Source organism: Somniosus microcephalus, chromosome 10 (assembly GCF_052327205.1).
Source record: "Somniosus microcephalus isolate GS21.2 chromosome 10, FLI_Smic_1.0, whole genome shotgun sequence".
Taxonomy (NCBI): domain Eukaryota; kingdom Metazoa; phylum Chordata; class Chondrichthyes; order Squaliformes; family Somniosidae; genus Somniosus; species Somniosus microcephalus.
Window position 1 is genome coordinate 107677854 of NC_140996.1, and position 144179 is coordinate 107822032.

Genomic DNA, 144179 nt, shown 5'->3' on the forward strand with positions numbered 1-144179 from the left:
CATAACCTCACACTTTCCAGTATTGTATTCCATCTGCCAAATCTCTGCCCACTTACTTAGCCTGTCTATGTCCCCTTGCAGGTTCTTTATGTCCTCCTCACTCACTACTTTCCCTCCCATCTTAGTATCATCTGCAAACTTTAATATCTTACACTCGGTCCCCTCCTCAAAATCGTTAATATGGATTGTAAAGAGTTGGGGACCCAGCACTGACCCCTGCGGAACACCACTAGTTACTGATTGCCAGTCTGAGAATGAACCATTTATCCCAACTCTCTGCCTTCTGTTAGATAGCCAATCATCTATCCATGCCAGAATATTACCCCCAATCCTGTGATTTTTTATCTTAAGCAATAATGTTTTATGTGGCACCTTGTCAAATGCCTTTTGGAAGTCTAAGTACACTACGTCCACTGGTTCCCCTTTATCCACCCTATATGTTACTTCCTCAAAGAACTCCAGCAAATTTGTCAAACATGATTTCCCCTTCATAAAACCATGCTGACTTTGTCCTATTATATTATGATTATCCAAATGTCCTGTTACTGTCTCCTTAATAATGGACTCCAAAATTTTACCTACCACAGATGTTAGGCTAACCGGTCTATAGTTTCCAGCCTTCTGTCTACTGCCTTTTTTAAATAAGGGTGTTACATTAGCAGTTTTCCAGTCTGCCGGGACCTTTGCTGAGTCCAGGGAGTTTTGGAAAATTATTACCAATGCATCCACAATCCCTACCCCCACTTCCCTCAAGACCCTAGGATGTAAGCCATCAGGTCCAGGTGATTTATCCGCCTTGAGTCCCATTATTTTACCGAGTACCACTTCCTTAGTGATTTTGATCGTGTTTAGCTCCTCCCCCCCTATAGCCCCCTGTTTGTTCAGTGTTGGGATATTCTTAGTGTCCTCTACTGTAAAGACTGATACAAAATATTCATTCAGTGTTTTTGCCATCTGCATATTTCCCACCATTAATTTCCCGGTCTCATCCTCTAAGGGACCAACATTTACTTTAGCCACCCTTTTTCTTTTTATATAACTGTAAAAACTCTTACTATCTGTTTTTATATTTTTTGCTAATTTACTTTCATAATCTATCTTCCCTTTCTTAATCAATCTTTTTGTTATTTTTTGCTGTCTTTTAAAGTTTTCCCAATCCTCTATCCTCCCACTAGATTTGGCTACCTTATATGCCCTTGTTTTTAGTCGAATACTATCCTTAATTTCTTTACTTAGCCACGGATGGCTGTCTTTTCTTTTACAACCTTTTCTTCTCAGTGGAATATATTTTTTTCGGAAGTTGTAAAATAACTCCTTAAATGTACACCACTGATCATGTATCGTCTTACCCTTTAATCTATTTTCCCAATCCACTCTACTCAATTCCACTCTCATACCTTCATAGTCTCCTTTATTCAAGCTTAGCATGCTTGTTTGAGACCCAACCTTCTCACCCTCTAATTGAATATGGAATTCAACCATGTTATGGTCACTCATTCCAAGGGGATCCTTTACTTGGACATTTTTAATTAATCCTGTCTCATTACACAGGAGCAGATCTAAGGTTGCTTGCCCCCTGGTCGGCTCAGTTACATACTGCTCAAGAAACCCATCCCTAATACATTCAATGAACTCATCCTCAAGGCAGCCCTGCCCAATTTGATTTGTCCAATTAGTATGATAGTTAAAATCCCCCATAATTATAGATGTTCCCTTATTACAAGCCTCAACTATTTCCTGATTGATACTCCGTCCAACAGATTTGCCACTGTTCGGAGGCCTATAGACTACGCCCACTAGTGTTTTTTTCCCCTTATTATTCCTTACCTCCACCCAAACTGTTTCATTATCCTGATCTTTTGACCCAATATCATTTCTCTGCATTACAGTGATTCCTTCCTTTATTAACATAGCCACCCCACCTCCCCTTCCTTCCTGCCTGTCCTTCCTGATCGTTAAATAACCTGGTATGTTTAATTCCCAGGCAGTCACCCTGCAGCCATGTTTCTGTAATGGCCACAAGATCATACCCATATGTAGTTATTTGTGCCATTAACTCGTCTATTTTGTTATGAATGCTACGTGCATTCAGATATTCTGTAATCTTATAGATACAAAATGTTCTGTCATCATATTGAGCAGTAGTAACTATGAAGAGACATTCACTTAAGTGCCCTAAATAAGGTACCATAGAGGCAGGAGGTTCAAACTAGTGCCAGATCTCTATTCTTAGTGTCATTTTTCCTTTATGTCTTTTTATGCCTTTGCCTAGGGCTTGAAGGGCTTAAAGTTGATATTTTTGCCCAGAGCTGTGAATCTGCAAGCTCAATTTGGATTGTGCAGACTGAGCATTTGCCAGGATGCATTAGAATCATTTGGTCAGCTGTACTGATGGAATATTTTACTTTAGCTCACTAAATTTTTTTCAAATTATTTTGAAAAACTTCAAAAGCGTTATTCCGTTAATGTTTATTTTAAGTGTTTTAAAAAAAATAGAGACTGTGTGTATATATGTATGAGAAATTTGCACACAGCAAGGTCCCACAAACAGCAATTTGATAATGACCAGATAATCTGTTTTAGTGGTTAAGGGATAAATATTGGTCAGGACACTGGGGAGAACTCTCCTGCTCTACTTCAAAATAGCACCATAGGACCATTTACATCCGCCTCAGAGAGCAGACGGGGCCTTGGTTTAACATATCATCTGAAAGACGGCACCTGCGACAATGCAATGTTACCTCAATACTGCTCTAGTCTCTGGAGTGAGATTCAAACCCACAACCTTCTGACTCGTAGGCAAGAAGTGCTACCAACTGAGCCATGGCTGACACAAGTGAAGTAAAGGGGAGGGAAAGATACAGGGGTTGAGTGGGCAGTTCAAAGGAGAAGTGGTAGGAGTGGTAATGGGAGTGAGTACTTGGATGAAGGAGGTCGTGGGATGTTGAAAAATTGGGGCTACAATGGGATTGAGGGGGTGGTAGACAGCATGAGTGATTGGCGGAGGGGATGGGAAGGAAGCCATTGAGGCACATATTTTCCCAGCAACCACCACCACAAGTGTCGTCTGCAGCTATTACTGGCTCCTTCCCCCACCACACCATACAATACCATGGTGGCACCATGCCACACATTACCTCCCATCAGAAAAGAAAGAAGAAAGAAACAGGAGAAGCAGAAGCCAAAGGTGAAGTAGAGAGAAAAACAAGCACCAAGAGAAACTATATTGTCCAACTTAACATGTGCAATAGGCGATCGACTAGTTACTTTTGAAATGCAATCACTGTTGTCATGTAAGTGAACATGGTAGCAAATTTGTATACAGGAAGTTCCCACAAATAATGAATCAGGACAATGACCAATTAATCTATTTTTGATTATGTTGTTTGAGGGAAAAATGTTGGCCAAAACACCTGGAGAATTCCCTACTTTTCTTCAATTAGTACTTTGGTGTCTTTTGCATTGTCCTAAACAGTGAGACAAGGCATCGGTTTAATATTTCATTCAATGCAGCACTCCCTCAGTACTGCACTGATATATTAGCCTAGATATATGCTCATGTCCTGGAATGGAATATGAACTTGCAACCTTCTGAAGCAGCGGCAAAGTGTACTACCAGCTGAGCCAAGCTGCTACTTAAAGGAAAACAAAATGACAAAATAACCATAGTGGACACATATTTACTTCATGAGAAAAAACACAATAAATCTTTTAAATCACTCTCCTTGCTTGTGCCCCCTCTGTTACATAGATGTTTGATCAGGCCTAAGGCAGCAGCAAGTTTACATAATGGCAATGGTTGATGGTAGTACCAAAGCAACATGACTAGCTTAACCTATAGCTGAGGATTTATTGCATCGTATAATTTCAATGTATCTTATGGGAACTAAGCTATTATGATGGTGACTAGGTGTGATCTGGTATTAGCTTGGACCAGAATACAATATTTTTTTTTTTGGTATGGGTGACTTCCTTAACTTAAATGGCAATAATCAGATTTTCTCAACCCTGCTATTTGTTCTGCTTGTTAGCTTAATTTATATTTTTCTGATAGTTTCATCTGCCCATTCCTGACATCGGAAGCAAGTGTTAGGAATTTGTAGCCTCAATCTTCAATGGATGAACATATTAAGTCATGCAGCAATGTCAGAAAAAATTCCCCTTCTTGTAAGTGTTTCCTAAAACCAGATACATTTTTAAAAACCAAATCATTTGAATTATTTACTTTATTGTACCTTCTAGCTTGTGTCAATAGCCACGTTGACCAGAATTATGTTACATGGCCTAGATGGGATAAGACATGTTTTGTTTGCATGGAGTTACAAATAATAACCAGTTAAAGCCATAAGGCAGAATTGAAGTTGAGTGAGCCTAAGTACAGACTAGAGATAATTTAAATAATAACTATGATTCAATCTTAATTAAAATTACACCATCAAGTAGAACCATCCTTCAACAATCAACCTTGCCTATTATACTATTAAAACATAAGGGGGAAAAATTTGTGTTCGCCAGCAAAGCTGCCGGTGTTACCTGCAACTGCAGTTAACGGCCGCTGGAAATGGCCACAACGCTAAGCGAGTGAAATTGGCCTGGGGGGGCATGGAGATAGGTGGCGCAGCACTCATCTTCTGTGCAACACCGTCCTGGTGGCATTGCTGGAGGGATCCGGGATGAAGTTTCTGACCAGGTCCGGTGTTGCAGCTTCCCACAGCCTCTGTGAGCGAAGCTGTGGAGCTCGCAGGGAATTGTGGGCAATGAAGAGGTCTGAGATTTAAAGGGGTCAGGCACACTGAAGTACAAAATAAAATGCAGTGAATCAATACATTTTTCAGCCCTTTCTGCCTTTTAAGAAATATTCAATATTTAAAAGAAGTTCCAAATGTGAATATTCAGCTGTTAAAGCTGAATTACCTTCCTAACCTCAACAAATGGGAAAACTGCCTCAGAACTAACACCAATGGCTCAGCAAGCCAGGGAAGGGGCACCGAGGGTCTGACACGCAGCACTCCAGCTTTTTGCAGGGGGTCAACACTGCAAGACAGGCCCTCTACCCACAGGGGCCAGGAGGCCCTCCAGAAAGAATGATGTTGGACTACATCATCAAGGCCGTCACTGCCAGCAGTGTCGCCCCCACCACCTGGCTCCAGTACCCAAAGAAGCTTCATGACCTCAGACCACTGGTCAAGGTCAGTGAATGCATCTTCAAAAGCCGTCTCCTACCAACTGCATCACTAGCCTCACACACTGCTCAATGCATGACCCCCACCCCAATCACTCACTATGAACAATCTGCACCAATCACAAGGCATATCTCCCATTCCTAGCCTCACCTAACCCCCTTGACGGAATGGTGCAGGCCATTCTTGGCAGGGGCATGGCTGAAACCTTGGCCAGCGGCAGAGCTGAAAGGATAAAAAATGCTGGTATCCTCATACGTTATCCTCCTTCTGGCATGCACCTCTTGTTTTCCTGCTCTCCCATCACCACAACTCCACCCTTGTGCCTTCCTCATTTCACACACCCAAGAAATGCAGCCTGCTCGGCCAGTGGTTGACCAAGAAGAAGAAGAAGAATGATTTCACACTCCTAGCCACCAGCTTCTCAAGGTCGACCAGCATGGCCATTTGCAGTGTCCCCCACTGAAAGTCAGCAGCCTTCCACCAGTTATGCTACAGCCACTGGAGTAGCACTGCGTGACATCACTGGGATAGGCAAAGGCACACACAAGACAGTCACTAAGGGAATGTAAGAAGTCACACAACACCAGGTTATAGTCCAACAGTTTTATTTGAAATCACAAGCTTTCGGAGCGCTGCTTTTTCATCAGGTGAAGTCACTTCATCACTTCACCTGATGAAGGAGCAGCGCTCCGAAAGCTTGTGATTTCAAATAAAACTGTTGGACTATAACATGGTGTTGTGTGACTTCTTACATTTGTCCACCCCAGTCCAACACCGACATTTCCACACCATGACTAAGGGAATGCACAAGGGTGACGAGTTGATTTCTTGACATCATATTGGATGGATAGATGTATAAAGTTGGATTGGAAAGTTTGCTTTGTGGTGGCTTTTATATCAGCATCATGGCCAAGAGGATGCTGTGATAGTCAGGAACAGAGGGAAGGTAAGGTGTGGGACAAATGTTGAAAGGGAAATTGGGGATGTGGTCACTCGTACTGCAGGTGGCTGATTCCATCCTGGATATCCCAGCCAGAAAGGGGCTGTCTGGGTTACAACCTTCCTTCTGCTTCCTCCTCTTTGGCTTCCTCCTCTTCTGTGTCTTTCTCTTCCATCTGTGAGCAGATGCTTTAAAGGTGAAATGGCAGCATAAAATGCTGGAAATACTCAGAAGGTCAGGCATCATCTTTACCTGAGACCTGAACTCTGTTTCTCTTTCCACAGAGGTTGCCTGACCAGCTGATTATTTGCAGCATTTTCTGTATTTCAGAGACCTTCATTTAACATCCAATGCCTTGCAAGTGTTCAGCAGCTCTCCCTACACACTTAAAAAACTTCTAACATCTATTGCAGCAAGCCACTACCTCAATAAAATAAAAAAAAGTCCAGAAGCTTAATTGCAAACATACCTGAAGGATGTGTGTGTCCCTTTAAGAGGTGCTGACTTTGCCACTGTCAGCCTGCTTGCCCCCCTGGTGTGCTTAGGCCCCAGTGCTGAATTCAGCTCTATGGTTGAAGTTTGACGTGGTGACGGTAAGTTGGCGTTGCATGCCGATTGGCGTCACTATGTTGCCATTTTTTCTTTCAGGGTGCTGCCACTTACCGGCAACACAAAGAGGGTCAGGAATATGGTGGCCGCCATGGGACACGCCACCAGCTAGTGAAAGAATGGTGGTTGCCAAATAATTGCCATTTCATGGTGCTACGGAGTGACGCACAGCAGATGAATTTCTAGCCCTAAATTTCAACCCAACAGTGAGGGGGGGGGTCAGATTTGGCGTGCGTTGTTGGATTCGCCATGCCAGTCGCTAACTAGAGGCGCCAAGGTACCAAATCTCTCCCCCCCCCTAGATTTCCCTACCTAACACCACCATCAGAACACCATCACCACAGCAGTTCAAGAACAATGCCCACCACCACCATGTCAGGGAAACTAGTGATAGGTAATAATTGCAGCTTTGCCAGCATTGCCCAAATCCAAAGAATACAGTAAAAAAAATCTGGGAGTTGGACTAAAAAGAGCAGAAAAGTTGCAATTAAAAAAAGAAGCATCAGAAGTGGTACAGAAAAATAATTCATCCTGAGCTAGTTGTGTTTTACCCAGTTATAGTGCTACCACTGCCTGGAGGCATACTTACAGAATGACAAGGTTATATTGACAAAACCTAGCATAAATATGGACATGGTCATTTATAATGGAAAGTATGTGACAAAAATGCGACAAAGCACAGCAAAAGGAAGTCAAGAGAGGCAGACGGTGTGTATATGATAGAGAGACAGACAGACAGATAGACAGACAGACAGACAGTTAGTTGTTGGTAACATGAGTGCCATTGTTGTTATTTTACATCAATGGAACAATACTGTCAATTAAAACAAAGAAATGAAACATAGAAACATAGAAGATAGGAGCAGGAGTAGGCTATTCGGCCCCTCGAGCCTGCTCAAACATTTAATGAGATCATGCCTGATCATCCAAATTCAGTACCCTGTCCCTGCTTTCTCCCCATATCCCTTGATCCCATTAGCCTTAAGAAATATATCTAACTCCTTCTTGAATATATTTAATGAATTGCCCTCAACTGCCTTTTTTGGTAGATAATTCCACAGGTTCACCATTCTCTGGGTGAAGAAATTCCTCCTCATCTCTGTCTTAAATGGCTTATCCCTTATCTTTAGACTGTGACCCATGGTTCTGGACACCCCCGCCATCGGGAACATCCTTCCTGCATCTAGCCTGTCTAGTCCTGTTAGAATTTTATAAGTTTCTATGAGATCCCCTCTCATTCTTCTAAACTCCAGCGAATAGAAGCCCAATCGACCCAATCTCTCCTCATACATCATTCCTGCCATCCCAGGTATCAGTCTGGTGAATCTTCGCTGCACTCCCTCCATGGCAAGAACATCCTTCCTCAGATAAGGTGACCAAAACTGCACACAATACTCAAGGTGTGGTCTCACCAAGGCCCTGTACAACTGCAGCAAGACATCCTTGCTCCTGTACTCGAATCCTCTCGCTATGAAGGCCAACATACCATTTGCCTTCTTAACTGCCTGCTGCACCTGCATGCTTACCTTCAGCGACTGGTGCACAAGGACACCCAGGTCTCGTTGCACTTCCCCTTCTCCCAATCTATTGACGTTCAGATAATAATCCGCCTTCCTGTTTTTGCCACCAAAGTGGATAACCGCGCATTTATTCACATTATACTACATCTGCCATGCATCTGCCCAATCACCCAACCTGTCCAAATCATACTGGAGTTTCTCGGCATCCTCCTCACAGCACACACGCCCACCCAACTTTGTGTCGCCTGCATACTTGGAGATGTTACATCTAGTTCCCTCATCTTGATCATTAATATATATTGTGAATAGCTGGGGTCCTAGCACTGATCCCTGCGGTACCCCACTTGTCACTGCCTGCCACTCGGAAAAAGACCCATTTCTTCCAACTCTTTCCTTCCTGTCTGCCAACCAGTTCTCTATCCAAATCAGTACCTTACCCCCAATCCCATGCGCTTTAACTTTACACGCTAATCTCTTATGCGGGTCCAAATACACCACATCCACTGGTTCTCTCTTATCTATTCCACCAGTTACATCCTCAAAAAATTCCAGTAGATTTGTCAAGCACGATTTACCTTTTGTAAATCCATGTTGACTTTGTCCGATCCTGTCACTGTTTTCCAACTGCTCTGCTATTACATCTTTTATAATGGACTCTAGCTTTTTCCTCACTACCGATGTCAGGCTTACCGGTCTATAATTCCCCGTTTTCTCTCTACCACCTTTTTTGAACAGTGGGTTTACATTAGCTACCCTCCAATTCATGGGAATTGTTCCAGAGTCTATAGAATTTTGGAAGATGACCAGCAATGCATCTACTATTTGTAGGGCCACTTCCTTAAGTACCCTAGGATGTAGATTATCAGGCCCTGGGGATTTATCGGCCTTCAATCCCGTCAATTTCTCTAACACCATTTCCCTACAAATACTGATTTCTTCCAGTTTCTCCCTCTCATTAGACTCTAAGGCCTAGAAATTGGGTTGGTAGCGCCGGCACTGAGCGCCTAAAGAGACCTAGAATTGGGGCAAAGCCCTATGTTGGGGCGGACGCTATGAAGATAACGCCGACTCAGAAATTGACTATACATTTAGCGCCTGTGCTAAGTGTTTGCGCACGCCCGCGAGCGCAAGCAGCTCATGACGTCATTTCAGTGTGCAACGCCTTTTAGGAGCGCCTGAGCGCATATTGGGTGGCGCCCGGAGCCTTAGCGCCCAGCGCTATTAGTGACAGTTCGAGGGAGGGCTAACAGGCCCTTCTCGGAGTAGGGCGGCGCTATTTAAAGGGGACAGCTCTAGTGCAGAATCTTCTGCCACTTGGCCTGCTCATTGCGATCGCTGCTAGAGAGAGTTGGCGAGCTAATGTGCAGCGGAGTTCTGGGATTTGAGCTACACAGTACTTGGGACCCTCAACCCTGTCCGAAGCACTTGCAGCACTACACCTAAAAGCCTTTTGACCAACTGGCATCGGAATGGGAGCTTGTTCGGGGGGCGACGGCCTCATCGCCCAACACTGTGAAGGGGCAGAGAGACGGCGGGAGAGAGGGCAGGGATTGGCCAGAAGGAGGAGGGGCAATCGAGGTCGTCCAATCCGACAGGATGCTGCGAGGGTCTTTAGGCAGCAGGTGACATGCCTTGATATTTCGGTGGAGCAGTGTTAGCGATGGCTCCGAATCTGGAGGGACATTGTTACTGATCTGTGCCACCTGCGTGAATGCTGCAGAGCCTCTCTGTACGTGATGGCTACACTGACTGATGGCCTCCATTTTTATGCTAACGGATCCTTTCAGTCAGCCATTGGGGACAATGCGACTGACGCTCAGGCTGCAGTCCGCTGTTGCATCCGGCAAGTGACAGAGACCCTTATAGGCGAACGCGTCCATTCATTACCTTCCCTCGGACCCTGCACAAGCAGGCGGAGGAGGAGGAGGAGGAGTATGAGCAGGAGGAGGAGGAGGAGGAGGAAGAGCAGGCGGAGGAGGAGGAGGAGGAAGAGCAGGCGGAGGAGGAGGAGGAGGAGGAGGAGGAAGATGGAAGGGCTGCTGAAAGTGGAAGGTCCATACGTCAGAGGCTCCTCTGGACTCGTCTCGAGACCCCTGTGGCGGAATGATGAGAGTCTTACCTCATGCGCACTTTGGATGTTTGAGGGCCTCTGTATGCCAGCATCACTGAAAGTAGCCACATGCACCAAGCAACATTGAAACTTCTGTTTATTGACACAAAAGTCTTGCATTACAGCTAAACAACGTAAAGTGAGCAGAAACCATAACTTACAAAATAAATGTGACCTGTTCGGCCAAGCCGCAAAACTCAACAAAAATCTGCAACTATAACAGCAGCTGAGGGTGTCCTTCAATTTGGACAAACAAACGCCTCAGCACCTCCCTCTACAACTGGCCCCTTGAGGGAGAATGACTTCTCTTGCGCGCCCGGCCCCTTCCCTCCCTGCTGCTCCTACATAATTGCACCCCAGTGGCGGCCTCAAGGCTGGGGACGCTTGCTGACTGTCTGGACGCGCAGAAGCCCCTGAGGTACGGCCTGGCCGACCTCTGGGCTTGGAGGGTGTGGATGCAGGATGCTTGCTTTGAGCATGGCTGGAAGCAGTGTGGGCTGCAGGTGGTGGCAGCTGCAATGCAGGCGTCCCAGCGCTGGCATGTGCAATGGTCTCCTGACGAGAGAGGACACCTGCACCATGGTCGGACGACACACTGGCTATCTGAGGGGAGCGGTTCGGCTCATCCGGCACAATTGCAGGCTCCACGGATTCCTGGCATTGTACGGGAGTGGAAGGGCCCGGGGTGATCCTATCTGATGCAGAGAGGGTGGCTGCAGTCAGACATCGCGTTGTGTCAATCTGGCTGTGGAGGAGCCCAGCAAGTGGCTGCGTGGCAACAGTGAGGACCTGTGTGCCAGGTGCCAGTGCTTCGGAGAACGCCTGGACAGTTCTTCCCATGGCTTCGGACAAGGCAGGAGCCGACCGCTCCACTGCCTCGGACAAGCCCTGCACAGACCTTTCCAGGGATTGTCCAAAGCCCTGAACAGTCCTTTCCATTGCCGACTCAAAGCCGTGGACAGTCCTCTCCATTGTTGGGCCGAAGCCCTGGATAGACCTGTCCATTGTTTCCCCGAACACCTGGAGAGACCTCTCCATTGTTGCGCCAAAGCCCTGCAGAGTCCTCTCCATTGTTGCCCCGAAGTCCAGCATACTCCTAGCCAATGCATCTATTGACTCAGGCATCTTCTCCACTGCAGCCATCAGCTCCGTGTGTCTGACCCGGGCCTGTTTGCTCATCTCTGCCAGGCGACGGACCTCATCTGCACTCTGTGCAGCAGTCATGACGACCTGCCTTGCCCTGCGGGGAGACGGTGGCCGAACTTGCCTATCTCCCCTGCGTTGCTCCATGCCGCTTGGTCCGGCAACTGGTTCATCCTCAGAGCCACCCCCCTCCCCTCCAGGGGACTACTATCCCCAGTCTGCAGATGTCTCAGCTCCCCGGATTCTGCAGCGGCTGGTCCGGATTCCTCCTGGTCCTCGCCTCCGGTGGCACTGGCACTGGCAGCTTCAGCGCGTTGAGCCCGAGTTGGTGCTGCTTCATCTGAAAGTGGGAGGTGGAAGAGTGGCTTTAGCAAAAGGACAGGTTTGCTGAAAGGCATGCCAGATTGCGGCAAGGCTCTGACATGCTGCACACTGAGGATGCATGCTGGCGGGGGGACCAAGTGGAAGGCAACAGGTGGAAAAGGTGAGAGTCTTACCCTCGCTGTCGGTAATGGGGTCGGCAGATGCTGTGGTGACAGGACCAGACAGACGTCCTCCAAGTATCTGGTGCACTCTCTCCTCCAGATCCGTTAGAGTGACCACTTGTGCAGGTCCGCCACCGGTTCGACGCTGCTCCTTCCGGATCTGCGCCATCTTGGACTGCAGGGGAAAGAAGGGGAGGTTCTGTTACATGAGGCCTTGAGACCTCCTCGCATCCCCCCATTGTGCAAGAGCCCTTACATGAGGCCTTGAGACCTCCTCGCATGCCCCCCATGGTGCAAGAGCCCTTACATGAGGCCTTGAGACCTCCTCGCATGCCCCCCATTGTGCAATAGCCCTTACATGAGGCCTTGAGACATCTGTCCATGTGTGTGCCCAGAAAGGGCCATGGGTGCATACTGACAGATGGCCATTGGCGCATCATTGCAGCAGGGTGCCCGAAGTCAGATGCAGATGGAGGGAAGCACAAGTTTGGTAAACCATCACTCACCCTGACGGTCCGTGTGAGGTCATTGAATTTCTTCCTGCACTGAACAGGGGTCCTGGTCGCCATGCTGATGGAGTTCACCCTCACAGCAACCTCCCTCCAAGATCGTCGGTAAGCCTTCTGATTTGGCCTCTTGCCATTATCCGGGTACAGGACCTCCCGACGGTGTTCAACTGCAGCCACCAAGTGGTCCAGAGCCTCAGCGCTGAAGCGCTCTGCTCTCTGCCTAACCTTCTCCATAATGATCACCTTGTACCGCCAGACAAGGGCGAGCGCCGAATCTGAGGCCTGCAGAGCGTTGGGTGTTGAAGCTCAGTCTGACTGACCGACCCCTTTAAGGGCCGGCCGGCGCCTGTAGGACTCGTGCTTTGCCGTAATTGAGTTCACCTGCGCTGCGCCCGTCTGCATCGATATTGAGTAGCGCCTGACCTTTTGCGCCTTAAGAGCACCATGCAATGGCTGATTTAGCGCCTCAATCCCCTTTGGGGGCGAAGCAACCCAATATCGTGCCAGGCGCAGATAAGTCTCGTCTGGCTATAAACTTTGCGCATCACCAGTTCTAATGCCTCAAGCGGGGCTATACCCAATTTCTAGGCCTATGTTCCCTAACCCTAACCCTAAATGTTCCCCGACATCTTTGGGAGGTTATTTGTGTCCTCCTTTGTGAAGGCAGAACCAAAGTATGTATTTAATTTGTCTACCATTTCTTTGTTCCCCATTATAAGTTCCCCTGATTCCGACTGCAAGGGACCTATGCTTGACTTCACCAATCTTTTTCTCTTCACATATCTATAGAAGCTTTTACAGTCAGTTTTTATGTTCCATGCTAGCTTACTCTCATACTCTATTTTCCCCCTCTTAATTAATCCCTTTGTCCTCCTTTGCTGAATCCTAAACTGCTCCTAATCCTCAGGTTTGCTGCTTTTTCTGGCCAATTTATATGTCCTCTCCTTGGATCTTATGCTATCCCTAATTTCCCTTGTTAGCCATGGTTGAGTCACCTTTATTGTTTTATTTTTATGCCAAACAGGGATGAACAAATTCTGTAGTTCATCCATGCAATCTTTGAATGTTTGCCATTGCCTATCCACCATCAACCCTTTAAGTAACATTCCCTAATCCATCCTAGCCAACTCCCGCCTCATACCATCGTAGTTTCCTTTATTTAAATTCAGGACCCTAGTCTCTGAGTCAAATACTTCACTCTCCTTCTTAATGAAGAATTCTATCATATTATGATCGCTCCGCCCCAAGGGGCCTCGCACAACAAGATTGTTAATTAATCCTTTCTCATTACATAATACCCAGTCTAAGATGGCCTGATGTCTAGTTGGTTCCTCGACATGGGGTCCAGGAAACCATCCCGTATACACTCCAGGAATTCCTCCTCCACAGTATTGTTACTAATTTGGTTAGCCCAATCTATATGTAGATTAAAGTCACCCATGGTAACTGCTGTGCCCTTATTGCACACGTCTCTAATTTCCCGCTTAATGCCATCCCCAACCTCAGCATTACTGTTTGGGGGTCTGTATATAACTCCCACTAACGTTTTCTGCCCCTTGATATTTCTCAGCTCTATCCATGAATCACGGAGATTGTTGAAGTAAATAAAACAAGCAATTTATGCTTTGTGCAGGTATGTTTCAATCTTCAGATTATACACTCATAAAAATTTCGTGGAAAACTGGAAGATCCATTCACTCAAGATTGGTTTGAAGAACAGCATGGCAAAATTTAGAAGGAGTAGATATGTAATTAAAATTGAGTGTACATGATTGGCACATATAAAGGCATTAGTGCTGATTATATATTTTGTGCAATGTTAGATTAATTGATAGTTCATAACAGAAGGTTGCCCTTAAAAGGAGATGTTTATTGGTGAATTCATATCCTTCATTCTGTCATAATCTCTGCAATTGCTAACCACAATGCTACTGTAACCCATAGATTGACGACCTGCTCCACTGACAAAATGCTGTAGAGGCCCAACCATGAAAATGGTTCAGGCCTTCGACCACTCTTATTGGGTGGACAGCGGGCTTGCTCTGCCCACCTCTTACCTGATGGAGGCTGTCACCAGGACAATCTAATCCATTGGCCCTACCTTACTCCTACAGCCAGCAACATCAAACTAAACACAATAACAACCTCTCTCCACTTATTATAATGTTATAACATACCATTTGGGAAATTTAATAACTTGATAACACAGTAATGCAGTAGTATAACCATGCAATAGCCCAGTAATGTGATAATATTGCAACATGGTAACATAACATTATAAATCATAGTGACAAAATAAGTAACAAGTTTCCCACTCTACTACTGGCGTAATTTTAGGAATTCATGCTCCCAACATGGAGCTTCACCCACTAGGAGAGCTTATTGGGAATTTGGGTACATGATAGCCACAAGTTTCCATCAAATGGATTGGAAAATCATGGGGAGCACATGTCCATATTCCCAGTATATACTTCTAGTGGGTGAACTTCTGTACTGGGAGGGCAAATTCATAAAATTATTACATTTGTACCTGGATTAAATATAACTAGACTACCAAGAGCTAATCCATCCAGTAGATTGATATAGGAACCAGCAAAGGCACAAGACAACCAGAAAAGCTTTTCTTGATTAGAAAGAAAGAATAATTTTTCATGTGGAATGTGTGCCACGTTGGTTTTGGACGCATTAGCCGCACATTGTGCGATGTTTTTACACACAAATGGCAGAATTTTGGCAGGTTATCAGAACTGACGCCAGAACCCTGTTTCTTTTGCCCTGGACTGTAAATAATCCCCAGGGGCCGAGCATCCCGCCTGTTCCTTTAATTCCCAACAACAGTTTTGGGGTGCGTTTTGGGACCATTCTCGTGTTACCCTGGGATTATTCCCAGATATGCTTCTGATTGGCCCAGTGGTTCCGGGGTAGGCTGAGAGCAGAGATAGGTGCTGTTCTAAGCTTCAGTTGGACCTCACCAGGACAACCTTTGATATCTGATTACGGAGTCCAACCTGGTCCAATTAAAGGCAAGGGGCTAGAAACTCGGCTCCGTAGCGCCCGATTTTTTGGCGCTACAGTTGCCGTTTTGGTTCAAAAATGGCATCCGCGCTGCACGTGCACACGTTTGGTGCAGACTGCACTGAACACCATCTTGGTCAGGGCGATAGGGTGGGTATTAGGAGCGTGTGCCAGAAATATGTTGCGTGAGCAGATTGTGATGATTTGACACCAGTGCTGCCATTATTATCCTCAACGCTGGAGCTAACACCCTGTCTTAACCTCGCACAGCTGGACATGCATTCAGCAGCAGCAAGGATTCCCCATCAGCGATATTTAAAGTGATCAGCAACCACTCTCAGGTTAGTTGCTGGTTAATTTCTACTGGCTCAATGTGAGTTTGTGGAAGTGTTTGGAGATTTCCAGTGTTGTTTAAAGTGAGTGGCGCTGCAAGTGGAGAAGGTCTTGCTTCTGACTTCAAGTGTTCTGGTCAGACAACTTGCTCCCCGTCATGGGTGCTTTAGTTTTCATCCCCCTTGGCCTGCAGCATGACAGGGAGATGGAGCAGAGGCAACAAACAGGAGGACAAGTTGCTCACAGAGGGAGGAGGAGGAGGGGGGTGAAGGGCTCTCAGCAGGAGGCCTTACGCACTTAGAGCCTGTCCTAGGGCAATTTTCTTACCTCAGCCGAGCCTGGAGCAGTGTCTGAGGCATTTGTGTTTTACAAAGGAGGTGCTCACAGAAATCTACCACCTCTTGCAACCAGATCTGCAGCCTCACACCAGGGCAAGGACAAAGCTGTCAGTGGCTGCGAAGGTGACCATGGCCTTGAATTTCCTTGTTCCAGGATCCTTCTGGGCTGGAGCAGGCGACATCTGTAATATTTCCCAGTTTGCTGTCCACTGCTGCATAAAAGAGGTGACAGATGCTCTTTATGCCAGGAGAGGAGATTTAATTGCCTTCTCTCTGACCGGAGCGAAGCAGGCAGAGCGCGTACTTGGCTTTGCCAGGATAGCGGGCTTGCCCATGGTGCAGGGTGCCGTCGATTGCATGCACATGGCTTTGCGGGCACTGCAACTAATGGCTGAGATGTACCGCAGCCGCAAAGGTTACCACTCACTGAATGTACAGTTGTTGTGCAACCATGCTCAGCACATCCTGATGGTGAAAGCCTGGTATCCTGGCAGCAGTCATGATGCTTTTATTCTACGCCAGTCTGCTGTTTCCTCAGACTTTGAGTGGCCACGATAAACCAGAGGGTGGCTACTGGATGATAAGAGTTATCTGCTGACCACATGGCTTGTGACTCCGCTGCATAACCCACGCACACGTGGGCAACATGCATATACAAAAGCCATGCTACCACACAGAATCTGAGAGAGCAAACCATTGGCATCCTTAAACAACGCTTCCGCTGCTTGGACCACTCTGGAGGAGCCCTGCACTACTCACCAGAGCACCTCTCAGGATTGAGGATTGGTTAATGGACAGAAAACAGAGAGTAGGAATAAACGGGTCATTTTCGGGTTGGTAGGCTGTAACTAGTGGGGTACCATAAGGATCAATGCTTGGGCCTCAGCTATTCATAATCTATATCAATGATTTGGGTGAGGGGACCAAATGTAATATATCCAAGTTTGCTAATGATACAAAGCTAGGTGGGAATGTAAGTTGTGAGGAGGTTGTAAAGAGGCTTCAAGGGGATATAGACAGGCTAAGTGAATGGGCAAGAACATGGCAAATGGAATATAATGTGGAGAAATGTGAAGTTATCCACTTTGGTAGGAGAAATAGAAAAGCAGAGTATTTTTTAAATGGTGAGAGATTGGGAAATGTTGGTGTTCAGAGGGACCTGGGTGTTCTTGTACACGAATCGCTGAAAGTTAATATGCAGGTACAGCAAACAATTAGGAAAGCAAATGGTATGTTGGCCATTATTATATGAGGACTTGAGTATAAGAGTAAAGGCATCTTACTGTAATTATATAGGGCCTTGGAGAGACCACACCTGGAGTATTGTGTACAGTTCTGGTCTCCTTACCTAAGGAAGCATATACTTGCCATAGAGGGAGTGCAACAAAGGTTCACCAGACTGATTCCTGGGGTGGGGGGGTTTGTCCTATGAGGAGAGATTGAGTAGACTAGGCCTATATTCTCTAGAGTTTAGAAGAATGAGAGGTGATCTCATTGAAACATACAAAATTCTTCCAGGGCTTGACAGGGTAGATGCAGGGAGGATGTTTCCCCTGGCTGGGGAGTCTAGAAGTAGGGGTCACTGTCTTAGAATAAGGTGTCAGCCATTTAGGACTGAGATGAGGAGGAATCTCTTCACTCAGAGGGTGGTGAATCTTTGGAATTTTCTACCCCAGAGGGCTGTGGAGCCTCAGTTGTTGAGTATATTCAAGACAGAGATCGATAGATTTTTGGATAGTTAGAGAATCAAGGGATGTGGGGATAGTACAGGAAAGTGGAGTTGAGGTTGAAGATCAGCCATGATCTTATTGAATGGCGAAGCAGTCTTAAGGTGCCGAATGGCTGACGCCTGCTCCTATTTCTTATGTTCTTATGTTCTTAATCATCGTGGTCTGCTGCATGCTCCACAACCTTGCCATCATGAGGGCACAGCCCTTGCCACCAGGCATACAGTGACCAGCTGATGATGAGGAGGAGGAGGAGGAAGAGGAGGAGGAGAAAGAGAAGGAGGTGAAGGAAGAGAAGGAGGAGGAAATGGAAGAGGAAGGGAGGAGGCAACCCAGACAGCCCCTTTCTACCTGGGTTGTCCGTAATTGACTCATCTAACTGTGGTACCAATGAACGCAACCCCAATTCCCCATTCAACAATGGCTTCAGGACAGAAAGCAGAGAGTAGGGGTAAAGGGTAGCTATTCACAGTGGCAGAAGGTGAGTAGTGGTGTTCCACAAGGATCAGTGCTGGGACCACTGCTGTTCACAATTTACATTAACGATTGAGACTTAGGAATCAAAAACGCAATTCTAAATTTGCGGATGACACCAAATTGGGGGGGATAGTCAATACTGAGGAGGACTGTAACAAGTTACAGGAGGACATTAATAAACTTGCAGAATGGGCATGTAGTTGGCAAATGAAGTTCAACACAGATAAATGTGAGGTATTGGGGGAAAAATTCAGTATCACCCCTTCTGGGGCGTCATTATCGGCCGTGTGCAAAGTTTAGCGCCTGGCGCAAACAACTGAATTTTTCCCCCATTACATTTTGGTAGGAAGAATAGGGCGGTCACTTATCACTTGGAGCGTGCGAGTCTAGGTGGGGTAGAGGACCAAGGTTCGATACAGGTTTAGCATAACTTCCCTACTTTTCAATTCTATCCCTCTATCTGCTTGGTTTGCTTTTTTATGGCCTTGCTAACCTGTGTTGCAACCTTTAGTAATTTGTGTATTTTACTCCTAGATCCCTTTGTTCCTCTACCCCTACCTCTAGAGGTACAGTTCTTGTCGCCATATTATAAAAAGGATATAGAGGCACTGGAGAGGGTGCAGAGAAGATTTACAAGGATGATACCAGAAATGCAAGGGTATATCTATCAGGAAAGGATGAACAGGCTGGATCTCTTTTGTCTTGAATAAAGAAGGCTGAGGGGTAACCTAATAAAGGTCTTTAAAATTATCAAAAATTTTGATAGAGTGGATACAGAGAGAATGTTTCCACTTGTGGAGAAGAGCATAACTAGAGGCCATCAATATAAGATAGTCACCAAGAAATCCAATAGGGAATTCAGAAGAAACTTCTTTACCCAAAGAGTGGTGAGAATGTGGAACTCGCTACCACAGGGAGTGGTTGAAGCGAATAGTATAGGTTCATTTAAGGGGAGTGTAGTGTATGTACCCGTTTACCTTTAAGGGAACTATTGAATGTAACCGTTCGCCTTTAAGAGCACTATTTTAGGTGTGGCACTATTTGTTGGCTCATGTATACTGTAATACCGATAGTGACCACACCAGTATATAAGGGCTGGGATATGTTAACGAGGGCAGGAATCACCTGAACCTCTGAATAGTAAAGACCTGTTTTGTTGTTAATCTTGGAGTCTGTGTATTATTTACAATACAACCCACAGACTTAACAATGGCGACGAGGACGATCGTACCCTGCGGCAACAGTACTTCCTAAGCTACTAAGGAGCGTCAAAGTGAGGCAACCGCCTTCGTCGTGCTGCTGGAAGAACACACGAGGCTGCAGCAACAGACAGGAAGCAGACTAGCAACGAAAGTTCATCAGCAACAGGCACAACTACCCTTTTACCACGGTGCGGAGTGCGTCGATCAACCAACAAAAGAAAGCAACCGGCGACCGCAACGACTGTGAGTAGGGGAAAGTGTGGAAAATATCCGGAGGATAAGGGCAGTGACCACCATGGTTGAGGGGGTGAAAAAGGCCGGACAGCGGCCAGGATCACAAGGCGCGGTGGCGATAAATAAATAAATAACTAAATAACCCGCGAAGAATCAGCCGCAGCCGGGGAGGAAAGGGCCGGACTGCGGGAGGTCGGGGAGAGGCGTTTGAATCCGCTGAGCGAGAGCCCGAGAGGGAGCGAGCAAGAGCCGCGCGAGCGGGTGAGCCAGAGCCCGAGAGGGAGCGAGCAAGAGCCGCTTCGAGCGGGAGGCGCTTCGCGAGCCAGCGATCGCACCAGCGATAAGGGCCGAGAGCCGCTTCGGGCGAGAGGCGCAGCGCGGGCCATCGATCGCATCCACTGATAAGGGCCGGGCCGCTTTGAAGTGAGGGGCGCAGCCGGGCCATCGATCGCAATCCCTGATAAGGGCCGCACTCGGGCTGGTAGGGCAGAGTTGGCAGACACTGAAGGCGCGAGAGCCGCGGTGAACAGCGCGGGCCATCGATCGCGGCGGAGATAAGGGCCACACTCGGGCTGAAAGACAGCGTCGGGGGTCGGGTGAAGACCGCCAAGCGCGGGAAAACCGCCATTGAAGTGGGCGGGGAGAGCGAGAAGCGCGGGAAAGCCGCCATTTTTCACGGGGAAACCGCTGGGGAAGAAGACAGAAGCGGGAAACCGCCATCTTAGAAAATTAATAAGAATTTTCAGAAATGCTGGTGTGTTCTCAAGAAGAGAGGAAAAATAAGAATAAGTAAAGCAATACTTGTGTTGTTCTCAAGAAGAGAAGAAGATGCCTAAGCGAGGAAATATTAATGATTTTAATGCTGAAATAGAAGACTGGGCCACGTATGTGGAACGCATAGAAATATATTGCGTAGCCAACGAAATTGAGGATGACGACAAGGCAATAACTTTGTTAAATTCGATGGGAGCAAAAACATACGGGCTCTTGAAACATCTAATAGCACCAGTTAAACCAATGGACCAGACCTTCGAAGAGATCGTAGCAGTGCTGAAGGATCACTTGAACCCCACACCGTTGATGCTGGCTGAACGATTTAAATTTTACGCAAGAACCCAGAGGAAAGATGAAAGCAATGCGGAATACTTAGTCGAACTGCGTAAGCTAGCGAAATACTGCCAGTTTGGAGGGAATTTGACAGAGGCGTTGCGGGACAAGTTCGTATGCGGCTTGGCCAAAGAAGGAACGCAGAAGCGACTTCTGGAAGAAAACGACCTCACACTGGACAGGGCTGTCCTCATAGCTTCATCGCACGAAGCCGCAGCGAAAGGAACGGCGGAAATGCAGCTAAAGGCGGCGGCACTCGGGGTGGACCAAATTACTGCAAGCACTTCCAAATGCTACCGTTGTGGAAAGACAACGCACGACCAGAATCAGTGCTGGTTTAAGAACCAAGAGTGCAGGAAATGTGGCAAACTGGGTCACATCGCGAGGGTATGCAGGTCTGGAAAGAAGACCAACAAGCAAAGGAAGCCACCACCACAAGAAAAGTACAACAAGGTACATCAGGTGGCTGAAAAGAGTTCAGACGAACAAAATTCGGACTCAGCCCCAAACAGCCAGGAGCTGGATAGTCTGAGAATCCACAATGTGGGTAAAGTAACTGATCTACAGACGATCTGGGTCACACTAAAAATAGCTGGAGTCCAAGTACGAATGGAGCTGGACACGGGATCAGCTGTATCAGTCATCAACCAAAAGGACTACCACCGGCTATTCTCTCACATACCCTTAAGAAATACCAAGTTCGTATTACAGACATACACGGGGCATAACGTATACCCCATGGGGAAAATAAGAGTCAAGGTGAGAGATAGGGGTAAAGTACACCCAAGAATGAATTTGTACGTACTACCTGAGGGAGGACCACCACTTCTAGGATGGGAGTGGATCAGGAAAATAGACATGGAATGGCACTACCTACAAGCAGTGACGAGTGAGGACTCGGTGCAGACAAGCAGCTCAGACTCCGAGCCGGAAGACGATAAGTCCAGCTTACGTATGAAAAACAAGGTTAACATGAACTCACGGACTAAGGTTGGAAAATCGATGGCATGCATAAAGACAGAGAATTCTGAGTCTGTTCAAGTTACAGACATATGCATTACGGAGGAACACCGGGCTCGAACTCAACGTTATTTCAAAGTACGACAACAATTAGAACAATTAAGTTACCGCCTCGTACAAGAGATGAAAACAATGAAAAAGTTCTATGACACCGAATGGGAGAGTCTGGAAAGACAACAGAACCTACTGGCTCAAGCAGAGAGCGACCATAGAGCCATCGTGACCAATTACCGATCACATCTCCCTTATGATGTTCAGGAGTTAGAATATTTGCATGATCTAGAGATACAGCAGAAGGGCAAACCACGCTACACTGAGGATTTTGTTCTGCAATTGGAGACGGAGCTAGTGCAGGCAAGGTTAAGAGAAGTTGAATCGCAGTGTGCTCTTAAGGAGATGCAGAAACAAATCTTGGACATGGAAAAGAGAAACGCTTCTTTACCTGATGTGAATAATGTGGACATGTTGCGAGAGGGGATTATTGAGGCGAAACTGAAAGAAGCTAAGCAAAGGATGTTGGAACTTGAAACACAGAACCAAATCAGCAGAAATCAGCTATGTCGAGCAGAGAAGGAGTGCTATGGTCTACATGAGAAGGTGCAATATCTCTCAGCCCAGAATAAGGGGCTACTCACTCAGTTAAATGAGAGTAAACGGGAAATGGCTGAGATAGACTGCAAGAATAAAGAAGAATTGATGGCAGTGAGACTTCGAGAGGCAGATAGCATAGCAGCCTTGGCTGAACTCCAACAGGAAATTGCAAAAAAACCAATTGCAGAGGAATCTTCAGGAAGCCAGGATTTTATTCCAGTCCTTCTCTACGACTCCTTACAAGCAGAGTGTGAGAAGTTGAAAGAACAGTATGGACAGGCCCAGGCTACAATTCTGGAGGGGATTAACTCGGCAACCCCCGAAAAGCTAGTTTCAGTAGAAGCATATGAACAACTAAAGGTTGAACATGAGCAAGAAGTCCAAAGGCTGCAGGAAATGTTTGATGAGCTCCAGGCCAAGGCTGCCTCATCGGTAAAGATTCCATCCATAGATGAAACATTAGTGGTGGAAGAGGAGAGGGGTTTGGAGCTCTCAAAAGTTATTGAAATAGCTGAGGTTGCAACACAGACTGAGAAGATGGCAGCAGAGCAACCCTTGGATACCAAAAGTACGCTGACTCACGTCAATGTAGAACAACAGACCGCTAAAACAGCTGCTCCGGTAGAGGGATTGAATAGTCCGATCAATCAATCTCCAAAGGAAGTTGAAGTATTAAAATCACAAATGAGGTAATTAGTAAACGACTTGCTGAAAGCCCAGAAAAAGCTGGATGAAGAGGTACACATGAAGAAGTCTCTTCAGGAAAGATGTCTGGATTTGGAACAAGAGCTGGCTAATGTCCAGCTGGGTATGGAGGAAATAGACGACCCTCTCGCTGGCCTAGCTCAGGACGACACCGAATATTACCATGACCTGGTGGACTACACCGAATATTACGATGTCCTGTCCTGCCCAGCTTGTAACTTCGACTCCCAAAGTGCAGAAATCATGGAGGAGCACCAAAAGTCTACGGAACATCGGGAGAAGGTGGCTCTACTACGGAAAAAGGAGGAAGAGAAGGAGGAACTGCGCATGCAGCTGGCAGCTGACAGTGGAGCCCAGAGAGTCTCCAAGAAGCAGAAAAGGAAAAGTCGAAACAGAAGATGACCCATCTGAACCATTATCACCTCTACCAGATCACACACGTGGTCCCTCCGAACGGAGCCAAATCAGTTCGGAAGTTCAAACTGTTAAATCCATGGAAGGACTATTGGATGAGTCACTCCAGCAAGGTGAACCGACTACACCGCAGAGACTGAATCTGTGGTCTGTTTTGACATGAAGTTATATATGTTATTATGTTAAGTTAAACATGAAGTTATATGACGTTGACTCCATCGAGAGTATATCTGTAAATTGTTATATGACGTTGACTCCATCGAGAGTATATCTGCAAACTGTTTATATAAAGTTGAAGATTGTATGTTTAACGGGATTCTGTAAGTAAAAAGCTAAAAAGGGAGGATTGTAGTGTATGTACCCGTTTACCTTTAAGGGAACTGTTGAATGTAACCGTTCGCCTTTAAGAGCACTATTTTAGGTGTGGCACTATTTGTTGGCTCATGTATACTGTAATACCGATAGTGACCACACCAGTATATAAGGGCTGGGATATGTTAACTAGGGCAGGAATCGCCTGAACCTCTGAATAGTAAAGACCTGTTTTGTTGTTAATCTTGGAGTCTGTGTATTATTTACAATACAACCCACAGACTTAACAGGGAGACTGGACATGCATATGAGGGAAAAGGGAATAGAGGGTTATGCTGATAGATTTAGATGAGGAAAGACGGGAGGAGGCTCGTGTGGAGCATAAATGCTGGCATGGACTGGTTGGGCCGAATGGCCTGTTTCTGTGCTGTATATCCTATGTAATCCTATGTAATAGAGCCACCCCTTACCTTCCCTCTGTTAATGACCATCACGGCGTCCTCTTGGCCACAATGCTGAAGTAAAAGCCACCACAAAAGAAACATTCCAATCAAACTTTCTACATCAATCCATCCAATATTACATAACAAAATCACAGAATCACAGAATCACACAGAATCACAGAAACCCCACAGTGCAGATAGAGGCCATTTCAGCCCATCGAGCCTGCACCGACACATATCCCACCCGATCCCCGTAACCCCTACACCAACACATATCCCACCCTATCCCCGTAACCCCACGTATTTAATCCCCCTAACACTAAGGGTCAATTTATCAGAGCCAATCAACCTAACCCGCACACCTTTGGACTGATCGCCCTTGTGCACTCCCTTAGAGTCTGTCTTCAGTGTGCCTTTGCCTGTCCTAGTGCTCCTACAAAGTGATACCACAGTGGCTGCAGTATGGCTGGTGGAAGGTTGCTGACTTTCGGTGGGGGACACTGCAGATGGCCTTGCAGGACAACCTCGAGCAACTCTGGGCCTAGAATGCCTGGCTTTAAACTGCACCATCTCGGCTTGGGCAGCAGCAGCCTGGGTTGGCTGACAGGCAACAACAAGGGCACTGGCGGAGTGGCAGTGGTGAGAGGACGAATGCTGTCATCCTGAGAGAGGACAGCAGGTTCGTGCTCCACAGAACCACTGACACTCCTCCTGTGGAAAGAGAACCTCTCTCCTCGAGTTGATCTCCTGCACCAAGGCCTCCAGTGCTGCATCAGAGAACCTTAGAGCACACTTTCTCCCCTGTTGTGACATCATTGTTTTTTTTTAGCTTTTCTGCCTCTCTTCCCCAGCCAGTTGAATGAGTTGCTGCAGGCAGAATGCAGGTACAGACTGCCTTTAAGAAGTGCAGGCTAGCTTTAATTGGTGCAAGCCTGGCAAAAACTTGGGCCCCCTGCTGAACCTCTTCAACCACTTAGCAGCGCGTTCAGCACTGGGCTGAATGGCACAATCATATTTTCAGCAGACAGCATGAAGTTAGCGTGTTGCCTGCATTACTTTGAACGGGCACCCAATGATCGTGCATTGCGGTCCGCGCCCATTTTCGGGGTCAAATGAATTTTTAGCTCAAGATCGTAGAAGTGCTCCTATCAGTTTGGGAGTTTTGTTACTGTTTCTGACTTGCCTGTTGTCTTTGCCCTGACCAGCCTAGGGGTCATCTTCTCAGAGTGACAGGGTACTGCTCTGAAATACGTGCTGAGAGGGGCTCCTGTTGCACCACTGCAAGAACATGCATCCACCCTTATTATTTAATGACCACATTCCTGGGATTTGGAATGCTGTCATGGCGGCAACAGAGCAGTAGGTGGAAGATCTGCCGTGTCGCACTTCTGCCAGAATTTCTAGGCTCTTATGTTCAAATGGACATCAACGCATTGGAGAAGATTCAGATTTTTGTGTTTCTGGGACTTAAAAAAGCAGTTATGAGCAAAGACTCACAGAACTGTTATTGTATACACTTGATGAAAGGTTGAAAAGTATAATGATCCATGTCTGTAAAATACTGAAAAATAAAAATAATACAGATGCAATTGGGTTGCATAACCTAAACTATGATTGCAGAACTAGAAGACACAAGCAAAAATTAGAAAGCCTCAAACCTCAAGTGAGACTTGAGGGTAATTTATGATGGCAATTTTCAACTTCGTCACCTGGGCAGTAACCTGGCGGAGCGGATAGCCTGCCTTTTATAGAATCTGTCCAATTTTCATACCAGTGGTCACCACCCAGGCGGTGAAGTTAATAATTAGCTCCTAGATTTTCCACGGAGTTGTATAGTTGTGAAATACACCCCCATCAAAAGCAGTTCATGCTATGTCAATTAGCTCCTTTAAAAGGGAGCTGAGTGTTCTCTAGTTATGTATGGGACTGAAAGTTTTCAGGGTCAGTATAGATAACTACACTGTAGAACACAGGGTCCAGTCCTGCTGGGACCATGGAAACATTGGGGGTGAATTTCCTTGATGTTTCCAGCAGGCTTATTGTGCTGGAATGGCGTAAATTTAATTTCAAATGAGGAAACTTGGGTGGAAGCAATTTCCTCCACTTGTGCACCTTTAAATCTCTTCCCCCCCCAAGTTTCGATCTTTTTGGCTTCACCTAGGTCATGTTTGACTAATCTAGTTGAATCTTTTGAGGAGGTCTCAAGCATGGTGGATGGGGGAGTGTCTATGGATGTTGTCTATATGGACTTTCAGAAGGCATTTGATAAGGTTACGCATAAGAGATTATTAGGAAAAATAAAAGAGCACGGAATTGGAGGTAACCTTGTGACATGGGTTGGTAATTGATTGGGAGCTAGAGGTCAGAGAGTAGGAATATAGGGATCATTCTCTGATTGGTGGGATGTGACCAGTGGTGTTTTCAAATGATCTGTACTGGGGCCTCAGCTTTTCATCATATATGTTAATAAGTTGGATGAAGGAATAGAGAGTTGTCTATGCAAGTTTGCAGATGACACTATGGGGCCGATTTTCCTGGAGCCGTCAGGCGGGCTTTCAGGCGTGTGGGGGGGGGGGGAACAATCGCAAAAATAGGGGGTCGTGACCACCCCCGCCTGATTCCCCGCCCCGTCCGATTTTCACCCAGACGTTTCTGTCCGACCCGAATCAGTCCCGCCCGCAGCAGGCGGGAGTGGTCTTCAGTCACCATAATCACCAATAATTGGCATCTATGATGCCATTTTAAGGGGCCCTTGCTATTTTCAGCCTTTTCCCACATTAAACACGCCTGGTGGGAACCCCGCTGATGAAGCCTGGCGTGAACAATATCGGATTGCTGACTATCAGCTGCAGGTCAATCAGGAAAGAAGAGATTTAATCAGACATCATTTGTAGGTTGCAGGACCTTGTTGTTTCAGGCTTGGGGCAACTTGCTCCAGGCTTAGGCACAGCTGTGGAAGGTTGGAGCCTCACACACTTCTCCAGTGTGAGCTCCTGGGAAGTCCCTCTCGCCACCCTCACTCAGCGCTTCCTCAACTGAGGCACCTACCAGAAGCATGGGAGGCCTTTTTTTCCTTCCCCTCTTGGCATTAGAGGACCTCCAGCCCCATTTGCGAAATGACACACGCCACAACTGCAGAAGTTGCCATCAGAAATTTTATTTACAATAACCAGCTGATGGCATTTTTCAAATAAACACAACGGGACAGATTTTCGGGGAGCCATCAGGTGGGGTTTCAGGCGTGTGGGGGGGGTAAAATCCCAAATTCGGGGGTCCCGACACCATCCCGCCCAAAACCCCACCCCACGTAGGTTTCAGGGGCGGCGGGTACCCGCCCCGCACTGGGACCCGCTGAAACCAGGTGGGAAGGGATTAGTGCCAATTAACTGCCTGTTAACAGGTAGTTAACAGGCAGGTCTAGAAATTCGGTGGCGCCCCAAGTGGGGCGCCAAGCTCGCCTGGGCGCCGGAATTACCGCTGCGATCGGAGCCATTGCGCCTGCCGGAAATTTAGTTTGAGCGCCCCAAGAGGGATGCGGGACGTTGCTCGAGGCGCCCTGCGTCCCTCTTGGGGCGCTGAAACTGAATATCACAGCGCAACGTGCCGCTGCGCCACACGCTGCGGCATGGCGTGCTGCAGTACTGCAGGCCTTCCTCCCCTTCTTAAGGGGGAGGGGCCTGCACCAGCGCGATGACCGATCGCGAGTGCCGGCAAAAGAGCCCGGCACCGAGGAGAAGTGCCGGGCTCTCAGGACACAGCCGGCACTGCCTGGGGGGCGGGGGGGGGACCAGGAGGCCGGGGACGGAGGTGCTGGCAGGCGGCCACTGAAAAAAATGGCCGACCCGCACCTCCACCTTAATTTGTGCCACTACCGCCACAGGTAGGCCCCGTGAACCGGGCGCGATTTGCGACCGGCGTTACAGAGGCGGGCGTGACCAAATATCGCGATCGGGGCGGTAGCGGGGTGCTGCGCACACCGATGCCATCTTCGGTGGCGGCGCAGCGCTACAGGCTAACGCCGCCAATAGCGCCCCGCTAAATATCGCGGGAGGTGTGGCCAGTGGCGCTAAAGCCACTGAGTGCCCTCTTTAGGTGGCGAAGTCCACCGAATTTCTAGGCCGCTGTTTTTAGCCTAATCCCTATTTTGAGGGGTTTCGTGTGGGTTTCCCGACGGCTCCAAACCATGCCAGGTTGGAGCGGCGGGCCGTCGGGTTGAAGGAGTTGGAGGGGTCGCGATGTCGGCGCTCAGGTGAGTGATGGGTGCATGAGTGTAAAGGTAAGTGTGTTTGGTGTGTCTAAAGTGTGTAAAGAACTGGCGGGCTCAACAAGGTCAATCAAGGGAAGATCGAGTGGATTGGACGGACGTCAAAGTAGGCGGGTCAAAAACCCGAAAGGGGAAGTCCCGCCTTCTTCCCGACAGGTTCGGTAAAATCTACGCCAACATTTCACCCAAGTGACTACCCTTGTGACTATTAGTGCATTATTTTCCTCTTATGTGTGCTCCTACATAGTGGTTCCCCTGTGGCTTCAGCAGATGTGGAAGCCCCTTGCTCACTTTCCTGCTGCTCCTGTCTCGACACCTTTGGCGGGCGTCCTCTGGGATGGCGAGCCTGTGAGGGCTCGCCAGCAGTCTGCTGCTCCTGTGGCTGTGCAGGGGTTGAGACCTCTATCTCCGTTGGGTGTGGACTCCAGCGGGGCTCTGACCGAGGGCTCTGCAGCGGCATGGAAGTGTGAGCGCTTGGAGAGGAGCCCCTACTTCCTTGAGGTCTGCCACCAACCTCCCTCTCATGGGTCAGGTCCCCCTCAGTGCCTGCAAGTGGCTTGAGAGCAGCTTGCTGCATATCAGGGGGGCCATGGGGACCCGTTTCTACAATGGCAGTCCTACTCAGAGGGCCTGCCATGAAGGCCTGGTTTCTCTGCTCAATAGCTGACCATCGCTCCTCCAGAGATGTCAGTCTATTCCGAACACTCACCATGTTTTCAATACTCTGGCGACTTAGCTCCTCCATGGTCCTGTTGGATTTGGGTGGGAGGCAGACTGCACCTTCTCCGTTTTTCCCGGATTCATCATCTGACAGGTAGTACACTTTTCACTAATTTGTTTTGCAATTGCCGAAATACCCGGTGCGTACCATGTCTGTGCGATATAGTCTGCCATCCCCCCTTTGCCCGCATGTGTGAAAGTATGAACACAGCGCGCAATCCATGGGAGCAAAGATCTGGGTGCCACCACGCGGCCGTCATGGTGAACCCACACTCCCTTAGGTGTTTTATCACATTGATCTTGTGCCCAGGCTAACACCTCCTCAGTACTGGCCTGTGACTGAAAGGCCAATACATCATCCAATGTGGGCGGCAAATCAACGGGTTTTGTGTTTTTAAGAACATAGGCTGACACCTGGGAACCTGTATTTGACAAAGCAGCACCTTTTGCAGCCCTGTCAGCCCTGTCATTGTCCAATGCAATTTGATCCTGATTGCCTGTGTGTGCTTGACATTTAATAATAGCAATTTTACGTGGACACTGGACAGCATGTAAAAGAATGTCAACTTGTTCTGCATTTTTGATCGTTGAGCCTGTGGAGGTCAAGTAACCCCTAAATTTCCAGATCTGTCCATAATCATGGGCAACTCCAAAGGCATACCTTGAATCTGTATAAATATTAACAGTTTTGTCTGTGGCCAAGATACATGCTCTTGTGAGCGCGAATAGTTCTGCTTCTTGTGCTGAAAAGGAGTTTGGTAATGACATTGCCTCTACAGTTGAATTGTCCGTCGTGATGGCGTAGCCAGTGCGGGAAGTACCTTTGTCATCTCGGAGGGCTGAGCCGTCAACAAAATATATTAAATCTGGATTTTCTAGCTGTGTTTCACTTAAGTCCACTCGGGGTTTGGTGACCAGCTGGGTTACCATCTCACAGCAGTGGGGTGTGCCATCCTCAATGGTCGGGAGGAGCGCAGCTGGATTTAGGGTTGCGCATCGCTTTATGGTCAAGTTTGAATTGGACAGTAATTCTACCTCGTACTTAATGGTACGTGCTGATGTTAGGTGTTGAGTGGCGTATTTGGTTAACAGCACCTCGACAGAGTGTGGGACATGTAGTACTGTATGATGATTTAGAGTCACAGTTTGTGCTTATTGTACAGCATAGTAAGCGGTGGCGAGTGCGGGCAGGCATCCCGGCAGACCGGCTTCTTGTTGGTATTATAATGCCCTGGTCAAGTAAGGACTTGATTGCTGGTTCAATGCCTTGTTCTGCTGCTTGGGAGAGAGGATATTGTGCCTTTCTTGGGAGTGGGACTGCAGGATTGAGGGTAACCTTGTAGGGTTGTGCAGTTAACATCTTTCCGACCTCATTGGGGTGGCTAGACCATACTTGTTTGGGGATTTGACTCAAAAGTTTCTCTACTTCTGGTAGGAGCAGGAAGTTATGGATGTCCAACACCCTTGCCTCAAATTTGCCTTTGAACAGCAGGCTTGTCTGCAATTCCACCCCGTATCCCTGCTTTTCTTCATACTAGACCAAGGTACCCTGAGGCACTTGCCACTCTTTTTCTATTCCTAGTCCTCCCATTCTTTTAACCATTGGTCCCAAGTCCCTTGGTGCATGTTCTTGTGCCACCGATAGGGTGCAATGTGGTTTACTGTCTTTTTCTTTAAACAGGTCCCATGCTTCCATGGGTAAAAGAACAGCGGCGGCTATGCCTTCGGGACCAATTAAAATTTTCCAAATTTTCAGCAAATATCTGTGTTGTAGAACGGGCTTATAATATCTTTTGTGGTATTTGTCCATTCCAGCCTCATCATAAAAGGCTGTGCAGTGGAGCCAATGGCCCAAATGTAATTCTTTCTAGTATTCGGACACCGATCTAAGGACAAATTGGAGGGAGCCTATAATAGTTGGCAATGTTTTTTTAAGACCATCTTCACAAATCTGCCATGCGTATAGGACCGGGGACAATTTGATCTGTAGTGGGTACATACCACATCTGTCTGCGGGAACATGGACTTCAAGTCCTTTTTCAGAGCAAACAATCATTGCCTTCATTTTGCATAATAAGTCTCTTCCTAATAAATTCACTGGTACTTCTTGAGACAGTAAAAAAGTATGTTGATTCTTGTAATTATCTACTTGCACATTGAGGGGTTCTGACCAAGTCATGGTCTGAGTAACTCCTGACAATCCTACGCAACTGGCACTATTGGCTGGACACGGAATTCCTTCTGCGTATTGTTTTGTCAACATTGAATTGGTGGCTCCCGTATCTACCAGAAAAGGAATTTCTTTTCCCTCCATATTTATTATTAAGGTGGGCTCTTTTGTCATATTGGTTGAAACTGTAGGCAATCGTACTAGGGGTAATTGCTTTTGGGCAATCTGCGGGTCAGGTCCCAGGCATCATGTTGAATAGGGTAAATTTAAACTTTGTCCTCTTTGATTCTGGGTAGCATTTTGTGCTCCCCACTGGTTGTGGACTAAAAAATTCGCTTGAGGGCGGGTGTGAGCCTGCGCTTGGGTAGAACCGTTTCCCTGGGTAAATTCATTACCTTGTCCCCCATTTTGTTGTAATTGCCAGTTTTGACTTTCTTTCTAACACTTCTCCCTGGGTCCCTTTCTAAGAGACACCCCTCGAGACATGTTATTCGATCTAGATTAAATGTACCATCCGGTGGGAATGGCCTTTTCTCCTTTTTGGTCCATTTTACCCATTTGGGTAAGTCATCTATTGATGTCTGACCAGAATTCTAGAGCATGTAACAGGCAGGTGTGCCTTTTTCAGGTATTTTACTTGCTCTGGCTCCCATTTTTATTGGTTGCGATCCCCTGATCACTTTTTACTCTTTACCAACTTAAGTGTTTCTAAGACCCAACCTCCCCTGTTGAATCCCCTGTTATGCTTTACCAAGAGCTCACAGACAATAGTAGCACAATAATACAAAGCTAAAAAATATTACAGAGATGGCAAAAATTGCAAAAACCCAGAGGAGTATACAGATCAAAATTCTTATACTCTAACTAAACAAATAGTACAGGGCAGCACGGTGGCATAGTGGTTAGCACTGTTGCCTCACAGCGCCAGGGACCCGGGTTCGAATCCGGCCTTGGGTGACTGTCTGTGTGGAGTTTGCACATTCTCCCCGTGTTTGCGTGGGTTTCCTCCGGGTGCTCCGGTTTCCTCCCACAGTCCAAAGATGTGCGGGTTAGGTTGATTGGCTATGATAAAAATTGACCCTTAGTGTTAGGGGGATTAAATACGTGGGGTTACGGGGATAGGGTGGGATATGTGTTGGTGCAGGCTCGATGGGCCGAAATGGCCTCTATCTGCACTGTGGGGTTTCTGTGATTCTGTGATTCTGTGAAATAGCCAATTCTCAGTCTGCATTGTACGCCACTACAGACCAAGTCCTTAACAGTAAAACTTATTACTTTAAAATCCTGTCTTGCAAGGATAAGTCCTATCTTTCAAGGATGAGCGTCCCTTTTTTATACTTTTCCTCTATTTCAAGGATATCTCTCCCTTTCTTTCAAAGGTAATTGTTTCTTTCCTTCAAGAAACAGGGACCTCTACAGACGTCTCTTCTTACCTTCCTTTCAACAATCTGCCCGGCCTGTTTTCAGGGTTCCGATTTTCAAAATCTGTCTCCTTTTTCTGTCAAGCTGAAAGAGGAAGTGATAACAAAAATTTTCAACTCAACCCTGAAATGAGTCTTAACTGATCGCAGTACTCCCGCCGAGACAAACAGACTACACTACTGTACTTGTCCAAGGAGGAACCCCTTTGGTGACTAAGCACCACTGATAACTGGCCAGTTAGGGTCCGTTCTTAGAGAGTCATCGTGTTTTTGTCCATTTACTCACCAGTAGGTAGTAAGCGATCTCGGTGGAACCTCCAAGTTTTACTGTCGAAATCTCGACTCCAAGTAAGACTCTTAAACACAAGCAGTACCGTCAGATTGTTAGTTTAATTTTTACTTGCACAAAGAGAGAGCTGCCTGGACAAAGGCTAGGCCAACATCTCTAAAGGACATCAGCGAATGCAGCATATTTATACATTCAAACAAGCAAGCGTTCCATAAATCACGTGTAATACTATTGTATCATTTTAGTTTGCACAAGGACAATCAAAAGGTCAGCAGGACAGAAGTATCTCCAGACAAGGTTAGTTAATCATATATTCTGTCAGGAGGTTCTGTCTGAATCTTGTTACCAAGATGATTAGCTTACTCAATAGTTTTGCTTCTTTGTCTAGCGACAATCATTAATAGTTTATCTATTCTGTAGCCTTATGCCTCCCTTGTGCTAGTGAGTCAATTATAGCTGTTATCACATCCTCAATGTGGGTGGGTATTATGAAAGATCTCTTGGTCCTGGACACGTTGTGACATATTTACTTTTTCTTGCTTTAGCTACAACCTAAGCCAGTTTGTCCTTTTACTTGGCCATTCTATTCTACCCAGCATGCTAAGTATAATGTCAATTTCCACACTGTGGACCTTAAATGCACCACGAATGATGACATCATACTGTGTGACTTTCTGACTGGAAATAGTCAATTAGCAAGGGTTCCCACATGCTGGAAATGATTTGGCCAATTGAGGGAAAATTGCATCAATCTGGCAGACCCATTTACATTCGGGGAACCCGACAATTCCCCACACCTGCAGGAAAATCGGCCCCTAAGTTAGGAGTCGCAGTAAGTTGTGTCGAAAGCAGCAGGAAGTTACAAAGGGATATAGACAGACTAAGTGAGTGGGCAAAGTGGCGATGGAGTTCAGTGTGGGGAAGTGTAAGGTCATCCATTTTGGAACTGAGAGACTAAAAGGAAAGGAAAGGACTTGCATTTATATTGCGCATTTCTCAAACTCAGGATGTCCCAAAGGGCTTTACAGCCAATGAAGTGCTTTTCAAATTTAGTCACTGTAGTAATATAAAGTAACAGAGCAGCCAATTTTGCATGCAGCAAGGTCCCAGAAACAGCAATAATATAAATGACCAAATAAACTGAGTTTAAGGGGAGAAATTCGGTATTGCCCTGTTTGGGGCACTAAAACTTTGAAATTGAAAAATAGCGGCAGGCGCTAATCATTCTCGCCTCCTGCAAAATTTAGTTTTAGCGCTCCAAGAGGGAAGTCGTGCGCTAAATCAAGCTAACCACTTCTCTTAGGGTGCTAAAGTCCGAGAGTGGGGCATAGCAGCAGAGCGCTGAACAATTTCGAGCGCATTGTAAACGGCACTCCTGTTCCTATCTTCCTATGTCCCTATGTTCCACCTGGAGTTACATTTCCTTTCCTTCCGGTGGTTTAAGAGTTTTTGGCACAATCACTTGTTCCACTGAATGGCTGAAACTTGACACGTTCCATGTCCCATGCCATCACTGTCTCTCACTGTTTCTTGTTCCTCCACCAAGGCAGTGCATCTACTCAGATATTCTTTGGACACACGCAATGGAGTACCTTAAAATCAAATACCCCAACTTTCCAACAAATGCTGTTCATAGGTTGCAGTATCCTACACATACTAGTTTGAAACCAGAACATGTTTGAATGTACACTAAGTTACACTCTTCCTCAGCTCTACCGAAACATATGAGAAAATAAAATATTTATTAAACAGATATTTTATTAAAGTTAATTTCCAAGTTTTGTCATTCAGTGATGGTTCAATAGCATCTCAGGAGGCCACAGACAACATCTCTGTGAGTTGTGATAGGTGATGATGCAATTCCACTACTTCATTTGACCCATACAAGATAGAGCCTTGAATATAGGATGTTGAGTGATAGTGGGGGCTAAACTAGGCCATGTAGCAAGCACCTGGTTTCCTAAGGGCACAAAATAGCAGGCAGAAAGTGTGTGTACATGCCCAACCGGAAGTGTGCCACATGCCATGTTGGATAAGGACAAACAGGTGGCATCCTTTACCAATGCGATCACCCTGCCTATCCCCCCACCAGCCCGGTGCTGACCCCATCCCTCTGATCACTCCCCCCCGATGCTCACTCTGAGGTCAGGATCCTCACCCTCAGTCCTCCGATCGCTCCTCTGAGGCTCCCGATCCAAAGTTGAAGTCCCCGATCCTGACTTGCCTCCACCCCCCCACCCGATACCGAGAACCTTAACTTGGAGCATTTGCTTCCCCCTGCAAGGCTGTTTTTATTCTGATGAGGTCCGAGGCCTACTATCTGGGGCGCCTCGGACCTTACCATTTGCGTGCGGGGAAATACTGCTGAGTGGGGGGGTGCCCAAAAGTGGTTGGCCCCAAATTTCACCCCAGTCTGTTGCTTCTTTGGTATAAGTTAAATAATTAATAAGCAAAAAGTTTACTTCCCAGTTATCTATTAGTGAATAAAGCTTACAATTCATTTTACAAATTTTTCACCACCAACTATCTTTCCTTCCGAGAAAATGTTGATCCATTGATGGGGTACAGTACCTTGCCCAACCATTATTATTCATGTGCAAACCTTTGCAGTGCACATTGGTAAACTATTCTTCACTGGGGGAGCATCACAGTTAAACCTGATTCTGTCTTTATCCAATGTCCAAAAATGCACATTTCCAATATGGAGCAGGATGAATGCTGACTGACCTTTCCCTCTCTAACCCTGAGCTGTTGAGGCCTTTGTAGTCTCTGCACCATTACTAACTAACTGAGCAAAGAGTGGGGATCAAACCTGGGACCTACCTAGGCTGTATTGTTCAGATGCATAATGAGCCATGAGGAAAGACCCTTAGCACGTCTTTTATTCATTAAAAAAAATCATATGCGGCTTCTTCTATTGCCATTTTGTTTTTACTGGCTGACAAACAAGAACAATAATTGCATAAAATTCTGGTAATTGTACTCCATCTATTTATTTTAGAGTGCATGTACTGAGCTGTAATTTGTTCCTCCACATTAGAATGAGTGGCAGTATAACAGCCGCACCTGGGCGCACTGCTGCTTAAATGGTCCCAGTACTGTCGCTGCATCACCAGTATATTGGCAATAATAGTGAACTTGGCTTTATAATAGCTGTCTAATTGCACGCAAACAAGGCAGAGTATTTGTAATTATCATACATGTAGGATTATCTGCCAGAGGGAACATGCCTGCATTCAAGAGTAAATGCATGGCAGCCTGGGCAAGTACTTTTTAATGAGTTATATGTCCATTTATTCTTACATCATTTCCCTCCCAATTAAAATGTAACCCATTGGTGTAAACTTTCTTTAGCAAGAAATGAATCATCAAGGTACTTAAACAATTAACTGCAGGAAGATTTCCAGACCCAGCAAGAAATAATTTAGTTCATAGGGATCAGCTGTGAAGATGAATTGCCTTTGTTTTTCATTTTCTTTTCTTATTGTGAATATTGCTTTTTCTTTGCCTGTCTCTCATTGTGAAGCTAAGGAATTAATTCAAAGTAACTTGTACTATGCACAGGTTTGAAATATTTAACAATCATTTTCAACAGTGTTGAGAGATTGATAAGTTTGATATTGTGATGATTTTGCCTTTTATAACACTTACAGAATGGGTTTATGAAATAGATTTGATCTGATCTTTTATTCTTTCAAACAGAAATATATTAAACAGTTCTATACCTTAGGAGATGGCTCTGAAGGTCTTATGGACAGTAAGGACTCCCTATCAGGAAAGATTGAGGAGGTGCAACAATTCTTTGGACTGCAGGTAACAGGGAAACTGGACCCTGAAACTATGGAAATAATGAAAATGCCTCGATGTGGATTTCCTGATCTTGCTCAATATAGACTCTATCCAGGAAAACCTCGATGGAAGAAAACAATTGTCACATACAGGTGAAGAATTCAAGCAATGTATTTGTTACTATTTTAGTTTAAAAACTTATGTACAATGACATAAACCATATTTTTCCTTCCTAAAGAGTAATGAACTATATACCTCAACTAAGCTATTTTGAGACAGAAGATGCCATATGGAGAGCTGTGAATTTTTGGCAAAAAGCCATCCCGCTGAATTTGGTCAGAGTCCATAATATTGAAGCTGATATCATGATTTCATTTAAAGGACGTGGTATGTTTTTTTGAATTGTGTTGCTCATTAACAAGGCAATAACTTATCTAATATGTTTCTATTTTATTCATTTTCTTTAACTTCACTTCACAGTAACAGACTGTTTAGTAGACTATATATGCTTTATGGTCTAAATCTATCTGAAATTCAGATTGTGATCATTTAATAGTAATTGTTAATAATATAGCAATTGACAGTGTATACCCATATTCAGTGTTTGTCACACTCACTTGAGTTGAATTTGAGTTAATTTGTGTCTTTAGAGAGAACTGGCAGCATTTACGTAAACAATGCTATTGGAGAGGGCAACTATGGACTCATTGGTGACTCACATTACATGATTGGAGCAATTGCCTCAAGCATAGTGCAGTATTTTCAAGGATCATTGTGATGATCTTGCTGAAAGAAATGGTAATCTGGGGGGGGGGGAAATTGTTGGCTACCGCAGAGAGATTGGCAGTAATTAACTGACAATGGCAGTTTCTTAAAGAGGCATCACCATTCCTGAATAGTTCTGCTGCCTTTGGGCTACTGTTTGATGCTTTCACAGCACTTTTTCCAATTGCAATGACAACATTCACTTTGAATGTTGCTGTGTTGCTTGTGATATAACTGACAAAAATAATTTGCAGCTTTTTTAACCTATTTCCCTTCCTCAAATGGTCATCTCTAAGGACGTTTAAGCACCCTCATGAGTAATGATGACACCCTTTGAGGGGATGAGTGCAACCTTTGGCTTCTAGCATGTTAATAGTTGATCGACTTGAATGGCCCTAGTACTGTCAGAGGCTAGAAATGATCTTTTGAAAATCACAGGCACAAAGTCACATCATGCAAATCGAGTTTCTGCAATCTTTTACACTGGTTTAAAAAACATTGCACTGGAAGCCAGCTCTGCCAAAAAATGGGCCAAGCCCCCAGCCCCATAACGAGTTTCCACCCCTTGTGCCTGTTTGCGGCCCTTCGAGGAGTTTCTTTAAATTAAGCTGTTCTTTTTAGGTGCAAAGGCACTAATAGGTAGCTTTAAAAAAAAATTAAATTTTTTAAGAAATTGACTAGTGTACACCAATGAAACTAGTAAATGGTTCTGTATAGTTTTAAAGTTATTTTCAGTTATTTAAAATCAGGGTACACACAGGTGGTAGACTAAACACTTAATTCTTATTTTTTGTGATAAACCCAATTTCAGCTGTATTAATAAAAATGAACTAGGCTACCACTCTTTAAACACATCAAGGGATTTTTTTTAATTTATTCGTTCCTAGGATGTGGGCGTTGCCGGCAAGGACCGCATTTATTGCCCATCCTTAATTGTCTTGAGAAGTTGGTGGTGAGCTGCCTTCTTGAACTGCTACAATCCGTGTGGTGAAAGTACTCCCACAGTGCTGTTAGTGAGGGACTTCCAGGATTTTGACCCAGCGACGATGAAGGAGCAGTGATATATTTCCAATTCAGGATAGTGTGTGACTTAGAGGGGAAATTGCAGGTGATGGTGTTCCCATGCGCCTGCTGCCCTTGTCCTTCCAGGTGGTAGAGATTGCGAGTTTGGGAGGTGCTGCCGAAGAAGCCTTGGCAAGTTGCTGCAGTGCATCGTGTAGATGATGCACACTACAGCCACGGTGCGCTGATAATGGAGAGAGTGAATGTTTAAGGTGATGGATGGGGTGCCAATCAAGTGGGCTGCTTTGTCCTGGATGGTGTCGAACTTCTTGAGTGTTGCTGGAGCTGCACTCATCCAGGCAAGTGGAGAGTATTCCATTACACTCCTGACTTGTGCCTTGTAGATGATGGAGTCAGGAGGTGAGACACTTGCTGTATGAATACACAACATTTGACCTGCTCTTGTAGCCACAGTATTTATGTGGCTGGTCCAGTTAAGTTTCTGGTCAATGGTGACCCCAAAGGATATTGATGGTCAGGGATTCGGCAATGGTAATGCTGTTGAATATCAAAGGGCAGTGGTTAGACTTTTGCTTGTTTGAGATATTCATTGCCTGGCACTTGTGTGGCGCGAATGTTACTTGTCACTTATCAGCCCAAGCCTGAATGTCGTCCAAGTCTTGCTGCATTCAGGCATGGACTGCTTCATTATCTGAGGAGTTGCAAATGGCACTGAACACTGTGCAGTCATCAGTGAACATCCCCACTTCTGACCTTATGATGGAGGGAAGATCATTGATGAAGCAGCTGAAGATAGTTTGGCCTAGGACACTGCCCTGAGGAACTCCTGCAGTGATGTCCTGGGGCTGAGATGATAAACCTCCAACAACCACAACCATCTTCCTCTGTGCTAGATAAGTCTCCAGCCAGTGGAGTTTTCCCCCTGATTCCCATTCAATTTTACTGGAGCTCCTTGATGCAACACTTGATCAAATGCTGTCTTGATGTCAAGGGCAGTCACACTCATGTCATCTCTGGAATTCAGCTCTTTTGTCCATGTTTGGACCAAGGCTGTAATGAGGTCTGGAGCCAAGTGGTCCTTCTAGAACCCAAACTGGGCATCAGTGAGCAGGTTACTGGTGAGGAAGTGCCGCTTGATAGCACTGTCGACGACACCTTCCATCATTGGTGATGATTAAGAGTAGACTGATAGGGTGGTAATTTGCCAGATTGGATTTGTCCTGCTTTTTGTGGACAGGACATACCTGGGCAGTTTTCCACATTGTCTGGTAGATGCCAGTGTTGTAGCTATACTGGAACAGCCTGGCTAGAGGCACGGCTAGTTCTGGACATAAGTCTTCAGCATGTCAGCCGGGATGTTGTCAGGGCCCACAGCCTGTGCTGTATCCAGTGCGCTCAGTCATTTCTTGATATCACGTGGAGTGAATCGAATTGTCTGAAGACTGGCTTCTGTGATGGTGGAGACCTCCGGTGGAGGCCGATATGAATCACCCACTTGGCACTTCTGGCTGAAGATGGTTGCAAACAATTCAACCTTGTCTTTTGCACTCGCGTGCTGGGCTTGTCATCATTGAGGATGGGGATATTCATGGACCCTCCTTCTTCCGTTCGTTGTTTAATGGTCCACCACCATTCACGACTGGATATGGCAGGACTGCAGAGCTTTGATCTGATCCGTTGATTGTGGGATCGCTTAGCCCTGTCTATAGCATGCTGCTTCCGCTTTTTAGCATGCATGTAGTCCTGTGTTGCAGCCTCCCCAGGTTGGCACCTCATTTTTAGGTACACCTGGTGCTGCTCCTGACATGCTCTTCTACACTCCTCATTGAACCAGGGTTGGTCCTTTAGCTTAATGGTAATGGTAGAGTGATGGATATGCTGGGCCCTGAGGTTACAGATTGTGGTGGAATACAATTTTGCTGCTGCTGCTGATGGCCCACAGTGCCTCATGGATGCCCAGTTTTGAGCTGCTAGATCTGTTCTGAATCTATCCCATTTAGCATGGTGGTATTGCCACACAACATGATGGAGGGTGTCCTCGGTGTGAAGATGAGATTGCATCTCCACAAGGACTGTGCGGTGGTCACTGCTACCAATGCTGTCCCCCACCTGCGCACTCCTGCTCCCTCCTGTTGTGAGCCACCTTGACTTGCAAGAGAAAGGAAAGTGTCCAAGTGAGTATGGAGCAATGTGTTTGGGTGATGTGCCTGCCATAGTTGAATAGCTGTCATTGTGTGCAAGGTGTGAGATGTGGGTGTGAGTGCTGGTAGGTGGAGATTGTTGTTGGGTGAGTGCTGGGGACGTGGTGCTTTGGGCAGTGTGTGCAGACTGTGGTTCATATGGTGGTATGTAGCATTTGTTGAAGTGTTGACTTACCCTGACCACCTGAGTGAGGTTGTTAAATTTCTTCCTGCACTGAATGTGGGTTCTGGGGACCACAGTGCTGCCCGAGACATGCTGGGCTACCTTGCTCCACATGGTGTGGAAGACTTGTGACAAGGACCTTCTGCCACTTGCCGAGTAGAGCACCGCCCTCCGTCTTTCCACCGTGACCTCCAATGCATGGTCGCAGAATCTGCAGGCGCTCTCCTTGGGGCATGTATCTGCTATCATTATGGCTGCTGGAGTCGTCCAGCTCTTTTTCCTTGACCAGCTGCTGCTGGCTGAGACAGCTGCTCAGCCAACAATGATGAGAATGAGGTTCTGCAGCATCAAAGAACCACCCCTTTAAGAACTGGAAAGATCCTGTGGCAATGAAGACTTGTGATTAGACTGCACCTACTATTGGTCAGCGCTTCAAGTTTAACGCCACTGAGCTAGGCCATTAATGCATAATTTAGTGCTCCAATCCTTTCTTTGTGCAATGAGACTGAATTTTGCATGTACTCTGAAGCATTAGAGTTAATTCTCAAACTTTTGAAAAGTTACCGCCTATTCCTGGACCATAATGAATTTCTCCCCTCTTAAGTTTGTTATTATGCAAATAAGTTGAATGATATCTTCACTTTGGAAATCTAGTGCAATTTTGCACGCAATTTGTGCCCAGATTGCCGATTGCGCCCAAAACTGAAACTCTCATCTTTATTATTGTAACAGCTAATCATTCATTAGAAACCATACAGAAATTTGAATTGGGATAAGGAAAATGATGGACATTAGCCTAGATTTTTACTGGCACCTGCCCAAATTTTGGGGTTGTAATCAGGCAGAAGTCTGTGGGAAATAGGGTGGAGATCCGTGACCCTGGATCTCCATCCACTTTCGTCCCCATCCCGTTTTCTGCTAACATTTCTAGTGGTTGGGGAAGTGCCGGTCTCAAAAAGGCTGAAACTAAATTTAAATATGGTTGGCTGAGATGTCCTGCATACCATTTCTCACCATTCTGTCATGCAGTGGTACTGCTACTACAATCCTATCTATCAGCTCAGCAGCAACTCCGGTTCCAGAGGTATAGAATTTGCCAAGTGTTCAAGCAATTTGCTGAGTTTCAAACTTAGAATAAGGATTTCATGACATAGCTTACTGACAGGTGATGCAGGTTAGGGTAAAATTAGAAGCTGAATCTCATCATCAATCTACAGCTGCCACCTGCCTTTAGAACATAAGAAAGAGGAGCAGGAGTAGGCAATTCAGCCCTTCGAGTCAGCTCCACCATTCAATAAGATCATGGCTGATCTTCTACCTCAACTCCACCTCCCTGCACTATTCCCATATCCCTTGATTCCCTTAATATCCAAAGATCTATCGATCTCTGTCTTGGATATACTCGATGACTGAGCCTCGACAGCCCTCTGGGGTAGAGAATTCCAAACATTCACCACCCTCTGAGTAAAGACATTTCTCTGCATCTCAGTCCTAAAAGGCTGACCCCTTATTCTGAGACTAATCCATAGTTCAAGACTCCCCAGCCAGAGCAAACATCCTGTCAAGCACCCTGTCAAGAATTTTATATGTTTCAATGAGATCACCTCAATTCTAGGGAATGTAGGCCCAGTCTCCTCAATCTCACCCCATAGGACAATCCCCCATCCCAGGAATCAGGCTGGAGAACCTTTGTTGCACTCCCTCTATGGCAAGTATATCCTTCCTTAGGTAAGGAGACCAAAACTGTGCACAGTACTCCAGGTGTGGTCTCACCAAAGCCCTATTTAATTGCAGAAAGACTTCCTTACTCTTGTACTCCAACCGCCTTGCAATAAAGACCAACATACTATTTGCCTTCCTAATTGCTTGCTGTACCTGCATTTTAACTTTCAGTGATTTGTGTACAAGGACAACAAGATCCCTCTGAATACCAACATTTCCCAGTCTCTCACCTTTTAAAAAATATTCTACTTTTCTATTTCTCCACATTATATTCCATCTGCCATGTTCTTGCTCTCACTTAACCTGTCCATATCCCTTTGCAGCCTCTTTGCCTCCTCCTCACAACTTACTTTCCCACCTAGCTTTGTATCATCAGCAAACTTGGATACATTACACTCACTCCCCTCACCTAAGTCATTGATATAGACTGTAAAAAGCTGAGGCCCAAGTGCTGATCCTTGTGGCACCCCACTAGTTACAGCCAGCCAACTCGAGAATGACCTGTTTATTCCTACTCTCTGTTTTCTGTCCATTGACCAATCCTCAATCCATGTTAATATATTACCCCCAATCCCATGAGGCCTAATTTTGTGTAATAACCTCTTGTGTGACACATTTATCGACTGCTTTCTGAAAATCCAAATAAACTACATCAACTGATTCCCCCTTATCTACCCTGCTAGTTAAAAATCTCATAAACTCAGATTTGTCAAACACGACTTCTCTTTCATAAATCTGTGTTGACTCTGTCCAATCATATTATAATTTTCTAAGTGCCCTGTTACCAAGTCCCTAATAATAGATTCTAGCATTTTCCCTACTACTGATGTCAGGCTAATTGGTCTATAGATCACTATGTTCTCTCTCCCTCCTTTCTTGAATAGCAGGGTTACATTTGCTACCTTCCAATCTGTGGGGATCGTGCTAGAATTTAGAGAATTCTGGAAGATCAAACCCAATGCATCCACTATCTCTGCAGCCACCTCTTTTAAATCCCAAGGATGTCGGCCATCATGTCCAGGGAATTTATTGGCTTTTAGTCCCATTAATTTTGCCAGTACTATTTCTTTACTAATACTAATTTCTTTAAGTTCCTCATTCTCACTAGACACTTGGGGGGGAGAAATTCAGTTGGCTGCGCCATCCGTTAGCGCCTTAAGAGGGCGCTAAGTGGGTCGCAAGCCACTGTCCATGCCTCCCGCTAAATTCTGCGGGCCGCTAGTGGTGGCGCTAGCCGTTAGCACTGCGCCGCTACCGATGAGGTCATCGGTGTGCGCAGTGCCCCGCTGACGCCCCAGCCACGATATTTGGAAGCGCCCCATGATTTACCACCAGACGCTATGTGCGACCGGTTCAGGGGGTCCTACCTGCGGCGGGGGAGGCGCAAATTAAAGGAGAGGTGTGGGGCGGCCATTTTTGTTGTTGGCCGCCTGCCAGCACCTGCCTGCGCTCCCATCCCTGGCCTCCTGAACCGCACCCCCCCCCCGCGGAGTTCCAGGTGCGTTCCAAGAGCCCGGCACTTCTCCTCGGTGCCGGGCTCTTTTGCCGGCACTTGCGATCCTCGGGGGCCCAGCTGGGCCCCAGATCACGCTGCACAAGGCCCCTCCCCTTTAAGAAGGGGAGGAAGGCCTGCAATACCGCAGCACGACGTGCCACAGCGTGTGGTGCTGCGGCACGTTGCGCCACGATATTCAGTCGCAGCGCCCCAAGAGGAATGCGGGGCGCCTCCAGTAGCACCGCGCTTCCCTTTGGGGCGCTACCACTGAATTTCCGGTGGGCGGCCGTGAATGCTTCCGGGGCGCAACTTTTAGCACCCTGGCGAGGCTGGCGCCCCAAACGGGGCTATAGTCAATTTCTCCCCCTTGGTTTCCAACTATTTCCGGAATGTTTTTTGTGTATCTGCCTTCACAGAAGAAGACAATGTACTTGTTTAATTTCTCTGCCATTTCCTTATTCCCCATTATAATTTCTCCTATCTCTGCCTGTAAGGGACCCACATTTACTTGCACTAATTTCTTCCTTTTTACATACCTATAGAAGCTTTTACAATCCATGTCATGTCTCTTGCTAGTTTATTCTCATATTCTATTTTCTCTCTTGTTATCAATTTCTTAGTCCTCCTTTGCTGAATTCTAAAATCCTCCCAATCCTCAGGCTTTTTGGTAACATTATAAGCCTCTTCCTTTAATTTAATACTATCTTTAACTTCTCTTCTTAGCCACGTTTGGACCATTTTCCCATTGGGTTTTTATTCCTCAAGGGAATGTATATTTGTTGTGAATTATGAATTAATTCTTTAAATGTTTGCCATTGCTTATCTACCATCATATCTTTTAATCTAGTTTCTTAACCTACCTCAGCCAACTTGCCTCTCATACCTACGTATTTTGCTTTCTTCTGATCTAGAAAACTATCTTGAACGCATTCCATGAAATCGTCCTCTGCACTATTACTGCAAATTTGGTTTGCTTAGTCTTTATGAAGATTAAAGTTCCCTATGGTTACTGTATTACCCTTGTTACATGCACCTCTAAATTGCTGATTTATACTGTGCCTGACACTACATCTACTGTTAGGGGCCCTATAACCTACTCCTACTAGTGTTTTCTGCCCCTTGTTGTTTCATAGCTCCACCCAGTGATTCTACATCTTGTTTTTCTGAGCTAAGATCCTTTCTCTCTACTGTCTTTTTCCCATCCTTTATTACCACAGCTAGCCCCCCTTCCTTTTCCATTCTTCCTATCTCTTCTAAAATTCAAGTATCCTGGAATATTCATTTCCCAAACTTGGCCACTCTGCAACCATGTCTCCAGAATAGCTATTAGATCAAACCCATTTATTTCTATCTGTGCTATTAATTCATCTACAGTATTTTGTTGTGAATGCTTCAGGCATTCAGTCACAGTGCCTTTAGCGTTAACCTTTTTCTATTTTTCCCTGATGTCACCGATGTCCTAATACCTTTGTTAAGCTGCCTGTCTCATCCTGACCCACTCTGCTTATTTTTACCTAAATCACTACTTTGCTCCACAGCCTTGACATTTCTCTTACAGCTTTTGATTTTACCCTTTCCTGCATCCTCCCTCCCCCTTCATTAGATTAAAGCCCTATCCACCCCTTAGTTATTCAATTTTCCAGGACACTGATCCCAGCCCGGTTTAAGCGGAGCCCGTCCCAATGGAATAGCTCCCTCTTTCTGGTGCCAGTGCCGCATGAATTGAAACTCTTGCCTCCCACACCACTTTCAGCCACGCATTTAGCCTTCTAATCTGCTTGTCTCTATGCCAATTTGCACGAGGTTCAGGTAACAATCCAGAGATGATATGAAGTTCTGCACTTTAATTTAGACCCTAGCTCCTCAATCTCTCTCAGTCAAACTCATTCCTAGTTCTATCTATGTTATAGGTTCCAATGTAGACCACAACAACTAGATCCTCCCCTCCCCACTTCAAGTTCTTCTCCAGCCACGAGGAGATATCCTTAGCTCTGGCACCGGGCAGGCAACACGGTCTTCAGAATTCCCAGTCGCGGCTGCAGAGAACATGACCTATCCTCCGATGAATTAAATGTATCCCACCACTACAACATTCCTTTTCACTACCCCCACTTGAATGGACTCCTGTACCACAGTGTCGTGGTCAGTTTGCTCATCCACGCTGCAGACTTTGCCCTCAACCACACAGGCAGCAAGAACTTCATACCTGTTGGATAAGGGCAAAGGCAAGGCTCCTACTGCACTGATGGGGTCCCCTTACCCGCCTCAGTGGCTGTCACAACCTCCTGTCCCTGACCACTAACCAGACCTGTACCACTACCTAACCTAAGGGCTGTGGCTGCCTCCTGGATCAGAGTGTCCAGGTTATTCTTGCCCTCCCTGATGCCCTGCAATGTCTGCACCTCGGATTCCAGCTCAACAACTCTGAGCGGAAATTCCTCGAGATGCAAACACTTACTGCAGATGTGGTCGTCTGGGATCACAATGCTCTCCACAAACTCCCACTTGCTGCAGTTGCAGCACACCACCTACACTGCCATCCCTATATAACCTTGTTTTATTTATTTAAATAATTAATGTTTATGGGGTCGATTTTCCCGAAGCTGTCGGGAAGAAGGCGGGAAGAGTTCCTGACAGATGAAATTTCAGTGTTTCACAGCTGTTTGAAGCTGCCAAACACTGACAGTCTGAGTTCTAACATGAGTCCTTCTATGCAGACTCAGTTAGAACTCTCAGCGGCACTCAAAGCTGAAGGCTGTCACTTTTCACAGATCGCAGCCATTCAGCTTTAAGTGCCGGCTGAGTGATGCGCTCCTGACGCCTACAGGAAGAAAGGCTGTTAAGGTAAGTACAGGTGAGTAAAAGTTCTTTACACACTTTAGACACACCAAACACACTTACCTTTGCACTCATGCACCCATCACTCACCTGAACACTGAAATCGCGACCCCTCCAACTCGACGGCCCGCCTGCTCTAACCTGGCGTGGTTTGGAGCCATCGGGAATCCCACATGACACCCCTCAAAATGGGGATTAGGCTAAAAACTGCCTGTTAACTACCTGTTAACAGGCAGTTAATTGGCACTAATCCCTTCCCGCCTGGGGTCGGCGGGTCCCAATGCGGGGCGGGTACCCACCGCCTCTGAAACTTGCGTGGAGCGGGGTTTTGGGTGGGATGCTGTCGGGACCCCCGAATTCAGGATTTCCCCCCCCACACGCCTGAAACCCCGCCTGATGGCTCCAGGAAAATTGACCCCTATGTATTTAATTAACTTGGCTTATAGTTTAGCTTTTTACCTAATTACTTGATCTAGTTTAAGTTATAGGTATATGAAATTAAATATTTACCTGTAACATAAACCACTACAGGTATTGAAGGCAAAAGCAGCACCTCCTTCCCCCTGTGCACCAAATTCTCTCTCTCTCCATATTCATAAGAAGATAAGAACATAAGAAATAGGAGCAGGAATAGGCCACTTGGCCCCTCGAGCCTGCTCCGCCATTCAATAAGATCATGGCTGATCTTGGGCTCAAAACCACTTCCCTGCCCGCTCCCCATAACCCTTCACTCCCTTATCTTGCAAAAATTTGTCTATCTCCACCTTAAATGTATTTAATGACCCAGCCTCCACAGATCTCTGGGGCAAGAATTCCACAGATTTACGACCCTCTGAGAGAAGAAATTCCTCCTCATCTCAGTTCTAAAAGGGCGACCCTTTATTCTGAAACTGTGCCCCCGAGTTCCAGATTCCCCCATGAGGGGAAACCTCCTCTCTGCATCTACCTTGTTGAGCCCCCTCAGTACCTTGTGTGTTTCAATAAGATCACCTCTCTTTCTTCTAAATTCCAATGAGTATAGGCCCAGCCTGCTCAACCTTTCCTCTTAATTCCAGAGATGAGGGGGTTGACTTAACCTAGTGAATCGTCTCTGAACTGCCTCCAATGCAAGTATATCCTTCCTTAAATCAGGAGACCAAAACTGTACACAGTACTCAAGTTGTGGTCTCGCCAATATTCTGTACAGTTGTAGCAGGACTTCCCTGCTTTTATACTCCAACCCCTTTGAAATAAAGGCCAACATTCTATTTGCCTTTTTGATTACTTGCAGTACATAATTGCTAACTTTTTGTGTTTCATGCACAAGGACCCCCAGGTCCCTCTGAACTGTAGCATTTTGTAATATCTCTCCATTTAAATAGTAGTTTGCTTTTTTATTTTTCCTGCCAAAGTGGAAGCACTTTGCTTCTTTGCTACCTTGCACTTTCCCACATTATACTCCATCTGCCAAATGTTTGCCCACTCATTTAGCCTGACTATATTCCTTTACAGGTTCTTTGAGTCCTCTGCACAACTTGCTTTCCCACCCATCTTTGTATCATCCGCAAACTTGGCTACATTACACTCAGTCCCTTCATCCAAGTCATTAATGTAGATTGTAAATAGTTGAGGCCCCAGCACCAATCCCTGTGGCACCCCACTAGTTACCGTTTGCCAACCGGAAAATGACCCATTTATCCCGACTCTCTGCTTTCTGTTAGTTAGCCAATTCTCTAACCATGTTAATATATTACCCCCAATTCCATGAGCACTTATCTTATGCAGTAACCTTTTATGTGGCACCTTATCGAATGCCTTCTGGAAATCCAAATATCCACATCCGCTGGCTCATCTTTGTCTACCCTGCTCGTTACATCCTCAAAGAACTCCAGCAAATTTCCCTTTCATAATACCGTGCTGACTCTGCTTGACTGCATTATGATTTTCCAAGTGCCCTGCTACTGCTTCCTGCATTTTCCCAACAACAGATGTTAGGCTAACTGGTCTATAGTTTCCTGTTTTCTGTCTCCCTCCTTTCTTAAATAGGGGTGTTACATTTGCAGTTTTCCAATCTGCTGGGACCTCTCCAGGGTCCAGGGAATTTTGGTATATTGCAACCAATATACTATCTCTGCAGCCACTTCTTTTAAGACCCTGAGATGCAGGCCATCTGGTCCAGGGGACCTGTCATTTTTTAGTCCCATTAATTTAACAAGTACTATTTCCTTAGTGATAGTGATTGTCTTTAGTTCCCCCCTCCCTGTGGCCCCTTGATTATCCATTATTGGGATGTTGTTGGTGTCTTCTACCATGAAGACAGATACAAAATATTTGTTCAGAGTCTCTGCCATTTTTCTGTTCCCCATTATTAATTCCCCAGTCTCATCCTCTAAGGGACCAACATTTACTTTAGCTACTCTCTTCCTTTTTATATACCTGTAGAAGCTCTTACTATCTGTTTTAACATTTCTTGCCAGTTTACTCTCATAATTAATCTTCTCTCTCTTTATTATTTTCTTCGTCATCCTTTGCTGGTTTTCAAAAATTTTCCAATCCTCTGGTCTCCCACCAATCTTGGCAACATTGTATGCCTTCATTTTTGATTTGATACCATCCTTTACTTCCTTAGTTAGCCACGGATGGTGCTCCCTTCTCTTAAAATCTTTCTTTCTCAACTTTTACAATAATAAAATCCCAACGGGACTTCCTTTTGTTTCTTTTACCTTGTTCATCTTCATTGCTTTCTGTCTCCCTTCTCATGTTTGATCAGGTATCTACCAAAACTCGCTTTCACAGAAAATCCTGTTCCATCTCCAGCTTTTTCCAGTTCTGACGAAGGGTCATCGACCTGAAACGTGAACTTTGTTTCTCTCTCCACAGATGCTGCCTGACCTGCTGAGTATTTCCAGCATTTTCTGTTTTTATTTCAGATTTCCAGCATCCGCAGTATTTTGCTTTAGTATTTTGTCTCAGCTTTACACTCTGTTTAGCTGCACTTCATTTAACACCACGCTGGCCATGCTACTTCCTTTACTCTGACATCTTCCTTTCCCAAGATTTTAAGAGCGTCCTCCTCATGGGGGTCAGAAGGTAGACATTTGGGTAGCATCACTCTCTTTCTCAGCTAGTATGACCTGTCTTGTCCTTGAAAACATTGCAAAAAGTGAGAATTGTCTTTGTTTAACATAAGATGCAGCAAAACATTCGGGCCCCTTGATGTGTGCAGCCAGCAATTACATTTCATGTGAGGCTTTTACTGGGTGAATGTATGTCAGGTTGTGTGTGAAGAAACACTTCCAGACAAGATTTTGGGTGTAAAGGCCTCCTGCGCATTGATGTTAAGCAATTCAAGGACTGCAACACAGTGAGGGGGTGGTCATAGAAATGATAGACATGCTTATAACATTGTATTATTGCGTGATATGGCTGGAAAGGTCATTCAACTTTTTCTGCCACTGACTGACTGTATGTGAAATGTTCAATTTGGCACTGCCTTGGACAACTCCTTCCATTGCCACTATCCTTAGGGGCCTGCATCACTGTGTGGCAAACAAGACCTCCCTCCTCTGCCTTACTTTACTCAGCAGCAATTTGACCGCTCATCTGAGCACTAGGTGCTTCCTGCCCTGCCAGACATGCCCGCAACCTTGCTGCTGTGTGTACACGCTATTTATTTAGATCCATTACCTTTAAGATGCTGCAGGCATCCCACAACAGCATTTTAGTTCCTACCCATCATAAAGGGAAAGCTCTGAATCAGTAACATTCCTGATGCCTGGATTTCATGCCAAATCTGTAATTAATTTGACCCCAAAACAATTGTGGAGACAACCCATTTAACATTGGGCGGGTGCAAATAGTGGTGTACCTTTGCTCGAGACAATACCCGAATGGAAAATCTAGGATATTTTGTCCCTTTGCAGTTGGCTATTGCCCCATTTCTAAAAGGGCAGGCCAACTGAAATCCTGAAGGGGATGAATTTCCGAGGGGGCTCTCCTGCTCGTCCAACATAATTTCGACAGAAGATGTGCAGAAGCCTCGGAGAAACAGCACAAACTCTATTTGGGTTGTTTCTCCAGAGTTCCCATGGATCGTCTACTGAAATTATATTGGATTAGCAGGAGCGAATGCCCATGGAAATTTGCCCCCAAAGTGCATACATTGGGGCAGATTTAACTATTTGATTAAATATCTAATTTGACTCACTAAGTTTTGCATTTGGCTTGAACTGGCTTTTGGTTCAGGAATTAAGGATTTTTGTTTCTATTTCTGTACAAGTAAAAATACAGTAGTTCAAGAATTCTGTTGTTTTTATGGAGTTTTTAAACAACATCCTGTCATCTAAAATTGCAGTTTCCAGATGCTGGCACAGTTGCTGAAATTTAAAATGCTGTCAGCAATTTCAGAAACATATGCTATACAGTGCACAGATCAGTTTTCTTTTAAATTGCTGAATGGTAGCAGCCTAAAGGACTCACAATTGGATACAATGCAGATGATGGTGAAACAATAAATCAAAAGTGGCAATTGAAACATTGATAATAGAAAAATGACAGGAATAGGAGAGAAATTGAGAAGGGATGTAAGGGGTGGTGTGTGTGTCAGCTTCACCTCTGACTTATGAGCGGTTCGAATCGCTCCCACTCCCTTGGTTCTAGACCTGGACTTATTTGGGGGTTGTAACGAAATTGCCGCAGACAACTGAGTTGGTGAAAAGAACTTGGATTTTATTTGAGACAAGAAATTATACACAACACAATAAATCTTATCACTCTAAAAGGCGGTGGGGGGGGAACACTTCAGAATATGCGAGGGAGAATGACAATAGACAAAAATACCTTACCCCTCCCAATCCCACTACACTAACTAGGTTGAATTCCAGAGGACCAGGAAATGCTCACCAAACGCAGGAATAGTTTGTAGAGTGGGAAAAACTTGCAGATCTTCGGTTTCTTCTGAGTTGGTTTCTTGTTGGTCGTGGTGGCCCAGTATTACCTGGTTGTTGGTAATATTGTTGGTTGTTTGTTTCTTGGGCCCTTGGTTGCCGCGATTCCTTTCCGTTCTCCTCCTGTTGTCCTTTCGTCGATTGATTGTCCCGAGGCTGATGTCTTTTGAATGAGCTGTGCCTCTTTCTGTGTCTGTCTGAACTGTACTGCTGACTTCAATTCTCTGACTGAACTGTACTGATCGAATGAACTGACTTCTTGTGGAGACAGGTCTTTAGTTTATACTAAATGAAGCCTGCTAATCTTGATAGATTTTTGGCTGGCTCGTTAAGGGCCACTTGATTGGTCCCATTTAGTTAACTGGTTTCAGGATAGCTTCCTGAGAGAAGGTGTGAAGTGGTTTTGGATGTCTCAAACTGGTTGTTCGATTGTCTTTTAATCTTAGATTTCCTGTAAGGCCTTCAAATTCTGTGCAGGTTCTTTTATGCATGGGTTTTAATGGGCTTTGGGTTTAGGTGAGGCAGGTGGTTTGTCATTGATTTATTGATGAATGCAAATTCCAGATTGCGAGTCGAGGGTATGAGTTTTGTTTATTGTTCTCCCAGACAGTCTGGCTACCTTCGAATACCCAAACTGTTCCTCTGCAGAGGTCAATCCACATTCGTGTTGCAGCCTTTTCCTACAAGTCTGTACATGTCCCTTTTGAAATGCCTCGTTTGTTTCAAATCTTTGAATCTTCTGTTAGCCCAACCATGCATTTTATCTTTTACAGATTTCTTCTGTAATGGTCCAAAATTGTTTTAAATAGGGTTATCCTTCTGTTTTGGGGTTCTGCAGAATTTTGTGATCTTACAGGGAAGGAAAAGAGGACAGCAAAGAGAAATAACAACAAATTATATATAATTTTAGTGTAATGGTTTAGAGAGCATTTATATCACATTGACTCTGAAAATCCATGGCTCATTCCAGCATACTTCACGGAAACAAGTCCAGGACCTGAAAATGCATGGTCCCAGCCTTGCACTGAATTGCTTGGGATGTTTTGCATGGCTTGCCGCCAGTGTGGTCATTGTTTTAACAGTGAGGCAGCACCGGGGGCAGGGACTCCCTGTGTCAGGGTTCCTGAGACCTGGCCTGATGCCCAGGTGTATGATTGCCTGCCAAAAGGTGGAAGTGGTTTGTAGCCTGGACTTCTGAAGGCAGTCAGGGGCGGCAGGTGGGCACCACCACCCACTCCCCCCCCACCCCCCCCCAACCAGCCACCTCTGTGTGGAGATTCACAATGTAGCAGGCTCAAGATGTGTCCTAGTGGACACGAGCAAACATTATTGGCAGATAAATGAGGGAAACTGTTGCTAACCCTGAAAAGTCTGCTGGGCTTAGGCAGAGATTCCCAGTGGATATAACTTGACACTTGCACTGAAATGTGGCAATCGTAGATTTTCGGGGCCATTATCTTTTATGCTGCTCTTTAATGTTCACTTAATGAAGCAAACTCTACCTGCAATCTATTTCCATTTAATACTCTTGTGTAGCCAGTTCAGGGCCTAGACCAAGTCTGAAAGCTTTGCTGCAAATCATGAGTTATTTCCAATGTTTTTGCATTGTGTTCACACTTCTGTAGACATGGAAAAATAGACAGAGAATACAGATAAAATTGACAGGTTGTGATACAGGATTTATCATTGATCAATCATTTGCATTGCTTCTCATTTCAGTCATATATCAGGCACCTGATTATAACTATCAATCTCACAACTGTACTCAAAATGCGGGTTAGTCCACATTATTAACTCTATAATGAAAGGGAAAATAAATGTGGAGCCATTTTGAAAGCTACTTAGACCAAAAATGTGTATCTATATATATAAATAGTGGTGTCTGTCCGTCTGTCTGTCATGTATGTCTGTCTGTCCGCTATACACTCAAAAGTTATAGAGCGTACCTACACATATATATATCAAAAGAAAGCTGTGATCAGGGGAGTGTCATAGGTGTATTTACTTTTTGGTCAGTCAAAAATTGTTCGGACAGTATACAAAAATTTTTCAAAAATTGACAAAATCCGGTCATTAGCAGTTGACCAATCCTACCGCTCATTAGCTTTGAGTGATGTGATGGTTGACCAAATGGGGGGCGTTTCATGGTGTTTGTGGGCCGGGCCCATCCTTCAAACTGCTGAGCGGGAGCTGAGCTGAGGTGAGTGGCAGCCATTAAAGACCAGCCGGGTCTGAAGCGCTGGTGGCCGCCCTTCTTCACCCACAAAATCTCCCTCCGGCTCTCACCTTTTAGCGGGGGAGAGGCTGCTTTAAATTAGATCATTCACTCAGTTGCGTCTCTCTTCATCTCTTTTGTTTTTCTTCTCTCTGGCCGGCTTGCACAGGAAAACTGAGAACCACGTGGCCGAGAGACAGCGAGCAGGGGAGCAGCGGCGAGGGCTCCGGCTCAGAGGGGAGGGGGAGGGGGTGAGGGAGAGGGAGAGGGGAGCGAGAGGGGGAGGGGAGAGGGGGGGAGGGGGGAGAGAGGGGGAGGGAGAGGGGGGAGGGGGGAGAGAGGGAGGGGGAGGGGGGAGGGGGATGGGGGAGGGGGGAGGGGGGGAGGGAGAAGGGAGGGGGAGGAGAGGGGAGGGGAGGAGAGGGGAGGGAGAGGGGAGGGAGAGAGGGGGAGGGGGGAGAGGGAGGGGGAGAGGGGAGGGAGGGGGGAGGGGAGAGGGAGGGAGGGGGGGAGGGAGAGAGGGGGGAGGGAGAGAGGGGGGAGGGGGGAGGGAGAGGAGGGGGGAGGGAAAGGGGGGAGAGAGGGGGAGGGAGAGAGGGGGGAGGGAGAGAGGGGGGAGGGAGAGAGGGGGAGGGAAAGGGGGGAGAGAGGGGGGAGGGAGAGAGGGGGGAGGAGAGGGGGAGGGAGGGGGAGGGAGAGGGGGGGAGAGGGGGGGAGGGGAGAGGGAGAGGAGATGGGGAGGGAGAGGGGGGAGATAGAGAGAGCAGAGAGGGGCAGGGGGAGGGAGAGGGAGGGTGGACGGAGAGGGGAGGGGGGAGAGAGAGAGAGAGCGGGGAAGAGAGAGAGGGGCAGGGGAGGGGGAGGGAGAGGAGAGGGGAGGGGGGGAGAGAGAGAGAGCGGGGAGGGAGGGAGAGAGAGAGGGGCAGGGAGAGAGAGGGGGAGAGAGCGGCAGGGAGAGAGGGTGAGGGGGAGAGAGAGAGAGAGGCAGGGAGAGAGGGGGCAGGGAGAGAGAGAGCAGCAGGGAGAGAGAGGGTGAGGGAGGGAAAGTGTGAAGGGGAGGGGGAGCTTGCCTTCTTCCTTACTTCGGCCGCCGCAATTCAAACTTCCCGCCAACCTCACAAAATGGTGGCTGCCCTTCTTCACCCGCCGGGCTCTGAATCCAACCCCTTCCCCGGGGTGTCTTCCTCTCTTCTCCATCTCCTTCCCTCACTCTCTCATTCTCTCTCTCTCTCTCTCTCTCTCTCTCTCTCTCCTTCCCTCTCTCTCTCTCTCTCTCTCCTCTCCTTCCCTCTCTCTCTCTCTCTCTCTCTCTCCTTCCCTCTCTCTCTCTCTCTCTCTCTCCTTCCCTCTCTCCCTCTCTCTCTCTCTCTCTCTCCTTCTCTCTCTCTCTCTCTCTCTCTCTCCTTCCCTCTCTCTCTCTCTCCTTCCCTCTCTCTCTCTCTCTCTCTCTCCTTCCCTCTCTCTCTCTCTCTCTCTCCTTCCCTCTCTCCCTCTCTCTCTCTCTCTCTCTCCTTCTCTCTCTCTCTCTCTCTCCTTCCCTCTCTCTCTCTCCTTCCCTCCTCTCACCTTCCCTCTCTCACCTTCCCTCTCTCTCTCTCTCTCCTTCCCTCTCTCTCTCTCTCCTTCCTCTCTCTCTCTCCTTCCCCCTCTCTCTCTCCCTCCATCCCTCTCTCTCTCTCCTTCTCTCTCTCCTCTCTCTCTCTCCTTCCCTCTCTCTCTCTCGCTCTCTCTCTGTAATGTATATACCTTTAAGGGGGGGAACTACATTTTAAAGCTCATGCATACTGTAGTACCGGCAGTGACCACACCTGTATACAGCACTGAGTAGTAATCTGAACAGTCAGTTAAACCTGTGAGCCACGTTGAGTAAACACCTGTTGTACCGTTTCTGCTGCAGTCTGGTATCTTATTATACATGGACGTAACATTGGCGACGAGGCAGGTTTGAACTACCTGCAACGCTGCATCACCTCCCAGGGGAATCGTTCCTGGAGATCAGTGGATTGGAGGTCAAGGCAGAGACTCGGGTGTCGACCACGGGCAACCGCCCAGTCATCCAGCAGAGACTCGAGAATTGCGGGGGAGGCTGTCGAGAGCCAGGCTTGGCTTTCCAGTCGAGGTGGTCCAGCGAAACGGGCTGGCAACAGGTAGTGCGCAGACCCTTCCTGGACAGCGGCGGGCTAGAGCCCGACCGAGCGGCACAGCAAAGGGTCCGAACAGTGTCGATGGGGGACAGAGAGAGAGAGGGCAGAGCGCACAGAGCGCAGCCGGTGTTCAGGGGCCGAGCAGCATCGGAGAGAGGGAGAGAGAGATGCGCAGAAACCCGCGAGGCGCCGCCATTGCCACGACGACCGCCAGAGCAGCGTTGGCAGCAGCGCAGGAGAAGCGCGCAAAACCTACAGGGCGCCGCCACTGCCACGAGAAACCGCCGGGAGCGGGGGAGGAAGGAAAGCGCAGGAGATGCCATTTTAAGTCATTGGGAGACGCCATTTCAAACCACACCCGAAGAGTGGCAGTATCACCGCATTTGACAATGAAGTCAAAGATTGGACTACATACGTCGAACGAATAGAGGTGCACTGCAAGGCAAATGAGGTGTCAGATGACAAGAAAGCATCGGTATTGTTAAATTTAATGGTGCAAAGACGTATGGTTTATTACGAAATCTAGAAACCCAACGAAGCCAATGGAAAAGAGTTTTGAAGACATAGTAACGATACTAAAGGAACATTTAAACCCCACACCGCTGCTGATAGCAGAAAGATTCAAGTTTCACAAATGGAATCAGCATAAGGATGAAAGCAATGCTGATTATTTAAAGAACTGCAGAAACTATCGAAACACTGCCAGTTTGGAGCGGGACTGGCAGATACCTTAAGGGACAAGTTTGTGTGTGGGCTTCAAAGTGAAGGAACCCAGAAACGGCTTTTATCTGAAAAGGACCTTACGCTGGAAAAGGCTTTCAGCATTGCGGTATCATATGAAGCAGCAGCACGGGGCGCTGCAGAGATACAACAGAGACTGCAAGAATATGGCACAAACAAAATGTCATATGGAACAGAGAAGTGCTAATGCTGCAGCAGAACAACACACGACCAGAATGATTGCTGGTTCAAAGACAAAGTGTGCACAGTGTGGAAAAGTAGGACACATAGCATGAGTCTGCAGGTCGGGAAAGAAAACCAGCAATAAGAAACCGACCAAAGGAAAGTACAAGAAGGTACATAAGATGAAGGAGAATAGTTCAGAGGAACAAAAGAGTGATAACGACTCTGAAAGCAGGGAACTGAGTTGTCTGAAACTACATAATGTGATCACAACAGAGGATCACTGAACCATTTGGGTCACACTCAAGATAGCAGGAGTCCAGGTAAAGATGGAATTGGACACAGGATCAGCCCTAACAGTCATAAACCGACGGGACTACGAGCGGCTATTCTCACACATACACTTGAGAGACACAAAAATTATTTTGAAGATGATTGCTGGCTCAAAGACAAAGTGTGCAGACAGTGTGGAAAAGTAGGACACATAGCATGAGTCTGCAGGTCGGCCAAAGTGGACTGGGAGCAGCTGCTTATAGGAAAATCCACATCAAAACAGTGGGAGACTTTCAGAAGGGAAATAGAGAGAGTACAACGCCAACATGTTCCTGTAAAGGTCAAGGGTGGGACCAACAAGCAAAGGGAACCTTGGATGACAAGGGATATACAAAAATGCATTAGAAATAAAAGGGGGCTTTTGGCAGTTACAAAAGACTAAAGACAGAAGAAGCCCTAGAGGAGTATAAAAAGTGCAGGGGCATACTTAAAAAAGAAATTAGGAGGGCGAGGAGGGGCCATGAAATAACACTGGCGAGCAAATAAAGGAAAATCCTAAGATGTTTTATAAGTATATTAAGGGCAAGAGGATAACCAGGAAAGGGTAGGGCCCATTAGGGACCAAAGTGGCAATCTGTGTATAGAGCCAGAGGATGTTGGCGGGGTTTTAAATGAATTTTTTGCATCTGTGTTCACTATGGAGAAAGACGATGCAGACATAGAAATCGGGCAAGGGGACTGTGACATACTTGAACATATTAGCATTGAGAGGGAGGAGGTGCTAGCGGTTTTAGCGGGCCAAAAAGTGGATAAATCCCCAGGCCCGGACGAGATGTATCCCAGGCTGCTGTGGGAGGCAAGGGAGGAGATTGCAGGGGCTCTGACACTAATTTTCAGAACCTCTCTGGCCACAGGGGATGTACCAGAGGACTGGAGAACAGCTAACGTTAGTACCATTATTCAAGAAGGGTAGCAGGGATAAACCAGGGAATTACAGGCCAGTGAGTCTAACATCTGTGGTGGGGAAATTATTGGAAAAAATTCTGAGGGACAAAATTAATCTCCACTTGGAGAGGCAAGGATTAATCGGGGATAGTCAGCATGGCTTTGTCAAGGGTAAATCATGTCTAACAAATCTGATTGAATTTTTCGAGGGGGTGACTAGTGGGGTGGATGAGGGAAATGCTGTGGATGTGGTTTACATGGACTTCAGTAAAGCTTTTGACAAAGTCCCACATAGGAGACTGGTCAAGAAGGTAAGAGCCCATGGGATCCAGGGTGCCTTGGCGCGTTGGATCCTAAACTGGCTGAGTGGCAGGAGGCAGAGGGTGATGGTCGAAGGTTGCTTTTGTGACTGGAAGCCTGTGTCCAGTGGGGTACCTCAGGGATCGGTGCTGGGTCCCTTATTGTTTGTGATCTACATAAATGATTTGGATGAGAATGTAAAAGGTATGATCAGTAAGTTCGCAGATGACACGAAAATTGGTGGGGTGGTAAATTGCGAGGAGGAAAGCCTCCGGCTACAGGACGATATAAACGGGTTGGTCAGATGGGCGGAAAAGTGGCAAATGGAATTTAACCCTGAAAAGTGCGAGGTGATGCATTTTGGACGGACAAATAAGGCAAGGGAATACACAATGAGTGGTCGGACCCTAGGAAGTACAGAGGATCAGAGGGACCTTGGTGTACATGTACATAGATCCTGAAGGCAGCGGAGCAGGTAGATAAGGTGGTTAAAAAGGCATATGGGATACTTGCCTTCATTAGCCGAGGCATAGAATATAAGAGCAGGGAGGTTATGATGGAGCTGTACAAAACGCTGGTGAGGCCACAGCTGGAGTACTGTGTGCAGTTCTGGTCGCCTCACTATAGGAAGGATGTGATTGCTTTGGAGAGGGTGCAGAGAAGATTCACCAGGATGTTACCTGGGATGGAGCGCCTCAGCTATGAAGAGAGGCTGGACAGGCTGGAGTTGTTTTCCTTGGAGCAGAGAAGGCTGAGGGGGGACCTGATTGAGGTGTACAAAATAATGAGGGGCATAGATAGGGTAGATAAAGAGGAACTTTTCCCTTTAGTGGGGGGGGTCAATAACAAGGGGGCATAGATTCAGGGTAAGGGGCAGGAGATTTAGAGGGGATTGAGGAGGAACTTTTTCACCCAGAGGGTGGTTGGAATGTGGAACTCAATGCCTGAAAGGGTGGTGGAGGCAGGAACCCTCACAACATTCAAGAAGCATTTGGATGAGCACTTGAAATGCCATTGCATACAAGGCTATGGACCAAATGCTGGAAAATGGGATTAGACTGGACAGGGATGGATGGGCGGCGCAGACACGATGGGCCGAAGGGCCTCTTTCTGTGCTGTATGACTCTATGTACACGGGGCAAAAAGTCTACCCAAAGGAAAAATAAGGGTGACCGTTATATATAACGGTAAGGAAACACCAAAACTAGACTTGTATGTATTGCAAGATGGAGGACCACCATTACTGGGACGTGAATGGATCCGGAAAATACAACTGGATTGGCATTCCATACAGGCACTGACTGTGGCTGACAAAAAGGATGACGATGTCACACCTGGGCGACTGTCAAAGATCCTAACTGACGTGAAAGAAGTGTTCCAGCAAGGACTCGGAACACTAAAAGGCATGACAGTGACAATTAAAATGGAAGAAAACGCAAGCCCAAAATTTTTTAAGGTCAGACCGGTACCTTATGCAATCCGCCCAGCCGTCGAAGCAGAGCTGGAGAGTCTGGAACATTCAGGTGTACTGTCCAAGGTAGACTGGAGCGAGTGCGCTACACCCATCATCCCTGTGATGAAAAAGTCGTTGAGCAGCACGCCTGGGGAACCAAGGAAGGTTCACATCTGTGGGGACTTTAAGGTAACAGTGAACCCGATCCTTCACACCGTACAATATCCACTTCCGCGGATTGAAGATATTTTCGCCTCGCTATCAGGAGGGAAACGCTTCACTAAGATTGATCTGGCCCAAGCGTATCTGCAAATGGAGGTAGAAGAAGCATCAAAAAAATACCTCACTATCAACACCCATAAAGGTCTCTACCAATACAACCGGCTGGTATTCGGGATAGCATCAGAGCAATGGAACAAGTCCTGCAAGGGATCCCAGGGACCCAGTGTTATTTGGACGACATCCTGGTCACGGGCGAAAATGACAGTGATCACCTTGCCAACCTGGAGCAGGTGCTCACTAGATTGCAGGAACATGGGCTCCGAGCTAACCGCCCCAAATGCGAGTTTTTTAGAAAACAGATCTCGTATTGTGGCCACGTCATTGATAAAGAGGGGTTACATAAGTCCCCAGAGAAGATTGAGGCAGTAGTCAAGGCTCCAGCACCGGAAAATGCGTCACAACTGAGGTCATTCCTCGGGCTGGTAAACTACTACCATAAGTTCTTGCCAAATTTGTCTACAATACTACACCCACTGAACACCCTACTGCAAACTGGGGTGCCATGGAAGTGGAGTGACGAATGTAGACGAGCTTTGCAGAAGAGCAAAACACTAATCACATCGAAAGAGGTATTGGCCCATTACAACCCAGCATTACCAATTCGGTTGGCATGTGATGCGTCACCCTACGGCATTGGAGCGGTGCTGTCGCACAAATTCTCGGACGGCTCAGAGAGGCCAATAGCCTTTGCGTCACGATCACTAACCTCAGCCGAGCGTAACTACGCCCAGATTGACAGGGAGGCCCTCAGCCTAGTGTGGGGAGTGAAAAAGTTCAATCACTATCTGCACGGGCAGAAATTCACCTTGCTGACTGATCACCAGCCTCTTGTCTCCATTTTTAATCTGAAGAATGGCGTTCCGGTGATGACTGCGCAACGGCTACAAAGATGGTCACTTTTTCTAGGGGCGCAACACTATGAGATTGAATATAAGGGCATGAAACAGCATGGAAATGCTGATGGGCTATCACGCCTGCCACTGCCTACTGCGGAGGAAGCACCAGCAGTGGATCCTGTCGAAATATTCCATTCGACTATAGTTGAATACCTACCGGTAAGTAACGCTTGTATCGAAAAGGAAACCCGAAATGACCCGACACTGTCTCGGGTATATGATTTGACGGTGAAGGGATGGCCAGCACATGGCGACTCACTGTTGCCAGCATTCTCGACAAGGAGAGAACAGCTGTCAGTGTGCCGGGTGACCTTGATGTGTGGATCCCGAGTGGTAATTCCACCCAAGTTAAGGGATAGAGTGCTCAATGAGCTTCATGAGGGTCATCTGGGAGGGGTAAAAATGAAAAGCCTAGCCAGGGCTTATGTGTGGTGGCCAGGAATCGATAAACAAATCAAGAACCTGACCAAGAGCTGCTCAGGATGCCAGAAAGTCCAAAATGCACCACCACAGGCCTCTCTACACCCATGGGAGTGGCCCTCATCTCCATGGCAATGGGTGCATATTGATTTTGCTGGTCCATTCATGGACTCAATGGCCTAGAAATTGGGTTTTGGCGCAGCGACGGCTTTAGCGCCGGAAGTTAGTGCCGGAGCTAAGTCGCGCTGGGCGGGCCAAAAATTCACTAGTTCTGCGCCCAAACGGCTGCCGGCGCTGCTGAAAGCTGTTTGCGCCTGAAAACTGGCGCTACGCGCTGAATTGCGGCGCTATTCCGGCGCTGTGGCGCCCGCTGCGGTGCGGCAGGTTCGGGAAGTGCAGGCCTCCTCCTTCCCTTAAGGAGGAGCTGCCTGCACCCGGCCGCGGCCCGCGAAAATCATTGTAAAAATGAGCCCGGCATCTCGGACAAGTGCCGGGCTTGCATCTTTCCCGGGGGGGGGGGGGGAGAAGTCCGGGGAGGGAGCTGCGGCCAGGCGGCCGGCGGGAAACCGGCCGGCCGCCGCGGGGGCCTTTAATGCGCCGGCGCAAAGTCCAGTAAGGCACCTCTGCCAGAACGTTGCTTGCGGCTGCCACGGGCGAGGCGGCCGCAAGTCAATTTCGGAGTTCGGGCGGGTTACCATGGCAACCGGGACGCTGCGCACACCGATGACGTCATCGGTGCCGGCGCAGCGCTAACGGCCTAACGCCGATTTAGGGACCCACTCAATTTCCAAACTGGCCATAACTCCGGCGCTAGGCCCTCTAGCGCCTCAAAAGCGGCGCTAAGCCTACCGAATTTCTAGGCCATTGGTTTTAATAGCCGTGGATGCGCACTCGAAATGGCCTGAGGTCATCAAAATGTCCTCCGCCACCATGGAGAAAACTATTGCATTCCTACGAACCATTTTTGCCAGGAATGGCTTGCCAGAACAGATTTGCTCCGACAACGGACCACAGTTTGTGTCCGAAGATTTCCGGAGGTTCTTGAGAAAGAATGGGGTAAGGCATTACACATCCGCCCCGTATCATCCAGCCACAAATGGATTGGCTGAGAGGTTCGTACAAACCTTTAGGAAGGCAATAAAGGCTATGTACAATGACAACATTCCGCTGCAGCACAAGGTGGACAATTTCCTGTTCGCCTACCGGAATGCGACACATGCAGTCACCAACCAGGCCCCAGCCATGATGTTCTTTAACCGAAGGTTAAGATCTCGCCTGGATTTGCTCAGACCAAACGTACGAAGAGATGTTGAGAGTAAGCAATTCCAGCACATCCATGAGAAGCCAACAAGGATCTTCAATGTAGGGCAACGAGTCTTGGCCTGCGACTACCGAACAGAAAAATGGCAGCCAGGAACGATATGCACACTGCAGGGCCCACTAATGTACACAGTGGACATTGGGGAGAGCATCATGAGACGCCATGCTGACCAGATCCTAGAGTCACAGGAACAAGTCAACCCCATGCCTCGCCCATACGTACCTGGTGATGAACCCGACGTACACGTCACATCTACCCCAGAAAAAGTAGCATCGGAAGCTGATGAACCAACCGACGACAGGGGGCCAGAATCGCCTCCGCACCAAGAGCAAGACACTCGGGAAAGATGCAACCCAGAAAGGATCAGGAGGCCTCCCCAAAGACTGAATATATAAATAGACTGTTTTCAGCTAATGTTGCATGTTAAAAGTGTTCATTGTAAGTAGTTTGATATTTAATTGTTAAATGAGTGTTAGGTACTGTTAATCTGAAAGGGGAGGAATTGTAATGTATATACCTTTTTAAGGGGGGAACTACTTTTTACAGCTCATGTATACTGTAGTACTGGCAGTGACCACACCTGTATATAGCACTGAGTAGTAATCTGTACAGTCAGTTCAACTGTGAGCCACGTTGAGTAAACACCTGTTGTACCATTTCTGCTGCAGTCTGTATCTTATTATACATGGACGTAACACACTCTCTCTCGTTCTCTTTCTCTTTCTCTTTCTCTTTCTCTTTCCCTCTCTCTCTCCTTCCCACACAGACAGACAAACTCATTTATACATTACTAGCTGAAGTGCCCGGCGGTGCCGAGGCTTTTTCAAGGGAATGTTGTTGTTGGAAGAGAGAGAGAGAGCGACTGGGGGGAAGAGAGAGAGGGACTGGGGGGGAAGAGAGGGAGGGGGGGAAGAGAGGGAGGGGGGGAAGAGAGAGGGGGGAGGGAGGGGGGGTGGGAGGGGGGGATGGGGGGGAGGGGAGAGAGGGAGGGGGAGGGGAGGGCGGGGAAGGGGAGGGAGGGGAGGAGGGGGAGGGCGGGAGGGGAGGAGGGGGAGGGAAGGGAGGGCCGAGGCTTCTAGGCCTACCTGGAAAAACGGGGAAAGGTAGGAAAATTAATGAGATTAGATAAGTTAATTACTTTCTAAATCATTTTTTTTTAAAACAATGTGTTTTAAAAGCAAGGTTTTTTTTTTAAGACGCAGAAAGCGGGAAAAAGAAAGGAAAAGTTTGGAATCAAGATGGCGGCGACTCACCTCGGTTCAGAAGGATAAGGCCCGGCCACACACGCACCGATTGGCCCGGTGGCACACGCCAGCAACCCGGCGTACGATTGGTCGAGCTCGAGGTCACTCTGTCGCTAATGAGCGGATAATGAGATGCTAATGAGCGGAACGTTGAAGGTTTTTGGGATACCGCGAGCGCGATTTTAGCCCGGCCGAAACGTAAATACGCTTAAAACCGTCTCGGAAGCGTAGGCTTTCTTTGGAGGTAATGCGCGCGTAGGTACGCCCTGTAACTTTCGAGCGCATAGCCCGACAGGCGCACAGGCGATGACAGACAGAATGACAGACAGACAGACAGATGTACCGATTTATATATATAGATAGATAACAATTATTTCTACTTTTCATAACAACATGCCCTCAAAAAACCCTCGGCACCGCCGGGCACTCCAGCTAGTTATATATAACTGGGGCTGAAATTCCAGGAATCACGCTCCACTGGTAGAAGTGCAGTAGAGTGGGGCTCCCATCCACGCAGATGCTACAATACAGGCCCTGTCCCAAATACCACGATGGGGTGATATGCAGACTCAGGGTGGGTCCCTGGCACATTTGTCTCAATGGAACCGTGGAAAATCATTCTGCTCCAATGGTGGGAGAAAGGCTCAGGAAAAGGCACAGCAATCCAGGTTGAATTTATCTTTTTTAACTCCCAATGGAACTAGTGGCACTTCTGGTCATGGTAATTGATTCTGGTCATGGTAATTGATTCCTTCCAAGATAATTTACTTTTTCATTCTGAGCAAATTGGTACTCATGCCAACTCTCAGCTGACAAGAGTTCTGTTGAGGCCTACCAAGGGCATACTGGGCTGAATTCCATGAGGAGTTAGACAACTTCCTCGTCATGTCCCCTAGACATCGGGAGATGAACAGAAGATATATCCGCTCCCCATCCCACTAGAATTTCTCCTACGGGTGCAAATGGGGAATCCGAGATCTGCTTCATCTTCATTTCCCCCTCCCCCAACCAGAGATCTGTCCCATTTACATGTTGGCTCTCATTTTCAACTTACAACTCTAACTAAGTGCATAATACAGCAATGTAAAAAAAGGATGGCTTTACCCCATCACAGCTGAAGATCAAATTCTTCACATTAAACTTATTCCTAAGCATTTTGGCTCTGCAAAGTTACATTTATCACCAAATATAATACAACAATGCTGTGTGAAGTAGAATAAACTCAATGCAATAGCAATACTCACCAACGACCAATGAAGACTAACATTTTCTCCCTGTCACGGGTTACTTTTGATCATAAATCAAAGAATATAGTGATTAGATGCAAAGTCTTGGTCAATAAAGCTATCCAACTGCAGTTGACTTTCTAACATTGCTGTGTTCTTATTTCACCTCTTTATTAGTTCACGGTGACAATTTTCCATTTGATGGGCGTGGAGGGACTTTGGCACATGCATTTTCACCTGGACCGGGTATTGGAGGGAATATTCACTTTGATCGGGAGGAAAAATGGACAATGAGACGCTATGGTAAAGAGTACTGAATACTCACTAAATGCAGATGAAATCTAGGAGTTGTGATGAGGGCTGTTCAACTTGCACAGGTATAGACTGGCCTAATTGATTCTGCTAATCTCTTTAGATCTTCTTTAAGGTAGGCACCTCCACAATGAAACTTGTATTGATCCCTGGCCTAGATGAGTGGATAGTTTCTTTCTTGGAAGCACTATTAAGTGTTAGAAGTGTTAGAAGACATCTTAATTACCTGCCTCCTTCTGTGATTCTCCAGAGGGCATTACTCTAAAATTCAAGGAAAATATACTTTAATAATATCCTATTTGAAACTCTCTTAGTTGGGTTTGGCCCAGTTAGGAGCAAATTCCTGTTAATTTGGAAAGCTTAACTTACTTCAGTTTTACACTGCAGTCTTTTTGATGAGTGCTAATTGGGGTAGGTGCCAAGTATAGTGGGAGAAATAAAGAAGAAAAATTCCAAGGCGTAGCTGTATTATAATATAGTCCATGTCGCACATTAAACATGATGCAAATAAAGTTGCAGCGTGAACAAAACATAAATTTTACTATAAGAACTCACGACCACAAGGAGTAATTGAGGCGAATAGTAGAGGGATATGTTGATGGGGTTAGATGAAGAAGGATGGGAGGAGGTTTGTGTGGAGCATAAACACTGGCATGGACCTGTTGGGCCAAATGGCCTGTTTCTGTGCTGAAAATACTATGTAAGAAAATACCACACAAGCTTAGGTTTTTGTTAGGATTTAGTTTTCATAAAATGTGAGTTGCAAGGATTTATTTTATATATATTTTTAATTATCAGATAGTGCCAGAATTAAACACTAGTAATTCTACTTCAACAATAGGAATAGCATTATTTCTTAAATAATTACATTATCTACATTATGTAACTTTACGTGATGATCATATACTTTTATTTAAATAATAAATGACTGTGAAGTGGATGTGTTTTAAAAATTAGTTTTTTACCTTGTTCAAGGCATCTTTAAAAATGTGCACTCTAATTATCAACTCACTAGTCTAGAAATTACAGACGGCGTAATTGGACTAAATCTATTTCAAATAAATGCTTGTGTTAAAATAGCAGACAGAGAAACTTCATACAAACATGTTATTTGTTCAGTGGCTGATATTGGCAGCAGCAACACCTAGGCTATTACTTCTTACAAACAAATTCAAAATAGATAAATGTAGGTAACAGAATTAACTATTTTCTTTGCAGGTGTCAACTTATTTCGTGTTGCTGCCCACGAATTTGGTCATGCATTGGGGCTTGGTCATTCCAGCCATCGATCTGCTGTGATGTATCCCACATATTCATCCCATCAATCAAATATATTCTCTCTTTCATGGGATGATATTAGAGCAATACAAAATCTGTATGGTATGTCAAAATATTTTTTGATGTAACAAATAGAAAAAGTATGACACTTGTTAAATGAGCGGCTTTTTCAAAACTATAGGGTAGATTTTCCCATTGTTAATGCCCGATTTTGGGGTATTAAGTAGGCAAAACTAATTGGGAAACTGGATGGACATCTGGTACAATAGATCCCTACTGATTTGTCATCGCATCCGATCTTGCAAACAAAACTTTCATGATTCCAGAAAGCATGGTGTATGCTTTGCATATGTTCCCTATTTGTGGAGAGATGCAAGTAAGTGAGGTGAAAATAACATCACAATGGCCCATAATTTCCGATAGGAGGCTTCCTGCGTGCGGGAAAAAATCTACGCCCTTACCTGAGGGCTCCCGAGGTGCGGCCATTTCCAATCCTGGGCCTCTCCACAATCGAAATGTGCAGGGCCCATGTATCCCAGGGGCGCATGCAGTTCGCCAGCATCCCTGGGATCACCTGGGCCAGGCGAGCCAATGGGAAAAGGGAATCCCCCTTCATACTTTTCACAGATAGAGCTGTCAAAATATGAATGTTTACCTCTTGTTGTTATATGCTCTCTTATCATTGAAGTGATTCCATCCTTAATCACTAAGGTTACTTCTCCCCCACTACCATTTTCTGTAACTTTCCTGTAGACCTTATAGCCCTGTATAATTAGTTCCCAGTCCTGACCATCTTGCAGCCATGTCTCAGTAATGGCTACCATGTCATACCCTCCAAGTTGAATTTGTGCCTACAGTTCATTCAATTTATTCCTTATACTCTTGTGTGTTTGTATAAAGAACGATTATTTGGGCCACACACCCCAGCCTGTCCTTCAGCTCTAATGTTTTACTCACATGTTTCTTATTTCTCTCTCCTGGTTTAATCACTTTACATCTTTAATTTTCCTTTTACCTGTAGCATCTAAAGCACAATTTCTGACTGCTACTCTGCTCTCTTCCCTTTTGTTTGTTTTTGAACTAGTATTTGTACTACAATTTCCAGCTGAGCACCCCCCCCCCCCCCCACCATTTACTAGTTTAAAGTCCTTGTGACCGCCCTGTTTATCCTTTCCACTAGGGCCCTGGTCCCAGACTGGTTCAGGTGGAGACCATCCCAACGGTACAGTTCCTTCCTGTCCCAATACTGGTGCCAGTGTCCCATGAAATGGAACCCCTCTTTCCCTCACCATTCCTTCAGCCACGTGTTCACTTCCCTAATCTGCTTATCCCTATGCCAATTTGCACGTGGCTCAAGTAATAATCCAGAGATTATAACCCTTGAGGTCCTGTTCTTTAATTTAGCTCCTAGTTCCTGGTATTCCCTAAACAGGACCTCTTGCCTACTCTTCCCCATGTGGTTGATCCCAACATGGACCACAATAACTCGATCCTCCCCCTCCCTCTCCAATATCCTTTCAAGCCGGTTCGAGATGTCCCTCACCCTGGCACCAGGTAGGCTACATACCCTGTGGGACTCTCGATCTTGCTTACAGAGGATGCTATCTGTCCCCCTAATTATAGAATCCCCTACAACGACCACATTATGCTTTCCCTCCTCCTACTCCCTACTTAGGACAGCCTCCTGCTCCAAAGTGCCACGGTCTGCATTCTGGCTGTTCTTCTGACAGTCTTTACCTTTATCCTCACAGGTAACATGTACATTGTACCTGTGGAATAGGATCAGTTTTGATGGATCCTCATTCTCTTTCTTACCTGGGTTTCCCTTACTCTGCACAATATCGGTCACACCAACCCTGTTCTGAACCTGCACCTCTCTACGAGGTGTGACCGAAGCCTGGAGTAAACTGTCCAGATTCTCCCACCCCCTCCCTAATGTATTGGAGTGTCTTCACCTTGCACTCCAGCTCAATAACTCTTTGAGCCGGAGAGATTCGAGATGGAGACATCTACTGCAGATGTGTTTGCTTGGGGTAGTCTCGCTGTCCACAAACTCCCACATATTGCAGTCCAGACACACAATCTGCTCTGCCGTGTCTTAGTCTAGATTATTTATATTATTTATTTATATTATCTACTTTGTAGTTTGATTCTTTTTCTACATATTAACTTGCACTAAACACTGGAAAAAAAAAAGTTAAATGCCTCCTTAAAAAAACCACTCACCAGCTACCCAGCTACTCACCAATCAGCTCCTTCCCTTGTGCTGACGTCACTTTAGGTATTTTTACTCTGACGTTACTTCTTTCAAATTTTGCCTGCTGAGTTGCTCTCACTCCCTCTGGTCTTGAGCCTGATCTGCTGCCACGCTTGATATCCCGCTCCACTCTCGCTCAGCTCTTGCTGCCTCTCAGCATTTTGTATGCTTGGAATTTGTCCATAATTCTAAAATTAGGCTGACCCCAGGAATTCTCATAGAGTACACTACAACTGAGGCCAGTGCAACTTGTTCTCTGCCTGACTTCTGGTCGGACTTATACCCAATCCAAAATTTTATACCTGTGTTCAACCAAGTTAATATTGATAAATATATTATCAGTAAACATGAGCGGCGGCGGCGGGAAACTCAGCGGCGGCGAGGCTATAAAAGGCGGCAGAGACCAGGTAGGCCTCAGAGCGGTGGCGGCGGGATATTCGGCGGTGGCGAGGCTATAAAAGGCGGCAGCGACCAGGTAGGCCTCAGAGCGGCGGCGGCGGGATATTCGGCGGAGGCGAGGTCATAAAAGGCAGCAGAGACCAGGTAGACCTCAGAGCGGCGGCGGCGGGAAAATCGGTGGCGGTGAGACAATAAAGACGGCAGAGACCAGGTAGGCTTACCAATCTCAGAGAGGGAGAGAAGTAAAAAGTAATCGAATTGTGACATCTCCAGAAAGCAGGTAAGTGATAGGTTGGTGAGTATTTCTCTTTTTTTAACTTTAACTCTGTGGTTTATAGTTTCTAAGCTCTCTGTGGTGTAGCGGGGACTGTTTGTAAACCAGGGCCCTTAAATATATCATTTAACTGCAGTGTAATTGGTGGGATTGATTTGATTTAATTTACTTTGAATTAATTAAAGGGTAAGTCATGACAGGAGAGCCTGGCCCCGTGGTATGCTCCTCCTGCGCTATGTGGGAACTCAGGGACATTTCCTGTGTCCCTGACAACCATGTGTGCAGGAAGTGTATCCAGCTGCAGCTACTGGCAGACCGCATTGTGGCACTGGAGCGGAGATTGGATACATACTGGACCATTCGCGATGCTGAGGACGTCGTGGATATCACATTTAAGTAGTTGGTCACACCGCAGGCAAAGGTTCACAGGCAGAAAGGAAATCATTGACCAACAGGCAGAGTAGTAGGTGCAGGCAGGTAGTGCAGGGGTCACCTGTGGCCATCCCCCCCTTAAACAGATATACCACTTTGGATACTGATGGGGGGGAATGGCTTACCAGGGGAAGGCAGCAGCAGCCAACTTCCTGGCACCAGGGGTGGTTCTGCTGCACAGGATGGGAGGAAAAAGAATGGGAAAGCTATAGTGATAAGGGATTCTATTGTAAGGGGAATAGATAGGTGTTCCTGTGGCCGCAAATGAGACTCCAGGATGGTGTGTTGCCACCCTTGTGAAAGGGTCAAGGATGCCTCAGAGCGGCTGCAGGACATTTTGGAAAGGGAGGGTGAACAGCCAGTTGTCGTGGTGCATATAGGTACCAACGATATAGGTAAAAGCCGGGATGAGATCCTAAAAGCTGAATATAGGGAGTTAGGAGGTAAATTAAAAAATAGGACCTCAAAGGTAGTAATCTCAGGATTGCTACCAGTGCCACGTGCTAGTCAGAGTAGAAATAGAAGGATATTTCAGGTGAGTATGTGGCTAGAGGAATGGTGCAAGGGGGAGGGATTCAAATTCCTGGGACATTGGAACCGGTTCTGGGGGAGGTGGGACCAGTACAAAACGGACGGTTTGCACCTGGGCAGGGCCAGGACCGATGTCCTAGGGGGAGTGTTTGCTAGTGCTCTGGGGAGGGTTTAAACTAAAATGGCAGGGGGTTGGGAACCTGAGCGGGGAGACAGAGGAAAGGGAAACAACGATTAAAGCAAAAGACAGGAAGGAGAAAAACAAAAGTGGCAGACAGAGAAATCAAGGGTTTAAATCAAACATGGCCACAGTAAATAATAACTCTAAGAGCGTTAAAAAAACAAGCTTTGTGTCTTAATGCGAGGAGCATTCGTAATAAGGTGGATGAATTAGCTGCACAAATAGAGGTAAACAAATATGATATGATTGGGATTATGGAAACATGGCTCCAGGGTGGCCAAGGCTGGGAACTCAACATCCAGGGGTATTCAATATTCAGGAAAGATAGGCAAAAAGGAAAAGGGGGTGGGGTAGCATTGCTGGTTAAAGAGGGTATTAACACAATTGTAAGGAAGGATATTAGCTCTGATGATGTGGAATCTGTATGGGTAGAACTGAGTAATACTAAGGGGCAGAAAATGTTAGTGGCAGTGGTATATAGACCTCCAAACAGTAATGCGGGGGTCGGGGATGGTATTAAAAGGTAAATTAGAGAAGCATGCAATAAGGGCACAGCAGTTATCATGGGTGACTTTAATCTACATATAGATTGGGCTAACCAAATTAGTAACAACACTGTGGAGGAGGAATTCCTGGAGTGTATACGGGATGGTTTCCTGGACCAATATGTCGAGGAACCAACTAGAGATCAGGCCATCTTAGACTGGGTAATATGTAATGAGAAAGGATTAATTAGCAATCTTTTTGTGCGAGGCCCCTTTGGTCGGAGCGATCATAATATGATAGAATTCTTCATTAAGATGGAGAGTGAAGCAGTTGACTCGGAGACTAGGGTCCTGAATTTAAATAAAGGAAACTATGATGGTATGAGGCACGAGTTGGGTAGGACTGATTGGAGAATGTTACTCAAAGGGTTGATGGTGGATAGGCAATGGCAAACATTCAAAGATCGCATGGATGAACTACAGAATTTGTTCATCCCAGTTAGGCATAAAAATAAAAAAAAGTGACTCAACCATGGCTAACAATGGAAATTAGAGATAGCATAAGATCCAAGGAGAGGACATATAAATTGGCCAGAAAAAGCAGAAAACCTGAGGATTGGGAAAAGTTTTGGATTCAATGAAGCAGGACAAAGGGATTAATTAAGAAGGGGAAAATAGAGTATGAGAGCGAGCTTGCAGGCAACATAAAAACTGACTGTAAAAGCTTCTATCGATATGTCAAGGGAAAAAGATTGGTGAAGTCAAGCGTAGGTCCCTTGCAGTCAGAAACAGGAGAATTTATAATGGAGAAGAAAGAAATGGCAGGCCAATTAAATACAGACTTTGGTTCTGTTTTCACAAAGGAGGACAAAAATAAACTCCCAGAGATGTCGGGGAACATAGGGTCTAATGAAAGGGAGGAACTGATAGAAATCAGTATTTGTAGGGAAATGGTGTTCGAGAAATTGATGGGATTGAAGGCCGATAAATCCCCAGGGCCTGATAATCTACATCCTAGGGTACTTAAGGAAGTGGCCCTAGAAATAGTGGATGCATTGCTGGTCATCTTCCAAAATTCTATAGGCTCTGGAACAGTACCCATGGATTGGTGGGTAGCTAATGTTACCACACTGTTCAAAAAAGGTGGTAGAGAGAAAATGGGGAATTACAGACTGCTAAGCCTGACATCTGTAAGAAGTCACACAACACCAGGTTATAGTCCAACAGTTTTATTTGAAATCACAAGCTTTCGGAGCACTGCTCCTTCATCACGTGAAGTGGAGAGGTGGATAAAGACACAGCTTATATAGTCCGAGAATAATGCCAGATGATTACAGGTAATCTTTCTAACTGCCATTTATCACACCTCAGCAGAGAGATAATCACAGCAATCAAAGGTGTGAATGGTGTCCAAACAGGTTAGTCAGGAAAACATTACATCAAAGAACAATGAGGTGGGGTCACAAGGGGTCAAATGTTGCAGATGCTGGGGTCTGTATGAAAAACAAAAAACAGACAAAAAAACATTTTTTTTGCTGGAAATCACAGCAGGTCCGGCCGCATCTGTGCAGAGAGAACAAGCCAACGACAACTCGAGTCTGGATGACCCTACGTCAGGTGGGGTTACATGTAGCGTGACATGGGCCCAAGATCCCGGTTGAGGCCGTCCTCATGAGTGCAGAACTTGGCTGTCAGTTTCTGCTCTATGATTTTGCATTGTCGTGTGTCTCGAAGGCTGCCTTGGAGAATGCTTACCCGAAGATCGGAGGCTGAATGTCCTTGACTGCTGAAGTGTTCCCCAACTGGGAGGGAACACTCCTGCCTGGTGATTGTTGCGCGGTGTCCGTTCATCCGTTGTCGCTGTGTCTGCATGGTCTCGCCGAGGTACCATGCTCCGGGGCATCCTTTCCTGCAACGTATGAGGTAGACAACGTTGGCCGAGTCACATGAGTATGTACCATGTACCTGGTGGGTGGTGTCCTCACATGTGATGATGGTATCTGTGTTGATGATCTGGCATGTCTTGCAGAGGTTGCCGTGGCAGGGTTGTGTGGTGTCGTGGTCGCTGTTCTCCTGAAAGCTGGGTAATTTGCTGCGAACGATGGCCTGTTTGAGGTTAGGTGGCTGTTTGAAGGCGAGTAGTGGAGGCGTGGGGATGGCCTTAGCGAGGTGTTCGTCGTCATCGATGACATGTTGAAGGCTGCGAAGAACATGGCGTAGTTTCTCCGCTCCGGGGAAGTACTGGACGACTTGTTACATTTGTCCACCCCAGTCCAACACTGGCATCTCCACACCATGGCTACTATCGACACCACAAACTGCCGGCTCAAAGTGGACAGGATCTCCAAGAAGATCGCGCATATCGACACAGACATCAAGTTTCTACAGAGATGCAAGAAAGCAGACAAGATCCCGAAAGGACTACAGATCACGAACCCACTCAAGTCGACCTTCAACACAGACTACGCTGAGAAACTCTGCCGTCGTACCTCTCGCACGCTCCTCAACCACCTCGTACACCAGCTCTACAGCAGACGCCGCAACCTCGAAACCGAGATAGAGTCCATGTTCTCAGCCTGTGCTCAGGACATAGCAGACCAGCTTTGAGACACCGCCAAACAGACGAGGCAACGGAACTACACTGCCTACATGCACACCAAGAACAGGAAGATTGAGAAACTCGGCAACCAAGCCTCCCCCGGTAAAATGGTTGAAACCACAGGGAAGTCCATCGTCAACTTGTCCGACCACACCCTTCAACCAGATGAAATTGAAGTTCTCAGCCGGGGGCTCAATTTCTGCCCCACCACCAAAATGGACACCATCGGTCTCGCGGCAGACACAGAGGAATTCATCAGGAGAATGAGGCTCCGGGAATTCTTCCACAAATCCCAAGATGTCAGCAGCGAACCCAATGAGACAACCAATGATCTGGAACAGCAGACAGAGGGATCCACAGTGCAGCAACCGAAGAAGAAAGAATCAAATTGGACCCCTCCGGAGGGTCGCTGCCCTAAGCTTGACATGTATGCTCAAGCTGTCAGGAGATGCATCAACGCCAGATTCATCAGCCGCACTCACAAGACAGTCCAGAATGTCACCCAAGCACAACGCAACGCCATCCACGCTCTCAAGACCAACCGCAACATCGTCATCAAACCAGCAGACTAAAGGAGGAGCCATCGTCATACAGAACAGAACGGACTATTGCAAAGAAGCATACCGACAACTGGACAACCAGGAACACTACAGACAGTTACCCGCAGATCCGACCGAAGAACACACCCGCCAACTCAACAGACGGATCAAGACCTTCAATCCAGACCTTCAAAGTATCCTACACGCTCTCATCCCACATACTCCCCGCGTGGGAGACTTCTACTGCCTCCCAAAGATACACAAAGCCAACACACTCGGACGTCCTATCGTATCAGGCAACGGAACCCAGTGTGAGAACCTCTCTGGATACGTCGAGGGCATCCTGAAACCCATCGTACAGGGAACCCCCAGCTTCTGTCATGACACTACAGACTTCCTACAGAAACTCCGCACCCATGGACCAGTTGAACCAGGAACACTCCTTTCCATGATGGATGTCTCGGCACTCTACACCAGTATCCCCCACGATGACGGCATCGCTGCGACAGCCTCAGTACTCAACACCAACAGCAGCCAATCTCCAGACGCCATCCTACAACTCATCCGCTTCATCCTTGACCACAATGTCTTCACATTCGACAACCAGTTCTTTACCCAAACACACGGAACAGCCATGGGGACCAAATTCGCACCCCAATACGCCAACATCTTCATGCACAACTTCAAGCAAGACTTCTTCGCTGCACAGGACCTCCAACCATGCTATACACCAGATACATTGATGACATTTTCTTCCTATGGACCCACGGTGAAGAATCACTGAAAAAACTACACGATAACATCAACAAGTTCCATCCCACCATCAAACTCACCATGGACTACTCCTCAGAATCGGTTTCATTCTTGGACACACGAATCTCCATCAAAGGCAGACACCTCAGCACTTCACTCTACCGCAAGCCCACAGACAACTTCACGATGCTCCACTTCTCCAGTTTCCACCCTAACCACGTTAAAGAAGCCATCCCCTATGGACAAGCCCTGCGAATACACAGGATCTGCTCAGACGAAGAGGAACACAATGGACACCTGCAGATGCTGAAAGATGCCCTCGTAAGAACGGGATATGACGCTCGACTCATCGATCGACAGTTCCGACGGGCCACAGCGAAAAATCGCATAGACCTCCTCCGAAGACGAACACGGGACACAAACAACAGAGTGCCCTTCATCGTCCAGTACTTCCCCAGAGCGGAGAAACTACGCCATGTTCTTCACAGCCTTCAACATGTCATCGATGACGATGAACACCTCGCTAAGGCCATCCCCATGCCTCCACCACTCGCCTTCAAACAGCCGCCTAACCTCAAACAGACCATCGTTCGCAGCAAATTACCCAGCTTTCAGGAGAACAGCGACCACGACACCACACAACCCTGACACGGCAACTTTTGCAAGACATGCCAGATCATCAACACAGATACCATCATCACACGTGAGGACACCACCCACCAGGTACATGGTACATACTCGTGACTCGGCCAACGTTGTCTACCTCATACGTTGCAGGAAAGGATGCCCCGGAGCATGGTACATCAGCGAGACCATGCAGACTCTGCGACAATGGATGAACGGACACCGCGCAACAATCACCAGGCAGGAGTGTTCCCTCCCAGTCGGGGAACACTTCAGCAGTTAAGGACATTCAGCCTCCGATCTTCGGGTAAGCATTCTCCAAGGCAGCCTTCGAGACATACGACAACGCAAAATCGTAGAGCAGAAACTGATAGCCAAGTTCCGCACTCATGAGGACGGCCTCAACCGGGATCTTGGGTCCATGTCACACTACATGTAACCTCACCTGACGTAGGGTCATCCAGACTCGAGTCGTCGTTGGCTTGTTCTCCCTACACAGATGCGGCCGGACCTGCTGTGATTTCCAGCAAAAAAAATGTTTTTTGTCTGTTTTTTGTTTTTCATACAGACCCCAGCATCTGCAACATTTGACCCCTTGTGACCCCACCTCATTGTTCTTTGATGTAATGTTTTCCTGACTAACCTGTTTGGACACCATTCACACCTTTGATTGCTGTGATTATCTTTCTGCCGAGGTATGATAAATGGCAGTTAGAAAGATTACCTGTAATCATCTGGCATTATTCTTCTGACTATATAAGCTGTGTCTTTATGCATCTCTCCACTTCACCTGATGAAGGAGCAGCGCTCCGAAAGCTTGTGATTTCAAATAAAACTGTTGGACTATAACCTGGTGTTGTGTGACTTCTTACATTTGTCCACCCCAATCCAACACTGGCATCTCCACACCAAGCCTGACATCGGTAGTGGGGAGAATGCTAGAGTCCATTATAAAAGATGTAATAGCAGAGCACTTGGAAAACTGACCGGATCGGACAAAGTCAACATGGATTTACAAAAGTTAAATCGTGCTTGACTAATCTACTGGAATTTTTTGAGGATGGAACCGGTAAAATAGATAAGGGAGAACCAGTGGATGTGGTGTATTTGGACTTTCAAAAGGCTTTTGATTAGGTCCCGCATAAGAGATTAATGTGTAAAGTTACTGCACATGGGATTGGGGGCAAGGTATTGAATTGGATAGAAAACTGGTTGGCAGACAGAAAGCAAAGCGTTGGAATAAACGGCTCTTTTTCCGAGTGGCAGGCAGTGACTAGTGGGCTACCGCAGGGATTGGTCCTTGGACCCCAGCTATTCACAATATATATTAATGATCTGGACGATGGTACTAGATGTAATATCTCCAAGTTTGCAGATGACACAAAGCGGGTGGGCGTGTGTACTGTGAGGAGGATGCCGAGAAACTCCAGTATGATTTGGACAGGTTGGTTGATTGGGCAGAAGCATGGCAGATACAATATAACATGGATAAATGTGAGGTTATCCACTTTGGTGTCAAAAACAAGAAGGCAGATTATTATCTGAATGGCAATAGATTGGGAGAAGGGGAAGTGCAATGAGACCTGGGCGTCCTTGTGCACCAGTCACTGAAGTTAAGCATGCAGGTGCAGCAGGTGGTTAAGAAGGCAAATGGTATGTTGGCCTTCGTAGCGAGAGGGTTCGAGTACAGGAGCAAGGATGTCTTGCTGCAGTTATACAGGGCCTTGGTGAGACCACATCTTGAGTATTGTGTGCAGTTTTGTTCGCCTTATCTGAGGAAGGATGTTCTTGCCATGGAAGGAGTACAGCAAAGATTCACCAGGCTGATGCCTGGGATGGCCGGAATGACGTATGAGGAGAGATTGGGTCGATTGGGCTTATACTCACTGGAGTTTAGAAGAATGAGAGGGGATCTCATTGAAACTTATAAAATTCTAACAGGACTAGACAGACTAGATGCAGGAAGGATGTTCCCGATGGCGGGGGAGTCCAGAACCAGGGGTCACAGTCTAAGGATAAGGGGTAAGCCATTTAGGACAGAGATGAGGAGGAATTTCTTCACCCAGAGAGTGGTGAACCTCTGGAATTCTCTACCACAGAAGGCAGTAGAGGCCAATTCATTAAATATATTCAAGAAGGAGTTGGATATATTTCTTAAGGCTAAAGGGATCAAGGGATATGGGGAGAAAGCAGGGATAGGATACTGAATTTGGATGATCAGCCATGATCACATTGAATGGCGGAGCAGGCTCGAGGGGCCGAATGGCCTTCTCCTGCTCCTATCTTCTATGTTTCTATGTTTCTATGTTCATGTGCTCTAGATAATAAAATTCAATGCACAGTACAAATGCACGTGCACGTTTGCTCAATCATGTCACCAGTTTCATTAGCTGTGCAGTAACCTTAATCTTTTCTTTGTTCCAAACACTTGTTTCCCTCTTTAGGAACCATACAAATGTATAACCAGGAATCTGCAGAGCCACTGATACCAGATAAATGTGATCCCTCCATATCATTTGATGCTGCCACCAAGGCATATGGAGAAATTTTGCTCTTCAAAAATGAGTGAAGTTATTACCACTTAAGTATTTACTTTGCAAAATATGGACACTCACACTGTATCTTAACACAAGTAGTACATTTGATGACATTTCTCTTTGGATTGTTGCTTAGATACTTTTGGCGTAAAAACCAACAAGTGGCAGATGCCAAGGTTTCCTCCATCCAAGATGTCTGGTTAGACCTCCCATCAAATATTGATGCTGCTTGTGAAATTCCTGGAGAAGATACTATTTATTTTTTCAAAGGTGATACGAGTTATTCAATATTGCTTTCATATTAGAGAGACGAGTTGAAACATTGCAATAAGTTGGCATTAAGAGAGATCAAGATTGTTGTCACAGGATATATCACAAGAATTCCTATTTAATTACAATATTTGTTAAATTGGCAAAGACTATTGTGGTCCATCTGACCAATTCCAAGATTAAAAAAAACCATATGAGACTATGCTCTGGGGTAAAATTTAACTTCAGCAGGGCACAAAATGGGCAGTAGCCAATCAACCATCCATTATACACCATGCCTGATTTTCGTTGAAAGGAATTCGTAATATAATATATATCTTTTTTCATTTGCAGGAAAAAAATTTTGGACCTACACGCATTATGAACTTAGCCGAAATTCATCTCAGTCTATTTACCTATTTGGATTTCCATCATACGTGAAGCAAATAGATGCAGTAATATTTATACAACTGACAAAGAAAATACTATTCTTTGTAGGGGATATGTATTGGAGGCATGTATTATTCACTTTTATTGCGTCTTCAGTCTTGCATCTGCAGCCATCGATATCCTCAATCACTCCCTCTCTTTTTTGATGCCCCTGTTTCCAGTAAAACCTTTACTCTCTCCCATCCTGGTTGTTCTCCCTGGTACGGACCCAAGCTTTGTTTCCTCAAGTACAAGGGGCACAGACTTGAGCATGTCTGCCACACAACTGGTTCAGCTATCCATCATCAGATGTGCCTGAACTACATCAAGCACTATCGGGCCTCACTGTCCTCTATCAAAACCACCTGCTACTCCAGGACTATCCTGGGGTGCAGAAATATCCATGGCTTTTTTTCTCCACTACTGTCTCCTTAAACACCTCTCCCTGCTCTCTCTACCCTCACCTCCAATACGAAATGCAAGAAGCTCACGGAATTCCTTGTCACTAAGATTGAAACCATCCGTTCAGCTTCCTCTGCTGCCTTACCTCCCTCCCTTTGCCCATCAAGCCTACATACCCCAAGCTGGCCACTGCCTTAGCTCTGAATCCTTGTATCTCTCTAGTTTCTCACTTTCCTCCTCATCTCTCTGATTCCCACTGTACTGTTAACCATCTCACTTGCCATCCTGGCCCCCATGCTAGCTGACATTATAAATGGATCCCTCTCCTCAGGTGCTGTACTCTTTTCTCTTCCTGCTACAGCACTGAAATGGCCCTAAATAAAGTCACAAATTACATCCACTTTGACTCTGTTTTTCTTCCCACTTCTTATCCACCTTTACCTCTCTGCAACCTTTGACATGGTTGCCTACATCATCTTCTCCAATGCCTCTCCTCTATTGTCCATCTCAGTGGACTGCTATTACATGGTTCCACAATTGCCTATCTGATCATAGCCAGACAATCTCCGGTAATGGCTCTTCCCACCCCACGCCATTACCACTAGAGTTCCCCAAGAATCAATCCTTGGCTTTCTCCTCTTCTTCTTCTGCATGCTGCCCCTTGACGATATCATCCAAAGACATGGGGGCATCTTCTACAGATATGCTGACAACACCCAGCTTTACCTCTCCAACACATCTGTGCTGTCAAATTGCTCCAGTCTGGAATGAGCTGTAATTTCTTTGTTACCATTGTCATTGGGCCTCGCCACATACTGTTTACTCTTGCCATTTATTTCATCCACCTCTCTGGCCATTGTCTCAGGTTCAACCATACTGTTCGCAACCTCGCCATTCTATTTGACCTGAGCTGCGCTTCTGACCCCATATCCTCTTCATCACAAAGATCGCTTACTTCCACCTCCATTAGATCAGCAACCTCAGCCCATCTGCTGCTGAAACCTTTATTCATGCCTTTGTCAGTTCCAGACTTAACTATTCCAGTGCTATCCTGGCCAGCCTCTCATTCTCACCCTCCGTAAATATCAGCTCATTCAAAACACTGTTGCTTGTATCCTATCCCGCACCAAGTCCCACTCATCCATCACTCCTGCCCTTGCTAACGTACACCGGCTCCTTTTCCTCCACTCTCTTAAATTTAAAATGCACATTCTCGTATTTAACACCCTTCAAGGCCTTGCACCTCCCTATTTTCTGTAATACAACCCTGCAACCTCTGCTGATCTCTCTGTTCCTCTGACTGGCTTCTTCTGCATCCTCTCCTTCCTGCCCCCTCCACCCCCCCCCCCCCACACCCCACCGCTCCAAACATTGGCGGCTGTGTAGGCCCCATGTTTTGGAATTCCCTTCTTAAACTCCTCTGTCTCTCCACCTCCCTCTCCTCCTTTAACACTCTCCTTTAAAACCAGCCTGTTTGACCAAGCTTTTGTTCACCCTCCTGATATCTCCTTCTTTGGCTTGGTGTTCACTTTTGCCTGGTAGTGCCTCTGTTGAGGCACCATGGGATTTTTTTCTACATGAATGGCGCTATATAAGTGCAATATGTTATTGTTGCTGTTTTAAAGAAATTTCAAAATTGTTCTGCTGAGCAAAAGGGTATTAAAGTAATTAAACTAATTAATAAGTATAATGTTTAAGAAAATAGTTTTAAAAAGCCTACTCCATTATAAGCCTATTCTGTATGTAGCACCTACACAGAATGTTAACTAAAATGAAACTCAGCTCTTTTTTTTAGACATATAGGTAAGTTTCAGTAATTTGTGCGCAAAAGGAAACTTCTCCCAAAAGCTCTAAATCAATCTCCCAAATAATCAAACTTGTATCTTTGCACTTTAAGTGCTATATTTCTTTTCTTTCTCACAAAGCAATCTGGGTAAGTTTGCACTCCTGATGATTAACTCCTTTTATATTGCACTTGTGCAATGTAATTTTTCACTGAATCATTGGGACGGATTTTGTGAGCTGCAAATGAACGGCATCAGCCATTTGTTAGACTTCCACTTGTCCATAGACTTTCTATGGGGTTTTGCACAGCAAGTTGCTGTTAGCGGGATATCCAAACAGCACGGTGCCCTCTACAGGGGATCTGGGACCTGTGTGAACAGAGCAAGCAACTGTGTGTGCCCTTAACCAATCAGATTGAAGAATCATAATGAGCAGCACAGAGTCTGAACCAGGAAGTGTCAGTTAGAATAGTGAATTCAATATCAAATCAGGTACAGAATGCAAAATAAAGAGAGGCAAAGAGAGATTGGAACGCACATATGAACATTCAAACAATGACAGACAAGTAAAGACCCTCTGGTCCATCGAGCCTGTCCCACACAATTGCGATACCTTGTGTATCACAACATAAACACTCCACTCTACCCGAAACCATGTGATCTCCTGGGAGCGACAAAAAAAAACAGATAAAAAACCCAGGCTAATTTGGGGAAAAAATCTGGGAAATTCCTCTCCGACCCATCTAGGTGAGCGAAACTAGTCCAGGAGATCACTCTGGCCCTGAATTCCCTGTGGTACCTACCTTCTGTAAGAGGTGATGTCTGCCCCAGCCAGAAACAAATCCAGTTCTCGCTTGAAGGAATTCAACGAATTGGCATCCATCGCGCGAGACGGCAGCCTGTTCCAGAGGCCCACTATTCTCTGAGAAAAGAACAACCTCCTGACATCTAACCTAGATCTGGCCTTACACAACTTAAAATTGTGACCCCTGGTCCAGCCTAAACAAATTTTCAACTGGAACACAATCTATTCCCTTTATTATATTATAAACCTCAATCAGATCACCTCTAAGTCTGCGCTTCTCGAAAGTGTAGAGTCCCAACTCTTTTAGCGTATCGTTATACATGGAATTTACAGCATAGAAACAGGCCATTCGGTCCAACTGGTCCATGCCGGTGTTTATGCTCCATAAGACCCTCCTCCCACCCTACTTCATCTAACCTGATCAGCATATCATTCTATTCCTTTCTCAAACTTTCATGGACTCTTCTAGCTTCCCCTTAAAGGCTTCTATGCTATTCATCAATCTTGTAATTGCCCTTTGTTTTGTGGTTTGGTCTATAGCAGTTTGAAAACTTGGGACTCTTCTTGATAACTAAGATGCTTTAAACTGGGAATTGGTCTAGTGGCCCTCCTCTGCACTCTTTCCAAAGCCTCAATATCACCCACCATGTGAGGGGACCGAAACTGGACACAGTATTTAAAGTGAGGCCTGACTAAGGTCTTGTACAAGGATGAAACAGTATGCCTCATCTTGTACTCAATTGTCCTATGGATACACCCCAACACCCTATTTGCTCTAACTAGTGCTACATGGCATTGCTCATATACCTTTAAAGATTTATGCACTAGAATGCCCAAATCTCTTTCTATCCCCACCTTCTTTAATGCCTTTCCCTGAAGGGTGTATGAATGTTGAGCTTTGCCCTGCCCACATGTAGAACACTGAACTTCTCCAAGTTATACATCATTTGCCAGTCATGAGCCTGATCCCCCAACACATCCAAGATCCGCCTGAAGCAGATGAGCCTCGGCTACAGTCCTAATACTCGCACAGATCTTGGTATCATCTGTAAATTTGCAGATCGTGCCCCCAACACCTACATACAGACCATTAATAAAAATAGTAAAGAGCAACGGTTCCAACACCAACCACTGCGGGACATCACTGGTGACTGGGCTCCAAGCAGATCTAAATCCATCTATAACTACCTTTTGCCTACATCCTACCAGCCAGCTCTGAATCCAGCTCAATATATTACCACTAATACCAGAGGGCTCAATCTTATAGAGAAGCCTCTTGTGCGGTAAATTATCAAAAGCTTTTTGGAAGTCTAAGTAGACAATGTCTACTGGATTTCCCTCATCCACCAACTTTGTAACTTTTTCAAAAAATACAATTAAATTTGTAAGACATTACCTCCTTTTTATGAAACCATGTTGAGTGTCCCTTATATGTCCCTCTCTATCCAAGCATTCATATATTGCACCCCTAATGATTCCCTCAAGCATCTTACCTTTACTGATGTTAAACTAATGGGCCTATAGTTACCCGGATCCGTTCTGGCACTTTTTTTAAAGATGGGGACTACAATAGCCTCCTTCCAATCCACAGGAAACATTCCAGAGTGCAGTGAGCTATTAAAAATACAGGCTAGGGGCTTGCACAGCACATGCCCCATTTCCCTGAGGACCCTCAGGTGGATATCATCCGGCCCAGTTGCTCTATTTTCAAGTTCTTAATTCTTTCTAAAACAATATGTTCATCTATGTTAATATTACTGGTTTTGTTAGTAACATTATTACATTCTAATAGTTGAGCATCATCTTCAAGGGTGAAGACCGATGCAAAGTACTCCTTAATACTTCCACCATACCCAGTGAGTCCTTTGTAACCTGTCCTTGAACATCCCTCTCTTCACAAAAGAGAGGGACGATGCAGGCATTGTAGTTAAGGAGGATGAGTGTGAAATATTAGATGAGATAAACATAGCAAGAGAGGAAATATTAAGGAATTTAGCAACTTTGAAAGTAGAGAAATCACCAGGCCCGTATTAAATGTATCCCAGGCTGTTAAGAGAAGCAAGGGAGGAAATAGCGGAGGCTCTGACCAATCTGCTCTGGCTACAGGTGTGGTGCTAGTGGACTGGAGGACTGCTAACGTTGTACCATTACTAAAAAAGGGAGAAAGGGGTAGATCGAGTAATTACAGGCCAATCAGCCTAACCTCGGTGGTGGGCAAATTATTGGAAAAATTCTGAGGGACAGTACAAATTGTCATTTAGAAAGACACGGATTAATCAAGGACAGTCAGCATGGATTTGTTAAGGGAAGGTCGTGTCTGACTAACTTGATTGAATATTTTGAGGAGGTAACAAGGATGAGGGTAGCACGTTTAATGTAGCCTACATTGATTTTAGCAAGGCTCCAAGGTCCCACATTGCAGACTGGTCAGAAAAGTAAAAGCCCATGGGATCCAGGGGAGGGTGGCAAGTTGGATCCAAAATTGGCTCAGTGGCAGGAAGCAAAGGGTAATGGTTGAGGGGAGTTTTTGTGACCGGAAGGCTATTTCCAGTGGGGTTCCACAGGGCTCAGTACTAGGTCCCTTGCTTTTTGTGGTATATATCAATGATTTAGACTTCAATGTAGGGGTCATGATTAAGAAGTTTGCAGATGATACAAAAATTGGCCGTGTGGTTGATAGTGAGGAAGAAAGCTGTAGACTGCAGGAAGATATCAATGGACTGGTCAGGTGGGCAGAAAAGTGGCAAATAGAATTCAATCCAGAGAAGTGTGAGGTAATGCATTTGGCTAACAAGGCAAGGGAATACACAATAAATAGTAGGGTACGGAGATGTGTAGAGGAACAGAGAGAGCTTGGAATGTATGTCCACAGATCCCTGAATGTAGCAGGACAGGTAGATAAGGTGGTTAAGAATGGATACGGAATACTTTCTTTTATTAGCCGAGACATAGGCCTAAAAATTCGGTTGCTTTGCACCTCTCGTTAGCGCCCTAGGGTGCTAACGGGGCGCAAAGCAACTAGCGCCCAGGTGAGATGCTGCCACACCTCCTGCAAAATTCAGCGGGAGGTTAGCGGCGGCAGTAACCGTTAGTGCCCTGCCACGCTGCGCCCCAGCTGCGATTTTCAGTAGCACCCCCTGACTTACCGCCGGATGCTATGTCTGACAGGGTCAGGGGGGCCTAACTGCGGCCGTGGCGGCGCTAATTAAGGAAAGGTGCCGGGCAGCCATTTTTGTTGCTGGCTGCCTGCCAGCACCTGCCCGCTTTGCCATCCCCGGCCCCCGTGAAGACCCCCCTGTGGAGTGCTGGCACTTCTCTTGAGTGCCGGACTGTTTTGCCGGCACTCCAATCCCTGGTGGCCCAGCTGGGCCCTGGGTCGCGCTGCACAAGACCCCTCCCCTTTAAGAAGGGGAGGAGGGCCTGTAGTATTGTGGCGCGACGTGCCTCTTGGGGCGCTACCGATGAATTTCGACCACGGAGGTGCTAATTTTTTCGGGAGTAGCGCCCCGGCGAAGTTAGGGCCCCAAAGGGGGCACGACCCAATTTTTTCACCATAGAATATAAGAGTAGGGAGGTTATGCTTGAACTGAATAAAACACTAGTTAGACCACAACTAGAGTACTGCGTACAGTTCTGGTCATCACATTACAGGAAGGATGTGATTGCACTCGAGAGAGTACAGAGGAAATTTATGAGGACGTTGCCAGCACTGGAGAATTTTAGCTGTGAGGAAAGATTGGATAGGCTGGGGTTATTTACTTTCGAACAGAGGAGTCTGAGGGGAGTCAAGACTTGGATATGCGCTTGAAGTACCGTAACCTACAGGGCTACGGACCAAGAGCTGGAAACTGGGATTAGGCTAGATAGCTCTTTTTCGGCCAGCACAGACACGATGGGCTGAATGGCCTCCTTCTGTGATGTAAATTTCCATGATTCTACCCTTCACTGGCCCAATACAGTCTTTGACAGTTCTCTGACTTTTCACATAACTGAAAAAGCTTTTTCCATTACTTCTACAGTTGTCATGGTGTGGAGATGTTGGTGTTGGACTGGGGTGGACAAATGTAAGAAGTCACACAACACCAGGTTATAGTCCAACAGTTTTATTTGAAATCACAAGCTTTCGGAGCGCTGCTCCTTCGTTGACTTCACCTGACGAAGGAGCAGCGCTCCGAAAGCTTGTGATTTCAAATAAAACTGTTGGACTATAACCTGGTGTTGTGTGACTTCTTCCACAGTTGTCTACGATCCTTTTTTCCATTTGCCTTTTTGCTGATCCAATACAGCCTTCATTTTCTTTAGTTGTTCCTTGTACTCAACTCTCTTTAGTTGAGTGTTAAATGTCTTTCATTTGTAGAAATATTTATGTTTACATCTTATTTGTCTTTGTACATAACCAGTCAGCCAACTTGGCTTTTTCTTACCACACTTCCTTCTTTTGACTTTGGGCACATATTTGTTTTCTACAATTTTTATCTTGTTTATAAAAACTTTCCATTTGTATTCTACATTGGTCTCATCACCATCCAGTAGAGTTAGCCAATTTACCTATTCCAAATCATGAGCCATTTCAGTGAAGTTTGCTCTTCTAAAATCTGGTATGAGTTGCAGATTCTCAGTACCATCCTCAGGTTCCAATGTTCACTGTTGGCCAGATGTTCCCCCATCTGGAGGTCCGATACAAGGTCAGGCTCACTACTTTAAACACTAGATCCAATATATGATTATCCCTAGTTACTTCATTGACATGTTGAGTCACGAAACAGTCTTGTATATTTTCGACGAATATTTCAGCTGCAATTCCCATCACAACAGAGGATAAGCCATTGTGCCATTGATTGAGAGAGAGAGATAAAGAGACAGAGAGAAAAAGTTAAAAAAAATGTATTTACATTTAAAAAAAATCTCCAACAATAATTAAAATCTGAAGGAATGAGATGCCACACTTGTTAAAGTTAATTGTCAGTGCCAGGGAGGTTGTTTGGCAGTAATTAAGACTTATCATACTCTTAAAAGGGTAATTAGACAGGAGTGGACAACCCCTAACTTTTTGTGGTGAGTTCAGTCTGTATCTATGATATAAGTACAGGAACTTCATGCCATTCAGTACATTTGAATGGCGAGCCAGACAGCGAGATGCCATTTTTATAGAGGAACAGTGCATCTTGGACTGCAACTTCTGAAATTTTCTATTTAACATTGTGTGCGCGCCAGACGTTGTCCGATTTCCATATAAATAATTGTGATGCTTTTAGCTTCGCCGTTATTTTACCGTAAAATCTGACACATTGCCTCATAAATAAAAGTGCAATTATGTAACACATTGTAATCAGTGACTATATCATTTTTGAGTGTGCGCAGGGTTTAAAGACCTGAATTATCCTGCCATGCCAAGTTCCTGGAATGCCAGCATGATGACACACTTCCATTTCTGTGCATATGTGAAAAGCAGAACAAATAAAATGATACAGCGCATTGAATACAAATCCTGCCATACACCTGAACTCCAGGAATCCAGTGTCACACTGCCACCAATTAATTCATACTCAGCCAGAGTCAGAGATGCATCCTTGCAATGGGTCACCTCGTCGAAGATGCGGCGGGATTCCGAAACAGCAGAAAACCCCAAGCATTTTGTTTATTATTTTACACCAGTATTTAAAAAAACAAAGATCGGTTGAGTGATCCCACTCTCCCAATGGAGAGCTGCACTCAAAGGAGTATGGGGTGAAGATGGGCTACAACACTGCAGAGTCAATTCTCTGACCTATGCTCCCTGGGATCACTGAATTTAGCCGATGGTTATAAGAAGGAGGTGGTATGATTGGTGAAGTGGGGTCAAGGCTGATGCACGCTGCCATAATTGTTGAAATGAGAATTCAAGTAATTACACAATTAGTCCTGTAGTAAAACTTAAGCCCAGAAATACTGCATTGTTGTTAATAGAGTAGATCAATGCACAAAACCAAACCTGGATGGCATTAATTGTGTAATGGAATGCTAATAAAACTGTCCTGCATTTTTAAATAAATCATTTTTGGTACTAGAGCTTTCTCAAGCACAGGTCTCTGAATAATAGGAAATATGTAATATTATTTATCTACTTAGTATGGTTACGCAGTATGATATGAGCCATTTTTACTAAATGTGTTTTATTCTCTACTGTTCAGTTACAATGAAAAAATAAAGACTATGGACTATGGCTACCCAAAATGGATAAGTAGTAGCTGGCCAGGAATCAATGACAAAATAGATGCTGCCTTTCAGAATAATGGTAAGTGCACCCATAGTAGCAGGAGTTTATTAAAAATTAAAATGGACACAGGATATACTGCCATATACTCGAATTTGCCACTTGCTATTTTAAATTCTGCTGGTTAACTGAGAGTTCTGTACAATTAGCTCAACAAATGGCATGATAAACATTTTGATTGTTGATGAAGCACAGAGAATATTGCTGATAGAATTACAGGACCAATGCCATTCTTGTCCCAAATTTATTAATATAGTGCTCTTCTGTCTTTTCTTAGGACTGTTTTACTTCTTCAGTGGGTCACGGCTGTATGAGTACGACTACTGGAGAAAAGAAATTGTTCGCACTTTAAATTCCAACAACTGGCTGGGATGTTAAGCATCTGAATTCTACTACAGGATTTCAGTTCATTAAACAATATCTGAATGTTACAAGTTCTTGTACTGCATCTAACGTTTTTGCATTTTAACTAAAATGATTAATCAATAATAAAAACATTAGAAAGCACAGAATGAGAAATGGCCTTTCAGCCCATTGAGCCTGTTTCTTTCACAGACCACCTACTAGACCAATAATTGTTAGATTTCAACACATGAACACAGTAAAAGTAGCATTGGAGACTTTGTTAAAAGAACATAAGAATTAGGAGCAGGAGTAGGCCATACGGCCCTTTGAGCCTGCGCCGTTATTCAATAAGATCATGGCTGATCATCGACCTCAATGCCACATTCCCACCCGATCCCCATAGCCCTTGATTCCTCTAGAGTCCAAAAATCTCTCTATCTCAGCCTTGAATATACTCAATAACTGAGCCTCCACAGCTCTCTGGGGCAGAGAATTCCAAAGATTCACAACCCTCTGAGTGAAGAAATTCCTCCTCAGTCTTAAATGGCCGACCCCTTATCCTGAGACTATGCCCCCTAGTTCTAGATGCTCCAGCCAGTGAAACAACCTCTCAGCATCTACCCTGTCCACCCCACTCAGAGCCTTATATGTTTCAATGAAATCACCTCTCATTCTTCTAAACTGCAGAGAGTGTAGTCCCATTCTACACAATCTCTCATCATAGGACAGCCCTCTCATCCTAGGAATCAATCGAATGAACTTTTGTTGCACCTTCTCTAAGGCATGTATGACCTTTCTCAGATAAGGAGACCAAAACTGTGCACTGTACTCCAGGTACGGCCTCACCAAAGCCCAGTACAATTGTAGCAAGACTTCCTTACTCTTGTACTTCAGCCCCCTTGCAATAAAGGCCAATATGTTCATTATCGAGTCCTTCTCTATGGAGGAGGAGCCAACAGTGTCTTTTGTAAGCTTTGCACTAGATTATATCTTACAAACTACTTCTTTCTTCTGTTAAGCAAATCTTCTTCTGTGCTGTTAATTCTATGACCTAGAAATCAAATTGCACCCGAAAATGGGTGCACAGGGAGGAGGTGTGGACTGCCTGTACCAGTTACTGGCAATGCAGGCAGTACATAATATCCGTGCTGCCTGCTAATTACAATCATTCATGCTTGCAGCTATACTTCATTGGCTGCTGCCGATTGGGAGGGGCTGATATCAGGAGTCCAGGACACTACTTAAATGCAGTCAGTACCTCTTAAAGGGGAGATACATCTTGGCTACAGAGACACAAAAACAAATCTAGAAAGAAATGGCTGAAGGAGGGAGCGAGCGGGCTCTGATTTCTCTTTTGGTGTGCTTAGCACAGGCAGTGGAGAAGAGGAAGAACATACTCCCTCTCTCCACCCGGGGGCAGGAAGCCCTTCAGATATCCACTCAGGAGGCAGTGAGAAGAGATTGCTGAGTACTTCAATGCCAGGAGCATTGCACCAAGAAAATGGCTGCGATGCAGGAAAAAGTTCAATGATTTAACTAGTGTTATTAAGGCAAGAACACTGTTAAAATACTTTCTGATCACAGTTGCACCACTCACAGCCTCATTAATTACAACACTAAGAGCAGTCACAACACTGCCCTCCCTAACTACCCTGCACTGTTCTGCAATCACTGCACCATACTTCACTGAACCCCTTATTTCTCATGCTCACACATTCACCACTATTACAACCCTCAATTACCAACAACTTGCATTTTACAGACAAATTGTCAGCTATTCCTCCACAACAGCCACATTCTCCAAACACCTCACTGGACTCTCACATTTCCTTCTTTCTTGTAGGAGAAGGTTGCACATAATACAAGGCAACAGGCTGCCACTGGAGGAGGACGGGCCCATCTGCACACCCTCTCCCCTCTTGAAAAGAGAAAGGATCTGCAGGGATCTGGCCCTTTAGGCCCAGAGCTGCTTGATGTCGTGTTCCTAGGCCATCCACAGTCTCCTGAATGGAAGCTCAGCAGCCTTGAACCTCTCGACTTGTAACCGCCGGGAAAACACCTCATAGGATGTTGATATTTGCCTTTGTAGTGAAATGTTATATAGAATTGACAAAACACAGAAGTGAGAGCAAGACCCATATGTTTGAAGTGAAGGAAGACAATCAGATGGTGATCCCGAGAAGAGTAGTAAGGATTGTGCTGAATGGGGAATGTCTGGGCTGATTTAGTTGAAGCGCTCCTCAATGAGCTTGTATCTGAGAATGCAAGCAGATAGTGACTCTGATGGTCGCAGCCACTCCTCCTCCTCTTCCCCCTCATCCTACTCTCCCTTCTCTTCCTGCTCCTCCTCCTGTATTTGTTGCTACCTAGATGATGGTCAGGGCTGGTCCCTCATGAAGGTGAAGTTGTGGAGCATGCAGCAAATGACAACAAATCTGGATAACCGCTCAGGGGTGTACAACAAAGCTCCTCCCGAGCGGTCCAGGCAGCAGAAGTGTTGTTTGAACACACCAATTGTTTGTTCGATGATGTTTCTCACGGCAACGTGTCTCTTATTGTACATAACTGGAGTCCTGAGCCATGTCCAGAGGGAATATCCCTTGTCGCCCAATAGCCAGCTTGTACCTTGGCAGCCTGGTTGGAATAAAGGTGGCACAGAGGACTGGCGCAGGACAAAAGAGTCATGACTGTTGCTGGGATAGCAGACTCAGACCTGCATGATGCGCTGCCTGTTGTCACAAACCAACTGTACGTTGAGGGAGTGGAATCCTTTTGAATTGATAAAGGTACCAGGCTGCTAGTAAGCAGAATGCAAGACATTGTGGGTGCAGTCAATGGCACCTTGCACCATGGGGAAGCCTGCCTTGTGTGTGAAATCTAATGCTCTCTTGTCCTGCTTCTCTCTGTCCATAAGGAAGGAGATGTTGCTATTTCTCTTGGTGTAGATAGCCTTGGTGACTTCCTTGATACATTGGTATACTGCAAACTGGGACACCTGTTGCAGCTTGAAAGGAGCCTGTGGTATATAAGTTGAAGGTGACTGTGACCTTGACAACCATAGGCAGTGCTGTCCATGCCCTGGGCTGAGGCTCGAGTTGTGGCTGCAGCAGGTGACATAGCTCAGTTACAGCCTCCTTGAAGTGAAGGAGCCTCATTCATTGCTTTTTAGTGAAGTTGAGGTTGGAGAAGGGTGTCCTGAAGGTGCCTGCGGCTTATAGTTCTAAGTGTTGGGGAGAGCTGCTTCCCTAAAGAGGAAGGAAATTGGAGGGCATAGTGTACCGATCTGATCTTTTATATTACCTATTTGAAAGGAACAGACAGTGATATGCAAATATATCAACCAGGTATGTTGTTGGGCAAGAAATAATTACAACAACAACTTGTATTTATATAGCGTCGTTAATGTAGTAAAACGTCTCAAGGCACTTCACAGGAGCGTTATCAGACAAAATTTGACACCGAGCCTCATAAGGAGATATTTGGTCATTAGAGATGACCAAAAGCTTGGTCAAAGAGGTAGGTTTTAAAGAACAGCTTAAAGGAGGAAAGAGAGGTTGAGAGGCAGAGAGGTTTAGGAAGGGAATTCTAGAGCTTAGGGCCGCCAATGGTGGAACGATTGAAATCAGGGATGCGCAAGAGGCCAGAATTGGAGGAGCACAGACATCTCGCAGGGTTTTGTTTACAAAGATTGGGGAAATCTAAATCTTGATTGGCATACATCAGATGATGACTTCAAAATGGGCTGCTGATTCACTATCAGACCATTGCTACTGGTGAACAATTTCACCTCTGAAGAATTAGCAGCAAATATGTATATTTTAAGCCTTCATCCAATGCCTGGAATTTTACACAAACACAGCATTAAAATGTAATTGATGATGAATAATTGTAGAATAAGACTGAGTCAGGCCATTGGGTCAATCGAATTTGAACTGCCTGCTACAGCAGTTGCATTAGTCATTATTAGTTTCTGATCCTACTTGTTAGATCAATTGAATAGATTAATCCAAATTATATCGGTTCGGATACCAGAGAAAAATCAACTTGTTGATTTTATTAATAGTGACAGAAAGTACAAGCAAATTATGCATCTATAGAAAATGCTGGAAATACTCAGCAGATCACTGACCTGCTGAGTATTTCCAGCATTTTCTGTTTTTAGTTCTGATTTCCAGCATCTGCAGTATTTTGCTTTTGTTATACATCTATATGCTTACTATAATAGGATATCCCTCGGGTCTGCATTTAACTCTAACCAATCTAGACAAGTTCTCAACACGGAATACCAAAGAATTACTGAAAGTGACCCAATTTATATACTTAGATGGACAATGTCAGATGACTCACTCTAAACCTATCAATTCTGAGATTATTGTCAAGTGATCTTAATCTGTCATATGCTACTACCCCAGTAGATGGCAAGGTCACACCACATAAATTCCATTCTGAATGGAATGTGGCTTTGTGTAGATGATAAGACAATTCTGCATGGTAATAAACACCACACCTTAGCAAAAGCAGAACATGTTGAAAATAGTTAACGTTTCAGATCGATGACCTTTCATCAGGATGGTTTCCAGCATTTTCTGTTTTTATTTCAGATTTCTAGCAGTCGCAGTATTTTGCTCTTGATCACACCTTAACAGCTGGATTCCAGACATGTTGGCCAGAATTTTACCGGCACTGAGAAGATGGGATTGGAAACGGGTCAGCTGTGAAAATAGAAATGATTGACAGCGGGTCGGGAACCCACTGTCAACCCGTCTCCACACAAGTCTCCCAGGTGTCGGGTCTGGCAGCGCTGAAAAGACCCGACACCAAGCGGCGGGTAGGCAATTGACATCATTAAATTGGTTGTTAACAGCTAATTAAGTGTTAATTTCTGTATACCTTTCAATTTTATGTGTTCCCCCATGGGTTACACGCTGCTCGGGGAACACGTCAGCTCAGTATGTCGTGAATGGATTCAGCATTGAATTATATCATGACCTGACAGCTGCCAAAGTTGTATAAAAGATCCCATATTACAGCTGTTCACTTTCAAAGCTCAGAAACTGTTGCTTACTGCATTTGGAAGACATATAGGGGGAAACATTCGGTTCGTTTGTGCCTCCCGTTAGCGCCTTAAGAGGGCGCTAATGGGGCACAAAGCAACTAGCGCCCAGGCGCGGCAATGTCTGCGCCGCTCGCGAATTTGACCAGATATTTTGAGGTGGCGCTAAACACTACCGCCCCGATCTCCTGCGCCCGCAGATCTTGACGTCAGTCGAGCGTGCAATGCCCTTGTGGTGCCCCGGACCAGATATTGAGTGGTGCCCCCTTCCTTTCTGCCTGGCGCAAGCAATGACAGGGAGACTGGAACGTTTCCCAGTCGGTGAGGGGCTGGGGGGGCGCTATTTAAGGGCGGCCTCTTCCTGGCTTTTTCTGTGGTAGACATTTTTGCGCCACGCATTCTGACAGAGAGAGAGATTCTGAGAGAGAGAGGGAGAGACTTCTGCATAGAGGCAACACTGTGTGAAGTGGTTTTGGCTACTGAGCATCACTTTGCAGGTACTTTTGGATTTGACCTTCATTACTTCGATTACCAAGAGGCTTTGGGGGCTGCACTGATTCAGGGCGTCATCCTGCGCCTGCAGAATCGGAGGCAACAGAGACGCAGAGAGAGAATGGCAATCATGGCCAGATGGAGGAGGGCCAACAGGCCTCTGTACAGGAGACCTTACCCTCCCAGGATATTTCGCCAACAATTCTCCTACATTAATTTGTCTGAGGAGCAGCGTTTGTGCAGGCTGCGCTTCAGCAAGGCGGTGCTCACTGAGCTCTGCCACCTGCTGCAGCCAGATCTGCAGCCTTTACTGAGGACCAGGACGTCTCTGTTGGTAGCAGTGAGGGTCACAGTGGCTCTGAACTTTTATGCCACCGGCTCCTTTCAAGCAGCTACTGGAGACATCACCAATATCTCCCAGTTCGCGGTCCATTGCTGTATCCCTCAGGTCTCTAAAAGGAGACGCCAGTACATCTGTTTCCTGATGACCCGGGCCAAACAGCATGAATGCGCATTGGGCTTTGTGAGGATAGCGGGCTTCCCCATGGTGCAGGGCGCCATTGACTGCATGCATGTGGCATTGCAGGCACTGCATGAGAATGCAGAGGTTTTCCGAAACCGCAAGGGGTTCCACTCCTTAAACGTCCAGTTGGTCTGTGACCACAGACAGCTGATACTCGCGGTCAATGCCCGCTATCCTGGCAGCAGCCACGATGTATTCATCCTGCACCAGACTGCTGTGCCAGAACTTTTCCAGGCACTGCATCAGCCAAGTGGTTGGCTCTTCGGGGAGAAGGGTTATCCACTGTGCACCTGGCTGATGACACCGCTCCGTAACCCCAATACCCCTGCTGACCAGGAACATCGTTGAGCAGACAACCGTCATGCTCAAGCAACGGTTCCGCTGTCTGGACCACTCAGGAGGAGCCCTGCAGTACTCGCCTGAGCAAGTCTCCCTCTTCATAGTTGCATGCTGCATGCTGCATAACCTGGCAATCCTCAGGACCCAGCCAATGCCACCAGGCCTTGGAGCACCACTGGAGGAGGAGGAGGAGGAAGAGAAGGAGGAAGAGGAGGAGGATGATCAGCAGCAGCACCAAGGCGGGAGGGAGGCCCACAATGTTGAAACTGCAAGGGCCGTCCGTCAACGGCTGGTAATAAGCCGCTTCTAGGCCCCTACTGAGGAAATGGCTTCCAAATGGAGAACAACATGAATGAAACCAACCCGCAACCCCTAAGCCTGCCAAGGCAGCAATGATTCCAAAGGTCAAACCTGTACACTTTGAATACAAAAACTTTTTTATTTTACAAACTCTGTGTGTGTCATTTCTTCATGGCAAACTAATAGGAACAAACACAAAAAGTCATTCATTAACATAACTGGTTCTCACAACCTGGAGATAATGTCCAAAACATTAAACAAAAAGTTTGAACACGAACCTCGGCCTTTAATAAAAAATTGACCAACATTTCGTCACACCTCCTGCTTTTGCCCTTCGAGGGTGATCTCCTTCCCTTGTGCACTTCCCCCCTTCCCACTCTACTGCTCCTCCGTAATGGGGCCCCAGTGGCTGCAGCAAGGTTGGTGGAAGGCTGCTGATTGTCAGAACCTGACACTGCAGATGCCCTTGAAGGATGGCCTCGACCAGCTCTGGGCCTGGAGGGTGTGGCTGCAGACTGCACCAACTCTGCATGGGCAGCAGCAGTCTGGGCTACAGGCGGTGGCAAGTGCAATGGGGAAGTGACAGTGGTGGCAGCAGGAATGCTGTCATCTTGATAGAGGACAGCAACTCCCTGCTCGACCAACACACTGGCACTCCCACGGGGCAGCACTTCAGCATCCGGAGCAATCTGATGGAGCACAGATTGCTGGCCTGCTGCGGCGCGGTGAGAGCCCCAGCAAAATGGAAATGTGTCCGAACCAGCGACAATAGCAGCAGTCAGTGCTTGCGTGACCTCAATCTGAGTCTGCATGAGAGCAGTCTGAGATGGGATCACGGCAGCCAGTGGTTGAATTGCAGCACTAAGCTTTAGCGTGGCATCCGCCTGTGCTACAGCGAAGTGGTCCACACTCCTTGCCAGTGTATCAATGCATTCGGGCACCCTTTCCACTGCACCCATGAGCTGAGTGTGCATGTCCACCTCCTGGGTGTTCATTTCAGCGATGAACTGCTCCTCCTCTGCGTCCAGTGCAGCAGGACTCGCTGACCTACTCTCCCTCTGGGGAGAAGCTTGCCCCCGAGCTTCCCTAGCCACATCGTGTTGCTGCAGTCCGCTGGGTCCTGGAGCTTCACCCTCATCAGACCCTTCCCCCCTGCTCTCCTCCAGGGAAAACGTGTTCCACGGGAGAGGGTGGCGCTGATGCTCCGGCTTCCTCTTCCTCCTCGCCTGCAGCTTCACTCCCACTGGCAGCTTGAGGGCCCATCTCCTCAGCTGGTGAATCACCATCTGAAAGCAGGGAGGTACAAGAGTGGCTTTAGTGTGAGGACAGGGGGGCAGTAAGGGAGGAAGGAGTGCAGCAATTTAGTAAGTTGGATTGAAAGTGTCAAAGGCTGGTGTTGTGAGGGTCAAGTGGAATGAGAGAGGAGAGAAAGTTGATGACCTTACCATTGCTGTCCCAAACGGGGTCGGCCTCTCCAGGGGCGATGGGACCGATCACCTGGCTTGCCACAATCCTGTGGACGCGCGCCTCAAGATCGCTGAGGGGTTGCAGCTGAGGCCACCCTCCACCCGTCCGTTGCTGCTGTCTCCTATTATGAGATAGCTTGGCCTGCAAGAAAAAGGATGGCGTCTGAGTAAATATACAGCCATGGTCTTGCCTGATGTGCCTCCCATAATTGAATAGCCCTTAATGTATGCAGCCATGGTCTTGCCTGATGTACCTACCATAATTGAATAGCCCTTAATGTATGCAGCCATGGTCTTGCCTGATGTGCCTCCCATACTTGAATAGCCCTTACTCTATGCAAAGTGTGTGTTTCATGAGAGGGCCATAGGTGTTGGATGAGTGTTGGGCATTGGGGTTTTAAGACCATCTGGCCATAGAGGTTGAGATGGAGGGCAGGGGAGGTTTTGAAAAATAGCCACTCACCCTGACGACCCGAGTGAGGCCGTTGAACTTTTTGCAACATTGAGTATGGGTCCTCGTCACCATGCTCCTGGAGGAGACGCTCTGAGCCACCTCCATCCACACTCTTCTGTAGTCGCACAGCAAATGCCTCTCAGGGTAGAGTATAGATCTTCTGTGCTCCACCGCTCCAATCAGAGCCTCCAAGGCCTGCTCGCTGAAGCGCTGAGCTCGTTTTCTCACCCTCTCCATAGTCTTTGGCTGGAAAATGTAGTCACAGGTCTCTCCAGGCCGAGATTCAAGGCTGTAATGAGCAGGGTGTGGCTGGAGAGCAAAATCGACCCTCCCCTTTAAGAACTGGCCGGTGCCAGTGTGTCTGTGTTCCATCGCTAACTGACATCACCTGCGCTTCGCCCGTGCTCTGAGTTAGCGCCTCGCTCCTCGGCCTTTGCGCCTTAAGACAGGTGTGTAGCGCCTGATTTAGCACTTCAATCACCTCCAGGGGCGATAGAAGCCAAGTTTGCAGCTGGAGGCGATAATTAGCGCCACGTGCTAAACTTTGTGCCCGGCCGATAATCGCACCCCAATCGGGGCGATACTGAATTTCTCCCCCATACAGCCTTCTGCAGCTTGCAAGTGTTTGGAGCCAACTCTCTATCCAGTTCCACCTCATTGGAACAACCTCTCTCAGCATTCACAGATTTGCTTCTGTCATCTGTCTGTCACCTGCCATCGATTACATCAACATCATTGCCCTTGAAAATATCTCATCTTGGTCCTCAGAATCCCACCATGATCAGCCCCAACACCAGCATCACCAGGCACCCCAGCAGCAACAACAACAACACAATCCTTCTCCGCAATCAACTGATGCAGCACAGGACAGAGGACATCAGCACCCGAGCACATTACTGCCTGGGACACCAGGGATGGCCCCATCATGGCCAGATTTACTTCACTTGACGCTGTACACCCTGGCTGCCACATGATGCACCAGGTTGGCACCACCCCACACCAACACCATAAAGCATCCCTACTATTATGTCCGTGTATAATTGAGACACGGACTGCAGGAGTTGATTATAACAGGTCTTTACTGAATGGAGACAACCTGGAACTGAAACTACAGAAGCCTGCTAGGGCCTTTTATACAGGGGTGGTCACTGCCGGTACTGCAGTCTAAGACCAGTTATTCCCTTAAAGGTACATACACAACAATTCCTCCCCTTTTAGATAAACAGTACATAACATTCATTTAACAACTAAATAATAACTAATTACAATTACAATTACGGTTGCTAGATACATTGGTTGAAGTTAAGCAATTATAAGTTCAGTCTTTGAGGAGGCTTCCTGATTCTGTCTGGATAACGCCTCTTTGGGGTATCAGGTTCTTCTGGCAAAGTTGAGTCGGGATCAATGTCGTTGTTTGGTTCATCTGCTTCCAATATCACCGATTCTGCGGTAGATGCAATTGGTACTTCGGTTTCATCGCCAGGTGTATCAGATCGTGGTGTGGAGTTGACGTTTTCCAGTGACTCTAGAATCTGGTCAGCATGGCATCTTACAATGCTCTCTCCAACGTCCATGGTATACATTAGAGGTCCTTGCCGTGTACAGATCGTTCCTGGCTGCCATTTCTCTGTGCGGTAGTCCCGGGCCAAAACTGGTTGACCTATCTTAAAACTCCTGGTCGGCCTTTCATTCATATTCTGAAACTGCCTGTTCTCCACATCTCTTCTGATGTTTGGCTTAACCAAATCCAAGCGGCATCGTAGTCTTCGATTGAAGAACATCATAGCTGGAGTTTGGTTGGAAACCGTATGTGTCGCATTCCGGTAGGCAAACAAGAAGTTATCCACCTTGTGTTGTAGGGGTATATCTTCATTACACATTGCCTTGATAGCCTTCTTGAATGTTTGAACGAACCTCTCGGCCAATCCATTAGTGGCTGGATGATATGGGGCGGATGTGTAATGCTTAACACCATTGTTCTTTAAGAACCTCCGGAAATCTTCAGACACAAACTGTGGTCCATTGTCGGAGCAAATCTGTTCAGGCAGCCCATTCCTGGTGAATATGGTTCGTAAGACTGTGATAGTTTTTTCTGTGGTGGTTGAGGACATTTTTATTACCTCTGGCCACTTTGAATGTGCATCCACCACAATTAAAAACATCGAGTCCATAAATGGACCAGCAAAATCAATGTGCACCCTTTGCCATGGAGATGAGGGCCACTCCCATGGATGTAGAGGGGCTTGTGGTGGGCGTTTTGGACCTTCTGGCATCCTGTACAGCTCTTGGTCATCTCTTCGATTTCTCTATCGATTCCCGGCCACCACACAAACGCTCTGGCTAAGTTCTTCATTTTTACCCCTCCCAGATGACCCTCATGAAGCTCATTGAGCACTCTATCCTTCAATTTGGGTGGAATTACTACTCTGGATCCACAATGACGGCTGTTCTCTTCTCGGCGAGAATGCTGGCAGCAGTGGTTCGCCATGTGCTGGCCATCCCTTCACCGTTAAATCATAGACCCAGGAGAGTGTCGGGTCATTTCGTGTTTCCTTTTCTATGTTTGCATTCGTCACAGGGAGACATTCGACTATGGCCGAGTGGAATATCTCCACTGGATCCACTGCAAGTTCTTCTTCCACCGTCGGCAACGGTAGGCGCGACAATCCATCAGCATTCCCATGCTGTTTAGTTCCTTTGTACTCGATGTCATATTGGTGTGCCCCTAGGAAAAGGGACCACCTCTGTAGCCGTTGTGCTTTCATTATCGGTACGCCTTTCTGAGGGTTGAAAATGGAGACAAGAGGTTGATGATCAGTTAGTAGAGTAAATTTCTGACCGTGCAGGTAGTGATTGAACTTCTTCACCCCCCACACCAGGCTGAGGGCCTCTCTGTCAATCTGGGCATAGTTACGCTCAGCTGAAGTTAACGAGCGTGACGCAAAAGCTATCGGCCTCTCTGAACCATCAAGGAATTTATGTGACAGTACCGCCCCAATACCGTAGGGAGACGCATCACACGCCAGTCTTATCGGTAGTGATGGGTTGTAGTGAGCCAATACTTCTCTTGAAGTGATTAGGTCCTTACTCTTCTGAAAGGCCCGCTTACATTCATCGCTCCATTTCCATGCTACTCCCATTTGTAGTAGGGCGTTCAGTGGGTGCAGAATTGTGGACAAATTCGGTAAAAACTTATGGTAGTAATTCACCAATCCGAGGAATGACCACAGTTGCGACACATTTTCAGGCGCTGGAGCCTTAACTACCGCTTCAATTTTGTCAGGGGACTTATGTAACCCCTCTTCATCAATCACGTGGCCACAATACGATATCTGTTTCTTAAAAAACTTGCACTTGGGGCGATTGGCTCATAGCCCATGTTCACGTAGTCTAGTGAGCACCTGCTCTAGGTTGGCAAGGTGTTCACTGTCATCTTCACCTGTCACTAGGATGTCGTCCAAGTAACACTGAGTCCCCGGAATCTCTCGCAGGACTTGTTCCATCGCTCTTTGCCATATCGCCGGAGCTGATGCTACTCCGAATACCAGTCGATTATTTTGGTAAAGACCTTTGTGAGTGTTTATCTTGAGATACTTCCTAGAGGATTCTTCAACCTCCATCTGCAAATATGCTTGTGCTAGGTCAATTTTTGTAAAACGCTTCCCTCCAGATAGTGAGGCGAAGATATCTTCTATCCTTGGAAGAGGATATTGTACTGTGTGAAGGACTGGGTTCACCATCACCTTGAAGTCCCCACAGATGCGAACCTTCCTTGGCTCCTCAGACTCATTGTTTAACGTTTTCTTCATGACAGGAATGATGGGTGTCGCCCACTCACTCCAGTCTACCTTAGATAACACGCCTGCATTCTCCAGATTCTCCAGCTCTGCCTCGACAGCTGGGCGAATTGCATATGGTACCGGTCTTGCTTTGAAAAACTTGGGAATTGCATTCTCTTCTATTTTTATCGAGGCAGTTGCACCTTTAAGAGTGCCCAGTTCTTGTTGAAATACCTCTTTGGCGTTAGCTAAGATTACTGACAATCGTCCAGGAGTGACGTCGTCATCCTTTTTACCAGCCACTGTCAGTGCCTGAATGGAGTGCCAATCTAAACTTATCTTTCTGATCCATTCACGTCCCAATAACGGTGGTCCACCATCTTGCAATATGTAGAGATACAATTTCCGTATTTCCTTGCCGTTGTATTCGACAGGCACCTTTATTTATCCTCTTGGGTATACTTTTTGCCCCGTATACGTCTTCAAGACAATGGATGTCTCTTTAAAGGGTATGTGTGAGAATAGCCGCTCGTAGTCTCGTCGATTCATGATGGTTAGAGCTGATCCTGTATCCAATTCCATTTTGACTTGGGACCCTGCTATCGTGAGGGTGACCCAAATGGTTCGGTGATCCTCTTTTGCGATTACATTGTGAAGTTTGAGACAGCTTAGTCTCTTGTTCCCGGATTCACTATCGCTCATCTGGTCTTCGGAACTACTGTCCGTCATCTTTTGTACTTTCCTGTACGGTTCCTTAGTAACCTTTTTGTTGTCGTTGGTCTTCTTCGCAGACCTGCAAACTTGTGCAATGTGTCCCATCTTTCCGCATTGCCTGCATATTTTGTCCTTGGACCAGCAGTCCTTCTGGTCATGGGTTGTTCTGCCGCAGCGATAACATTTTGCAAATCCCCGTGTCATTTCGTGGGTGCCGTATTCCTGTGGCTTTTACTGTATTTCCGCAGCTCCCCTTGCTGCTGCTTCGTACGATACTGCCACGCTGAAAGCCTTATCTAGCGTCAGCTCTTTCTCTGAGAGTAACCTCTTCTGTGTTCCTTCACTCAGGAGTCCACAGACAAATTTGTCCCGTAGGGTATCTGCCAGTCCTGCTCCGAACTGGCAGTGCTTTGATAGCTTGCGTAGTTCCTTAAGGTAATCAGCATTGCTCTCATCTTTATGCTGATTTCTCCTGTGGAATTTAAATCTTTCTGCTATCAGCAGCGGTGCAGGATTTAGGTGTTCCTGTAGGATAGCAACAATTTCATTAAAACTCTTCGCCTTCGGTTTGGCTGGAGTAATCAGGTCCCGCAATAGGCCGTACGTTCTTGCACCCATTAAGTTTAGCAGTACCGATGCCTTTTTCTCATCGGCTACTTCGTTTGCCTCGCAATATACCTTGACTCTTTCCACATACATGGTCCAGTCTTCTATTGCATTATTTAAGGCAGTGTTGGCCTTCGTAGCAAGAGGGTCCGAGTACAAGAACAAGGATGTCTTGCTGCAGTTGTACAGGGCCTTGGTGAGACCGCACCTTGAGTATTGTGTGCAGTTTTGGTCACCTTACCTGAGGAAGGACGTTCTTGCCATGGAGGGAGTGCAGCGAAGATTCACCAGGCTGATACCTGGGATGGCAGGAATAACGTACGAGGAGAGATTGTGTCAATTGGGCTTATACTCACTGGAGTTTAGAAGATTGAGAGGGGATCTCATCGAAACCTATAAAGTTCTGTCAGGTCTGAACAGACTAGATGCAGAAAGGATGTTTCTGATGGCCAGGGAGTCCAGAACCAGGGGTCATGGTCTAAGGATAAGGGGTAAGCCATTTAGGACTGAAATGAGGAGGAATTTCTTCACCCAGAGAGTGGTGAACCTGTGGAATTCTCTTCCACAGAGGGCGGTGGAGGCCAGTTCATTAAATATATTCAAGAAAGATTTGGATATATTTCTTGAGGCTAAAGGGATCAAGGGATATGGGGAGAAGGCAGGGACAGGGTACTGAATTTGGATGATCAGCCATGATCTCATTGAATGGCAGAGCAGGCTCAAAGGGCCGAATGGCCTACTCCTGCTCCTATCTTCTATGTTTCTGTGATATAGCCAGTCTTCGGCATCTTGGAAATCTAAGATGGCGCCTCCCGCGCTTTGCCTTCTTCCCCGATTTAACAAAATGGCGCCTCCCGCGCTTTGCCTTCTTCCCCGCTGGATTAAGATGGCGCCTCCCGCGCTTTCTGTCTTCTCCGCTGTTGCTAGCGCTGCTGCTGGCGTTTTATGCCTTGATGGCGACGACCTATGGTCTTCGCGCACTTCCCCCCGCGCTGCTGCTAACGCCGCTCTCCATGGTTTCCGTGGCAAACTGCAGCTCCTCGCGGCTTTCTGCGCGTTTAATTTTTTTATTATTTCCCCGTCGTCGGAACAACCCTGCGGGACTCTTGCCTCCCTCTTCTCGGGTCTGTACGCTGCCCGGCTTCGTAGCAGCGGCCGCGCCCTGTGTGCTCCACCCTCTCTCTCTCTCCTCTTCCCGACAACGCTGCTCGGCCCTGTTGCAAGCCACCCGCTCGAGCTCTAGACTGCCGCAGCCCAGGAAGGATCAGTGTACTACCTGCCACCAGCCCGATTAGCTGAAGCACCATCGACAGGATTTCCAAGCCTCGCTCTCGACAGCCTCTCCTGCAAATCTTCAACTCCGCTGACTCAGAGGCGGATGCCCATGGTCGACGCCCTTTTCTACTGTTTCTTTCTTCCTTCTGGCCTCGACCTCTGATAACTTCGCTTCAGGGATGGATCCCCATGAGGTGGTGCAGACTGTAGGTAAGTTCGTATCTGCTCGTCGCCAGTATTATGTCCGTGTATAATTGAGACACGGACTGCAGGAGTTGATTATAACAGGTCTTTACTGAATGGAGACAACCTGGAACTGAAACTACAGAAGCCTGCTAGGGCCTTTTATACAGGGGTGGTCACTGCCGGTACTGCATTCTAAGACCAGTTAGTCCCTTAAAGGTACATACACAACACCTACAATGTCCAAACCATTCCTTTCACACTCACCACCATTGTGGGGGGTACCGTTATGTCTCACCATTCACTGCAACTCACTAAGCCACTTCCAAAGGTGCACAGAAATCTGTCCAAGAACGCAAACTGTTGAAAATAAAGATTTCAGTGTTTGACAGCACATTACCAGAAACTTCACATGAACATTGGCTAAAACACCCAAGTGCCTGGTGTGTTGTTAGTTGGTATGCTTGCACTAGGATGAGGGTGAGTGTGAGGGGTGGCTAGTGAGATGGGGAAGTGATAATGTAGATAGAGAGGGATGGGTGGAGGTGCAAGGTAAGTTGGTGTGAGTATGGATGTGCAGGAGTAAGGTAGGGAAGGCAGAGTGATAGGGATGTGATCAGTGGCACAGCAGGATGAGGGTGAATGGCTTTGCAGTAACGTTTCGTGATCTACTGAGATCATTGAAAGGTTTGCGCCAATGCAGCCTGGTCCTCCTGACCACATCCCTGCTTGTGCCCTCCTGCGCAATGTGCAACCAGGCCGTGTTGATCTCCTGGGGAAGTCTCTTCCGCCCATTGGAAGGGAAGACAAACTCCCTGCTTGCTGTGACTCCCTCCATAAGCATATGGAGGGAGTCATGGGAGAGCCTGGGTGCAGCTGTGCACCTTTGTGCAGTGCTTGTCAGTGTTTGCAGCACCTCAGTGCTGTAGAACATTGACAGCAGAAATGTCAAATTAAATTTGGACATGGTCCCTTTAAGGAAACCGGCTGATGATGCGTCATCAAATGACGTCATTAGACCCGCTATCTTTTAATTGGCTGGAAACCTCGCTGGGTAGGCTTAACAAGCCCTAGCAACGTAAAATCACTTCAACAGAGCGGGATGGAGACAGCAGTGGGCTGGGACCGTGCTACCGAACCCGGCCCACCCTGACCCGCCTAGGTATGCGAAATCACGGCCGTTGGCTCTGAACCAACTATAATTCTTACACATATTTGCCTGGCATCTCTTGTTTACTTAGCATTCCCCTGCATAATCCTAACACCCTAATCTAAACCTGTGTTGGCCTCTATCACACAAAATACATTCTCATAATACAAAGATACCAATACCAATTTCTATATTGTTAAGCTGTCTTTCCTATTAAATTATACATTATACTACAATATTTTTGTGCATTTTAAGACAGGTGGACTGCAGCAAAACTCCTCTTACAGCAGGTGACATTGGATGGGCTGAAGGTAGATGTTAATAGAAAAGTTAGCACCTTTATTGTAGATTACTCACAGCAGGAGCACTTTCAAGTTGCTACAATACTTGTAACTGTCTAAAGTTTGCTGGGGGAGAGGAAATCATATACAAAATGTATCTGTGTATGAAGTATCCACACATATTCACTATTTGAAAACAGAATCATTAGCTATTTATAATGGCCTTCGTGCAAGGATGTATAGAATGCCTCAGCAATTCAATGGTGGGAGGGGCTGGATGTCCCACTCAGGCTGGGAACATTGGTAATATGTCCCGGCAAATTTGGCAACAATGGAGGGGATTCCACGTGTCTTACTGAAGATGCCAACAGTGCAGGAGGAGTATTTATTAAACATTTATCTGGAGGTAAAAATGATCTATAAGTGCTATTGAACCAACTTAAATATTTAAAATATCACAAGATTATAAAATATAATTCAGCCCACTTTAATTCATCCATCTAGAAAGAGCCCAAAGTCCTGCCATTTAAGCATCTTAAAAGCTTCTTTTTTAAAAATTCATTGATGGGATGTGGGCGTCGCTGGCTAGGCCTGCATTTAGTGCCCATCCCTAATTGCCCTTGAGAAGATGGTGGTGAGCCGCCTTCTTGAACCGCTGCAGTCCATATGGTGTAGGTACACCCACAATGCTGTTAGGAAGGGAGTTCCAGGATTTTGGCCCAGCGACAGTGAAGGAACGGCGATACAGGTCCAAGTCAGGATGGTGTGTGGCTTGGAGGGGAACTTGTAGGTGGTGATGTTCCCATGCATCTGCTGCCCTTGTCCTTCTAAGTGGTAGAGGTCGCGGGTTTGGAAGGTGCTGTTGAAGGAGCTTTGGCGAGTTGCTGCAGTGCATCTTGTAGATGGTACACACTGCAGCCACAGTGCGCCAGTGGTGGAGGGAGTGAATGTTGAAGGTGGTGGATGGAATGCCAATCAAGCGGGCTGCTTTATCCTGAATGGTGTCGAGCTTCTTGAGTGTTGTTGGAGCTGCACTCATCCAGGCAAGTGGAGAGTATTCCATCACACTCCTGGATTGTGCCTTGTAGATGGTGGAAAGGCTTTGGGGAGTCAGGAGGTGAGACACTCGCCGCAGAATTCCCAGCCTCTGGCCTGCTCTTGTAGCCACAGTATTTATATGGCTGGTCCAGTTCAGTTTCTGATCAATGGTAACCCCCAGGATGTTGATAGTGGGGGATTCAGTGATGATAATGCCATTGAATGTCAAGGGGAGATGGTTAGAGTCTCGCTTGTTGGAGATGGTCATTGCCTGGCACTTGTGTGGTGCGAATGTTACTTGCCACTTGTCAGCCCAAGTCTGAATGTTGTCCAGGTCTTGCTGCATATGGACACGGACTGCGTCAGTATCTGACGAGTCTCGAATGGTGCTGAACAGTGTGCAATCATCAGCGAACATCCCCCCTTCTGACCTTATGATGGAGGGAAGGTCATTGATGAAACAGCTGAAGATGGTTGGGCATAGGACACTGCCCTGAGGAACTCCTGCAGTGATGTCATGTGATTGAGATGAATTATACTATTCCAGAGTTTTTGCCTCCACTACTTTTCCCTGAAGTCTTATCGAAAATGCTGATCATTTTTTCCATGAAAAATCTTCTGCCATCAGTCCTAAGTTTATCTTTTACTAGTTTGAACCACTTGTCCCCCTTGTCCTCCTTTAACAATTTAATTGAAAGTAAAGCCCAAATTTCTCCACTCATTCCTCATAATGCAGCTCTTCTTTGTACTGCCTCTACCACTTGAATCTTTCCCTTGTGTCTCAATGACCAAACAGCATGCAATATTCAAGGTGCAATTTGACCAGAGCACTATATGGTTTGGTTACAAATTCCTCTGACTTGTATTCTAGTGTTTTGGCTCTGTAGGCCAACATTCAGTTGGCATTGTTGTTTACTGCTCTGCATTGTTGGGATATCCTGAGTGTTGAGTCTTCTAAGACTCAGGTATCTTTTGGGTTCATCCTTAGCTATTTCCAAACCATTCATGGAATATGTGTTATTTTTCTTCCTATATGCAGTACTTTAATTTGTCTACGTTAAATGTCATCTGTCATTGTTCTGCCAACTTAAACATTTGTAAGATGTAACTTTGCATCAGTTTGCTATTTAGTTAAACTTGCTTATCATTGAAGGAATTTTAACCCCCAAGAACAGGTGGTTTGGGGCGGGTGGGCAGTTAAAATAACTGAATTTGATTAAGCGACCACAACCCGGCTCCAACCCGGCTCCAGCCCAGCTCCAGCCCGGCTCCAACCAGGCTCCAGCGAGCCCACTCCCAGGTTTAACGAAGGGGCATTTCAATGCCTGCGAGTAACCTACTCGCTGAAGTTGGGACTGTAATTAGTGCAGATGGGCGGATAATTATTGCAGCGATTAATGTCCTTAGGAGATGTTAATGACGTCTTATTACATTGACTTTTATTAACCGATAATTGAACGAGTCCAGCATGGGTTTCCCAGGGCTCAGGAAACTGACCAGTGAAACGGAGGCAAGATTGAGCCACAGTTCAGGTGGGTATTTAAATTTGTGATTGTCCCATCTGAATAAAACCTCACCTATTACAGCTGGTGTCTCAGTTCCCTCTGGCAAATGATTGGCAGACAGCTCCTGTGTTGATACAACATTTGAAAACTTTGGAAGCATTCAAACTGACAAGATCAGAATGGGAGGCATGTTCGATGTGTTTGACAGCACATCAGAGGAGGAAGTCTATCACCATCCTCGGCAGTGTGAATCTGCAGTGGTGGGATCAGCACATGCACAGGAGAGAGGTACACAGGAGAGAGGAACAAAGGAGAGAGGTACACAGGAGAGAGGTACACAGGAGAGAGGTACACAGGAGAGAGGAACAAAGGAGAGAGGTACACAGGAGAGAGGTACACAGGAGAGAGTTACACAAGGAGAGAGGTACACAGGAGAGAGGTACACAGGGAGAGAGGTGCACAGGAGAGATGTACACGAGAGAGGTACACAAGGAGAGAGGTGCACAGGAGAGAGGTGCACAGGAGAGAGGTAAACAACGAGAGGTACACAAGGAGAGAGGTACACAAGGACAGATGTACAAAGGAGAGAGGTAAACAACGAGAGATACACAAGGAGAGAGGTACACAGGAGAGAGGTACACAGGCGAGAGGTACAGAGGAGAGAGGTACAAAACGAGAGAGGTACACAAGGAGAGATATACAGAAGGACAGAGTTACACAGGAGAGAGGTACAGAGGAGAGAGGTACAGAAGGAGAGAGGTGCACAGGAGAGAGGTACACAGGAGAGAGGACACAGGAGAGAGGTACACAGGAGGGAGGTACACAGGAGTGGGGTACACAAGGAGAGAGGTACACAGGAGAGAGGTACACATGGAGAGAGGTGCACAGGAGAGATATACACAAGGAGAGATGTGCACAGGAGAGATGTACACAGGAGAGAGGTACACAAGGAGAGAGGTAAACAGGAGAGAGGTGTAGAAGGAGAGAGGTACACAGGAAGAGGTACACAAGGAGAGAGGTAAAAGAGGAGAGAGGTACACAGGAGAGGGGTGCACAGGAGAGAGGTACACAAGGAGAGAGGAACACAGGAGAGAGGTACACAATGATAGCGGTGCACAGGGTAGAGGTACACAGGAGAGAGGAGCACAAGGAGAGAGGGGCACAGGAGGGGGGTGCACAGGAGAGGGGAGCAAAGGAGAGAGGGGCACAGGAGAGGGGTGCACAGGAGAGAGGCACACAGCAGTGAGGTACACAGGAGAGAGGTACACAGGAAGAGGTACACAAGGAGAGATATGCACACGGAGAGAGGTACACAAGGAGTGAGATGCACAGGAGAGAGGTTCAGAAGGAGAGAGGAACACAGGAGAGAGGTAAACAGGAGGGAGGTACACAGGAGAGAGGTACATAGGAGCGAGATAAACAGGAGAGAATTACACAGCAGAAAGGTACACAAGGAGAAAGGGGCACAGGAAGAGGTACACAAGGAGAGAGATGCCCAAGGAGAGAGGTACACAAGGAGCGAGATGCACAGGAGAGAGGTACACAAGGAGAGTAGGGCACTGGGGTGCGGTGCACAGGAGAGAGGTGAACAGGAGAGAGTTGAACAGCAGAGAGGTACACAGGAGAGAGGTACACGGGAGAGGTACAGAGGAGAGGAACACAGGAGAGAGGTAAGCAGGAGGGAGGTACACAGGAGAGAGGTACATAAGGAGAGAGGTGCACAGGAGAGAGGTACATAGGAGAGAGGTGCAGAGGAGGGAGGTACACTGGAGAGAGGTACACAGGAGAGAATTGCACAAGCAGAGAGGTATACAAGGAGAGCGGAACACAAGGACAGAGGTGCACAGGAGAGAGGTGCACAAGGAGAGAGGTGCACAAGGAGCGAGATGCAAAGGAAACAGTTGCACAAGCAGAGAGGGGCACTGGAGAGAGGTACACAGGAGAGAGGTACACAGGAGAGAGGTACACAGGAGAGAGGTACACAGGAGAGAGGTACACAACGAGAGAGGTACACAATGAGAGAGGTACACATGAGAGAGGTACAGAGGAGAGAGGTACAGAAGGAGAAAGGTACACACAAGAGAGGTACAGAGGAGAGAGGTAAAGAAGGAGAGAGGTGCTCAGGAGGGAGGTACACAGGAGTGGGGTACACAAGGAGAGAGGTACACATGAGAGAGTTACACAAGGAGAGAGGTGCACAGGAGATATATACACAATGAGAGATGTGCACAGGAGAGAGGTAAACAGGAGAGAGGTCTACAAGGAGAGAGGTACATAGGAAGATGGACACAAGCAGAGAGGTAAAAGAGGAGAGAGGTACACAGGAGAGGGGTGAGCAGGAGAGAGGTAGACAAGGAGAGAGGAACATAAGGAGAGAGGTATGCAAGGATAGCGGTGCACAGGGTAGAGGTACACAGGAGAGAGGAGCACAAGGAGAGAGGGGCACAGGAGAGGGGTGCACAGGAGAGGGGCACAGGAGAGAGGTTCACAGGAGAGAGGTACACAGGAAGAGGTACACAAGGAGAGATATGCACAAGGAGAGAGGTACACAAGGAGAGAGGAACACAGGAGAGAGGTAAGCAGGAGGGAGGTACATAGGAGAGAGGTACATAGGAGAGAAGTAAACAGGAGAGAGGTACACAGCAGAAAGGTACACAAGGAGAGCGCAGCACAGGAAGAGGTACACAAGGAGAGAGATGCCCAAGGAGAGAGGTACACAAGGTGCGAGATGCCCAGGAGAGAGGTACACAAGGAGAGAAGGGCACTGGGGTGCGGCGCACAGGAGTGAGCTGAACAGGAGAGAGTTGAACAGGAGAGAGGAACACAGGACAGAGGTAAACAGGAGGGAGGTACACAGGAAAGAGGTATATGGGAGAGAGGTACACAAGGAGATAGTTGCACAGGAGAGAGGTACATAAGGAGAGAGGTACAGAGGAGGGAGCTACACAGGAGAGAGGTGCATAGGATAGAGGTGCAGAGGAGAGGTACACAGGAGAGAGGTACACAGGAGAGAGGTACACTGGAGAGAGGTACACAGGAGAGAGGTACACTGGAGAGAGGTACACAGGAGAGAGGTACACTGGAGAGAGGTACACAGGAGAGAGGTTCACAGGAGGGAGGTACAGAGGAGAGGTTCACAGGAGAGAGGTGCAGAGGAGAGAGGTATACAGGAGAGAGGTACACGTTGAGAGAGGTACACAAGGAGAGAGGTGCACAGGAGAGAGGTACACTGGAGAGTGGTACACAAGGAGGGAGGTGCACAGGGGAGAGGTACACAGGAGAGAGGTACACAAGGAGAGATGTACACAAGAGAGAGTTGCACAAGGCGAGAGATACACAAGGAGAGTGGAACACAAGGAGAGAGGTAAACAGGAGGGAGGTGTACAAGGAGAGAGGTACACAGGAGAGGGGTGCTCAGGAGAGAGGTAGAAAAGGAGAGAGGTACATAAGGATAGCGGAGCACAGGGTAGTGGTACACAGTAGAGAGGAGCACAAGGAGAGAGGGGCACAGGAGAGGGGTGCACAGGAGAGGGGAGCAAAGGAGAGAGGGGCACAGGAGAGGGGTGCACAGGAGAGGGGAGCAAAGGAGAGAGGGGCACAGAGGAGGGGTGCACAGGAGAGAGGTACACAGGAGAGCGGTACACAATGAGAGAGGTACACAATGAGAGAGGTACACACGAGAGAGGTACAGAGGAGAGAGGTACAGAAGGAGAAAGGTACACACAAGAGAGGTACAGAGGAGAGAGATAAAGAAGGAGAGAGGTGCTCAGGAGGGAGGTACACAGGAGTGGGGTACACAAGGAGAGAGGTGCACAGGAGAGATATACACAATGAGAGATGTGCACAGGAGAGATGTACACAGGAGAGAGGTACACAAGGAGAGAGGTAAACAGGAGAGAGGTGTACAAGGAGAGAGGTACACAGGAAGAGGTACTCAAGCAGAGAGGTAAAAGAGGAGAGAGGTACACAGGAGAGGGGTGAGCAGGAGAGGGGTAGACAAGGAGAGAGGAACATAAGGAGAGAGGTATGCAAGGATAGCGGTGCACAGGGTAGAGGTACACAGGAGAGAGGAGCACAAGGAGAGAGGGGCACAGGAGAGGGGTGCACAGGAGAGGGGAGCAAAGGAGAGAGGGGCACAGGAGAGGGGTGCACAGGAGAGGGGAGCAAAGGAGAGAGGTGCACAGGAGAGGGGTGCACAGGAGAGGGGAGCAAAGGAGAGAGGTGCACAGGAGAGGGGTGCACAGGGGAGGGGGGCACAGGAGAGGGGTGCACAGGAGAGGGGAGCAAAGGAGAGAGGGGCACAGGAGAGGGGTGCACAGGAGAGGGGAGCAAAGGAGAGAGGGGCACAGGAGAGGGGTGCACAGGAGAGAGGCACACAGGAGAGAGGTACACAGGAGAAGGGTGCACAGGAGAGAGGGGCACAGGTGAGGGGTGCACAGGAGAGGGGAGCAAAGAAGAGAGGGGCACAGGAGAGGGGTGCACAGGAGAGAGGGGCACAGGAGAGGGGCACAGGAGAGAGGCACACAGGAGAGAGGTACACAGGAAGAGGTACACAAGGAGAGATATGCACAAGGAGAGAGGTACACAAGGAGTGAGATGCACATGAGAGAGGTACACAGGGAGAGAGGAACACAGGAGAGAGGTAAACAGGAGGGAGGTACATAGGAGAGAGGTACATAGAGAGGTAAACAGGAGAGAGGTACACAGCAGAAAGGTACACAAGGAGAGAGGGGCACAGGAAGAGGTACACAAGGAGAGAGATGCCCAAGGAGAGAGGTACACAAGGAGCGAGATGCCCAGGAGAGAGATACACAAGGAGAGAAGGGCACTGGGGTACGGTGCACAGGAGTGAGATGAACAGGAGAGAGTTGAACAGGAGTGAGGTACACAGGAGAGAGCTACACGGGAGAGGCACAGAGGAGAGAGGAACACAGGAGAGAGGTAAACAGGAGGCAGGTACACAGGAGAGAGGTATATGGGAGAGAGGTACACAAGGAGATAGTTGCACAGGAGAGGGGTGCACAGGAGAGAGGTACATAAGGAGAGAGGCACAGAAGAGAGAGGTACACAGGAGAGATGTACACAGGAGAGGTACAGAGGAGAGAGGAACACAGGAGAGAGGCAAACAGGAGGGAGGTACACAGGAGAGAGGTATATGGGAGAGAGGTACACAAGGAGATAGTTGCACAGGAGAGGGGTGCACAGGAGAGAGGTGCATAGGAGAGAGGTGCAGAGGAGAGAGGTACACTGGAGAGAGGTACACAGGAGAGAGGTACACAGGAGAGAGGTACATAGGAGAGAGCTGCAGAGGAGTGAGGTACACTGGAGAGAGGTGCACAGGAGAGAGGTTCACAGGAGAGAGGTACACCGGAGAGTGGTACACAAGGAGGGAGGTGCACAGGGGAGAGGTACACAGGAGAGAGATACACAAGGAGAGATGTACACAAGAGAGAGTTGCACAAGGCGAGAGATACACAAGGAGAGTGGAACACAAGGAGAGAGGTAAACAGGAGGGAGGTGTACAAGGAGAGAGGTACACAAGGAGAGAGGTAAAAGAGGAGAGAGGTACACAGGAGAGGGGTGCTTAGGAGAGAGGTAGAAAAGGAGAGAGGTACACAAGGATAGCGGTGCACAGGTTGAGGTACACAGTAGAGAGGAGCACAAGGAGAGAGGGGCACAGGAGAGGGGTGCACAGGAGAGGGGAGCAAAGGAGAGAGGGGCACAGGAGAGGGGTGCGCAGGAGAGAGGCACACAGTAGTGAGGTACACAGGAGAGAGGTACACAGGAGAGAGGTACACAGGAAGAGGTACACAAGGAGAGATATGCACAAGGAGAGAGGTACATGGAGACAGATGCACAGGAGAGAGCTCTGCAAGGAGAGAGGTACACAGGAGAGACTTACACAGGAGAGAGGTGCAGAGGAGAGAGTTACACAGGAGAGAGGTGCAGAGGAGAGATGTACTCAGGAGAGAGGTACACGAGGAGGGAGATGCGAAGGGGAAAGGTACACAGGAGAGAGGTGCACAGGAGGGAGGTGCACCAGAAAAGAGGTACACAGGAGGGAGGTACACAGGAGGGAGATGCACAACGAGAGAGGTGCACAGGAGAGAGGTACACAGAAGATTGGAACACAGGAGAGAGGAACACCGGAGGGAACTAAACAGGAGAGAGGTACACAGGAGAGAGGTACTCCAGGAGAGAGTTGCACAGGAGATGGGTGCACTGGAGAGAGGTACATAAGGAGAGAGGTACACGGAGACAGATGCACAGGAGAGAGCTATGCAAGGAGAGAGTCACACAGTAGATAGGTACACAGGAGAGAGGTGCACAGGAGAGTGGTACACAAGGAGAGAGGTACACAGTAGAGAGGTACACAAGGAGTGAGGTACACAGGAGAGGTACACAAGGAGTGAGTTATACAGCAAAGAGGTACACAAAAAGACAGGTACATAAGGAGAGAGGTACACAGGAGAGAGGTACATGGACTTAGGTGCACAGGAGAGAGCTATACAAGGAGAGAGTCACACAGGAGAGAGGTACACAGGAGAGAGGTATATGGACTTAGGTGCACAGGAGAGAGCTATACAAGGAGAGTGGTACACAGGAGAGATCTACATAGGAGAGAGGTGCAGAGGAGAGATGTACACAGGAGAGAGTCACACAGGAGAGAGGTACACAAGGAGAGAGGTACACAGGAGAGAGCTACATAGGAGGGAGGTGCAGAGGAGAGATGTACACAGGAGAGAGTCACACAGGAGAGAGGTACACATGAGAGAGGTACACAAGGAGTGAGTTACACAGGAGAAAGGTGCATATGGAGAGAGATGCACAGGAGAGAGGTACACAAAGAGAGGGGTACTGGAGAGTGGTTCAGAGGAGATATGTACACAGGAGAGAGTCACACAGGAGAGAGGTACACAGGAGAGAGGTGCACAGGAGAGTGGTACACAAGGAGAGAACTACACAGGAGAGAGGTACACAAGGAGTGAGGTACACAGGAGAGGTACACAAGGGCCCAGAACTTGGTGTCGGGTGCTTGCCGTGCGTGCAAGCCCCCGATCTGCACTCACCCTGCGCGCTGACATCTGAAGCCCGGGCCTGCTTGCATTTCCTGTGACAGGCCCGGTTCAGATGTCAGCGGGCAGTGTTTACCTGATCCAACGGCGTAGTTAGTGCGATGTGCCGGCTGGGATCAGGTGAGCACTGTACAACCAATCAGGGGAGGGGAAACTTCATTCATAAGTTTGAGAGTAAGAACTGTCAAACTCATGAAAAGTACTGCACCCCAAAACACTACTTAATCTTTAAATAAAATTTAAAAAAACATCCCAATCATTAAATTAAGTATAAATAAGATAAAAAAAATAATTTAAACAATAATTTCTTTTTTTTTAAAATAAATTTTTAATAAAAAGTGTCTAAAACTAAACTTACCTTATTGTAGATACTTTATAATAATAAACCTGTGGAAAAAAAATTCTAAATTACACTTAAACACCACTTACCTGTAAAAATAAATACTTACGTGTGCTTTTTACAAGCATAAAGACCGGAGGCCTTTAGACATGCGCAAATCCCACAAAACAGATGAAATCCAAGAAGCACGCGCTGCCCCCTACAGCGCACGCGCTAGCCTCTTCACCTCTTGGGTTAGAGGAGAGGAAATGCCGGTTTTCAGCGCATGCGCTGTGCATGCTGAAAACCGGCATTTCCTCCGGCCAGACGCGTGAGTACCCCTTCCGTACTCACGCGTTTGGGGAGGAATTTCTGCGCCAAGGAGTGAGTTACACAGGAGAGAGATGCACATGGAGAGAGAGGAACAGGAGAGAGGTACACAAGGAGCGAGGGGCACTGGAGAGCTGTGCACAGGAAAGAGGAGCCAGGAGAGAGGTACACAGGAGAGAGGTACACAGCAGAGAGGTACACAGGAGAGAGCAACACAGGAGAGAGGTACACAAGGAGCGAGGGGCACTGGAGAGCTGTGCACAGGAAAGAGGTGCCAGGAGAGAGGTACACAGGAGAGTGGTACACAGCAGAGAGGTACACAGAAGCGAGGTACACAGGAGAGAGCAACACAGGAGAGAGGTAAACAGGAGGGAGGTACACAGAAGTGAGGTACACAGGAGAGAGGAACACAGGAGAGAGGTAAACAGGAGGGAGGTACACAAGGAGATAGTTGCACAGGAGATGGGTGCACAGGAGAGAGGTGCACAGGAGAGAGGTACACAGGAGAGAGGTCCACAGGAGAGAGGTGCACAGGAGAGAGGTACACAGGAGAGAGGTACACAGGAGAGAGGTACACAGGAGAGCGGTACACATAAGTGAGGTACACAGGAGAGAGGAACACAGGAGAGAGGTAAACAGGAGGGCAGTACACAAGGAGATATTCGCACAGGAGAGGCGTGCACAGGAGAGAGGTAAACTGGAGAGAGGTGCGCAGGAGAGAGGTACAGAAGAGAGAGGTGCACAGGAGAGAGGCACGCAGGAGAGAGGTACACAGGAGAGAGGTACACAAGGAGAGAGGTGCACAAGGAGTGAGGTACACAGGAGAGAGATACACAAGGAGTGAGGTACACAGGAAAGAGGTACACAAAAATGAGTTGCATAGGAGAGAGATACATAAGGAGGGATGTACACAGGAAGAGGTACACAGGAGAGAGGTACACAAGGAGAGAGTTGCACAGGAGAGGTGTGCACAGGAGAGAGGTACATAAGGAGTGAGCTACATGGAGGCAGATGCTCAGGAGAGAGCTATGCAAGGAGAGAGGTACACAGGAGAGAGTTGCAGAGGAGAGAGGTACACAGGAGAGTGGTACACAAGGGGAGAGATGCCCAAGAGAGAGGTACTCAAGGAGCGAGATGCACAGGAGAGAGGCACACAGGAGAGAGGTACACAAGGAGAGAGGTGCACAAGGAGTGAGGTACACAGGAAAGAGGTACACAAAAAGTGAGTTGCATGGAGAGAGATACATAAGGAGGGATGTACACACTAAGAGGTACACAAGGAGAGAGGGGCACTGGAGAGCAGTACACAGGAGAGAGAGGCACAGGAGAGACAAACACAGGAGAGAGGTAAACACGAGAATGGTACACTGGAGAGAGTTACACAGGGGTGAGGTAAACAAGGAGAGAGGTATACATGAGAGAGGTACACGAGGAGAGAGATGCAAAGGGGTGAGGTAAACAAGGAGAGAGGTACACATGAGAGAGGTACATGAGGAGAGAGGTGCGAAGGGGAGAGGTACACAGGAGAGAGGTGCACAGGAGGGAGGTGCACAAGAAGAGAGGTACACAGGAGAGAGTAACACAGGAGGGAGCTAAACAGGAGAGAGGTACACAGGAGAGAGGTACACAGCAGAGAGGTACACAGAAGCGAGGTACACAGGAGAGAGCAACACAGGAGAGAGGTAAACAGGAGGGAGGTACACAGAAGTGAGGTACACAGGAGAGAGGAACACAGGAGAGAGGTAAACAGGAGGGAGGTACACAAGGAGATAGTTGCACAGGAGATGGGTGCACAGGAGAGAGGTGCACAGGAGAGAGGTACACAGGAGGGAGGTACACAGGAGAGAGGGCCACAGGAGAGAGGTGCACAGGAGAGAGGTACACAGGAGAGAGGTACACAGGAGAGAGGTACACAGGATAGCGGTACACATAAGTGAGGTACACAGGAGAGAGGAACACAGGAGAGAGGTAAACAGGAGGGCAGTACACAAGGAGATATTCGCACAGGAGAGGCGTGCACAGGAGAGAGGTGCGCAGGAGAGTGGTACAGAAAAGAGAGGTGCACAGGAGAGAGGCACGCAGGATAGAGGTACACAGGAGAGAGGTACACAAGGAGAGAGGTGCACAAGGAGTGAGGTACACAGGAGAGAGATACACAAGGAGTGAGGTACACAGGAAAGAGGTACACAAAAATGAGTTGCATAGGAGAGAGATACATAAGGAGGGATGTACACAGGAAGAGGTACACAGGAGAGAGGTGCACAGGAGGGAGGTGCACAGGAGAGAGGTACACAGGAGAGAGGTATACAAGGGGAGAGATACACGTGAGAGAGGTACACAACGAGAGAGGTACACAGGAGAGAGGTACACAAGAAGAGAGGTGCACAGAAGAGAGGTGCACAAGAGAGAGGTACACAAGGAGAGAGGTACACAGGAGGGAGTTGCACAGGAGAGAGGTACAAAGGACAGATGTGCACAAGGATAGAGGTGCACAGGAGAGAGGTACACAAGGACAGAGGTGCACAGGAGAGAGGTGCACATGAGAGAGGTACACAGGGAGAGAGGTACAAAAGGAGAGAGGTACAAAAGGATAGGGATACACAAGGAGAGGTGTGCACATGAGAGAGGTACACAGGGAGAGTGGTACAAAAGGAGAGAGGTACGCAAAGATAGAGATGAACAAGGAGAGAGGTGCACATGAGAGAGGTACACAAGGGGAGAGGTAACAAGGAGGGAGGTGCACAGGAGAGAGGTACACAGGAGAGAGGTACACAGGACAGAGATACACACGGAGGGAGGTACACAAGGAGAGAGGTACACAGGGGAGAGTTAAACAGGAGAGAGGTACACAAGGAGAGAGGTACACAGTAGAGAGGTACACAGGACAGAGATACACACAGAAGGAGGTGCACAGGAAAGAGGTACACAAGGAGAGAGGTGCACAGGGGAGAGGTACACATGAGAGAGATACACAAGGAGAAAGGTGCACAGTAGAGAGGTACACAGGACAGAGATACACATGGAGGGAGGTGCACAGGAAAGAGGTACACAAGGAGAGAGTTGCACAAGGAGAGAGGTGCACAGGAGAGAAGTGCACCTGAGAGGTAAACAAGGAGCGATGTACACTAGGAGTGAGCTAACAAGGAGAGAGGTACACAAGGAGAGTGGTACACCAGTAGAGAGGTAACAAGGAGAGATCTACACAAGGAGAGAGGTACACAAGGAGAGCGGTAACAAGGAGGAAGGTGCACAGGAGAGAGGTACACAGGGAGAAGTGCACAGGAGAGAGGTATACAAGGGGAGAAGTAGACATGAGAGAGGTACACAAGGAGAGAGATGCACAGGAGAGAGGTACACAAGGAGAGAGGTAACAAGGAGTGAGTTGCACAGGAGAGAGGTACACAGGAGAGAGGTGCAGAGGAGAGATGTATACAAGGGAAGAGGTACACATGAGAGAGGTACACAAGGAGAGAGGTACACTGGAGAGAGATGCACAGGAGAGAGGTATACAAGGGGAGAGGTACACATGAGAGAGGTACACAAGGAGAGAGTTACACAGGAGAGAGGTGCACAGGTGAGAGGTACAAAGGAGAGATGTGCACAAGGATAGAGGTACACAGGAGAGAGGTACAAAAGTATAGAGGTACACAAGGAGAGAGGTACCCACCGAGAGAGATTAACAATGAGAGAGGTAGACAGGAGAGAGCACAGGAGAGAGGTACACAGGAGAGAGGTACACAGGGAGAGAGGTAACAAGGAGAGAGGTACACAAGGAGAGTGGTACACTAGGAGAGAGGTAACAAGGAGGGAGGGTCACAGCAGAGACGTGCACATGAGAGAGTTAAACAAGGAGAGAGGTACACAAGTAGAGAGGTAACAAGGAGGGAGGTGCGCAGGAGAGAGGTACACAGGAGAGGGGTAAAGAGGTGAGAGGTACAAAGGGAGAAGTGCACAGGAGAGAGGTATACAAGGAGAGAGGTACACATGAGACAGGTACACAAGGACAGAGGTGCACAGGAGAGATGTACACAGGAGAGAGGTACACAAGGAGAGAGGTGCACAAGGAGGGATGTGCACAAGGAGGAGGTACACAAGGTGAGGGGTACACAGGCGAGAGGTACACAGGAGAGATGTGCACAGGGAGAGAGGTACACAAGGAGAGAGGTGCACAAGGAGAGAGGTACACAAGGAGAGAGGTGCACATGAGAGGGGTACACAAGTAGAGAGGTGCACATGAGAGAGGTGCACATGAGAGAGGTGCACAGGGAGAGAGGTACACAAGGAGAGAGGTAACAAAGAGAGAGGTAAACAAGGAGAGTGGTACACAAGGAGAGAATTGCACAAGGAAAGATGTGCACAGGAGAGACGAGCACCTGAATGAGGTAAAGAAGGAGAGAGGTACACTGGGAATCAGCTAACAAGGAGAGAGGTACACAAGGAGAGAGGTACACAAGGAGAGAGGTACACTATGAGAGAGGTACACAGGAGAGAGGAAAACAGGAGAGATGTGCAAAAGGAGAGAGGTACACAAGGAGTGAGGTACACAAGGAGGGAGGGGCACAGCAGAGACCTGCACCTCGGAGATGTGAACAAGGAGAGAGGTACACAAGGAGAGAGGTACACAAGGAGTGACGTACACAAGGAGAGATGTGCGCAGGAGAGAGGTATACAGGAGAGAAGTACACGGGGAGAGAGGTACATGAGGAGAGAGGTGCACATCAGAGAGGTACACAAGTAGACAGGTGCACATGAGAGAGGTGCACAGGGAGAGACGTACACAAGGAGAGAGGTAACAAAGAGAGAGGTAAACAAGGAGAGTGGTACACAAGGAGAGACTTGCACAAGGAATGATGTGCACAGGAGAGATGAGCGCCTGAATGAGGTAAAGAAGGAGAGTGGTACACTAGGAATGAGCTAACAAGGAGAGAGGTACACTATGAGAGAGATGCACAGGAGAGAGGTACACAGGAGAGATGTGCACAAGGAGAGAGGTACACAAGGAGAGAGGTGCACAGGAGAGAGGAGCCAGGAGAGAGTTACACAAGGAGAGAGGTGCATAGCAGAGAGGTAAACAGCAGAAAGGTAAACAAGGAGAGAGGCACAAGAGGAAAGAGATACACAAGGAGAGAGGTACACAAGGAGAGAAGCGCACAGGAGAGAGGGCACAGGGGAGAGGTGCACAGGAGAGAGGTAAACAAGGAGAGAGGTACACAAGGAGAGATTTACACGAGGAAAGAGATACACAAGGAAAGATGTACACAAGGAGTGAGGTGCACAGGAGAGAGGTGCACAGGAGACAGATACACAGGAGAGTGGTACAGAAGTTGATGGGTACACAGGAGAAATGCACACAGGAGATATATGCACAAGGAGAGGGGTACACATGGAGAGAGGTATACAAGGATAAATGTGCACATGAGAGAGGTACACAAGTAGAGAGGTACACAAGGCGAGACGTGCACATGAGAGTTAAACAGAAGGAGAGAGGCACGCAAGGATAGAGATACACAGGAGAGAGGTGCACATGAGAGAGGTACACAAGGAGAGAGGTAACAAGGTGGGAGGTGCACAGGAGAGAGGTGCAGATTAGTGAGCTACACAAGTAGAGAGGTGCACAGGAGGCAGGTCCACAGGAGAGGGTTTCACAAGGAGAGAGGTATACTAGGAGAGAGGTGCACAGGAGAGTGTTACACAAAGAGAGAGGTACACAAGGAGAGAGGTGCACAGGAGAGAGGTACACAGGAGAGAGGTACACAAGGAGAGAGGTGCACAAGGAGGGAGGTACACAAGGTCAGGGGTACACAAGGAGAGAGGTGCACATGAGAGAGTTACACAAGGAGAGAGGTACACAAGGAGAGAGGCGCACAAGGAGAGAGGTACACAGGGAGAGTGGTGCACGTGAGAGAGGTACACAAGGAGAGAGGTGCACATGAGAAAGGTACACAAGTAGAGAGGTGCACATGAGAGAGGTACACAAGTACAGATGTGCACATGAGTGAGGTGCACAGGGAGAGAGGTACACAAGGAGAGAGGTAACAAAGTGAGAGGTAAACAAGGAGAGTGTTACACAAGAAGTGAATTGCACAAGGAAAGATGTGCACAGGAGAGACATGCACCTGAATGAGCTAAAGAAGGAGAGAGGTACACTGGGACCAAGCTAACAAGGAGAGAGGTACACAAGGAGAGAGGTACACTAGGAGAGAGGTAGACAGGAGAGAGGAAAACAGGCGAGATGTACACAAGGAGAGAGGTACACAAGGGCAGAGGTACACAAGGAGGGAGGGGCACAGCAGAGACGTGCACATGAGAGAGGTAATCAAGGAGAGAGGTACAAAAGGAGAGAGGTATCCAGGAGAGAAGTACACAAGGAGAGAGGTACACGAGGAGAGAGGTGCAGATGAGAGAGGTACACAAGGAGAGAGGCATGCAAGGAGAGGGGTGCACAGGAGAGAGGTACACAAGGGGCGATGTATACAGTAGAGAGGTACAAAAGTATAGAGGTACACAAGGAGAGAGATACACAATGAGAGAGGTGCACATGAGAGAGGTACACAAGTAGACAGGTGCACATGAGAGAGGTGCACATGAGAGAGGTGCACATGAGAGAGGTGCACAGGGAGAGAGGTACACAAGGAGAGAGGTAACAAAGAGAGAGGTAAGCAAGGAGAGTGGTACACAAGGAGAGAGTTGCACAAGGAAAGATGTGCGCAGGAGAGACGAGCGCCTGAAAGAGGTAAAGAAGGAGAGAGGTACACCAGGAACGAGCTAACAAGGAGAGAGGTACACAAGGAGAGAGGTAAACTATGAGAGAGGTACACAGGAGAGAGGAAAACAGGAGTGACGTACACAAGGAGAGAGGTACACAAGGAGAGAGGTACACAAGGAGGGAGGGGCACAGCAGAGACGTGCACATGAGAGATGAAAACAAGGAGAGAGGTACAAAAGGAGAGAGCTAACAAGGAGAGAGGTACACAAGGAGAGGTGTGTGCAGGAGAGAGGTACACAGGAGAGAAGTACACGGGGAGAGAGGTGCACATGAGAGAGGTACACAAGGAGAGAGATACACAATGAGAGAGGTACACAAGGAGAGAGGTACACAAGGAGAGAGGTACACATGGAGAGAGATAAACAATGAGAGAGGTACACAGGGGAGAGGTACACAGGAGAGATGCACAGGAGAGAGGTGCACAGGAGAGATGTGCACAAGGAGAGAGGTACACAAGGAGAGAGGTACACATGGAGAGAGATAAACAATGAGAGAGGTACACAAGCAGAGAGGTGCACAGGAGACAGGTGCCAGGAGAGAGTTACACAAGGAGAGAGGTGCACAGCAGAGAGGTAAACAGCAGAGAGGTAAACAAGGAGAGAGGCACAAGAGGAAAGAGATACACAAGGAGAGATATGCACAAGGAGAGAGGTACACAAGGAGAGAGGTGCACAGGAGATAGGTGTACAGGAGAGAGTTACACGCGGAAAGAGATACACAAGGAGAGAGGTCCACAAGGAGAGAGATACACAATGAGAGATGTACACAGGAGAGATGTACACAGGAGCGGTTTGCACAAGGAGAGAGGTACACAAGGAGAGATGTGCACAGGTGAGAGGTACCAGGAGAGAGTTACACAGGAGAGAGGGGCACAGGAGAGAGGTAACCAGGAGAGAGGTACAAAGGGAGAGGTGCACAGTAGAGGGGGCACAGGGGAGACGTGCACAGGAGAGAGTTAAACAAGGAGAGAGGTACACAAGGAGAGAATGCACAGAAGAGAGGTGCACAGTAGAGAGGTACACAAGGAGAGGGGTACACAAGGAGAGAGGTGCACAAGGAGAGAGGTACACAGGAGAGTGGTACACAAGTTGAGGGGTACACAGGAGAGATGCACACAGGGGAGATATGCACAAGGAGAGATTTACACAAGGAGAGAGGTATACAAGGATAGAGGTGCACATGAGAGTGGTACAGAAGGAGAGAGGTATGCAAGGATAGAGATACAAAGGAGAGAGGTGCACATGAGAAACATACACAAGGAGAGAGGGCGAGGGCGAGGTTGAAACAGAAATGCATTTCCTCCTAAAATGCGAAAAATTCAACACATCAAGAAACATATTATTCAACAAGCTAAGCCAAACAACCCCAGATTTCAAGGAATTGGATGATCTGTCAAAATTGAGATTAGTCCTAGGAGAAGGAGACAGACCATACCTTGGGGCCAAATATGTAACAACATGTCACAACCTGAGGACTGTTTAAAATTAAGACTGTTTAAAATTAATATTGAACGTACCAAATGAAGTACAAAGACTGTTTAAAATTAATATTGTTTAAAAGTAATATTGTATGTACCCAACAAATGTCAAATCGATTGACACCTACAGAATGTTGGAAAACTGTACCTTTTTGCTATGTAAGCTTTGGCAATATGGTTCTCTGTAAACTTTCATGCCAATAAAGCATTTTAATTGGAATTGGAATTGGAATTGGTAACAAGGTGGGAGGTGCATCGGAGAGATGTACACATGGAGAGAGGTACACAAGGAGAGAGGTGCACAGTAGAGAGCTACACAAGTAGAGAGGTGCACAGGAGGGAGGTACACAGGAGAGAGTTACACAAGAAGAGAGGTATACAAGGAGAGAGGTGCACAGGAGAGAGTTACACAGGAGAGAGGTGCACAAGGGAGAGTTACACAAGGAGATAGGTGCACAGGAGAGAGGTACACAGGAGAGAGGAACACAAGGGGAGAGGTACACAAGGAGAGAGTTACACAAGGAGAGAGGTACACAGGAGAGAGGTACACAAGGAGAGAGGTGCACAGGAGAGAAGTGCACAGGAGAGAGGTACAAAAGGAGAGAGCTACACAAAGAGAGAGGTACACAAGGAGAGATGTGCACAGGAGGGAGTAACACAAGGAGAGAGGTACACAAGGAGAGAGGTGCACAGGAGAGAGGAGCACAAGGAGGGAGGTGCACATGAGAGAGGTTCACAGTGAGAGAGGCACACAAGGAGAGAGGTAAACAAGTAGAGAGGTACACATGAAGAGATTTGCACAAGGAGAGATGTGCACAGGAGAGACGTGCACATGAGAGAGGTACAGAAGGAGAGTGGCACATTAGGAGAGAGTTAACAAGGAGAGAGGTACACAGGAGAGAGGAACACAGGAGAGACGTACACAGGAGAGTGGTACACAAGTTGAGGGGTACACAAGGCAAGAGGTGCACATCAGAGAGGTCCAGAAGGAGAGAGATATGCAATGATAGAGATACACAAGGAGAAAGGTATACAAGGAGAGAGGTGCACAGGAGTGAGGTATACAGGAGAGAGGTACACAGGAGAGAGGTGCACAGGAGAGAGTTACACTAGGAGAGAGGTATACAAGGAGAGAGGTGCACAGGAGTGAGGTACACAGGAGAGAGGTATACAAGGAGAGAGGTGCACAGGAGTGAGGTACACAGGAGAGAGGTACACAGGAGAGAAGTACACAGGAGAGATGTACACAAGGAGAGAGGTACACAAGGAGAGAGGTGCACTGGAGAGAGGTACACAGGAGAGAGTTACACAGGAGAGAGGTACACAAGGAGAGAGGTACACATGGAGAGAGCTACACAAAGAGAGAGGTACACAAGGAGAGATGTGCACAGAAGGGAGATCCACAAGGAGAGAGGTACACAAGGAGAGAGTTGCGCAGGAGAGAGGTGTACAAGGAGAGAGGTGCACAGGAGAGAGGTACACAAGGAGAGAGGTGCACAGGAGAGAGGTGCACAGGAGAGAGGTGCACAGTAGAGAGGTACACAGGAGAGAGGAACACAAGGAGAGAGTGCACAGAAGAGAGGTGCACAGTAGAGAGGTACACAAGGAGAGGGGTACACAAGGAGAGAGGTACACAATGAGAGAGGTACACAAGGAGAAAGGTGCACAGGAGATTGGTACACAAGGAGAGAGGTACACAAGAAGAGAGGTGCACAAGGAGAGAGGTACACAGGAGAGTGGTACACAAGTTGAGGGGTACAGTAGAGAGATGCACACAGGAGAGATATGCACAAGGAGAGATTTACACAAGGAGAGAGGTGTACAAGGATAGAGGTGCACATGAGAGAGGTACAGAAGGAGAGAGGTATGCAAGGATAGAGATACAAAGGAGAGAAGTGCACATGAGAGATGTACACAAGGAGAGAGGTAACAAGGTGGGAGGTGCATCGGAGAGATGTACACAAGGAGAGAGGTACACAAGGAGAGAGGTACACAAGGAGAGAGGTGCACAGTAGAGAGCTACACAAGTAGAGAGGTGCACAGGAGTGAGGTACACAGGAGAGAGTTACACATGTAGAGAGGTATACAAGGAGAGAGGTGCACAGGAGAGAGGTACACAGGAGAGAGGTGAACAAGGGAGAGTTACACAAGGAGAGAGGTACACAAGGAGAGAGGTGCACAAGAGGGAGGCACACAGGAGAGAGGTGCACAAGGGAGAGTTACACAGGAGAGAGGTGAACAAGGGAGAGTTACACAAGGAGAGAGGTACACAAGGAGAGAGGTGCACAAGAGGGAGGTACACAAGGAGAGAGGTGCACAGGAGAGAGGTACACAGGAGAGAGGAACACAAGGGGAGAGGTACACAAGGAGAGAGGTACACAAGGAGAGAGGTACACAGGAGAGAGGTACACATGGAGAGAGGTATACAGTAGAGAGGTACACAAGGAGAGAGGTACACAAAGAAAGAGGTACACAAGGAGAGATGTACACAAGGAGAGAGGTGCACTGGAGAGAGGTACTCAGGAGAGAGTTACACAAGGAGAGATGTACACAAGGAGAGAGGTACACAAGGAGAGAGGCACACAAGGAGAGAGGTGCGCAGGAGAGAGTTACAAAAGGAGAGAGCTACACAAAGAGAGAGGTACACAAGGAGAGATGTGCACAGGAGGGACATACACAAGGAGAGAGGTACACAAAGAGAGAGGTGCACAGGAGAGTGGAGCACAAGGAGGGAGGTGCACATGAGAGAGGTTCACAGTGAGAGAGGTACACAAGGAGAGAGGCAAACAAGGAGAGAGGTACACATGAAGAGAGTTGCACAAGGAGAGATGTGCACAGGAGAGATGTGCACATGAGGGAGGTACACAAGGAGAGTGGCACATTAGGAGAGAGTTAACAAGGAGAGAGGTACACAGGAGAGAGGAACACAGGAGAGGCGTACACAAGGAGAGAGCTGCACAAGGAGAGAGGTACACAAGGCGGGAGGGGCACAGCCGAGACCTGCACATGAGAGAGCTACACAAGGATGGAGGTACACAGGAGAGAGATGCACAGGAGAGAGATACACAGGATAGTGGTACACAAGTTGAGGGATACACAAGGCAAGAGGTGCACATCAGAGAGGTACAGAAGGAGAGAGGTATGCAATGATAGAGATACACAAGGAGAAAGGTATACAAGGAGAGAGGGGCACAGGAGAGAGGTACACAGGAGAGAGGTACACAGGAGAGAGGTGCACAGGAGAGAGTTACACAAGGAGAGAAGTACACAAGGGGAGAGGTACACAAGGAGAGAGGTACACAGGAGAGAAGTACACAGGAGAGAGTTACACAAGGAGAGAGGTGCACTGGAGAGAGGTACACAGGAGAGAGTTACACAGGAGAGAGGCACACAAGGAGAGAGGTACACATGGAGAGAGCTACACAAAGAGAGAGGTACACAAGAAGAGATGTGCACAGGAGGGAGCTCCACAAGGAGAGAGGTACACAAGGAGAGAGTTGCACAAGAGAGAGGCGCAGAAGGAGAGAGGTGCACAGGAGAGATGTACACAAGGGGAGAGGTGCACAGGAGAGAGGTTCACAGTAGCGAGGTACACAGGAGAGAGGTACACAAGGAGAGAGTTTCACAGGAGAGAGGTGCACAGGAGAGAGGTGCACAAGGAGAGAGGTGCACAAGAGAGAGGTACACAGTGAGAGAGGTGCACAGGAGAGAAGTAACAACGAGAGAGGTAAACAAGGAGAGAGGTACACAAGGAGAGAGTTGCACAAGAAGAGATGTGCACAGGAGAGACGTGCACATGAGAGAGGTAAACAAGGAGAGAGATACACTAGGAGCTGTAATGATCAGTAACCTGTCATTCTGGAATGGTACACTGGGTGGTGCTGTATATATATATGAGTGGGCTACCCATGATGCACTAGGCTACCCAGAAGGCAGCAGTCAAGATGGAGTCCTCTACAGACACTGTACCTAGTTCACATGTTCTCAATAAAGTGTCTAGCAAAAGCTAGCTGTTCTTAATAAAAATGACTAGTTATTAATGAACATAACATGGTAGCAGGATTGGTAAGATCTGCTGAATATTGTGCAATGTGACATGGAGAATTTGAAGCCACCAGAGCATTTGAAACTCACAGGAAATGTCAACTACAATTGGCAGACTTTTAAACAACAATTCGAAATCTACATTGCTGCCATCGGGTACGGTACGAAGCCAGACGCAAGGAAAATAGTGTTACTGCTCATGGTTGCAGGCCCACAGGCGATAGAGGTATTTAATACATTTGTAGTTAATCCAGAGGAGAACAGAGAAAAATTAGACAATGTGCTAAAGAAGTTTGATACACATTGTTCTCCCAAAAAGAATGAAACCTATGAGAGGTACTTCTTCCGTTCTCGGACACAGCAGCTAAATGAGACTTTTGATAGCTTTTTGACTGATCTGAAACTGAAAGCACAGACATGTAATTTCTCTGAGCTGAAAGCATCCATGATTCGTGACCAGATTGTGTTTGGTATTCATGATAAAAAACGTCAGGGAACATCTGTTGAGAGAAACCGAACTAACATTGGAAATTGCTGTGAAAATATGCCAAGCTAGCGAGCTTGCTCAAAAGCATGCCAAGACTTTCAGTGAAATCAATGATGATGCGATTGCAGTAAGTGCTGCTGTCAGTGCTGTGTCCTACAAGGGGAAGAAACATGGGCAGAACAGAAGTGAAAAGCAATCGGAGGAAGGAATTTTTAATTGTAAACGCTGTGGTTACAAACACCAGTTAAAACAATGTCCAGCGTTTGGAAAAATGTGCACAAAATGTCATGGAAAGAATCACTTTGCCAAACAATGCTTTTCAAAAGTAAAAACTAAGAAAGGGCAATGAGTTCATGTAATTGAGGACACTGATTTAAGTGAGACATGTTTTGTAGGAATGGTGTCATGTGACAATATCAAAAAGGATACAGAAAATGTGCAGCCCTCAGGAATTAACAATGCTGAACATAAAGTTAATGCAGTAAAAGAGGACAAATGGATGATCCCACTGCAGGTAAATGGAGCATTAGTTACATTGAAACTAGACACTGGGGCAAAAGCAAACTTAATCAGTATGAGTGACATTAACAATATGAAAGAAAAGCCCAAAATACAGAAAAAGTCAGTACTACTGAAGGACGATAATGGACAGAAAATAGATAGCTTAGGTGTATACAGACTTAAAGTGACAGTCAAAGACAAAGTACATCATCTCATGTTTTCTGTTGTGGCTGAAGGACTTGATTCACTACTGGGTGACAAAGCTTGTGAGGACTTAGAACTGGTCAAGAGAGTCTACCGTATAAACTGTGCCATAAGCAGACCAGATGACTTGGTGGATTCTGTAGTGAATAATTTCCAGGATGTGTTCAAAGGATTTGGAGTTCTACCATTCACTTACAAGATCCAGCTAAAGGAGGATGCTCAGCCAGTGGTACATGCTCCACGAAGAGTTCCAGCACCCCTGTGTGACCGGCTCAAGAATGAACTGGACAGAATGACCACACTAGGAGTCATCAGGAAAGTCGAAGAGCCAACAGACTGGGTTAACTCCATGGTATGTGTAAAGAAAAAGAACAATGATCTAAGAATATGCATGGATCCAAAGGACTTAAATGCAAACATAAAATGTGAACACTACCAGATTCCCAAGCGAGAAGAAATCACCAGTGAAATGTCAGGTGCCAGATACTTTACAAAGCTCGATGCCTCACAAGGATTTTGGCGACTAAACTGGATGAAGAGAGCACCAAATACTGAACCTTCAACACACCATTTGGCAGGTATTGTTTCCACAGAATGCCTTTCGGGATAATATCTGCATCTGAAATCTTTCACAGAACGATGGAACACATAATTGAAGGTCTGGAAGGAGTTCGGGTCTATTTTGATGACATCATCATCTGGAGCTCCACACTGAAAGAACACAATGAGAGACTGACTAACGTGCTACAGAGCATACGCCGGAATGGACTGAAGCTCAACAAAGCCAAGTGTCAGTTTGGCGTCCAGGAAGTCACTTTCCTAAGAGATAATCTATCTTGTAAAGGAATAGAGCCAGATATGGAAAAAGTAAACGCCATACTCAAAATGCCCCGACCTACTGACAAAAAAGGAGTGCTACGCATCATGGGGATGATAAACTTCATTGGAAAGTTCATTCCTAACTTGTCAGCCAAGACAGCCTGTCTGCGAGACCTGCTACGTAAAACAAATGAGTTCGCATGGACAGAAAGACATGAACAGGTGTGGATAAACCTCAAAACAGTGCTGACAACCTCACCTGCACTCACCTTCTTTGACCCAACAAAAAGAATCAAAGTGTCAACAGACGCATCAAAAGATGGCCTAGGTGCGGTCTTGCTACAAGCAGAGGGTGAAGATTGGAAGCTGTTGCCTATGCCTCCGGGTCTATGACTGATACTGAGTGTCGATACGCCCAGATTGAAAAGGAATGTCTAGGCTTGGTAGTTGGACTAGAAAAGTTTCATGGCTACATATATGGACTTCCCACCTTCACAGTTGAGACAGACCACAGCCCACTGGTTGCCATCATAAAAAAGAACCTGAATGAGATGTCTCCAAGGATTCAACGACTCATGATGAAGCTGCAAAGATATGACTTTGAACTGATCTACACACCAGGCAAATACATAGTGTTAGCAGATGCACTATCCCGAGCACCCACAATGAGTCATGTGAGCTCTACTGAAGAAGACGTGGATGTTCATGTGAGTATGGTCACTGCTGCGCTGCCCGTGTCAGACACAAAATCAAAGCAAATAGCAGAAGAAACAGTAAAAGATACAGTATTACAAACAGTAATAGAGAACATTCATCATGGTTGGCCAAAAGGTTCCTGTCCAAAATATTTTCACATAAGGTCAGAATTGAGTGTTGCAAGTGGACTATTACTAAAACGGAACAGAATAGTCATTCCACAGGCTCTACATCAAGACATGCTCAAAAGGATTCATGAGGGACACCTCGGAATTGAAAAATGCAAAAGGAGAGCAAGAGACACTGTTTATTGGCCTGGCATAAATAAGGACATTGAGAACATGATAGGCAAATGTTAGCCATGTCAGAAACACCAAAACAAACAAGCAAAGGAACCAATGATAGTAGTTGACATACCAACAGCACCATGGCAAAAGGTTGGTATGGATCTTTTACATTTAAATGGTAAAGACTATCTAATAGTGATTGACTACTATTCTAACTATCCTGAGATGGCGCTGCTCTCAAGCACCACAGCAAGCAGCGTCATAATGCATGTGAAATCCATCTTCGCCAGACATGGAATTCCCAGGATTGCCGTTAGCGACAATGGTCCGTGCTTCAACTGTAAGGAGTGGCAACAGTTTGCAGCACATTATGACTTTCAACACATCACATCCAGTCCTTTGTATGCTCAGTCGAATGGTAAGGCAGTGAAAGGTGTTCAAGTTCTCAAGCAGCTACTGAAGAAAGCGGCAGAAAGCAAGTCTGATCCTTATCTCGCCCTGCTGAGCTACCGAGCCTCACCTTTAGACTCTGGTCTTCACCTGCTGAACTCCTAATGGGTCGCAAGTTGCGTACCACGCTACCCTGCTGTGCAAAAGAAAAGCAGAGTAAGGAACTGAGACAGAGACTTCAACTGTTAAAGCTGAAACAGAAATCATACTGTGACAAGTCATCCAAAACTCTGAAACCATTGACAAGGGATGATGTTGTCAGGATTGAGGATCCAGATGCATGGAACAGGAAAGTTACAGTTCTTGAGGAAGTAGGACCAATATCATACACTGTTAGAACTGAAGAAGGACAGATTCTCAGGAGGAACCGCCGTTCCCTCCTAAAAACACAAGAGACTATCGAAGAGCAAATCGATGACAATGCCGCAACTGAATCTTGTCACTCACCACCAGAAAAATCTAACACAAATACACATACAGGCTCTCATGAAAACACATCAGACTTACCTGTGCTGAGAAGATCCACACGTGAAGTAAAAAAGCCTGATAGACTTAATCTTTGAGTACAAAGAAAACTACATTGAAAATGTATTGACTGTTGAAGATGTTTATGTTGTTAGTGATTGATATTGATTGATACTGATTTTGTTTAACCTCAAAGAAAGGGGGATGTAAGGATCAGTAACCTGTCATTCTGGAATGGTACACTAGGTGGTGCTGTATGTATATAAGAGTGGGCTACTCACGATGCACTAGGCTACCCACAAGGCAGCAGTCAAGATGGAGGCCTCTACAGATACTATAACTAGTCCACATGTGCTCAATAAAGTGTCTAGCAAAAGCTAGCTGTTCTTAATAAAAACGACTAGTTATTAATGAACATAACAGGAGCTAGCTAACAAAGAGAGAGGTACACAAGGAGAGTGGCACACTAGGAGAGAGTTAACAAGGAGAGAGGTACACAGGAGAGAGGAACACAGGAGAGACGTTTACAAGGAGAGAGGTGGACAAGGAGAGAGGTACACAAGGAGGGAGGGGCACTGCAGAGACTTGCACATGAGAGAGGTAAACAAGGAGAGAGGTACACAAGGAGAGAGGTAACAAGGAGAGAGGTGTGCAGGAGAGAGGTACACAAGGAGAGAGGTACACAAGGAGAGAGCTACACAAAGAGAGAGGTACACAAGGAGAGAGGTAACAAGGAGAGAGGTACACAAGGAGAGAGGTACACAAGGAGAGAGGTGCACAGGAGAGAGGTGCACAGGAGAGAGGTACACAAGGAGAGAGCTACACAAAGAGAGAGGTACACAAGGAGAGATGTGCACAGGAGGGAGTTGCACATGGAGAGAGGTACACAAGGAGAGAGTTGCACAGGAGAGAGGTGCACAAGAAGAGAGGTGCACAGGAGAGAGGTACACAAGGAGAGAGGTGCACAGGAGAGAGGTGCACAGTAGAGAGGTACACAGGAGAGAGGTACACAAGGAGAGAGTTGCACAGCCGAGAGGTGCACAGGAGAGAGGTGCACAAGGAGAGAGGTGCACAGGAGAGAGGTACACAGTGAGAGAGGTACACAAGGAGAAAGGTAACAAGGAGAGAGGTACACAAGGAGAGAGGTGCACAGGAGAGAGGTACACAAGGAGAGAGCTACAGAAGGAGAGAGATACACAATGAGAGATGTACACAGGAGAGAGGTACACAAGGAGAGAGATACACAATGAGAGATGTACACACGAGAGAGGTGCACAGGAGAGAGTTACACAAGGAGAGAGGTGCACAGGACTGAGGCACACAGGAGAGAGGTACACAAGGAGAGAGGTACACAAGGAGAGAGGTACACAAGGAGAGAGGTGCACAGGAGAGAGGTGCACAGGAGAGAGGTACATAGGAGAGAGGTACACAGGAGAGAGGTACACAAGGTGAGGGTTACACAGGCGAGATATACACAGGAGAGATGTGCAAAAGGAGAGAGGTACACAAGGAGTGAGGTACACACGACAGCGGTACAGAAGGAGAGATGTGCACGTGAGAGAGGTACACAAGGAGAGAGGTTCACATGAGAGAGGTACACAAGTAGAGAGTTGCACATGAGAGAGGTGCAAATGAGAGAGGTACACAGGGTGAGAGATGCACAAGATGAGAGGTAACAAGGGGTGAGGTAAACAAGGAGAGAGGTACACAAGGAGAGAGTTGCACAAGGAGCGATGTGCACAGGAGAGAAGTGCACATGAGAGAGGTAAACAAGGAGAGAGATACACTAGGAGCGAGCTAACAACGAGAGAGGTACACAAGGAGAGAGGTACACTAGGGAGAGGTAACAAGGAGAGAGGTAACAAGGAGAGAGGTACACAGGAGGGAGGTACACAAGGAGAGAAGTGCACATGAGAGAGGTACACAAGGAGAGCGGTGCACATGAGAGAGGTACACAAGTAGAGAGTTGCACATGAGAGAAGTTCACATGAGAGAGTTACACAGGGAGAGAGGTACACAAGGAGAGATGTAACAAGGAGAGAGGTAAACAAGGAGAGAGGTGCAGAAGGAGAGAGTAGCACAAGGAGCGATGTGCACAGGAGAGACGTGCACATGAGAGAGATAAACATAAGAACATAAGAAATAGGAGCAGGAGTAGGCCAATCGGCCCCTCGAGCCTGCTCCACCATTCAATAAGATCATGGCTGATCTGATCCTAACCTCAAATCTTCTATCTCTCTCCATCCCACCCGAACCCATGTGATCTCCCGGGAGAGGCGAAATACCAGATAAAAAACCCAATGGCCAATTAGGGAGGAAATATCTGGGAAATTCCTCTCCGACACATCTAGGCGATCGAAACTCTTCCAGGAGATCACTCTGTCCCTATATTTTCTACAGTACTTACCTTCTGTAAAAGCGATCTCCACCCCAGCCAGGGACAGGAATAAAACCATCTCCTGAAGTCTAACACAGAATTAGAACACAAGAAGTAGGAGCAGAACCAGGCTACACGGCCCCTGGTCCCGCTCCACTACCCACAGGGCCATGACCATTCCGAACCTAGACTCATGTCCAATTTCCTGCCCGCTCCCCGTAACCCTTAATTCCCTTTACTTCTAGGAAACTATCTATTTCTGTTTTAAATTTATTTAATGATGTAGCTTCCACAGCTTTCTGGGGCAGCAAATTCCACAAACCTACCACCCTCTGAGTGAAGAAGTTTCTCCTCATCTCAGTTTTGAAAGAGCAGCCACTTATTTTAAGATTATGCCCCCTAGTTCTAGTTTCACCCATCATTGGGAACATCCTCACCGCATCCACCCGATCAAGCCCCTTCACAATCTTATATGTTTCAATAAGATCGCCTCTCATTGTTCTGAACTCCAATGAGTAGAGTCCCAATCTACTCAACCTCTCCTCATATGACCACCCCCTCATCCCAGGGATTAACCGAGTGAACCTTCTTTGTACTGACTCGAGAGCAAGTATGTCTTTTCTTAAGTATGGACACCAAAACTGTATGCAGTATTCCAGGTGCGGTCTCACCAATACCTTGTATAACTGCAGCAATACCTCCCTGTTTTTATATTCTATCCCCCTAGCAATGAAAGCCAACATTCCATTGGCCTTCTTGATCACTTGCTGCACCTGCATACTAACTTTTTCAGTTTCGTGCACCAGGACCCCCAGATCCCTTTGTACTACAGTACTTTCCAGTTTCGTGCCATTAAGATAATAACTTGCTCTATGATTTCTCCTGCCAAAGTGCATAACCTCACACTTTCCAGTATTGTATTCCATCTGCCAAATCTCTGCCCACTTACTTTGCCTGTCTATGTCCCTTTGTAGGTTTTTTATGTCCTCACAAGGAGAGAGGTACACTAGGAGAGACGTACACAAGGAGAGAGGTACACAAGGAGAGAGGTACACAAGGAGAGAGGTACACAAGGAGAGAGGTACAAAAGGAGATAGGTAACAAGGAGAGAGGTACACAAGAAGAGGGGTACACAAGGGGACAGGTGCACTAGGAGACAAGGAGAGAGGGACACAGGAGAGAGGTAAACAAGGAGAGAGGGACACAGGAGCGAGGTACACAAGGAGAGGGGTACACAAGGAGAGAGGTACACAAGGAGAGGGGTACACAAGGAGAGAGGTACACAAGGAGAGGGGTACACAAGGAGAGAGGTACACAAGGAGAGAGGTACACAAGGAGAGGGGTACACAAGGAGAGAGGTACACAAGGAGAGAGGTACACAATGAGAGAGGTAAACAAGGAGCAGGTGCACAGGAGATTGGTACACAAGGAGAGAGGTCCACAGGAGAGAGGTATCAAGGAGAGAGGGACACAGGAGAGAGGTAAACCAGGAGAAAGGTAACAAGGAGAGAGGTAAACAAGGAGCAGGTGCACAGGAGACTGGTACACAAGGAGAGAGGTACACAAGGACAGAGGTGCACAGAAGAGAGGTGCACAGGAGAGATGTACACAGCAGAGAGGTAAATAAGGAGAGAGGCACACGAGGAAAGAGATACACAAGCAGAGAGGTAGACAAGGAGATAGTTACACAAGGAGAGAGGTACACAAGGACAGAGGTGCAGAGCAGAGAGGTAAACAGCAGAGAGGTACACAAGGAGATAGGTGCACAGGAGAGAGGTTCACAGGAGAGAAGTACACAAGGAGAGAGGTACACAAGGAGAGAGGTGTTGTGTATGTACCTTTAAGGGAATAACTGGTCTTAGACTGCAGTACCGGCAGTGACCACCCCTGTATAAAAGGCCCTAGCAGGCTTCTGTAGTTTCAGTTTCAAGCTGCCTCTTGTTCAGTAAAGTACCTGTTAAACTGTTCTCCCGAAGTCCGTGTATTATTGAGGCATGGACTTTACAGTGGCGATGAGTAAGTTCGAACTCACCTGCAGTGTGGCATCATCTCACGGGGATCTCGCCTGAAAGGGAGGTCGTAGTCTGAGCAACGGGCGTTGACCGAGGGCAACCGCCCAAAGAATCCATCGGTGTTTGGAGAATTGCGGTAGAGACTGTGGTCCCAGCGAATCGTGCTGGTAGCAGGTAGCGCGCTGACCCTTCCGGACTGCGGCGGGCTCAAGCTCGATCGAGCGGCTCTACAAATCGGGCCGCGCAGCGTCGCCGGGAAAATTAAACAAGAGAGAGAGGGTGGAGCGCACAGGGCGCGGTCGGTGCTCGAGAACAGGACAGCGGAGAGAAACTAAACGGGGGGGAAGGAAAGCGAGATGCGCCGAAGCTGCGGGTCGCTGCCATTACCCCGTAGAATGCTAGGAGCAGCGTGGCAGTAAGGGGAAGAAGCAAAAGCGCGGGAGGCGCCACTTTATCCCGTTGGGAAAGAAGCAAAAGCGCGGGCGGCGCCATTTTATTCCATTGGGGAAGAAGCAAAAGCGCGGGAGGCGCCATTTTAAATCGCCCAAGATGCCGAAAAGTGGCAGTATCACTGCTTTCGACAACGAGGTAGAAGACTGGACCACGTATGTGGAAAGAATTGAAGTGTACTGCAAGGCAAATGAGATGGCTGATGGAAAGAGGGCGTCGGTGTTATTAAATCTGATGGGTGCGAGTACGTACGGCCTATTGCGGAATTTAATTACCCCAGCTAAACCAATGGAGAAAAGTTTTGAGGAGATTGTTCATATCTTACAGGAACATCTAAGCCCTACACCACTGCTGATAGCAGAAAGATTCAAGTTCCATAAAAGAAACCAGCACAAAGATGAGAGCAATGCTGACTATCTTACGGAACTACGCAAGTTATCGAAGCACTGCCAGTTCGGAGCAGGACTGGCAGACACCTTACGGGATAAGTTTGCCTGCGGGCTCCAGAGTGAAGGAACCCAGAAACGACTACTTTCAAAAAAGGACCTGACGCTAGAACAGGCTTTCAGCGTGGCAGTATCCTACGAAGCAGCAGCACGGGGAGCTGCAGAAATACAACAGAAACCATAAGAATACAGCGCTAACGAAATGGCGTATGGAGCCAAAAAGTGCTATCGCTGCAGCAGAACAACCCATGAGCAGAAGGACTGCTGGTTTAAAGACAAAATATGCAGGCAATGCGGGAAAATAGGACATATAGCAAGAATCTGGAGGCCGGGAAAGAAGACCAACACGACAAGAACTACTAAGGAACAGTACAGGAAAGTAAAGAAACTGACAGATAGTAGTTCAGAAGATCAGGAGAGTGATAAGGACTCCGGGAGCAGGCGACTAAGTTGTTTAAAGTTACACAACGTGATCGCAAAAGAAGATCACTGAACCATTTGGGTCACCCTCATGATAGCAGGGTCCCCAGTGAAGATGGAATTGGACACAGGATCAGCCCTAACTGTCATGAATCGACGAGACTATGAGCGGCTATTCTCACACATACCCTTAAAGGACACGTCCATTGTATTGAAGACATACACGGGGCAAAATGTCTACCCCAGAGGAAAAATAAGGATGCCAGTTGAATATAACGGAAAGGAAACACAGAAACTATACATGTATATACTACGAGATGGAGGACCACCATTATTGGGACGTGAATGGATCCAAAGACTACAATTGGATTGGCATTCCATTCTGGCACTAACTGTGACTGACAAAAAAGATGATGACGTCGCACCTGGACGTCTGTCACAAATTCTTTCTGACGCGGGAGAGGTGTTCCAACAAGGACTTGGGACTCTAAAAGGAGTAAAGGCAACCATAAAGATTGAGGATAACGCAACCCCAAAATTTTTCAAGGCCAGACCGGTGCCATACGCGATACGCCCAGCTGTGGAAGCTGAACTGGAGAGTCTGGAGCATTCGGGGGTACTGTCTAAGGTGGACTGGAGCGAGTGGGCCACACCCATTGTTCCTCTAATGAAGAAAGCATTGAGCAGCACGCCTGGGGAGCCAAGGAAGGTTCGCATCTGTGGGGACTTCAAGGTGACTGTGAACCCAGTCCTGCACACAGTACAGTATCCGCTTCCACGGATAGAAGATGTTTTCGCCTCACTATCTGGAGGGAAGCGTTTTACAAAGATTGCCCTGGCTCAAGCGTATCTACAAATGGGGTTGGAAGAAGCATCTAGGAAATACCTCACAATAAACACTCACAAAGGCCTTGACCAGTACAATCGACTGGTATTTGGGGTAGCATTGGCCCCGGCTATGTGGCAGAGGGCAATGGAACAAGTCCTGCAAGGGATCCCGGGGACCCAGTGTTATTTGGACGACATCCTGGTTACGGGCGAAAATGACAATGAACACCTTGCCAACCTGGAACAGGTGCTCATGAGATTGTAGGAATATGGGCTACGAGCCAACCGCCCCAAATGCGAGTTCTTCAGGAGACAAATCTCGTATTGTGGCCACATGATTGACGAGGAAGGGTTGAATAAGTCGCCGGACAAGATTGAGGCTGTAGTCAAGGCTCCAGCACCAGAAAATGTGTCACAACTGAGGTCGTTCCTCGGGTTGGTGAACTACTACCATAAGTTCTTGCCGAATTTATCTACAATTCTGCACCCATTGAACGCCCTCCTTCAAACTGGTGTAACATGGAAATGGAGTGATGAGTGTAAGCGTGCCTTTCAGGAATGTAAATGCCAAATCACTTCAAAAGAAGTATTGGCCCACTACAACCCAACACTACCGATTCGGTTGGCATGTGATGCATCACCTTATGGCATTGGAGCGGTGCTGTCACACAAATTCTGTGACGGTTCAGAGAGGACAATAGCCTTTGCATCGCGCTCGCTAACCTCAGCCGAGCGTAACTACGCCCAGATTGACAGGGAGGCCCTCAGCCTGGTGTGGGGGGTGAAGAAGTTCAATCACTATCTGCACGGGCAGAAATTCACCCTACTGACTGATCATCAACCCCTGGTCTCAATTTTTAACCCAAAGAAGGGCGTTCCAGTGATGACGGCGCAACAGCTGCAAAGATGGTCACTTTTTCTAGGGGCACATCAGTATGACATAGAGTACAAAGGTACGAAACAACATGGAAACGCTGATGGGCTGTCGCGCCTACCGTTGCCTATGGCAGAAGAAGCACCTGCAGTAGACCCGGTGGAGATATTCCATGCGACCACAGTCGAATGTTTGCCTGTTACAAACGCAAGTATTGAGAAGGAAAGCCGAAATGACCCGACACTCTCTCGAGTCTATGATTTGACGGTGAAGGGATGGCCAGCATATGGCTAATCACTGTTGCCAGCATTCTCGCCAAGGAGGGAGCAGCTGTCAGTGTGCCGGCGAACCTTGATGTGTGGATCCCGAGTGCTAATTCCACCCAAGTTGAGAGATAGAGTACTCAATGAGCTTCACGAGGGTCATCTGGGAGGGGTAAAAATGAAGAGCCTAGCCAGGGCGTTTGTGTGGTGGCCGGGAATCGATAAAGAAATCGAGGATATGACCAAGAGATGCACAGGATGCCAGAAGTTCCAAAACGCTCCACCACAGGCCCCGCTACATCCATGGGAGTGGCCCTCATCTCCATGGCAACGGGTACACATTGATTTCGCTGGTCCATTTATGGACTCAATGTTTCTAATCGCTGTGGACGCCCATTCGAAATGGCCAGAGGTCATTAAAATGTCCTCCACCACCACGGAGAAAACTATTGCAGTCCTAAGGACCATCTTTGACAGGAATGGGTTGCCAGAACAGATCTGTTCCGACAATGGCCCACAGTTTGTGTCTGAGGATTTCCGGAGGTTCCTGAAGAAGAATGGGGTGAAACATTACACATCTGCCCCATATCATCCAGCCACAAATGGATTGGCTGAGAGGTTTGTTCAGACCTTTAAAAAGGCCATAAAGGCAATGTATAATGACGACATACCACTGCAACACAAGATGGATAACTTCCTGTTTGCGTACCGGAATGCGACACATGCAGTAACCATCCAAACTCCAGCCGTACTGTTTTTCAACCGGAGACTAAGATGTCGCTTGGATTTGCTCAAACCCAGCATAAGACGAGATGTTGAGGATAAGCAGTCCCAGCACATAAATGAGAAGCCAACCAGGAGCTTCAAGATAGGGCAACCAGTCTTGACCCGCGACTACCGAACAGAAAAATGGCAGCCAGGCACGATATGCACACAGCAGGGACCACTAATGTACACAGTGGACGTTGGAGAGAGCATCGTGAGATGCCATGCTGACCAGATTCTAGAGTCACAGGAACAAGCCAAACCTGTACCACAAGCATGTGCACCTGGTAATGAGCCCGAAGTACAGATTGCGTATACCTCAGAAGCAGGGGTATTGGAAGCTGACGAACCAACCAATGACAATGAGCCAGAATTGACTCCACCGCCAGAACAGGATACTCGAGAAAGGCGCTATCCAGTCCGGATCTGGAAGCCTCCTCAAAGACTGAACTTATAAATGACTATTTCAGTTGATGTATATATTACTGAGAAAATTGTAATTGTAATTAGTTATTATTTAGTTGTTAAATGAATGTTATGTACTGTTTATCTAAAAGGGAAGGAATTGTTGTGTATGTACCTTTAAGGGAATAACTGGCCTTAGACTGCAGTACCGGCAGTGACCACCCCTGTATAAAAGGCGCTAGCAGGCTTCTGGAGTTTCAGTCTCAAGCTGCCTCTTGTTCAGTAAAGTCCCTGTTAAACTGTTCTCCCGAAGTCCGTGTATTATTGAGGCGTGGACTTTACAAGAGGTATACAAGGAGAGATGTGCACAGGAGAGAGCTACACAAAGAGAGAGGTGCACAGGAGAGAGGTGCACAGTAGAGAGGTACACAGGAGAGAGGTACACAAGGAGAGAGGTGCACAGGAGAGAGGTGCACAGGAGAGAGTTACAAAAGGAGAGGGGTGCACAAGACAGAGGTGCGCAGGAGAGAGGTACACAGGAGAGAGGTACACAAGGAGAGAGGTACACAAGGAGAGAGGTACACAAGGAGAGAGGTGCACAAGAGAGAGGTGCACAGGAGAGAGGTACACAGGAGAGAGGTACACAGGAGAGAGGTACACAAGGTGAGGGGTGCACAGGCGAGATGTACACAGGAGAGATGTGCACAAGGAGAGAGGTACACAAGGAGTGAGGTACACAGGAGAGAGGTACACAAGGAGAGAAGTGCACATGAGAGAGGTACAAAAGGAGAGAGGTGCACATGAGAGAGGTGCACATGAGAGAGTTACACAAGGAGAGAGGTAACAAGGAGAGAGGTAAACAAGGAGAGAGGTAACAAGGAGAGAGGGACACAGGAGCGATGTAAACAAGGAGAGAGGTACACAAGGAGAGAGGTACACTAGGAGAGAGGTAACAAGGAGAGAGGTAAGAAGGAGAGAGGGACACAGGAGAGAGGTAACAAGGAGAGAGGTACACAAGGAGAGAGGTACACTAGGAGAGAGGTAACAAGGAGAGAGGTAAGAAGGAGAGAGGGACACAGGAGAGAGGAACACAGGAGAGATGTAAACAAGGAGAGAGGTACACAAGGAGAGAGGTAAACAAGGAGACAGGTGCACAGGAGACTGGTACACAAGGAGAGAGGTACACAAGGACAGAGGTGCACAGAAGAGAGGTGCACAGGAGAGAGGTACACAGCAGAGAGGTAAACAAGGAGAGAGGCACATGAGGAAAGAGATATACAAGTAGAGAGGTACACAAGGAGAGAGGTACACAAGGACAGCGGTGCACAGCAGAGAGGTAAACAGCAGAGAGGTACACAAGGAGATAGGTGCAAAGGAGAGAGGTGCACAGGAGATAGGTACACCAGGAAAGAGGTACACAGGAGAGAGGTAACCAGGAGAGAGGTACAAAGGGAGAAGTGCACAGGAAAGAGGTATACAAGGACAAAGGTACACATGAGAGAGGTACACAGGAGAGAGGCGCATAGGGGAGAGGTACACAGGAGAGAGGCACACAAGGAGAGAGGTACAAAAGGAGAGAGGTACACAGGAGAGAGGTGCACTGTAGAGAGGTACACAGGAGAGATGTGCACAAGGAGAGAGGTACACAAGGAGAGAGGTGCAGAGGAGAGAGGTAAACAGCAGAGATGTGCACAAGGGGAGAGGTATACAAGGAGAGAGAAGCACTGGAGAGATGGACACAGGAGAGAGCTACTCAAGGAGAGAGGTATACAAGCACAGAGGTGCACAGGAGAGAGGTGCATAGGAGAGAGGTACACAGAAGAGATGTGCACAAGGAGAGAGGTGCACAGGAGAGAGGTGCACAGGAGAGGGGTACACAAGGAGAGAGGTACACAAAGAGAGAGGTGCACAGGAGAGAGGTACACAAGAAGAGAGGTACACAAGGAGAGAGGTACACAAAGAGAGAGGTGCACAGGAGAGAGGTACTCAAGAAGAGAGGTACACAAGGAGAGAGGTGCACACAAGGAGAGATGTGCGCAGGAGAGAGTTACACAAGGAGAGAGGTACACAAAGAGAGAGGTGCACAGGAGAGAGGTACTCAAGAAGAGAGGTACACAAGGGGAGAGGTGCACACAAGGAGAGATGTGCACAGGAGAGAGTTACACAAGGAGAGAGGTACACAAGGAGAGATGTGCACAAGGAGAGAGGTACTCAAGGAGAGAGGTACACAAGGAGAGACGTGCACAGGAGAGAGGTGCAAAGTAGAGAGTTACACAAGGAGAGGGGTGCACAGGAGAGAGGTACACAGGAGAGAGGTACACAGGAGAGCGGTAGACAGGAGAGAGGTGCACAGGAGAGAGGTACACAAGGTGAGGGGTACACAGGCGAGATGTACACAGGAGAGATGTGCACAAGGAGAGAGGTACACAAGGAGTGAGGTACACATGTGTGATGTACACAAGTAGAGAGTTGCACATGAGAGAGGTGCACATGAGAGAGTTACACAGGGAGAGAGGTACACAAGGAGAGAGGTAAACAAGGAGAGAGGTGCACAAGGAAAGAGTTGCACAAGGAGCGATGTGCACAGGAGAGACGTGCACATGAGAGAGGTAAACAAGGAGAGAGGTACTCTAGGAGAGAGGTAACAAGGAGATAGGGACACAGGAGAGAGGAACACAGGAGAGACGCACAAAAAGAGAGAGGTACACAAGGAGAGAGCTAACAAGGAGGGAGCTACACAAGGAGAGAGGCACACAAGGAGAGAAGTACACAAGGAGAGAGGGACACAGGAGAGAGTAACACAGGAGAGACATACACAAGGAGAGATGTACACAACGAGACAGGTACACAAGGAGAGAGGTGCACAGAAGTGAGCTGCACAGGAGAGAGGTGCACAGAAGAGAGGTGCACAGAAGAGAGTTGCACAGGAGAGAGGTACACAGCAGAGAGGTAAACAAGGAGAGAGGCA

The 144179-nt window shown here is 47.1% G+C and overlaps 1 protein-coding gene across 1 annotated transcript; it reads left to right on the top strand.

Moving 5' to 3' along the window:
- The first annotated feature begins 36714 nt into the window (after nt 1-36714).
- On the top strand, nt 36715-89484 carry LOC147111619 (matrix metalloproteinase-20-like). Its single transcript, XM_085998695.1, has 10 exons — nt 36715-36845; nt 36984-37222; nt 37309-37457; nt 66002-66127; nt 67355-67516; nt 78933-79053; nt 79162-79295; nt 79629-79788; nt 88865-88968; nt 89225-89484. Exons 1-10 carry the CDS (start codon nt 36732-36734, stop codon nt 89323-89325), a joined length of 1410 nt encoding a protein of 469 aa, XP_085854821.1. The 5' UTR covers nt 36715-36731; the 3' UTR covers nt 89326-89484.
- The last annotated feature ends 54695 nt before the right edge of the window (nt 89485-144179 follow it).

Bases quoted from the DNA above. Each gene is read 5' to 3' on its own strand.
- LOC147111619 (XM_085998695.1), top strand. From the start codon at position 36,732: ATGAATTGCCTTTGTTTTTCATTTTCTTTTCTTATTGTGAATATTGCT. The intron at 37,223-37,308 runs GTGAAGAATTCA...TCCTTCCTAAAG, and splicing joins AAAACAATTGTCACATACAG to AGTAATGAACTATATACCTC. The intron at 79,054-79,161 runs GTGAAGTTATTA...ATTGTTGCTTAG, and splicing joins ATTTTGCTCTTCAAAAATGA to ATACTTTTGGCGTAAAAACC.